Source organism: Phaenicophaeus curvirostris, chromosome 16, assembly GCF_032191515.1.
Source record: "Phaenicophaeus curvirostris isolate KB17595 chromosome 16, BPBGC_Pcur_1.0, whole genome shotgun sequence".
Classification (NCBI taxonomy): Eukaryota; Metazoa; Chordata; class Aves; order Cuculiformes; family Cuculidae; genus Phaenicophaeus; species Phaenicophaeus curvirostris.
This window is the reverse complement of record NC_091407.1, coordinates 5,633,828-5,755,723: the sequence shown is the minus strand read 5'-3', so window position 1 is coordinate 5,755,723 and position 121,896 is coordinate 5,633,828. Positions and strand designations below refer to the sequence as shown.

At 41.3% G+C, this 121,896-nt stretch overlaps 3 protein-coding genes across 3 annotated transcripts in view; 2 read left to right on the top strand and 1 right to left on the bottom strand.

Moving 5' to 3' along the window:
- The first annotated feature begins 9,339 nt into the window (after positions 1 to 9,339).
- CARD11 (caspase recruitment domain family member 11) lies at positions 9,340 to 57,625 on the top strand. The gene is made up of 24 exons (XM_069870595.1): positions 9,340 to 9,640; positions 30,001 to 30,213; positions 30,843 to 30,980; positions 31,618 to 31,943; positions 32,853 to 33,032; positions 34,959 to 35,111; positions 35,203 to 35,328; positions 35,819 to 36,016; positions 36,531 to 36,710; positions 37,748 to 37,802; positions 38,656 to 38,771; positions 39,948 to 40,051; positions 42,417 to 42,469; positions 43,127 to 43,259; positions 43,831 to 44,032; positions 44,785 to 44,911; positions 46,022 to 46,262; positions 46,678 to 46,774; positions 47,835 to 47,930; positions 48,871 to 49,003; positions 49,535 to 49,714; positions 50,867 to 50,991; positions 51,823 to 51,938; positions 52,498 to 57,625. The coding sequence occupies exons 1-24, from the start codon at positions 9,628 to 9,630 to the stop codon at positions 52,700 to 52,702; spliced, it is 3,510 nt and encodes a 1,169-aa protein (XP_069726696.1). The 5' UTR covers positions 9,340 to 9,627; the 3' UTR covers positions 52,703 to 57,625.
- Positions 57,626 to 73,665: 16,040 nt separating this feature from the next.
- On the top strand, positions 73,666 to 111,477 carry GNA12 (G protein subunit alpha 12). Its single transcript, XM_069870516.1, has 4 exons — positions 73,666 to 74,343; positions 86,025 to 86,240; positions 103,853 to 103,903; positions 104,249 to 111,477. Exons 1-4 carry the CDS (start codon positions 74,023 to 74,025, stop codon positions 104,816 to 104,818), a joined length of 1,158 nt encoding a protein of 385 aa, XP_069726617.1. The 5' UTR covers positions 73,666 to 74,022; the 3' UTR covers positions 104,819 to 111,477.
- An 8,206-nt stretch (positions 111,478 to 119,683) lies between these two features.
- The window catches only part of AMZ1 (archaelysin family metallopeptidase 1), an 8,508-nt gene continuing 6,295 nt past the window's right edge, over positions 119,684 to 121,896 (bottom strand). Inside the window, exon 6 of the mRNA XM_069869782.1 lies at positions 119,684 to 120,398. Within this exon, the coding sequence (XP_069725883.1) occupies positions 119,832 to 120,398 (567 nt within the window). The 3' untranslated portion in view covers positions 119,684 to 119,831. The remainder of the gene's footprint in view (positions 120,399 to 121,896) is intronic.

The window sequence follows — 121,896 nt, the reverse complement described above, 5'->3', positions numbered from 1 at the left end:
TAGTTTTGTAGGGGTACCATGTAATGGGACGATAAACCACACAGTTACTGCTTTCTCAGATGTCATTTACTTTCTGCAGGGCAGGAAAAGCCAATATGGGGTGAGCAGTAATGGTCTCCAGCAACTATAAAAGCAAAATGAAAACTGACACTTTTCAACTCAGCGAAAAAAAAAAAAAAGGCAAGTTTTCCTTCTCCACTGCTCTGAACACTTGAGTTTTAGCTTCCAGCCAAGGCTGTCAGTTTTGACTAGACTCAGCAAAGTGAAAGCCTCTGCTGAAAGCATTGTATCATCATCAGAATCTTTATGCTCACTTTTTTTTTCTTCTTAATTCATTCTTACCAGGCCTTTATTTACTTACTATCATACTTTGTTTTGTTTCTTATACCTAAGGCGTCCACAATGGTTTCCCATATTGAAAAAAAAAGGTTGGAGCTTGATTTTCATGTAGTAAGGATTAAGTTGTGCCATGTCTTACAAGGGCATTTCTTGATGCCTACAGTGTGAATGTCTGTTCTGTAAGATTTCAAGTCATGGGTTTTTTCTGCATGTGTAGGTCAATATTACAGAGTTGCTTTCTTTGGGGAAGAAATAGTAACTGTTGAGAAACTCAGATGAAGGGCTTATAGAAGTGTACAGCACTATTTATAGCAAATGTCTCTTTCTTAGTTTTTGCTGAAAGCAGAACGCTACCACTATCTTTATAAAATGTTAATTCCTGGTCTGTTTCAAGAAATCAGTACAAAATCTTCCCCATTGACTGTGGTTTTGTACTTTCAGCATTACTGATTCTTCTGCACCTGCTCAGCAGCCTGTTCTACCGATACTTACAGTCCAAGGTCTGATTTTCCATTCTGCTCTTTCACTTTCATCATCTTAAGTGCAATTCATGGATGATTTTCTAACCTCCTGCCGATTCCACGTTTAGAGCTTCCTCTTCTCCCTTGCTATCATCCCTGTTCTCTATGAAGCCATCCAGCACCAGTCTATTTCTCATGCAAGTCCTTACACCAGTGGCTGCTGTGTAGTTTTTGGACTGGAAGAGTGTTCTGTTTGTATTACATATAAGACAATTTCACTGTCCTTCCTTTCCCATTAGTTTTTTTGTTCCCTTTTTTATACAGAACTATGGAGAGATATAGCTTTTGGCCAAGCAGATCTTCATGTCTGGCTACTAACAGCTTGTACATTTGTATTTGTAAAGAATTAAGTTTTCTGGAACTTATGTACCTATCTTCACAACTCCTCCCTTGTCTCCAGATTCTACCTGTTTACTGTATTATTACCTAGTTACTTTGCTTGTATTTCCATACACAGGCTGAGTCCAAATGTGAAACGTTTCCTAGTTCTTCTGTGTTAAAAAATAATTGAAATGGGATTATACCCCTATATTGAGGATTGCGTCCCTGTACAGGGCTGGTGCAGCGGTTTGTTGCAGTTTCAAAAGCTGGTCACAGTTCCTCCCTCTGTCTTATTCACTTCTCTGACAGGCAGAACTAACACTTACAATAGTGTAAAGGTTTCCAGGCTGTCAGAAATGCAAGCCTTTTTGTTTCCTTCACGTTTTACTCTTCCCACTCCTCTTGCCTGCAAATGGTTAAAGCACCAGGCAAGGACTTCATGTTTTTCTGTGGCATTTGGCTTCCTGAATGTGGACCCTGAGGTGCTTCAACTCTGCTGGACTTTAACCCCAATCATATGCACGAAACCAGTTCAGAAATGCCACAGGCAGCCACCTGTTTTTCCTTTTCATTTACTTTTGAATTCACTCCCATATTGGAAGTATATGTAGTTAATTTAGGAATGTACTATTACTGAAAGAAATTTTATAGAAGGATACAATTTCTAAAAGTAAAAGCCAGAGGAAAAAAAAGCAGATTCTGTGTTTTAACTCCTTCTTCCAACTTTTTATGAGCATCTTGCACCTAGCAGTCAGACTCTGTAAGAACAGAATAGGACACAGATTTCAGAGAACACGTACTAGGGATCCAGTTCCCTGATGTGTCAGTAGAAGGCTGATAGTTTTCTGAACGTCTTCACTTTCAGCCTTCATGACAACCTCTCATCAACGTATTAGTCACTCAAACCCAAACTGTAGAATTATTCAAACACTTGGCTTTTTCCCTGAGGAGCTGGCACAGCTGGAATCGGATTACTGTCCGTTCTTGAGGGAAGTTTTCCATCTTGTTCATTAAGTGGATGATGCTAAAAAAACCTCAGATCCTCTATTAGTGAGCTGTTAAATACAGGGAAAGCAAATATACTCCCACACACACATTTTTCTTGAGGGGAAAAACACAACAACCTGCAGTATAAAACATGCATGACTTCCATTGAGAAGAAAGGAAGGCAATTCTCTAACAACTGGTATGTAATTAGTAAAAGGTTGTGGTAATATACTTAGAAAAAGAACTATTTCATTGTGGATAAATCTTCAGGATTAGTGTGAGTAACAGTTAAATTCCTCAATTATATTGGAGGAGAGAAAGAGCTCAACAGATCCGTGATAGAATATAGAATATAGTTTGTTTCATCATATACAGATAAAAATTCGATGCAGTAATTGCAAGGGGAATATATAATTCCCTAGATCCTGATGTAAAATAGTAGTTCCCTCTTTCTGTCAATACTTTTAAGATAATTGCTTCTTTGTCTCACCTCAAGTCCAATTTAGGAGTCACTGGGGTTTCTTAAAATTTATGGGTTTTACTCACTGGAAGTTTAAGTCTAAAAGTTTCTAAGCAGTTTCTTCAGATTTTGGTGAGTTAAAATAAGATAAATGCATAATTTGATCTCTTTTCAGAAACAGACAATATTCTTTCTTAGTTTTATCCAAGACTTTTTAGTCTTTTAAAGGATGCTGCAGTACTGTTAGATTTAGACAAATGTATTTTTTCAGGTTAAACTCTTATATGAAAGGACTGTGTCCATCTCTACGTGCAAAGCATAACATAGGCATGCTTCTGTGAATGAATGGGGGTCAGTAAGCTCCACAGTGTACTTGTGTGTTTTACACAAGAACCAGGTAATTTACACATTGAATCAGGTAATTAGTGCAATGTCTTGTAAAATCAGACTTCAGTTGTATTAGCAATCATTAGCTATTAATGTAATAAATATAAGAAACTATTACAGTCGTGGCAATTTGGATCTACAGACAAAAAACCTAGACTCACCCTATATATGCTTAAATTATTTTTATTTCCATTACTTTTTTTTGATATGTGGTATCTGCATTCTGTGACATCAGGTGAATCGGAAGTAACTCCGTGAATGACAAGTGAATTACTGTTTATTACAAAGTTTATGGCTGGTAATGTGTGTGGATGTGCGAGCATTGGAAGGAAGTGAAATGAATGTCGTATAGATGTAAAAGTATTCAAAATTCTAACATAGAGTTGGCATGCGGTGAGGAAAGCGTATCTTTCAGAAATCTATACCATTGTTTCAAAGAGAAGTACTAAAAATTCAAAACCAGGTAGTCATTTATGGATCAATAAATAGAAGTCATATATTTTTATGGCTATGTTTAATCTCACATATGTAAAATCTTCACTGATATATGACCACTATTTATATGCATTTTAAGAGCTCTTCTACAAGAATGCTTAGCATCCTTCCCTTGAGAGCTACACAGTTAAAACGAAAATGAACATGAGAGCCTGGAAGAACAAATATATCCAAAGATGAAAAAATAATTTATAAGTAACAAGTCATAGAGAAAGCACACATGCTGATCAAGTACAGCATCAAGATGTTTATCAGCTGTGTTGGAAGCCATGCGGGCAAGTTCAGTCGCTGATAACTTTTCCATCAAATTACTGACCTAGTCCATGTTCCTTTTGACAAATTTCTGTTTCATAATCTTACCTGTATCTCCTCTGTAATGAGCCAACTCATGTTCCCACAGTGGTTTCTTTGCAAGAGAGGAGGCATGTTTCCTTAAGGATGGGTTCAACTTCCAACTTTGGGAAGAGACAGTTCCTGTTCTCTGGCAGAGATGGATCATTTGGTTTGACTCAATATAGCAATTGTTGGTTTTATAACATTTATTTACGCTATGCTCATGGCAGGGGGAGATGGTGGGAAGGGAGGTTATGTTCTGGTTTTGACACATCTCATTTATATAACAGTTTGAAGTTCAAAGATGTTGTGGTCCTCCAGAAGAGCTAAGTGAAGTACTCTTACATCATGTGAATCACAGACAATGTCTGTACAAGAGCAGCAATGAAAGCTAAAAGGTCCTTAACTTCCAGGTCTGTGCTGCCTTCACTGGGTATTTAAGCTATGCAAAATGTCTCCTTACATTTCAAACTATGTGGATTAATATGTAACTCTTGTTTTAGATATTGCATCATTTATATTATTAATTAACCCTAATATTATTTTTAGCGTGAGGCACATGGTCTCTCTGAGCACAGCACTTGGCACAAGTTTTCTTCCTTCTGACCTTTTAAAGAAGCTGTACAGAACAAAAGAGAGAAAATGTTGAAGAAGGCAAACCGTTAAAACTCTGCAATTGTTTTCAATTTGTCTCTATTAAAAATATGCATACATTTTAATTAGAATAAATGTTGACCTGTAGAGAAGGCAAGAAACCTTCCAACTTCAAACAAACAAGCAAGAACAAGTAACCCGCCTCTCCTTGCATCCACTAAATTTCAGATTTGATAGATCATCCTTCAGATTCCAGATATGCTAAATCCTTCACAGTCCAAAAATCAGAACACATACCGACAATGCTACTATCGCACAAGTGGGGAAAGATGACCTTGTGTTTTGAGCAAAAGATGAGATATCGGACTGATTAGTTCATTTGGAAAAATGTTTAGCAGAAGTTATTGAACTAAAATTATTTTTTGGTGTATTTTCTAGTGACAATCTAAATTCCGTTGATTTTTTTTGCAGTAATAGTGGCTAGATTGCCTCCTATCCCCCTTTATTTTAATGAGAAATGTTATTTTATGAGTGTTTGCCTTGATTTTTTAATTTTTTGCCAGTTTCTGTTAAGTCCATAGGATTTTTTTTAAAATAAAACTATGTGAACTAGCTGGTTTTTTATCACTTTTAAGGGGGAATAAGTATTCCTTTCGTATTTCCCCAATACTTCATCTCATCAGCTGTTGAGTATGGATATAAATATCTAACTCATTGGTTGCTGTGAAACTAAGTTTAAAGATCCTTGCATTTTAAGCCTTATGGACATACAATTAAGAGCATAAGGAACAGCACAAGGACCTGAGCTATGACTCATACCCAGTTTTGATTAATAATACATGTGTAATGAAAAGAGAATGGTTGGAGTAATCACTAAATTAACTCTGACTTTTCTGGAAGGAGCATCAAAGCGTCTGGAGCTTCCTTCCCTCTGGCCCCAAGAGGTAGAATAGATGATTCTTTGCTTCAGTTGAGGGCAGTTCTTTTGGCGAGGCACTGGGCTATGGGTCAGGAGCCCAGCCCCTGGAATGGATTTGAACCTAACTTTTCCATTAAAAGGAGGATGAATATGCTAACAGCTGACACAGATAAATCCCGTAAGACTGTCGAACTCAACAGAGACTGTACGTTTTGTGCAAGAATACATAAACCCCAGCACTGTCGAATGAAAGAGAGAATTTTATACTCTGTTCCCCACTGATATATGTTTGACTGTCATCTTATTTCATCGCTCAGGCAATTGAAATACTGTTTAAATGTGTATCATAAACCTATAGATGAGAACATTTCCCTACTGGATTTAAACCATTACCCCTAAAGGTGTTAAAGAAACCCTGCTGTGTGTCACTTTTTAAGATCAAGGGGCATTTTTGATGTTAATGCCTAGAAAAGGCAGATGAACGCTAACAGCTTCTTATCCACAGGCTGGTGAATTGAATAGGGAAATACTTCTGTTCTGGAAGTCAGATCTCAAGAGAAAAATGATAAATTGTGAGCATCTATAAGTAAGAATGATAGTCTCTAAGGATAGTTGAGCAAGGCTGATAATATAAAATATGTAAAACATGGGAAATATTTAATACTTCTGTTTCGATCACTCAAGAGTTGGAGGGGTTGTGTTAACAATATATACGATGCTACTGTGCTCAGGCATGCAGGAGAAACGCAATATATTAATTCTCAAATCACTAGTTTGTGAAATGCCTTTCTGGCATCCAGGGATTTTCAGGACTGTTACAGTGATAAGGAGTCAAGGGCAATCTCCTCCTGGGCTGGGATGGCTCTCTTGGGAGAAGAAGGGAATAGAAGAACAGGAACAGCAGATGAAGAGCTGGACAGTTTAGAAATTTTCTGCTCCCACATGCTCATGTTTTTTCCAGATCTTCAGTCTGCCACTATTTAAAGCTATCAGCAGCTTCATTTCTGAGTTATGGCCTGCCCTCCCAAGTGGTGATCAACTCTGTGAAAAGGCATTCTATAGGGAGTCATGGTGTACAAGGATAACCTTCCACCGGATAAACAAATTTTACATAGTTCCTGTGGGACAAACAGAAGGAGAAGCTTTCCCTACAGACCCCAATAGCAATGTTATGGTATGAAAGTCACTTTGAGCAAAATACACAGGAGGCCAGCAACAATGTGGAGGAATTTCTAAGATGCCAAGTCCTCTCAGCTCTTTGACCACCCTAGCAGACACTTCTTTAACACCAAAAACCGAGATTAAGATTGTACATTCTCAGTTACACGTGGGTTTGTGATTATTGACTGGATCCCACTCAGCTGATCTCAATTTGACAGCAAAGTCTTTATGATTAGGAGAATTTCAGGTCTTTTGAGTGTCAGTGATAGATTCCTTAAAGCTGCTCTGGCTCCACTGGAAAACTGATTCTCCTCTAGGGCATCATTCTAGATGCAGGGAAATGCGGGATCTTCTTCAGAGCAATTACTGTACTCTTTGAAAGCTGTTTCTAATACACAACGTTAGGCAAAACAAAAGCAGAAACAGGAACAAATAATATCTAATGCCTTGCTAGACTTTGTGGGGGCAGTTCTGTCATCTACTGTCTGATACCCTGTTTGCTGAAGAAATCAAGGACAGAAGGAGAAAGCTATGACAAGGCTTAGTGAGTTTTGACTTGAATTTCTAGCAAGTTTTTCCTTTCAGGTTAGGAACTGTGTGTGGAAGATCTGTGGTTGTTAAATCGAAGTGAAGCCACAAAGCCTCCTGCCAGCAGAGCTAATTTCTCTGGTTGTGCTTAAAATGGTTCCTCTGTTGCATGCACAGACCAGCTTCCTCTGTAAAGAGCAGTAGAAAGCTTGACTCAGAAATAACTTATATCATTTTTGATGGAATAATTGTAGGCCACGATTCTCATGGATGTATTTCATAGTTTTTCTCCTGGTTTCCCCCCAGCTGCCTGCAGAACCTCACCCATGCGGTTATCACGTGGAGAGATATTTGGCTGCTGGAAGCAGGAAGCTTTCCTGCACTTTGTCACATGCAGTTTGCAAGTTTCTTCAAAGGCAAATCTTGGTAAAGTTGCGTAAGGATATAAATAGCACATAACAATATAGTTCTCACTGGTAAAAATCAGCAGAGGCATAGCATGTTCTGGTGTTGCTCAGTGGGAGAAAGTCCTGCCTTCCTTAGCCCATGAGCTCTTGATTTAGAGAACTTCCAGTATCATCCATATGGCTAAAATTGGGCCCTTACCAGTCCAGGTAGAAACATGAAATTACAGGAACGACAGGGGAGAATTAGAGCAGAGCTGCCCCACACATTTTGCTGCCTGGAATATATTATGCTCTCTCATCATTTTCATGGGGCTCGGGTTTTCAGCTTGGTGAGAACACTTTTGAGTGTTATTGTAATGATACTTTAAGGCATATCTTTTCTCCCTTGCATTTCTTCTTTTCACTTTATCATCTCACTTCCTCCAGTCTGTTGTCTTTGACGCTGCTGTATCCTTTGACGCTGCTATATTCTTTGATGCTGCTGTATCCTTTGATAGTTTTTCCACTGTGTTTTTATACTTATTTTCCATTCGTTGTGTTTTCCTTTATTCTCTAACAACTATTTTTCCTTTTTGCATTCTCTCACTCCATTACTATCATTATGCTTTTTCCTTTCCCACATTCCTGAGTTATCTGTCATTGGTCACTTATGCTTATTTTTCCTAGTGTTTCTGCTTTTCTTTCTGTTAGTTTCTCTCAGGAGATAAAAACATACCCACGCACAGATATATACACTTGCTTTCTTCTAGCCACAGTCACACTCGCATACATGCATCCTTAGTGCTCACAAGTGATTCTTCCTTCACGGGGTCTTTCCTCTGATTCTTACACATCCAGGACCTATTTCTGACTCCAGTGAGGCTTCGTTTGTGTTCATTTACCCAGTACAAAGGGTAAAGCCTGGGGAGTGACTGGGAGCAGAGCGGTACCCGTGCCTTGTGTTCCCCCTAGAAGTCAAATAGGCAAACAGCAGAACAAAACCCAGCACATCACAGTGCAAGAGACTGGAGCCAAGGATTCCAGAGCAAGACGGCAGCAGCTCTGAAGGGCGCTTCTAGCAGTGGTGGGGACTGAGATAACTGTAACGGAGAGCACTGGCTGACTCTGCTCTTGTGGGCTTGTCTGCGGAAGGAGGCTCTTCATTGCAGACTAGCAGGTAGATGTCTTCAGTGAGACCCACCGATAGTTAGATTTGCATGTGTGGCCTTAATCCTGGAGTCCAGTACAAAATACACTGTGGCTTCTTTGTGCCAGCAGAGGCTCCCTTTGGAAAAGATATTGTTTAAAGAATCATTCAACTGTAAAATCTAATGCTTGCATAAAGTAAACTTTATTGACCACTTTTTTAGCCAAAGCAACTACTAATAAATTAGATGTTTTCTTGTAAAGTCTTTAAAACCTTGGAAAACCCTTTAAAACCTTGGAAAACCCTTTAAAACCTTGGAAAACCCAGAAATCCTTCTGCCTGGAACTATTGTTCTTGAAACTTTGTTCAGTCCTTTCTTTCTTTTTTCTTCCCTGCTTGCTTTCTAGCCAGCGTGTGCACTGAGAAGCAAGGGCTGCTGCTTTGTGGTCAGGGAGGCACTGCATCAGTGAGGCTGGCATTCAGCAGGGAAACACGCACTGAAAGTCTGGAGAACTAGAAGTGAGGCAGTGGAGACAGCCTTCTTTTTCTGTCTGAGCCAGTCGTTTGTGCTGCTGGCATCTCTGCCCAGTGTTCTTCCTGGGGAAGGGGCAAAAGCGCCTCTTTATTTGCTTACAGTGGCACTGCAAGGCTCTGCAGTCACCTGCGTGCAGAGTCATTTGCAAACAGGCTGTATCGCTGGGGAGCAGAAATGTGTTTTTTAAAACCCTAAGCAGATTTATAGTCTGGTTTCCTGTCAGATCTTTGCATTTTCCTTCTCCGCCCCTCCCAGCCTCTGACACACTTTTTCTCACTTTCTGTGTCGCTCGTTGCTGGTTCTGACACTGGTGCACTTGCTGCTTTCGTTCTTGCACCTCTCTAAACTTTTAGCACTTTAAGGGCCAGGGGTTGTTTTGCTCTTGGTTTGCTTTTCGACAGCTGCAGAGCACAAATAACCTCTCCAAGACTTCTGGAGAGACCCTGACAATTGCATGGAGGCAGCATAAGGAGTTTCAGCCTGTAGCAGCTGCAGCAACACAGCCTGGTCACTCATGAGCACCCAAGGTAAGGCAAGGAGCTATCAGATCAGCTCCACCTCACTGCTGCCTAGGGCAGCACTTGACTCTAATCACTGCAAGTTCTACTTTCACCTTTTTTATGTTCATTTTCAATAGTATGTTTCTTTGAAAATGATTGTGTTTGCACCTTCCTTGCCCTCGGCAAGCCTCGCAGTACTTTGCATGCACCGCTACCTGGAGCTCGGAGTTCAGTGAGGTAAACAGGCTGTAGCTGCAGGTGCAAACGTATTCTTAAAGGAAGCGTGTGCTGGGAAGGAGACTTGCAGTGGTGGTCTGGACAAGGTAGATGAAAGGACCGAGCATCAGCACTGGCCTCCAGGGAATCTCTGGTTCTACCCAGAGCGTGTTGTGACCCGGCTTTTTCTTTAAATCTCTCCACTGGGGATTTAAGCTTTCTGCTAAGTAATAACATATTTCTTCTATATTTGTTTCTGTTTTAATTTGTTCTTCTTAGTTCCTTTATTCTTTTTTCAATCCTAATGTTTCCCTCTCACCATCTTTTTATGTCTGTTTTTCATCAAGCTTATTTTCTGTAAGACAAATGTTCCCCTTGTTCATTCCTTTCCTTTCCCTTCACCTTCTCTTTCTTGCCTGTGCATTAGACTGTACATCCTCCCCCATGTTCTTAATCTTTTGCTCCTTCCCCTCTGTCAGTTCCTTCTCTATCTTATGTTCCCCTTTCCTCTTGCTCCTCAAGCTTCTCGCACGCACTCCTACTTCCTGCTCCATCCACTTTCTCATGCACACAGCATGCGTTGCTGCCCCACAAATTGAATTTTGCATAATCAGTGCTGGTGCCTTTCCCCTGGGTTATCCTAGCACAAGCACACTGCTTTCCTGCCTGCCCCTTTCATGGGAGTATGCAGGATTTGCATATTTGCAGGCTAGGGGATGCATCCCAAAAGACAAAACTTTTATACTTACACAACTTCCTTCCAGTTCTCGGGCTCGTATTTAGTCATTCACAACAAACAGCTACTGTCGTCCTGCCTCTGTTTCTTTCAGTCTCACAGACAGAATTTTCTAACACCTCTAACACACCGTAGCTTCCTCTCCACTCGCAAATACAGCCCTGACTCTGTGTATTCTATACCTCCTCTTTCTATCATCCCACTCCTTCCTAAGTCCTTACCACAACGCTCCACCAGGTTTCTCAATCTGCTTTTATCTTGATGTTGCATTCATATTGGGCGGAACTACTGATGCAGATGGTGTTACTGTGTGCTGCCTGAGCATCCCTGCTGAGCACCTGTGAGGGAACTGGAGGAAGTATCTCAGTCTTTCAGCTCCTCTTTCCTTTGCAGAATGTGCAGGTTGCAGCAGAGCAAGAGCTTAGTGATGGGACTGAAGGTAGATGAAAAAAATGGGAGAACACAATTCAAAATCACTTTGGAAAACTGTAAGAGTAGTTCTAGGTGATCGTAAGCCTCTCTACTAAACTTAATTATGTTTTCATCTTCCTGCCCCGAAACAGAACTTCTGGTCTGATGTTGGTGTAGATTTTGTCCTTTTAACTTCTATGGGATTTCAAATCTTAGAGGTAGAGGTTCTCAACTATAATCCTGGTTTGGGAGTCATTTTGCTCCTTGGATCTGGAAGAACCCTATTTCTTTTATACCAGACGTACTGGTGAGTCATCAAGGTCAGGCCTGGCTAAAAACTGCATCCAAAGACAGTATCTGGTATTATTCCTTGTTTTAGTTTGTAAGCTTTGGACTAGATATGATGAATAAGTACATGTCTTTGATGACGCCTCTTAGCCTCACGTTCTTAAGCAGGACTATTGAAACTGAAGATTTATTTCTAGGGATGTTCTTATGTGGGCTTTTGGGGACTGAATAAGGATCACACATTAAACTCAGCTGAATTAATAAGAGAATTATTATGTGGGAGAACTCTCTTAGCAAGATGTCCTGCTCTCAAATTGTCCATCTCCTTATGAGTGAAAGGAGCTTAAATTTTATGTTTGCAATTATAATATGTCCTTTCTGATTCAGAGCTAGCAAACTGTGGCCTTTGAGCTGTGAGCACTCTCTTCTGAATACAGAAGCAAGTACAATAAAATATCTTTGTCTTTTGGATCTTTCAAAAATTCCACAGGCCTAGAACAATAAAATAAGAGATGTTCATTTTATGACTCTTGCTTTATTACAAGTCATCTTGTGATGTGAAAAGTTCTTCTATCCCTTTTAGTCATTCTGCAAAACTTGTATGATGATTTTGTGCTTTGTTTTTTCAGTATTCTGTGCCACCGTTACTGGTTCTTTTTGTAAGGCCTTGATGTCTCCCAGAAATAAATTGGCTGAGACAATGTCTTTTCTCTCTGTTTCTCCCTCCTTTTTCTTTTTCGTCACGATAGTCTGCTGTATGTTGAGTTAAAAATGGGTTTTGTCGAACTGGGGTTGTGACGATTGCAAGGGGACCTGGAAACGGAAATTTTGTGTGTGTGTGTCTAGTTTCTTGAGTCTTGTGTCTGGCAGAGGAGAAATTTCAGCTGGAAAGAGCCTGGAAACTTTCCATCCTACCCACAAATGTGCTATATTGAGAGGGCCAGCCCCAGAGCAGAAATTCAGAATAATGTGTTTGACTCCCTGTTCTTATGTGAATAGTTATTCCCAATTAGTTTTAACTCTGAATTAAGAGAAAAATGAACTTTTAACATGCATGAGAAGAGAACCATCCAGCTGCATGTATCTGTTAAAGTCAATTTGAACCTTCTTTAGAAGCATGCATCCCAAATAAATGGGATATGCTGAAGAAATCTGAATGTGATGTATGAAATGACCTTGGTTTATATACTGTCGCTTGGTAGATTTTAATCAGATAGATTTTAATCGGATCTATGGACTGACTGCTCACAGAAGATGAAACAGAGAGCTTTATCTCTCCAGTGCTACGCCTGTTTTACTGGGAAAGAACAAGCTACCTGCTTTTCGGTACATGTCTCAACTCTCTTTTTGATATTGAAATGTGCATTTCAAGAAACACGACTGTTTCACTTAGATGTGGTCATTAAGGTTGTGTAACTGATGGTGGAATTTGACCTACGGCACCTTTCTTTTTAAGTAGCCTCCACTGTGATCTAAACTTAAAAGAGCAAGGAACACCAGACCAGATCTTGTAACTTTCAAACAGGAGGGTAAAACCATAAACCTCACCAAGTTTAGTCAAATTTTGCCTCAGACATCAGCTAGAAATTCTTTTTGTCTAGGCTGTTTTGTCAGTGCTGTCTGTAGGATTTGCATTCTCAGAACACCGTCCGCTTTGCTGCGAATACCGTATCTGCAGTGAATCTGCAATTCCTTTTTCAGAACAAATGATGGGGTTTTCTCAGGTGTATATGTAATAAGATTCTCCATGTCCTCCCTTCCCCCCAGACTCTCTTAAGTGCTGCTTTCACCCTCTAGTCTGGGTCAGTTATTTAATGGCAATGGACATTTTCAGGAAGGTAACCTTTCTGCTTGTGATTTGTTCAAGGACTCTGGAATTATAATGGTTGCTGCCAAATGTATATAATTGGTCTCTGTGGCACACATCCAACGACTGATAAAAGCTTCTTTCTCTGTACTTCTTTAGTCAGTATTCTCTTCCTATATTACCCTCTCACTTTGCTCCTCTCAGGCAAAAGGAGAATGCAGGGCTAGTCTGCTTAAGGTGCAATTTGACAGCAGCAGCTCTGCCACAGACCCCGTTGCTGTGTGTCCCAGCTATGGGCAGTGGATTGCTCCATGGCTGGAGGTTTTTACAGAATCATAGAATCACCAGGTTGGAAGAGACCCACCGGATCATCGAGTTCAACCACTCCTATCAAACACTAACCCATGCCCCTTAGCACCTCGTCCACCTGTGCCTTAAACCCCTCCAGGGAAGGTGACTCGACCACCTCCCTGGGCAGCCTGTTCCAGTGCCCAATGACCCTTTCTGTGAAAAACTTTTTCCTAATGTCCAGTCTAAACCTCCCCTGGCGGAGCTTGAGGCCATTCCCTCTCGTCCTGTCCCCTGTCACTTGGGAGAAGAGGCCAGCTCCCTCCTCTCCACAACCTCCTTTCAGGTAGTTGTAGAGAGCAATGAGGTCTCCCCTCAGCCTCCTCTTCTCCAGGCTAAACACCCCCAGCTCTCTCAGCCGCTCCTCATAAGGCCTGTTCTCCAGCCCCTTCACCAGCTTTGTTGCTCTTCTCTGGACTCACTCCTGAAGTTAAACATGAAGGTTTTCTCTGAACATTGATTTTGAACACCCCTCTTGCTTTAGAATCATCTGCCAGATGTTTGGGCTCTAGGTGGTGGTAGTTTGGGAGGGCCATGAATTCACACGCTCCCTGAGCTGCAGGGGGTACATTTGTGTTTTTAGCAGAGGGTAAGACCTTCATGCTTTTTTATACAAAATGCAAACAAACAAGGGTTTGGCTTGGTTTTTTTTTCACAGCTCATAAAAGCACGTTACTAGTACCACCACAAGCCAGCAACGTGTTGTGCATTGTCTGCTATTACTGCTGAACATGTATGAAGAGAATATTTGTGTTACGTTAGTCCTGCAGAATCTATTTTCAATGCTGGATGGGGCATTACTTTCTAATGCTGTCTACTTCACTGAATCTGTTTATTGACTTAGGAGGAAGAGAAATTTGTCAAATCTCACTAGAAATGTCATAAAAAATACTATAAAGTTGTGGTTTTGTCAAAAGTATAAATATATATACAGCAGTGTATGGGATATTATTTGTAGTAATTGTTGCCTAAGTGAATTTGTCTGTGTGAAGTCACATTCTGTGGCATTAAGGGATATGTTTGTTCTCGTCCCTGAAGCCAGCTTGGCCTTATACAAAGATACATGTTATTTGCCCAGGTCTGATGGTCTGCCCTGTTTTCTGTAGTTCAGGGGAGGAATACAGCTTCCTTGTAACCAGTGAAAGGATTCCCAATGGCCTCTGCAGCACTGTTTGTTTGCTGGCAAATTTTCCTTAGGTTGTAACCAAGGCTCTGAAGAGTAAATTTAACATCGGGTTTCTGTGTAAAATGGGATAAGGACTTTTTATCCGTTTGAACACAGAAAAAGCTGTATGCTAGCAGTACATATATGGTTATCGTTAGCAGATAATGGATTATTTCCACTTCATTTTTTACAGCTCTGTATCCATATAAACATTTCTGATCTAGCTGTGCCCATACTTGAAATCAGTATGAATATGCTTAATAGGTCGTTAGACACGTTTAATATATTTGAGCACAAAAGTAAGTTCCTCCAAGGTTTGGAACACTAATAAAGAAAGCTTTAAAATGTTTCCCTCTGTGGATTCTGAATCCTGAGCAAACTGGGAAAACACTCCAAGGTTGCTCCAGCTCTTTTTTCTAAAGATTACACCAAATACACTTCACTTCCAAACTACAGTGCCGCTGGTCATTTAATCATTTCTCCTTGATCATGAACAGAAAGATTAGCACATTTGTAAGATCATTTGAAGGTGTTTGGCTTTTAACATCTCAATTAAAACACCAGTGACATTTACCATTCACTGTCTAAACTGATCTGTTGCATGAAACCTGTGTTTAAATGAACATTTCCTCCTTGTTTGCAATTTTGCATGGATCCTCTCCAAAGTCTGCTGGTGCATCCCAGTCTATTATAAGAACAAGTCACAGTGTCCATCCAGCAGCTTCTTCCTGCATCTCTATTGCTTGGTATTTTCTGAATCACAGAATCACAGACATTTAGATTGTAAAAGATATTTAAGGTCATTGAGGCCAGCCATTAAGCTAACATTGCCAAGTGCAACACTGAACCGTATCCTTGAGTGTCACAACAAAGTAGTTGTCATTCCACATGTTTTTCATAGTTTATAATGACATAGTTAGTGGCATCATCAAGCTCATTTCACTAATGACTTGCACTGATTGAAAATATAAAATTCCGTAAACGGTTTCCACCTTTTTTACTCTTGCTGAGCTGATTTTCTCATGAGGAAAAAACCACCGAGCTTAAGATAAGGTACTTCTCTGCTGCTACACTGCAGTCTTCCTTAATAGCTCCTGCCAAAACAAGTCAGACTAAGTTTCAATATTTAATTGTTTAAGAAGATTTTGAGTGTGTTTCATCCTTCCAGTAACGTATTCTTGTATTTCCAGTTACACATTTTTTTGGAAGACCTCAGCTTAACATGTTTTCTTGTAGAAGGTTTCATTTCCTTCTGCCTTATTCTCTCATTTTTGCAGTTTATGCCATGAAAGATATCAATGTGGTGTGATACAAAAAAATATTTAAACATTTGTGTTAGGGCAGAGTGTGGTTTTCTTCTGCTTTAGTTGTCAGGAAAAAAAGAAGTGAAGGAGTATTACATTTCCTGTAAGGCTGGAAACACTGAATCAAGTTGTTTGGGTGTTTTTTTTAATCTGCAAGTCTGGGGTCTGGAGGAAAAGTGGCACTTGGGCAATTTCATATGGAGTGTTACATTACAGAATGGTGTTTTAGTGACTTGCCCATATCCATAGTGAGAGCAGGATCCAGGCACTTCTGCTGGATTAAATCCTATCAACTGCAACACTTTCTTTGAGTCACTGAGCAACACGCCTCCTGCACCTGGGAGAGTAGCATCTGGCTTGATAGTTACTTTAGAAGCAATGGGAAAATACAGTATCAGGAAGGACTGAACACCTGCAAGGAACAGTTGGAAAATGGTAGGTCTGAGACAGAAATGGTCACAATTTGAATGCCAGTTTGAAGGTTGTGAATTTAGTGACAAGCTCCGGATACATGGTAACACATTCTGCAATGCAGAAAGATGCAAACTCATTGGAATTGTGTCATTATAATATGATAGTAGTGCGTAAATCCAAAGCTGTTGGAGTGGGATGCTACTGGAAATATTGAATGCAAACCTATTAAATAGCTCATGCCATGAGCGCAGATGTAAGTACAGTCTCTGCACAAAGGGACTGGAACAGTAGAGGTAAGTGGAACATTCAGCTGCTGTGAGGAAAGAACATGAGAAAAGGCAGAGGGTAGTTTGTTGCTGTGGTTTTGGTTCTCACAGGGCATCCCAAGTCCTCTCCACCTTCAGTCTGACCTGTTTGTCTGACTTGCCTCACTTGTCTTGGTTTATGTCTCATTCTTCTTCCTCTCTGATTCCAATTGCCATCCCATATACAGTAGTTTCATCAGGTGAGAAAGGATAACCAACAAACTTGTCTCTATACAGCAGGCTTTAGAACTGTGGGTATCTATCACCCCTAGTTCGCGACTGATCCTAAGGGAAATGAAGCAGTGCATTGAGCACAACATATGAAAAAAAAATTAAAAATCAGAGGGAATGCAGAGATAGGCTGCTTTGCTTTAGCAAGGTTTCTAGACCTCATTGGCAAAGTAATATTTTCATCTGGGAGATTATTCTACTTCTTTACTCTTGTGACGAATGCTTCACACAAAGTTGGCTGTAGTAGGACAGGTCATTATGCTGTATCTTAGGCAATGTGGTCCAAAATTGATCCTCTGGTCATGCGTGCAGAGCAGTTATAAGGAGTCAGATCAGAGCATCAGACTCTGTGGGCTGGGTACTTCGTACACAGTTGGATGGAGAAACTGATCCAGCTGAAACTTAACCTTGCAAAAAAAATTTTTCCCACTGCACCACCTCCCCCCATTGAGAAGCAGGAATGAGAAACCAGGATTAGGCTAAGAACTCGTCTGAGTATTCTAAAAGTTGTTAAGCTCCAAAAGTTGTCAGAATTTAATCTTTAATTTCATATCTCTTGATGGGAACATGGGCTCCTGTGTATATTCATCACTTTTGAAAACAAGACACAGGTAAATTGAGCTCCTCTTGCAATTTTTACCATTTTTTTAGATATTAAATATATTTTAAATGATAAAGAAGATGAATACAAAAAGGTGAAATACCAGTCTACCTTTTCACAGCTTGCTTACTTCCAAGCAGGCAGGGATACTAGGACAGAAAGGGCTAATTCAAGGGGTGATAAACAATCAGGATATTAAAATAAGGCATAGGGGTCTTCCATATTTTCTACTACACAAAACAGTGCTTGATGTAGAACTTCTGCTTTCCATTACTGATAATGAAGAGCTGGTTTTGTCATGTTGCAAAGCAGTCAGCTTTTATAATGCTGCCACCGCAGTCCAGTTTGTAATGCTAGATGTTTCCAGCTTTCAAGTCCCATCAGGGAGTGTACAAGAATTAAAAAGTTGCCCACTTATAAGTAGCAGGACTAGCACTAATAAAGCCCTTTTTACCCTAGAGAATATCCTTCAGAGCAACCAAGGGGCATGCCTATATACAGTTACTCCAAAAGCTTTTCTAGCAATCCAGGAATTATTAATAATTACTCGCTCTCAGGACAGGTCCTGTAAACACTTCCTCCCACACTGAGTTGCTATGAACAATTTCAGTGTGACTATAAGGAGAAAGTACAGTTTTGTGGTTACTGCAGTTCATGAGCCCTTTCAGAGCTCTCCCACGGTACTTGCCCACTTCTTATCAAGTCCTCTCTTCTGTACTGTTCTGTACCTTGTGCTCTCTCAGAAAGGCACCTCGTGGAGGAACAGCAGAGGAACACCTGTCCCTGCCTTCATCTCAGGTAACTGTGTTGCTGCGCAAGGAACTTTACTCGTGTTACCCTCTCATGCTGGCCTGGGTAGGCAAAGACAGATCAAGAACTCCTGTGCTCTCAAGAACTCTGCAAAGATAGTAGAGGTAGCTCACACTGAACAGAATACCACTAAGTATGCCAACATCAGTGCTGATGTCTGCCTAGGACATGCATTCTGGGCATGCTAATAATGAAAAGGCTGGACACATTTCTATTTTCACAAGGCTTTTAAAATTCTCCATATGTTTCCTTTAAAATAATTCCTTTAATCTTTCTGATGTTTGCAGCACCCTGGAGAATAGTATGAGTTCTTTTCTCAGTTGATGAGTATATTGCTTTTATAGGATTTGAAACAGTTATGGAACTGGGTAGCTCATGACAAAATAGGATTTTGAATTGAGCTTGCTCTATCTTACTTCTGTTTCTAATCCAGAGTGAACCTTATCTGTTGTTATTTTGTATTTCATATGTTGCTATATCATGCTAGAGTAATTACTGCCACAGAGGATAGAAGGGCCTTGCCATTAAAGAGGGAAACTTCTGAACACAGCACATAATTCCTGAAATATCTGAAACCTGAGTGGAAGAAAGCAGGAGTTAAACTGTCTCCTGCATAACAGTTGTTTAGTTTTACACTTGATGTTCCATCCCTGTGCCTAATTCCTGAGCCTCGTCTTCCACGGTGACTTCATTAGCAATGAGGTGCTAATTAAATGTCATATTTACGATTAGAAAATAAAATCATTGGACCTTTTTTAAATAGATTTTTATGAGTTTTGGCTCAGTTAGTTGAGTCAGCAGTATAGATTCTGCAAGGCTGAGCTGATCAGCTTTGAAAGAAAAAAGATAAATAGAGCAAATAATGATGGCAGGAGAGTCTAATCTAAAACCTCATATAGTTTCTACACTGTATTAATTTTTGAGCATGCAAAAAGTAATTTTGATTTTGTTCCATAGAAAGAAATATTGCTAATCATGTAGAAAGAACCCTTCTTTTATTGTGTCTCAGAGGGTTCAAAGCATAAAATTTCATCTCATTCTTAAAATCTCAGTTGTAGTTGGGGACAGCATGCTGAAAAGAGGGGGATGCATCATCAATGTTTATCTGTTAGTGAAGAAAACATTTATTTCATGGTTTCAGAAGGGTTAGAATTAACACAGGTAAGCACTGACAGGTAAGCTATAAGCACAGCCCCTGCCCTCTTCCTTGTGCAGTGGGCACTACTGGAAAGTTTATACCACACTGGAGAATCAGAACTACTTAAATAATGCTGCCAGCCAGATTTATAGGTGCTGTATAGAGCAGTTTCCTATTCATGTAAAAATTAGCTTTAAGGACCCATTTTTCAAATACTTAGCACTTGAAGGATGCTGCAGTTACAAAAAGATTTGAAAGAGCTCAGCTTCAATTTAAGTGTTGAAGAAAGACCTGATGCTTAACACTCAGCAGCTCTGTGATTCATAACACTATCTTATCCTACACTCTGAGGCAAGTCTTGCAAAAACTCTGGCCATTTATTTTGATGCCTAAATGCCACCTACAGTCTTAGAAAATCTGACCCTAATTATGAGTTGTGCCCTTGAGTAGGAATGAGAAATAGGGGAAATCAATCCTTACGTGTAGGAGCCATTTACTGGTGCTAATATTGCATGTAACCTTACTTCATACACAAATACAACACTGCATTTGAAACAAATGCTTTTCTGCACATTCTGCAAATGCTTTTGTTGTTATCTTGTGATACTTTATGCTATGAGGTACAGTTAATGCAGATAGCGCATAAGGAATTGTTATGCTTCAAGGCGTAACTTAGAAGAATAAAACAAAGCTTCCACTGACTTTTACTTGGCTGTGATGCCTTACCACCCTTTGTGCCTTTAAACAGCTTCTCCTAAAGATCAGGATTTAGGTGCATATAATCCTGTAAATCTCGCTTTTGTAATATTGTTTGTAGATGCTGTTTTAGCAGCAGCTGCCTGTGCTTAAAGACCAGGGTGTTCACAGATGGAGTGTAATTCTGGCATCACTTTACAGTTGCTATTTTCACAAATATTTATTTCTACAGTCAACAGTGAATTCAGTGAAATCTCATCCCTCTCCTTACGTTGACTCATTCTCAGGAGCCATGCTCAGGTGAGGATGGATAGTCAGATTTCTTGCTATTTTAGTACTTTGTTGCTTAGGTTGTTTCAAAAAGTACGTGTCAACCATGAACTGAAGTGGCCAGAGTTTCCTCATGAGAACGGAGTGTAGTCTCTTCCAGTGGTTAGTTGATTCTTCTGGCTTAAGTTTTCCACACGGATGCTTTACAGCATTTTATTTTATCTCCTCAGAGCAATACACTTAGTTATGGAAAAAAAGCAATGGGAGATACTTAATTCCTCCTTGCAATGCTCTGAAGGTAGGAAATATAGAATTACCAAGTATCTGGTGTTGTCTCTTCCCCAGGATAACCAGATAAGGTCATAAAGAGGTTGCCACTTACAGAAATAAAGTACAGTCCCTTTAAGCAAAGAATCGGACACTTTTTGCTTTAAATTGCTACAAAAGTGACTTAAAGGAGCCTTCCTGCAGGACAGGAAGTGAATTCTCTCTCTTTTTCCCAGAGTTTGCTTTTCTGTTCTTAATTTCAGGCCTTACAGGTAAGCTTCTTTGGCGACAAAACTGTTATTGGACCCCAGCTGTAGTAGTGCAGTGAAACAGGACCTGTTTTGAGGTCTCTCTCCTCAGGTCTCTCTGGCTCCATCTGGAGCACACAGCTCTGTGGCTATAAGAACACTTCCTTTCAGACTTTCCTCTGCAATGGTGTCATATTTGAAAGTTACCCACAACCTCTGTTCAGAAGAAAAGGGAAGTAAGGCAGCCCCCAGTGCCTTTCTATCCGCTATAAATAGACGGTGAGTTTGAGCGAGAGGATGGTGGGTGTACGTTTCCGGAGCGATGTGACACGGTCCCACAACACTGGTGCAAGAACAGAGAGGACGCAAGGCAAGAAGAAGAGGAAGTGACCAGAAATCATAAGTGGGAAAAATCTATTCATAAAACAAGCACAACCATTTCCATGTGAAAGGAGAATTCTAATTTCCAGCAGTAACATAGTGAGCTCTTTTGGATTCCCAGTGAGGTTTTGTCCTTCCTAGGCCAGGCTACTTGTGATCTGTTGTAGACTTTTCCTTGTCAAATGGCACCCAGTTGTCTTCTGCATGTTTTGTACCCTGCTGGGTGAGATGTTCATGCAGCTTTAGGCAAGTTTAGAAGGACAGAGGATTTTGTCAGTGAGCAGAACATTAATGACTATGGCAGTCTGCAACCAGGAGTGAAGCTTCCTTCTCCCAGTGACTCTGAGGTGGAAAGACTACAGATATTTGTTGTGTAAGGCATGTATGTCATTCTTCAAGTGACAGTCCAACTGGCATGGGCAAGGCAGCGGAGTGTTCTTTAAAATCAGGGTTATTTTAAACTAATAGTTACAAAGAAGTCACAGTCATAGGTGGAGTAAGGTATAGATATCTGTTCTATCTATGTGAAGTTATGCATTTACATAAATGAGCAAAATATATACGCGAATTGTAGCAATCTTCACTCTAGGATACTAAGTGATATTTGACCCAACAAAATATACTGTTAGCAATTAAGAGCTGGATAGATAAGTGCATAGATAGTCTTCACCAAGCTAGATAGGAAAGTATTATACCCTTGCACAGTGCGTTTAAAATACTGAGCTGATTCATATTCTTATTGCAATCAGTGCGTGCTGCTGTTATAATGCAGTAAAGAGGGGGGGGGTTATTTCTCATGTGTTTGGGGTAGTATTGCTTTTTAAGATTGATCTTTATATGAAGGTTATGAGAACTGGCTTCTTATTCATTCATTCTTTGTATTTGATGGGTTTTGACCAACTGTAGGATTCTTAATATAGGGTTCTGTCTTTTTTTCCAGTCATGTTACAAAGCCTTCTCTATGAAATGTTATTTTCAAACTTTCTTAGTTTGTGGTGAATTACAGTGTGATTATCTGACAATATTCAAGATTGGAGTGTAACCTTTTCTGTGGTAAGAAAGGCCTACGCATTTACTGTCAGTCATTGCTGAATTTGGAGATTGTTCATCTACAGTGCAGTCCTTCCATCTAATGTGTTCCACATTGTCCTTTGACTGTTTGGAGGATAAGAGTGTCACATCTGGAATCATTATCTGATTGCATGGAGGATGTTATTTTTCTAAACTCGTCTAACGTAAGAGTTTGTAGAAAATGTCAACTTTTAAAATGAACAGACTAAGCAGCAGTTTTGAATGGCATAGTTAAGCTACACCTCTCTTTTCCTGTTGTGTGTGATTTGTTTTATTATTAGAAGTGAAGTGCTACTAACACTGATGAGAATCAGGCTACCTGTGCAAGGTTATGTAGGTTTTGTGTGCATGTATCAGCCAATGAATTTTTGTCCTCATCAGGTCCTTACACGGCTCAGTCTATGCAAATCTCTCTCAGACGTTGGCTCTATGTACCAAAGAACGTGCTGGGCTTTGTAATGTTAGCACATATTTACTGTGTCCTAACTTATGAACATCAAATCTGTTTGCATGTTTAGGCAACTTGAGTTTTTAATCCAAGATTCCTCCTAATCACACAGCACTATATGCTTGCCCCCAGCTTTGTGACCGCTTCCTCCTAAGCTAGTGAGAATCTCATTATCAACTGTAAAAGTGGAGTGAGTCAGTCTGGAGAAAAAAATTAACATGAAACCTAGTAATGGCTTCTGAAGCATTTGTTGGACCAACATTCTCATGAGCCCTTGGTAGCTTGAAGATGAAAGCTTCTTTTTCAGATCTTGGCTTTTAGCACACATTAGTTGAACGGAAATGCTCGTGCTGCACTCCAGAAAAAAAAGACCAGACATATAAACATATTTGTACCATGATAGCACAGTGATTTCTGTTGTCCTCATCATCATCATCATGCCTAACAGGACCGAGAATGTGTAGATTAAAGCATTTACTAGATATCAGGCTTTCAGTTCTCTACTGCTACACTGTAAATCCTTTAAAACAGATGCACTAAATTCCTGTAGTAAATTATTTATTTAAATTATTGTGTCATTATCTAGATTTGCATGCTCAGAGCTAACACTGATTTCTACTATGTCAGGATCTGTGGCAGTCATTGCCATCTGAAGGGACAAATCTCTCTTGACTGACCCTAAAGGGAACCTAGGCAACTGGTCGTGACTAGAACCCCATCTCTGTAGGGCATTCTAAGGAGGAAGTATAAAATGGTGGAATGAAATTTGGAATAGAACATGAATCCACCCTCTAAATTTGCCCCTCTATCAGCAGTGCTTAGATGGTTTTCCTGAGGGAGCTAGAAGCATCTTCATGGTGTATAGAAAACAGTGGCACATAGAAAAATGCTAGAGTTGTCGAAATGTCATTTAAGCTATTTGTAGGGGAGGATTTTTCCATTTTCTTTGTTTATTATTGGTAATATACGTTCTACAACCAAATTTGATTGGGTGTTGCATGTGCGAGGTAGCACAGTCTGCTGTCGGTTTGCTATTGAGACTAAATTAGTCATTTCCTTCCCGTGTGAGAAGATGATAAGAGCTCTGAAGTTCTAAAGCTGGCAGACTTGAGGAAGACATAGACTTAAGATAGTTTCACGAGTCGGAAGGCAAAATGGGAAAGTGTAGATCTCGGCCTTTTATGAAACAGAGGTTATTACAGGATCCTAATCAGTGTTACTGAACTGATTAAGGTTCTTTTGCAAGAATGTGCCATTGACCAAACCAACATTCTTCACATGTAAATAGTTTTTTCCTCCAGAAAGTGATAAGTATTTTATAGATTTCATATGTAATTTCAAAAGCAGACAGAAGCTAAATGTAATAAGTGTGGAATTCAATGCATGTATTATTCAGCTCTTCAGCAATATTATCCCGTGATACTGAAAACCTTGTGCATCTTTATTGCGTGGTGTTTTCTGGTTTAGGTGATGCTATGCAAACCCTTGGGTGTACTGACTAAATACTAGTAATTGATCTCTGCTTTTTTTCTGAGATGGAGTTTTATATGGATCTGTTCTTGGGAGAGTAAATAAAGGCAGAGGAGAGATAATTAGAAGAGAGTTCCTTCGTATTAATTCTTCTGGACCTCTTCTGCTAGGACAGGAATAGTGAATAGAGACAAATCTCTGATTTATTCTATTCCTTTCTTTTCTTTCACGAGGCAGAGATACTGAGTAAGAATAGCAAGACTGAATCCTTAATTTCTTTTCTCTTGCTTGTTTGTTGTTGAGCTCATAGTTGTGAAAATAATGGGAATTTTCTTTCCCTCTTCTGCTCATAGAAACAAGACAAATATGCCTCCAGAGTCCTTTGAACCAGTTAGGGAGTTTCTTTCCGTTATGTCTGTCTCTCTTTTGTTCAGGAAATGGGAGTAAAATTTGTGACTGTGGCTATCATCTGGCTTCACTAAAGATCTAGCTTTCCCTCACTGAAGCTTTGCAAGTCTGCTAGAGTTCTGTAGGAATTTTATAGGTTGTGTGTAACAGGAAGATTGACTCAATGAAATTGAACAGAATACATTTGTGCTGAAATAATCCTATTTTGTGTTCAGAGCTCCCTGCTCTTCTATTACTTTGGTATCTCTTGTTCTATATTTTTCTTTTATATTGTATTGAAACTGTGGCATTCAGTAAGCTGAGTCTTTTACATAAAGAAGTGGTTCTGATATATACAGAATGCTTCTTTCCATGCACAGCTACTGTGACCTAAGCCAGAAATGCAGCCCAGTCCATTCAGTAGTGCTGCTGGCTTCGGAAAGCTTTCCAACACCTGCAGAAGCTGAAGTAATAAAACTGCACTCATAATAAATGCTTTTCTAGATCCTTCCCGTCTTGATGATTCCAAGTGCTTTGCAGCCACTAATTAATGAGTCCTACCTTGGTGACCAAAAATTCTTCTTACCAGCCTTGTTTACAGGTGGGGACACCGAGGTAGAAAGAATGGATATACAGCGCAGATGAAGGCATTAACTCATCTCCTTTGGGAGTCCAGATTTAAGCACCAGTAGGGAAAAAATTTCAGGGATAGGTAATCAAGTTTAGTCTTCTCAATCAATGTTTAAGCCCTTTAAAGGTGGTTTCAGCACCGTAGAACATCCAGCAATGCAGCCAACATAACTGGAAACTGCTGTTATTCTGCGTTTCAGAAAGCCAGGAGTGCAAACAGAGCTCTCCTATCCTTAAGCAAAGGAAGAGAACTTCCCTATCACACTCTAAACAGTGACTTTCCTCTAAAATTAAAAATAGATCTGAATCCCGTTGTGGGTTTGTGGTTCTCTGACATTGCAGGTCTGCTTATATACATACAAGCAGCTTTTGAGAAAATCACCTTCTTGTTATACTTCATCATGTGAGGTGCCTTACAGACTTGAGGGAGAAAGGATGTTGCCCCATGAAGTCTAGAGATACGCATGTATAGAAAGAGGATGTAATACAACACCCTCAAAATGTTGAGTATAATTATATACACAGTTTTAAAATGGTATTTTCATCTTTGGTTTTGCTTTTAAGTGTGATAATTTCTATGCAATCCTTTCCCTGTTAACATACACGTGTTAAGTATTTAACATACATTTATATTCTTAATAACTTACAATTGGCACGAACATTTTGTGTATCGTGGTTTTCTTTTCTAAATACTGCCAGTCTGAACACCTGCGATAAGCACAGGAGTCCAAAACAGTATAATAGATCACCTCTTCCAAAATAAACTTCCTCCTGCTTCTCAGTATAAGGACAATACCCTTTTTTTATATTTCACAAAGGAGGTATCAAGAAATCAGAAAACCTAGCTGAAGCCTGCATTTGCAGTCTGCTGCAGTGGTTCCTCAGCATTGGCAGGCTGACAAGAATTCAGAGCGAGGGGATGCAAATAATTAAACGGCTGAAGGGTTAATTTCTGCACCATCACAAAATGAATCACAAAAAATGAAGCTTTAGATATGCCCTGATGATGAGCGCTTTATAGAACCCCTGGTTCTGAAGCCTGCAGGCTTTATTCCCTTGATCAGTGAAGAGTGTCACTGACATATGAAAGTGTGGAGTCTCAGGGAGAACAGAGAACAGCTTTAACTGCAAGGTGATTTCTTCAGCTGAAAAATATAACAAAAAAATAACAAACACATAGAAAGATTCATTTGTGTGTAACAGCCAAGAGAAGGACAGTCCCTGAGAGACAACAGGAGATGAGGGGGATGAGTGTTTCTTTTACTGTAAAAAAGGATTCTCTCTTTTATTCGTCTGCATCTACAGAAGCCTTTGAAATAGATGGGACTAGCTGAGATTATTACTGGATTAAGATCTCCAGCAGTTAAAAGCCATGTTGTGTACTAACTACTGAAAGGAGCGGCAGGAGATCAATTTTTTAACTGCTGTGGCTATTCTTATTTCTTTTTGGTTAATGTCTGTTGGAGTCGGTCCAAACCTGTAACTTGACGCCTGTGATTTGTAATGGACGCCATGGTATTTCTATGACATATCACAACTTCTAAATGTGTTAGGTTACAACTCAAGAGGTGCTGAATTCAGAAAGTAGATAATGGTAATAAAGATCAGATTGAATAAGTGATTGCACATTTGAAAACATTTTAAATCTGTCATTTTTAATTTTATAGGTGAAAACAACTTTTCTGCAATATCATCACAGGAAGAATGGAAAGAAACAGGGAACACAGTCTTTTAAGAACCTAGAAAATGCATGTGCTGCTGAAAATCTTGACATTAAAGCCACTAATACCTTTGTTGGTTCTCCACTGAGTTTCAGTCGTCGTACGTTTTTTAACCACCACGCCAAAATTTCAACCAATCGCAAGCATTTGATTTTCTGTTCAACATTATATTAGATGCTAAATCAAAGATATATGTGCTCATTAAGAAGGGGCTGTGCTGGCACCAGGTGTCCATTGCTCTTATCTCCTGAGTAGCTCCACCTGAGTGTGGAGCTGCCCGGGGTTTATACTCTTAAACCAGCCTGGCCAAAGAGACACAACGGGGTCAACATCCCAAGCTCTAGGGAAGAAAGGAACCCTACCTGTTGTGCAGCAGTGATCCCCGAGAGGTGATTAGCAACAGTCCAGCGAGCTAGTTGAGAGTTCAGCAGTGCCTCTGGTAGGGCATTTCTGAGGTGGAAATAAAAAGAAAGCAAAAGGAAGATTCTGAAATTCCTACGTGACAGTGAGGGAGCACTACACTAAACGTGCTTTCTAATAGCTTGCTCCTAATAATAGACTGTGTTTAACAGGAGTTTCCTACCAGAAATCTCCTTTTAAACATTCTTAGCCACTCATGCAGTATACTTATTACTTTCCCATTAAACATTGTGTTCCCAAAATAACAGTGTGGACATATTATGCCCATGCACGAGGGACTACTTGATAAAGGTGTTTTTAATGTCAGGTACAAAAACGTATTCATGTTGAGAATTACGCTGATGAGTGAACTCTTCTTTGAATCATTTAATGGAGAAATCCCTTGCTAATGTCCTGAGGGAACTGCTGACAGTGTGTAATAATGTCTGGTTCAGTGCAGCAGATTACAAGATATCTTGCATTTTATGAAATTCAAGCAAGTGCTTCTTTTGCACTCTGAGGTCCATCTGTGAGCATTCTGGTACTGTCCCCAAAATTAAAGGCCCTGCAACACACCTGCTTTTAGATGCAGCAGATACCTGTGGCTGTAAAATGACTAAGGCACTGTGTGACCTTCTGCTTTGCTGCCTTCTGCTCCCAAAAGATCAGCTTCTCCAATTATGCAGTGTTTTTTTAAATTTGCCTTTGAAGTCAGATACAGTTATTTCCAGAATAAGTGGTGGAGGCTAAAGTTCATGAGAATGTACGTGTGCATCAGATGAAGCTATTTCACCTTTAGCATTCCTCCCACTGCTCCCTACTTCTATTGTTTTACCTTGACGCTGTTCATTGCTGCAGTGTCACCTCTAAACATGTAAATACTGGAATTCAGTAAGAATTTCATGCAGCTTATGATGAGTTCATAAAACCAGAGAGATTTTCCCATGATTACAGCCGTATCCCCTTGGTTCTGGATCACATTGAGCAGATGTGGTCTTCCTTGCCCTCTGAGGACTGTTATCTCTCTCAGCCCATTTAATAGCAGTTGCTGGAGCACTGAAATCTATATGCAATTGGCAAAGCAAATGCTAAATAAGTGGTTCTTAGGATGTGAAACTACAAAAATGGAACTCTGGAAGAGGTACAGGAGTATAGCAGAACAACAAAACCTTTGGCAATGCTCATCTAACTTGCCCATAATATGAGAAACCTATGCAAATTTTTCTAATAGGGATATTGAACCTCAGCATAGGATCTTCGACAATTTGGGAAAGCCTTTGGAAACAACAAGAAAAGTACATGCATTTTTCTAGGATTTTTCTATATTTCATTACAATAAATTTCATGGAACACTGACAAACACATTATTTAGCAGATTAGCACTTGTAGTTTTAGTTTTTAGAGTCCGGAGTTTATAGCCCCTGGCTATACAAATTAATAGCTGATTTTGCCCAGTGATGTTCAATGTAAAACAGGCTGCTTTGCAGTTCTTGATTTGAAAGCTGAGGTAATTATAACAAAATGGAAAGAACTCTCTTGGTCCAAGAAAAACAACATGTTAGTTTTGAGGTCTTTAGTTACTGATTGCCAGCAAAGTCTCATAAAGTGCAGATCTTGTCTCACATGACCCAAGAACTGCACATTCTTCTTTTCCCATGGTCTCTGATGGGGGAAAATAACTCTTGAAATAGAAGCTTATCTTCCTTGTGCCACTTGGATCACAAGATCTTGAAAAAGCTAGAGTGCAAAAGTAAAGCTTATTTCAAAGTTTAACATTTATTACAAAATTAAGAAGGAAAGATCTTGATGAAGTTTCTTTACTGTTAGCTTCGGTGTATGTTCTCTCACCTCGTTGTTGCCTGCCCTGTGATCTTCTCTAATGAGGTGGTTGCAAATCAGGAGTTTGCAGGAAATTGCTTAGCAAGCACTCAGAAATCATGTGATAGTATTTGCATGACTCAGGAACATTTTCAGACTTCAGTGGTACAATGCTCACGCTTATCCAGTCATGGAGAGAAAGGCAAGGTCTGAACTCATAGGGGTTTGCGTTCATGCCCACACATCAGTCAATCCATAGACACCTGCAGAAGGCAGACAGATGTAACTGCTTGCTTAGGAATTAAATATTTTTGTGCAGTCATTTACATGCGTTGGCTCATCACATATATGCAGAAGAAACTGCAGGTTCGAATCAGTACAGCTGAGAGGAACAAAGGAGGTGAGAATGAAAGCCTTAGTTGCCCACAGCAGGTATCCGTCTTTGCTCTAAGCTCTGTGTGTTCATAGACTGTCTTGCATAGCAACACGTCCTTTCCCTTTGCTTCCAAAATGAAGAGGGATTCACTGACTTGTTGAGACCTTCACGGAGTTAGCTGAGCTGCAGATTCATCACTAGAGAGCAATATGCAATAGTTCATAGACTCAAGATAGCGCTTCTCTGAACTGTCACTTTCCAGATGAGCTGTGGACAGGCTGCGCCTCAGTTCAAACAGTTTCAATATAGGACAAATCCAGCATTAGTCAGAAGTGATTCTAAGCTCGTCCTATCTGACATGGAAACACAAAAAAAGTAAGAGGATAGAAACTGTCCTACTTGTTTATTTGCCAATTGTTTTTCTTGTTTAGGAGGTGAGCCAGAGATGGAAGACTGCCTGGAGACGCTGAAAGATGAGGAGGAAGCTTTGTGGGAGAACGTGGAATGCAACCGGCACATGCTGAGCCGATACATCAATCCAGCCAAACTGACCCCGTACTTGCGGCAGTGCAAAGTAATCGATGAGCAAGATGAGGATGAGGTGCTTAACTCACTTATGCTGCCCTCCAAAATTAACCGAGCAGGTAATTCTTTTGTGAGTGGCTACATCTGCATCCCTATCTGGACAGTATTATTTTGCTAAGTCTGGAGAGAGCCTGTATTAAATTACAGATTATCAAATGGCAACCCTGTATCTCATTTACAGGAGATTTAATGTAAACGGGGGAATCTGCTGCTGCTATTTTGATAACAATGATTCTTTCCAGTGCGGTGCAGACTGGAGCTTGTGGGGTTCGCATTCCTATCAAAGCCCTAGCAAATATTTCAGTTAACACAAGCAGCAGCAGCTGCCATTCCGAGAGTAAGTTTTCAGCTGTCTTGCCATGCTTTGTGATTTGTCACTGAAGGGCATGCCATCCTAGCATTTCAGTGCTGTCTGGGAAAGGCTGCACTGAATAACGTCTCTTTTGAAATTTCTGTTCCAGAGACCAATTTGCCCACGCTCCTTCAGAATAACCATCAGCACAAACATAAAGAATATGTGACATTACTTTATGAGTTCAACCGAACTCAATTAATCAGCCAGCTTCTCCACAGTGCATTGCTGTGGCAGAGATGAACCTTAAGCAGATTTGACTTCAAGGAGACGATATTTGCTCGTGCTGCTCGTGATGCTGTTATGTCACCTCTCTCTCTGTTCTCGGTACTTTAGGTCGACTGCTGGACATTCTCCACACCAAGGGCCAAAGGGGCTATGTCGTTTTCTTGGAGAGCCTGGAGTTTTACTACCCTGAACTGTACAAACTGGTGACGGGGAAAGAACCTACACGAAGATTTTCCACTATTGTTGGTGAGTAGAATCGCTCCCAAAGGAGCCTGTTGAAATAAGGACTATTGTGAAGACCGAGTTTGATTTTTTCAGGCAAGAAATGGAAATAAAAGCTAGCCTCCTAGTAGTATTCTGCAGTTTTTCAGTCCTCTTCTATGCAAAATGAGCTACTAACAGGTAATGTATAAAGAAAAGAAACATCTCAGTTGTCTGAATGAAGCTGAAGAGCTTCAAATTGAATGATAGGCATTACAAGAAATCTCAAGCGAAGAAACATTGGAATAGGGGAATAAATTACACTGATGACCTACACAGGTGCAGCAAATTTGAGAGATTCAGATTAATTGTACTCATACAGATTCATTTTACAAAGTTTGTGCTATTTCCACAGGCCTGTCAGCTCAGCTGAAACAAGACAAATGTAAAGGCTTCATATTCTATCCAGACAAGCTGTATGTCTGTATATTGTGATTCTGGTAATAGTGCCCTGTATAATATTTGTATTGTTGCCAGTTAGACATACAAACGTGTAAGTGTTTGTGCATATTCTGCACCTCTGTACATGTTCTGGGACCCTTGTTTCATATTCAGTTCTGCTGACCCTACTAAGTATAAAATTACTTTATTAGATGTTGATAAGCTGTTCAAACATTTTCAGTGGAGGAGGGACATGAAGGCCTTACCCATTTCCTAATGAATGAGATCATTAAGCTTCAGCAGCAAGTAAAGACAAAAGATATGCAGCGCTGTGAACTCTTGGCCAAGTCTCGCCAGTTGGAGGATGAGCGAAAGCAGCTGAAACTAAACAAGATAGAGCTGCTGACCTTCCAGGAGAGATACAACAAGATGAAGGAGGAGAGGAACAACTACAATGATGAGCTGGTCAAAGTGAAAGATGAGAACTACAATTTAGCCATGAGATATGCCCAGCTGAGTGACGAGAAGAGCATGGCTGTGATAAGGAGCCGGGACCTCCAGTTAGAGGTGAGATAAATGCTCTGGGCTGTTTTAATCAGGAGCAGCAATGGAGAACGCCAGTGGCATCTGGCAAAATGAGGCCTTCTCTGACGGTATAAAACTGTAAAGCTCTCATCTGCTTTTCTTATCTAGGTGATTAGAGGCATCACTGTACAGAAATGCCAACTACAGTGATGCATATTAATGGCAAATAATTTTCATACTTGCAATGGATTAACGGAACCTAGCATACTTAAAGACAGAATTGTAAAAACATCATTGTTTGCTAAAAACATCATTTTACATTTTCAGGCTCAATGATATCTTGGGACACTTATCCAGGTCTGCAAAACAACTGCTGGTGGTTTATTCAGAAAGTCTCAGAAACAGCACTGGAACAGAACCAAAACCTCTATTTTCAAATCTTTCCTCAAGCCAGGATCATCATCACCTTCTTCCCAAGCCCCCTTCTGTCTGAAGCCACTTTTTCTCTGTGGGAACCTCTCTTTTCTATCCAGAACTCAAAGTCTCTGTTTTTTCCAATCCAACCAGTCTAAGTGCAAAAACACAATGTATGGTCAGCTTCCTGAGTTTTAGCTGAATTTCATACCTCTTTGTTTAATATTAAAGGATTGAGAACCAGTCACCTTTCTTTTAGTTATTTTGTTATCAAAATTTACAACCAGCCCAGCTGCACCTAGCAAGTAGCAGGCTTCTGCTTGAGAGTTCAGCAGTTCAGTTGTGGACATTTAATGCACACGTGCTTACACCCAATTATCTGCTGCTTGTTAGCATTCATAGTTTAAACTATTTTTTCCACCTATGAGTACATTCTCCCCTGGAAGCGAGAGTGTTTTCAGAGCAGTAAATATCAGAGCTAGGAATGATTTCTTTCCTTTCCTCTTTCTCCTTTTCACTGCTCTCTGGCTGATGCAGATTGACCAGCTGAAGCATCGTTTGAACAAAGTGGAAGAGGAGTGCAAGCTGGAGAGGAACCAGTCTTTGAAGCTGAAAAATGATATTGAAAACCGACCCAAAAAGGAACAGGTTCTGGAGCTGGAACGGGAAAATGAGATGCTAAAGACTAAAATCCAGGAGTTACAGTCCATCATTCAGGTATAAAAACAGATTGCTACATTTAAAATTCCAGCTACTTCAGTTTACTCCTCCTGCTTACCAAGAAGATGGATTCAGCAGGCTTCAACCATCCTGTGCCTCCAGGCACCTCCGCACTTTCCTCCCATACTGTCTCACATTCTCCGTGTCTCCTCACTGCCTGCCTTGGTGCCTCTCCTTCAGGATTTAAGTATCTGGAGGAGGCTGTGAGAATGGGACAGAGAAGGAGGAGGTGTTGACAGCTCCCATGGGTTTTCAGTAGGGGCAGGGAGTTGAGTACGTAACAGGGAAACTATGAACATGAGGAGGAGATGTCTTTGTCTCTGCTACTGCTCCTCACCTCAAACTCAACACATAATTGTTATAATGCTGGGAAGTGTTGGGTGAAACCTTTATCTGCATAAGGCCAAAGTTTGAAAAGCAGAAGTTTGGTTATACAGCTCCCAGCTCCTTGTAGTGCTCCTTGTACAAACACATGCACGAGGAGGAGTGCTACCCCCCAAAAAATTATCATCTAGTAAATCAAGCTGTGCAGGAGAGATTGGCTCTTTCAAGGTGCAGAGTGCAGCTGTTTAATTGCTGAGCGTTCAACTCCATGTTTTAGCTCCAATGTGGTTCTTTGTACCAGTCGGTCACTACAAAGAGGCGTTAAATAGCCTAGAAATTTCTGACAGTGACTCTGTATTCTAGGCTGTTGTCATATGTATGCCAAAAAGTCTTAATGAAGCAGAGGGTGATAATGTTTTATGTACTTGGGTGGTCACTAGTTACCAGAACACTCTGTAAAATGCTGCTGGAACTTGCAGACAGATCTTAACTAGCTTCTGTTTGGGCAGATGGGAGAAAAGAATGATATGCATCAAATTTAGCACTGTGTTACTCTGTGAAGAGCTTAGTCAAATATTAGGATATATGTGAGAGGGCTTAGCGCTTGACTAGACAAGGCTTGTGGCATTTTAAAATGAAACTTAAAAAATTATCAATAGAATACATTTCCAAAACGGTTGTAGCCTCTAGCAGTGCCTAACGATTTCTAGTTCTAACACAAATCCAATTCAAAGGTTGAAAAGGGATGTAGCACAGATGGTTCTGGGAGTTCTGGTCCACATAGAATCTCTTCTATTAATTGAAATGGTCTTGTAGCACCTAAAGAAACAGAGAAAGAATCATGAAATAGCTAAAAATAGGATGGAAATTCTCCTAAGTGGAAGTATAAATAAACAAAAGAGAGTTCGTTCCAGAAATACTTAGGTATACCTAGAAATACTGAGTAATCAAAATGTCACTGCAATCTCCGACTTGGTCTGAGTACTTTAAAAATAAATGTGCGTATTACTTGCTTGCATTTTGTGCCTTTTTCATCTTCCATTTATGGTTAATTTTGGATGGCAATTCATTTGTTGGAAACTGCTCTGGTAATCTTGTTAATTTTAAATCTAAAAGAAATAGCATTGCTGGACACTATAGAAAATGAAGCAGTGGCACGAGCTACTCCAGGCATGTTTAACATTCTCTGAGCACAGCCCTACAAAGCCTATGCATGCTTTAAAAATTCCCCTGAACGTTTTCTTAGGGCTTGCTCTTTGGCGAAGGGTGATTCTTGTGCTCAGTGAGGGCTGATTAATAGAGAAGAGTTTTGAATGCAAGGCTTGGAGTGAAGAATTGTCACTGCATCCAAAATGGATCAAATTATAGCCAGTACAGCAAAACAGTTCCTTCATCAGACTATTCTGACAGCAAGACAGCCTTTATTCATCCTTTCTGACGCTATTTTAAAGTATGAACAGATGTCCATCTCTTATGCTTTCCCATTGCAATACCATGTTCATTTTCTATTCCTCTTGCTTGTTATTGTCTCTGTTACTCTCCTCCCTGTGATGCTGTTTTGTGTTTTGCTGCCTGTGTCTTAAAAATGTCTTTCCTCAGGCTGACAAGCGGAGTTTGCCAGATTCGGACAAAGCCATTCTGGATATTCTGGAACATGACCGTAAGGAGGCACTAGAAGATCGTCATGAGTTGGTCAACAAGATCTTTAATCTCCAAGAGGAGATTCGTCATGTGGAGGACTTGAGAGACAAGGTGAGCAATGGAAGGATAGAAAGATGAAGCATCTCAAGCTAGTGCCCAAAAACTCTGAGAGCAGTGGTGATTAACAGTGTGTCATTTCCAGTATCTAGAAGAGAAAGAAGATTTGGAGTTAAAGTGTTCAACACTAGGAAAAGACTGTGAGATGTACAAGCACCGTATGAACACTGTGATGATACAGTTAGAAGAGGTCGAAAAGGAGCGAGACCAGGTATCTAACAGTTAAAGTGGGGAAAATTACAAGCAAAAGCCTATATCTCATATGTGTCACTTTGGGGTGTGGGTAATTGGACCCAAAGTACCATTAAAAAATAACGACAAGAAATTGCTAATTGTTGGAATTTGCCTTATGGTAATTAAATATAGGATAATTTGGGGTTGTTTCCACAGTGTAGCATCTGGCAGGCAGGACCAAGGTCTTAACAACAGCTACTGCAGGCTTTATATTAATGTCAAGTCATCCTCTTTGCACTCTGGAGCTTTTTGCCACCAACCAAGAGGGAGCTGGAAATGAACCACCCTCATAATCCTAATTCTCAATGGTATTACTGTGGCACATCCTGGTTCTAACTGCTACGTTAATTGGTGAAGGATGACCAGTTCTGAAGTCCGCATTCCAAACACCTTACAAATAAAAGCAGCAGGAGAAGGTATCTAGTGCTGAGGTGCAAAACAGGTTTCTTCTCTTCTCTCCACTGCAGGCTTTCCGCTCGCGTGATGAGGCTCAGACACAGTATTCACATTGTCTAATTGAAAAAGATAAATACAGGAAGCAGATTCGAGAGCTGGAGGAGAGAAATGATGAACTCCGAATTGAGGTGGTTCGGAAAGAAGCTTGCATTGTTAACCTAGAGTGCAAACTCCGACGGCTCTCTAAGGACAATAACTTTCACGACCAGGTAGGGCTGAGGAGGACATACTTGAGTTTTTTTCTTAAGACTTGCTTTTAAAAACATTATAGTGTGGAATGGAGAGGGGAATTCTTTAATTTACTCTATGAATTAACTGAAAAAAGTGATCTCCTTCTACCAAATGTCAATGCTGAGAGTTCTTCTATACAGTGGGGTTCAAGTCGTCTGCATCATGCACGTAGCTTCTCAAAGGCTGACATTCCACAACGTGCTTTTAAATTGTAGAATCATAGAATGGAAGGGAAATACATGCAGAAAGACAATTAATTAGAAAGACAATTAATTTCTACACTGAGGTAGAAACCACAAATACTTTTGAGGAATGTGAGCACAAATCCCCACAAATGTCAATCTAAATTACTGACTTGGTTCTGGAGACACATTCTGTGTGAGCTTCTGGCACTGGAGTTATGGCGAGTTCAATCAGGTTATTCTAAAGGGAGGTCATGAGAAGTTGTACCAGGCTGGTCTCAGAAGTGAAGTTTTTTCTTCTGCTCTTTAGAGTTTGCCACGGAATCTACCCATTACCATTATCTCCCAGACCTTTGGGACTTCTAGCCCAAAAGCCAATGGTCAGGAAGCAGATGACTCCTCCACTTCTGAAGATTCTCCAGAAGACAACAAATTCTTCTTGCCTGATCAAGCTCGACTCAAGAGAAGAGTGAATTTAAAGGGAATTCAGGTGTGTCTTAATATGAGACCGGAATGAAACAGTGCAGGGACTGTCCAAACTAAGAGACATAAGAGACATTGCAGTCATGCCCCTGGAAGTGCTATGCTGTAAAGTTAAGAATAAATTTGTGTATGATAGTGAGCTGTCAGGTTTTGCCTTATGGTAATTTGCATCTAGAGGAGCAGATATAATCAGGCTTCATAGACTATTTTCTGCCCCTTTTCTCCGTTTTCTATATTCTACTTGCTTCTGCTGTTCATTCACATTCTTGGACTGTTGTCAATAAGTTGATTCTTTCCCTTCTTAACGGTAGGGGAAAAAATGACATAATGCCCACAGTGTATCACACAAGTAACTGGAGGTGGAAAACAAAGCATTGGTAGAAAAGCTAATATCAGCTGGGGGGTATAATAGAAAGGAATTGACGAAATCTAGTGCAAAATTAACTGCCTAATTTAGAATTAAATTATAGCAATTTCCTCTTACTTTAGCGTCAGGGTTAGTATGAGTGAGGTCCGTGATTTCCCAACTAGCTGCATTCATACAGCTATTATCCAATGCTATGTTCATGAATTGTAAAAAATATACAATCTAACATTCAGGGGTTTGAGCTTCTTCTTCCTTTGATCTGCATTTGAATTCTTCCTGCCCATCATAACCTTTCTGAGCTCTGACTGTCATTATTACTTGTGGCAAGCGAGCTGCATTTTTTATGTTGCTCACTCCAAAAGGATGCCTGTTGTATTAACAGCTGCCTGAAACCAGTCCCAAGGCACCCACTTCACCTTTTGTCTCTTTGTTCCCTCAGCAGAGTCTGGAAATTACTATGCGTTTGGGCTAGACTTTTAGAAGTAGTTGGGTAGCTAACCATCATTCACTTCCGTGGCATTTAGATACCTAAATTTCTTCCCAATTTTGTGTCCTGTTCTTTAAAGGAGAGCAAATATATTGCAGCATAACAGTGAAAAAGGGGGTGAAAATGTCTGGTTTTACAGAGCATGGCAAATATTCTGCATTTGTGCTGATTTTTGTCCTCTTTCTTTTAGATAAATCCAAGAGCTAAATCCCCTGTCAGCATGAACAAAACATCAGACTTTCAAGGTCAGAAAGAGCACTCATGTCCTTATTCCTTTTCTGTTGCTTTGTCTCATTCACTTAATCTCTTTAAGTTGTTTTAAGGAATATGCCAACCAGGGAAATTCTTAACTAAGTCCAAGTCAGTAGAACAGGCAATTTGTCTCATAGTGAGCAATGTCATAATTTAAAGTAGTCGTGTTCTACCTGAATGTCCTCTCCATCCAAAGATACCTCCACAGACACAGAGTATTGCATCCTGTAGCTTACCTAAATTCTCTGTTTACTCAATTTTCCGTTTATTTTACAAAGGCATTAGGCATCAGTGTAACACCTGTCCTAAAAAGTCATTATACTATTCTCTTTTCACTGTTGAAAAAATCCTTTAAGCTGAAAAGTCCTTCATCTAGTGATTGTGTGACGGATTCCATCCCTTCAGCAAAAAAGAATTAATTTTAAATCTAAAGCATTGCAAAGGTTGAGGGGAGAGGCGTTGACCCACCCATCAGCCAGCTGCCAAGTTACCAAATCCATTGCTGTTACCTCATGTTTGAGCTGCTCCTGATTCCTCTTATTCATATAACACTGTTCTCAAACCAAACACCATCTTAGCACTCCTTTTATTTGTTATTTGCAGCAGCACGTTCACTGTTGTACAAAATACAATGAAAAACATGGTTCCCGGGGCAAGATAATGCATGTTAAACTGTATGTTTGGTGTCAGGTAATGTTAGTACAAATTAGAAGTGCTGAGGAAGGGAAGAAGTCCACAGACATTGATACTGTGCTACCTGGGGCTGCCGAGGGATCTGAAGCTTCTTGGACCCTGTTGTAAATTTTCTCTGGTGTCTGTATTTTTCCCTGGCATCTGTGGGCGCAGCAGTCAGAGCACAGGATGAAGATGGGGCTGACGCCAGCAATGGTCGTACAGATACAAGTTCCTCCAATTCTGTTTCCGTCAGTAACTCCATCAGCAGCTGTGAAGTCAGCAAAATTGTAAGGAGCCTTCAGATGCCCCTTGTCTGTCTACTACTGTCTCCCCTAATGTGGCTCAGAGCTTCTGCAACCCAGTCTAACACTTCACTAGCATCCCAACTGTGATCGTATTCAAGGCTCTTGTCAAAGGTTCCCTTAATCCATTTACCAGCATTTTGTTAGAACCATGTTATTAGCCTTGTCCAAAGTCACAGAATTGATTTATGTTTATTTAAAGATATTTCAAAGGTATTTATAACCTCTTGCTGTCTCTTTATGCCATTTCACATTTATTGTTAGAAGGAAGAGATTTTCTTTAAAAGCTGCTTTGCAATTTATTTAAGAAAACTTTCAGGGTGATTTTGAGTTCTCTAATGCTTTTCTTGTCTATAAGTAACAGTAAGTGAGAAAAGGGGTGCAGATCACAGCTGGAAATTTCTGCATATCATAGCCAAACCATTTCTTCCCTGCTTGCTGTATCCCCATAATCTCCCAAGGTAGATATTCCATTAAACATATGTGAGCACTGACACAGCAGGACAAGCAGACAGAGAAAGTGCTCTTGCAGAGTGTTAATAACAAAGAACAAAACATCTTTCTAGAACACCATGAAAAATGCTGCCTCCAGGAAATTAAAATTATACCCAAGAATAGCCAGGGAAGAATTCCCTGCCACCTGTAATAAACTTAACTGGGTTAGGAATATTCTTTGGAATATCTGTTGGATATTTTGATGTTTTATACTGTCTTCCCTCTAATACAATTCAGAGTTTAGTTCCCAGTGCAGTAGATTAATAACTTAATGTATGTAGAGCTGTATTTTTCTTCCTCACCTCTATTATTTATATATATAAGTATATATGCTTTCCAATTTTCATCCTCTTCCTCCTGTATGCCAGCTGTGCCACACATCAAGAGTAAAGTTAAAATTGTTTGGTGAATCAGCCAGTCGTGTGGTCACAGGAAAAGGTACCGTGCCAGGACACAAGCTGTGCATCTCACTAAAATACTGGAATATATGAATATGAATGCCCTTGTGTGTAGCATTCTGCACATGTCGAATCAATTTTTCTTACTATTGTGTGTGCTTCACAGTGCAGACTACCACTGGCAAGCTAGCAGGCTAATGCTTCTGTGAGTTAGAAATGATAGCACATTTAATACCGATAACCTTTCTATCACTTTGTTTCTTAAAAGCAAACCCTGAGAAATCGCAACGACAGTATCATGTCTACCACTCCTGAGCCTCCAGGAAATGATTCAATAGTCCGACGGTGCAAAGAGGATGCTCCTCATTGCAGGTAGGTAGCTACGCTGCTGAAATATGCCCAGAAGTTGTCACAAGGAGGAGGTAAAAAGGGCCCTAGATGTCCTTGTGTCTCTCTCCAGTTGGAAAGCTTCCACCAGGCAGCAGGACTGACTTGCTGCCCTTCTCAAGGCTGCAGTCTTCCATCCCTCAGTTTGTCCAAAACACTCAGGAGTCTCTGACAGTTCAGACGGGATGAATGACACAATGGTACCACTGCAGCACTCACTTTTTAATGCACACATTAAGAAACAGAATGTACTTTGCCTTTGTAGACTGATAAGGTTTCACTTTTTGCTTCTCAGCCCCATGCTGCCTGTGTCCGTGTCTCTGTCCTTTTCCCTTCTCTCCTTCTTCTCTGTAAGCTGCCAAAATAGAGCAGAGCTGCTTGAATGTCTGTGAGGAATGGTAGAGGGAGAAGTGGAGGAGGGAGGTGGTTTTTCTTGGGCTCAAGGCTCTGTATCTCAGCAAAGCAATGAGGAGAGAGAGAGGCACTGCCCTCTGCTTCACCTTCTGCTGCAGCTTCCTCTTCTGTCAGGTCACAGCCTTGAGGACTTCCCTGCGAATGAAGTCGGTCAGCTGGAGAATAGGAAGTCAGTGGCTGGAAGGAGAGAGACTTTGCTTGCCTCACAGTCCCCTCATAGCACTGACCCCTTTCCTAAAAGGTTTATAGCAATGCAATACTTGGATATACTGCTTTGGTGTCAATAGCCTCTGTGTTTTTATCAGAAATATCAGGAGATACAAATACATTTCCTAAAGGTCTCAAGAAGAAGGAGAAAAGAACAAAGCCCAAGCAAACTGTTTTAGAAGAAAGCAATATGGATGGAGGGTTTAGATCTGTGTTAGATCTACTTTTTTTAGACCTAGTCTTTATTAGAATGTTATTTAGATTTTTAATGCTTTTCAAAGCAAACTCATCTCTGACAGACAGCAGCTTTTGCCTCTCTGTCTCTGTGTAAAGCTTTCCCTGAGAGCTTTCCATTGAAAACATCATCTGCTAGTTCCACACAATTTTCTAGGCTGCTGAGGATTTAGGCAGAGTTTATTCTACTCTTCCTTAGATTCCCCTATATTGTCTTCCAAGACTCTTTTGAAAGTGTATTGTATTCATTCAAGGTGCAGAGAAGGAGTTGATCAGTTAATGATTTGAATGTTTCAGGTGCTTAACTTGAAAAGCCTTTGGCAAGCTTGAACATTTAAATATTTGCAGTATATTACAGGATGCAGTAAAGATTACATGGATATTATTCATCTTGTGGACCTAATTTCACCACGGCTCTGACTGTATTCTCTTCCATATGTTAAGGGACTGGATGACTGAGCTGTACTGAAATCTGAAAATCTTCCTCGTATTAGATACTCTTTCCCACTAACATGTGGAAGGAAAAGGTACCCTGGAGCAAGGTCTGAATGTGACCTTAATTTGTTGAGATAATAATCACTAAAGTCAAGTAACTCAAGAGCATTCTCCAAAGATCACTGTGGTTTATAATTTTAAAATTAGCCTGCTGAGGTTTTTTATTTTGTTTGTGAGCATAATTCAAAATAATTGCTATTTGCACGCCAAGTCGCAGGTTTCAGAGTTCATCTGATATTGATTTTTGTGAAAAAAATGTGAGATCATAATTCAATAGGTAGGAAAAGACGTATTATTTCCCTGCTTATGCAGGGAAACCAGAAAGGTTGTGTCAGTGGGAGCTGGACTGTGGGCAGTGCTGTGGCATAAGGGTTTCTGTGTGAAAGCTTGGTACATCTTGCCATTCTGTTACTGTAAGTATCTGAGTAACCATGCGAGGTTCCATTAAGCTGTTATAAAATGCTTCAAAGACTTTAAATCAAGCAGGTAAATTACTCCTTTACTGCTGCACCTCAGTCACTTCCCTTGCACTCACTCTGTCCATCACTGAGCTTCTGACATTTTTGATCTATCATGGAAAAAATACCATGCTGCAAGTACTCTACAACCATTTATCTCGGTGCTGAAGTAGATATGGTGTAAGTCACACAAACGAGACCATCAGTCAGCCGCTCCCCGTTGTCTTCGGCAAAATCTTCATTCCCCCAGTGCTGTTAGCAATTCTTCCTTCTGAATCTTCTTCCTGCTTCCCATCCTCCCCGTGCTGGCTGACACATACTGTCTGCCTGCCATCTTCTGATTTCTTCCCTGGGCCCACAAGTGTGTTACTCACTTATTTTCCTGCAGCTGCACCATTGCCTGATGCAACACCTCCAACATCTTTCTTTTTCACAGAAAACATTCCTCCTTCAGAACTTAATGAAATCTGCTGAAAATGGGAAAGTGAACAGCTTTCTTCCTCTCTCTCTTCCATCATCTCATGCCTTGTTTTTAATTCCAGCTTGGTTGAAGAGGACAATGACAGCTTTGGATATGATGCTTTGGAGCTAGATGGTAAGTGACAGGAAATAACATATACAACTTAACTATGAGATGTGTGATTACTTTACCAGCTACAGAGACTCTCAAATAATCAGCTCCTGGTCTAAATAAGATGCGTTTCACAGTCTGAGAAAAAAACTCTAGTCAGTTCGTTATAACAAGAAAACGAAGGGTCAGCGAGTGGGGAAATAAGAAAGCAGAAGGTAAGTGAGAGAAGGACTCGGTTGGATAAATAGATGGAGGGTACTTGGCTGAGATTTGCAGATTGATGAGACCTCCATCCTTAAAATGAGGGAAGCATCAAGTTGAGAGGGTAAAGAGTAAAGAAGACAGAGCCAGATTCTTCTCAGTGCTGTGCAGTGAGTGGAGAAGAGGCAGCGGGCACAAATAAAGAACAAGCAATTTCATTTAAACGGAAAAAAAATAAATGGAAGGTTGACTAGACAGTCTCCAGAGGTCACTTCCAACATGCTGTTCTGTGAGAGTGATCTGGTAGATCCAGTAAGCAAGACTGGGATTCCTCGCCATGGCTTGTGGACACGAATCATGCCTCTGCATCAGGAATTTCCTGCTTCAGTTTTGGTTGGGATCAATCAAACATTCATTTTCTCCTTTTCCATCTTTGTCACTCAGTCTAGGACTCATTTTCATTCTTGTTACTCTTTTCAGATGACAGCCATGACAGGCAGTCACATGGAGCTCCTTCGGTGCACTCTTCTTCTTCTTCTCATCAGTCAGAAGGCCTGGATGCCTGTGAGCTTGAGCATGTCAACTCCATATTTAGAAAATTCTCTCTGGAAAGGTATTTGTGATGCCAGTTTGCCTACCTTAGACAGAGACTGAGGGGAAAGGCGACCGTGGTAGAGATCCTCCATTTCTCTGTTAGTTGCTGAAGATCCAGTGGCAGGACTGATGACACAAGTTGTTCTTTGACACAAGTATCTCATGATACTGTGCCAGGTCTTTACTTCTTTATGTTGGCAACAGTATAACGTGTTATTTTGGAGCCCTTTCATATCCTGTAAACCAGTCAACATCACCCTAGGATTTCTAAAACAAAATGTTCTAGGGGCTTAAATTTATCCTTGTGATCTTGTTACATTGCTCCCACAGGTTGCTAGGTGAGGCACTATTACACACCTGAGCGTGTAGTCCACATTCAGTCATCTCAGAGCACTTGAAGCTATCTAGATGCTCTTCTCCAGAACTTATCCAGTAATGAAAAGGATTTATTTTGGACTCCTTAGATCCTGTTGCTTGATAATGCTAAAACTTTCTTTATATTTCTTATTTATCATGCACAAATTTAATCCTGGAGTGATAGTTAAAAGCTGAGATAACTGTCTAACTGTTACTTTCTTTCATGAATACAGACCTTTTCGTCCCTCTGTCACATCTGTGGGTCGCATTAGAAGCTCCTGCCACACTATCCAGCGCGTGACACTAAATGGAGACAGTCTCAATTCAGAAATCACTCTGGTTGGGGGTAACGATAAAGGGAGCTTTATTAGCTCTGTCAAGACAGGATCACTTGCAGAGAAAGCAGGACTTCGGGAGGGGCACCAAATCCTACTGGTGAGCATAAAATAATCAGTGAACAGTATTGGATGTCTGCTGTTGACTATGAAAATATGGGAGAACAGCATTTATGGTCATCCAACATGCACACACACACTTCTGCACTTCACAGTAGCTCTATATGGAAGAGAATAGAACAGCTGATGCTTTCTTTAATGTTCTCTAGTGTAGTGCAGCCCCTTTAAAAAGACTAGAATGCAATTTGCTCTCATCTTCCCAGTATTTTCCTGCCTGAAAGGATATTTGTGCTACTTAGCTTGCCTTGATGACTCCTAAACCATTCTTTAGAGTGGCTTGTTCTGGGACTGGACACCTTATGAATAGAAACCAATCCAGCTCCAATATGAATGGGAAGAAGGGCTGCAAACCTGCATAGCTCTCCCCCATGTTACATAAGCAGGAGTTCAACGATGCTTCTGCTAAGTTGCTCTTTGCTTAGTTTTCCCTCCATTGCCAATGTCCCCAAACCATTTTCCTACTAAAATGTCCAAGGAGGGGAAAAACCACAACTGGTATTCCTGTACTACTTACTACTAGGAAGCCTGGGATTGTCAAAGAGTTGCAGTTCTGTTGACTGCTAGCACTCCTAATTCGAGAGAAAATAAATTAAATAATTAGAATTTCATCTGCATCTTGATAGGAAAATGTCTGCATTGTTTAATCAGAAAACGATTGTCACTTAGGAAAAATTACATAATTGACTCAGAGATTGAACTTCTACTGGAGAGTAATATTTCTTTCATACCTAGTTGGAGGGCTGCATCAAAGGGGAAAATCAGAGTGTTCCCTTGGATACTTGCACAAAGGAAGAAGTTCACTGGACAATTCAGAGGTGCAGTGGTCCAGTAACACTCCAGTATAAATCAAATCATGAAGGTAAGACCAAAAGTATTTCTCATCTCATATAGCCCCAGGTCTATTATATTAACCAGTCTGGATGAGAATGACAGAAACAGAATTTCCTTTGTATTGGTGTAAACCCGAAGCATGTCCACTGGTGTTAATTAGAGAGACTCTGTGTAACTGCTCCAGCCTTTAGCTTTGTGACTGAGAACAAAAAAAAAGCCCATATGCTTGTCACTACAGGACTCTGAAGAATTTACGTGGTGGGCCAATAACAACATGACTCACAAAACACATTGAGCTTATTTTTATGTACAGCTTTCTGTAATGCAATGTCGTGAGCTGAATCATCTTTATCCAGCTGAAGTCAATTTAGCATTTACCTGATGGAGTTGCTCTGTTTATTACCTTTGTGGTTTTATCTTATCTTTAACAGCTGGAGTTCATGTGTGGTGAACAGAATTTGATTTTAGTGTTCATGGCCTGTAATGATAATTTCAGGGTATGGATCAAAAATTACATTCCAAAATCCATTTTTAACTGGTGTATATAAATTTGCAGGGTTTTTTTTTTCTCTGGTTAGAGAGTTTCAGCTGCATAGATCACACAGGAAGTGATGTCTTTGATTTTCTTTGATGTTTTCAAAGGTAGGAAAGACTATTGCAATTTTTTTTGAGCACCACTTAACTGCAGATAAAATACACTATAGATTGTAGGAGTGCCAATTAGAGCTAATAATAAAGGGAATATCTTGTCATTAAAATCGGTGGCAGAACTCAAGCTGTACTTATAGGACAGAGCTACGGTTGTGTCTGCATCTTTGCTGAGAAGTTCTCTATTTCTCAGGTCAGGTGTGGAGCACTGAAAATGGAATTAACCTAAATGTAGTGTTACACTGAGAATATTCTCACATGTTCTGGTACCAGCAGCACGAGCCATTTCTGAATCAATGCCCTGCTGGTGTCTTTAAGGTGCAGAGCCATAACCTTTTCGTAGTGTAACTAGCACTGTAGTATAGACCCTCTCTCAGAGCATCCTCAGAAGTCTGTGCTGTGTGCTTCTCCCGGAGGATTCCCAGGAATGCAGCAACGCTGAGTTCTGAACAGTAGCCATCACACTTCACCCCTTCCTCTATTGCTGCAGGTTATCGAAAACTGCTGTCAGAGCTGGATGAAGGGCTGATCACATCGGGGGATTCGTTTTACATCCGCTTGAACCTCAACATCTCCAGCCAGCTGGACTGTTGTTCTCTCTCAGTGAAATGCGATGAGATTGTCCATATTCGTGACACTATGTACCAGGGGAGGTGTGAGTGGCTGTGCGCCAGGGTTGATCCTTTCATGGACAAGGACATGGAAATGGGGACCATTCCCAGCTACAGCAGGTGAGTGTAACACTGAGTGACCATGACTAAAAGCAGTTATGCTCTACACAGGGAAACAATAGCTGCTAAACTACCATGAGAGGTAGATGTCTTTATTTTTGAGATAAGGCCTGGTGATATTAAACTGTAACATGAGTTATAAAGCTTTAAAAAGGGGAGTCCAGATGTTACCTGGAAAAATAATGTGGGTTTCTCAAAAAGTATCATGGGAAAACATGCCATGGAGATTATTTAATCCTTAACTGCACTGCAGTCCTGCTTATTATTTTGTTCCTGCATTAACTGTGTGGTTTAGTCAGTCTTCACTGCTCTTTCTACTTAATCTTCTCTGCAGACACAGACCCACTGCAGTTCAGCTTTCTTCTAAGTAGTTTCAGAGATATCTTGATCCCTGTGATTCCATCCTTTCTTTCAGAGCCCAGCAACTCCTTTTGGTGAAGCTGCAGCGGCTGATGCACAGAGGAAGCAGAGATGAGACGGAAAGCTCGTACAACACCCTTCGGGCTCTCCGCGTAAGTGTCTACAAACAAGGTCTTTATAACACCAGTTACTCCACTGCTAATTGTTGTTCATTATGTTAGTTTTATAGAAAGTCTTGTTTATAATCTAAGTAGGTTTTGATTGTCCCAGGCAATGGGCACCTTAAGTTTGTCTTGAATAATATTGTCCCTGACAGTAGACCTAGCTCCAGCACATTATTAACCCTTCCAGATATTACAGAGTACACTTTAGAAGTCGACTATCTGTTCTGTCTCTAACTTAATCCTTTTCATTCTTCTCTGCCCGTAAGCCTCTAATGCATTTTCGTATCCACATGAGGAAGCTGTGTCCCTGGAGTTAATAATCAGAATTATTTCTCTCCTTCTGTGAAGAAGCATCTAATCCACAGAGCTATCACTGTCCCATATTAGACAAACCTGTCTCTTCCAACCTACAAACTATGGTGAGAAATAGGTTTATCAGGTCTTCACACACAACAGCCCTGCCGATTTCTCCTTTTCCCTCAGCGAAAGCAGTTTGATTTTACTTTCTTTAGACCAAATAATTTCATCTTTACATAATTAAAAACTAACTTCCTGGTGTATTAGTTAGCATACATTATTTTTAGAGCTTGCAAGACATACATGTTTCAAACATCTGCAGAGATGCTGTAGCCAGTGCTTGGATTTGTTTTCAGTCAAGGTTAAGTGTCACACATTCCTTCTGTACTCCAGTCCCCACTGATCAAAGGGGCAGAGATCACTGGCAGAAATGCTAGTGAAAGCAAAAGCTTTGCATGCTATTTCTTGGTGCAGAAATTACCTCTTTCATAAGCCATGAGAGCAAACTCCTGTGAAGAAAACAACGTGGACGTGCACTAACAGAAGCGATATTTCTCAGCATAGCCCGTGCTATGTGTACAGTTTGCTTAGAACATTGTATTTGGGATAGATATGAATCAACCACTATCCCTTCTATTGGAAATATGAAATAGCTGCTTGTTCTGTTTCTCAAATGCTGTTGTTCAAAACAAACAAACAAACAACAAAAGAAAGGAGGGAAAGAAAAATTCCTGTGTTATTTCTTTACCAGAATACATTGCAGCCAGAGGAGCCTCTCCCACAGAACGACCCAAAAGCCAGCCCTCGTCTATCCAGAGCAAGCTTTCTTTTGGGCCAAATATTACAGGTAATAAAGTTCAAATCTTCAGTGCAATGTTGGAAACAGTGAATCTGGCAGCAGATATTCTCAGGCTATCCTAATCTCCTCAGAAACTCCACCTCAGACATAGAGGTTGTATTGGAATTTAGTCCTATCAAAAGAGACCTACTCTATGAGAAAGATGAATGGCTTGTGTTTTCTAACTGCTCTTGTGATGTCGCGTATTTATTTTGAAGTGCATGCCTTCCATTGCTAATGTAGCTTGATGAATCAAACGTGCCTGCCATCAGAGGTTGAAACATGTTTTGCTTGAAGCACAAGGACAAATCCATTGGGCCAGACTAAATCCCCAAGTCTCTGTGAGATGAGGTTCCATCAGAAAATAGTCCTTTAATTGTGAGTCTGAGCGTGACAGAAACCATGTGGGTGAAAGATAAAAAAAGCCTTGTGGAGGAAGATGGTTGTGAAGGTTAGCAAATATACAGGAGGAGGAGTTAATATTTGGATAGAGGAGTAGTTGGGCGGGTGGGGAATGAAAGCATGAAGCCTGTTTCTCAGGGTAAAAATATGCCATTCAGGAGGTTTTAAGACTCTCTGGTACAGCAAAGAGGAGGCAGAATTTTGGGTATAATCCATGATACATTTGTGCAAATAGTATGGGTCTGTTACGCTGCTATGGACACATCGGAGCTTGTACTGGTGATAGCAGGGAGTTCTGTGAAGAAAAAGAATGTGCTGCTTTAGAGCAGAGAACAAAATAAGAAATCTCAAAAGGGATTAACAAAGGACCTAGATCAGATCTATGATATTTAAAGAGCCTTAGAATTCCGTCAATAGATCCATGGAGCCTAGACTTTGATAGACATAGGTAATTCAGACCTCATAGATAACAAGTGTTGGGTAATGAAAACATGGGAGAATAAAGAATATATGAAATGAGGGTCAAATCTCTTTGTTCTCTTTTCAGTTTGTCAGTAGGTCTGAAAACAAATATAAGCGTATGAATAGCAATGAGCGAGTCCGTATCGTCACTGGCTGGCCCTCTGGTCTGGCACGAACCTCATCTGAAGCAAAGAAGCCCTCGCCTGATAAACTGGAAGGTATGGATATAAAATACTAATAGCTTTTACACATATAGCACTAATATAAAGACCACCTACAAAAAGAGCATGGCTGTGAAAAAATATCACAAGTCTTTCCTATCACTAACTTCTGTGGCCCACTCTGCGAAAATGAACAGCATTTGTGACCAAAACTAAAAGTGCCTTGAGCTCTAGACCTTCACGAGGAAGTTTAGGGCACTGAAACTTCCTGTTTGGTTTGCAGCTCTTCCTAGGTGCTTTCTTGCTCTTTGTCTAAAAACATTTAAGTCAAAGTAAGTCAAGCTAATAACCAGAAAGATTCTCCAGGGAAGTGTACAGTTAAGCTATGAAATAATCTCTTGAAAGCAAAAGGCACTTGAATAATTTAGTATTAAGTTGGACATCATACTACTAGCCATATAGAACAAATGACCCCGGCAAAAGAGAAAGGATGACCAGTATGACTAGCCATGCTACTTCTGATTCATGTATCTCCTTTTTCTCTGATGGAGAGGAAACCAGAAGGTAAATGTCTTGTTCTTTACTCAGATTTGGATTCCGAAAGTGAAATCAATAAGAGGCTCAGTCTGATCCCTTATAGCTTGGTGAGACCAATCCACTGTGAGCGCAGGCGCCCCGTACTTTTCACTCCCACCATGCTTGCCAAGACCTTGGTACAGAAGCTTCTCAACTCTGGAGGTGCCCTGGAATTCAACATATGCAAGCCAGGTAATGGGATAAAAGAGAACCATGACTGTTAATCCTCAGTGTCAGAAATCTGGACATATATATGCGCGCACACGTAGGGGCATGCACATATGATAGTTTCTTGAGGTACTTCAAGTCACATCAGAGTGATATGTAGCTGAAAATCCTGCTTTTTGAGAATATCTGAGATATTTGAATGTTTTTGAGACAGCCAGTGCACATGGTTATGAGATTTTGTGTCTATGAATATTATCCGTGTGTATGCTGTGTGGTTGCTAGGATGCCCCTTAGAGACTGAAATGCTGCGAGTGCTCTTTCTGTTTGCATACTGCTTGCATACTGCTCATCTAGGCAATGTGAAATTTTGATTAATTTGTTTCTAGTATTTGCCGTTATGAGGAATATCTTCCCTAGAGCGACTTTAGGTTTCTATCTTGTCCAAGACTGTGAAGATTGTGCATTTGATCTACTCGAAAGACTGATTTTCATCCATGCTAAGTATTTACTGTTAAAGCAATATGCAGTACCGTGATTGCTGTAGGGCAGGATTGTATACAATGCAGCATTAAACACAGCTGACGTTTCATTTTTACACTAATATTGAATACCCACCACGTAGTACACAGTCTTACAGTTATCCAGACAGAGAAACTGAAAAGTTAAGTATTATCATAAACATTCCCTGTCTTGCAACATAAAACAAAAGCTTTGATGTACAGCTGCAATTCACAAAGGGACCAGTACCCCACATTACAATCAAAGCCAAATTTTTTGAAACTTTAAACACAACTGTTGGAACATTAAATCCTTAGTTTAGGAGCCTGTTCTGAAGAGACGTTTTTTTTTTTTAGCACTTCTCAGCGTCCTCCAGCCCTGAAGTGTAGCTATATAACATTAAGTACTGGAATTGTATTTATTGTTTTAATTTAATGCCTTCATAGTGTTTTAGTAATTGCCCAAGGACGCATTGGTGCAGGATATAGCTGAAATGCTCAGCTGTGATCAGATTAAGCTTTAATTGAATTCAATGAAAGAAATGAGGCATCTGTTAAGACAATTCATTGCTCGTCTTCTTCCCCCAGACCATCCCTACATCCTGTGTGAAGTACTCTTGGATAGTATTCTAGGTGTTGATGTAATCTTGATTTTGTCTTCATCTGCATCTCTTTCCAGATATTGTCACAAAGGAAGAGTTCTTAAGGAAGCAAAGAACGGAGACTATCATCTTCAGCAGGGAAAAGAATCCAAACACATATGAATGTATTGTACCTGCCAACATTGAGGTTGTCAGTGCCAAGGTGCTTAGAATACTCTGCATCCCTTCCATGGGCTATTTGTGAATCTGTCTGCAATGTCTGTTTCTTCCTGAATCAGCCTGACCAATTTACAGTTGCACGTTCTCTCTCTTGCTCCCTTTCAATCTCAGATTTATATTTATTCTCCCAAACAGCTTTTATTTGTGCTCTTGCTTTGCCTTTTCTTTATCATCCTGAGACATATCCTTTTATATTCTTACTTGTTCCCTGTGATGACCCACATCGATGCAGCAAAATATCCTTTCATTTTCTATGCTCCATCCCTTATTCAGTTCCGTTTCACATCATAAGTATACATGAATGTGCGAGAGTGAGAGATACCTAGAGAAAAGAAAGGATAGCCTGAAACTCAGACACAGGGGTGTATAGTACAAAGATAGCAATGTCAAAGACACAGATCTCATATCAAGTAAAGTAGATTTGATGCACAGCATGGAAAAAAGGAGAATTAAAGTGTTGGTTTTTTCTCTCACAAGTAGTTGCTGTAGATGTTCTCTCTGAACAAAGAGCAAGTATATGTGTTTGTATATACATGTAAAGCTGGTGTTTTATCATACTTTTCATCTTTAGATCAATCCGTTTCTATTTTAAGCCTTTTCAGAAAGCTACTAAGCTCAGCTGCTATTTGACTGACTAGTTTTAAACCAGTAGGAGGAGTTTGGACTTTAAATGTATATTTGATTAGAAGGTTTTAAAATAATACAGTGGGAAGGGAGAGGTTTTCAGCTGACCCTGTAAGGTGTGGATACCTTTAGCTCAAGATTCCACAGCAGTGAATGTGCCTTTGTGAATCTGTTATGACTTTGTTTTTAGAACAAGCATTGTCTCCTGGAAGCTGGAATAAGCTGCACAAAGGATTTAATCAAAGCCAAGATATATCCTATTGTTCTCTTTATCAGAGTCTCAGAGAAAAACATCAAGAGGTTCAGGTAACATATCAAATCTTTTGCATATTTGATATTCCATCTTATTCAGTGAATAATTCTCGAGTCCAATAGTGTTCTCGCTGAGAGAAATAAAGAACCTCTTCTCTCTTCATCTGGTGCTTCTATGCGCACTATTTCCTCGTATGACTCCTCCCTGAAATCTTAAAACCGTGGAAAGAAGGAATTCCCCAAATCTTGCACTCTTTCACTGTCGCTGATAGCAATGAACATTGTGGGAGTTGAGACTGAAGAATATGTCGTTTTCTCCACACTCAGCACTCCCACAGCATTTCTTAAGGTAATGCTAGCTGGAAGAGGAAAGGTCATAAACATTTGCACTCTCCCCACATTCAATCCTCTTAAATTGTTTCCCCATAGCAAATATTTTCCCTTAGAGGCAGCAGGGATGTAGGGGGAGGATAGACCTGGAGTCGCTGTGTTTTCCACTGCTTTTATTGCTTGTATATAGTCAGTAGAAAATAAATCTCTGATGGGGCAGCTGGGACTACAGTATTAACTTAAAATGTAAGACATTTATTTTTGGTCTGCTCATTTCATACAGGAAACTATTGCCAAAGCCAGAGACTGAAGATGAGTTTTTACGTATGTGCCGTCTGAAGGAGAAAGAACTGGAAGCACTTCCATGTCTTTATGCCTCTGTAGAGGCAGATGCCTGGAGCAGTATTGAAGATCTTATCCGGACAATAAAAGACAGGATTGCAGAAGAGCAGCGTAAAACCATATGGATAGATGAAGATCAGCTATAAAAACCAATAAGTAATACAGAGGTCTTTGGTGACAAAAGGACATACCCAGGTGGAGCAGGGGCTTGCAGAATTCTCTGATTAGGTGCCTGGCACTCACTCCTGTTCACCCTTGCTGGCTAGGGGCTTCCTGCTGGCCAAACGCGTGTATGGAATGGAACCAGAGTTGTGTTGAGCAGCCAGTGTCTCAGATGCTGGGGATCTGGGCTGTGGGTCAGACCACAGACACCACCACAACTTCTGACCCACTGGCATGTCTTAAGGGATAGCAGCTGTTTAACCTATGAGAAGGACAAAGATCTTGAGGGGGAGCTTGGGGTAATTTATTATGTTAAAAATATGGATCCCATTCGGCTCATTGAAAATGTCTGATGAGAACAGGTAAGTGGAATCTAATAGGAATCAACCATGGGAACTGGGCTAAGAGATACAGAACTGAGATGACACAAACACAATGAGGTGAGATTCTGAACATACTCAGTTAAGAAAGATGAAGGCTGGTTAGTAGCAACAGCAACACTACTGCTGATGGCCGTAGCAGTTCTGTAGCCCTGTTTTTCCATAACCATTTTAATCAGAAGAGAAGAAACTAGCTATTATTCCTAGCATTAATTAACATTACAATTCTCCCTTTTTATACCCCAGTTCTATTCAACCATTTTGCAGATTTCCTTTGTAGTACTAGCACTTACAGGAAAATAGAATCCTCAGTCCCAGTGGCATGTCAGATCTTTCTAGATCTGTGAATGTTTCGTTTCATTTATCCCTGCCTCAGCATTGTGTTCACTTGTACGTCTCTCAGTTTTTAACATTTCTTACTCATGGAAAATACCATGGTGCCTTCTACAGACAACAGGTTTCTCTGTTTCTCCACTGAAGTCTATATTTCTCTACAACACCATTGCCTGCCAGCATGCCTGCTCTCAACAGGAGGGACTGCTCTGAGAAGAAGCAAAAAAGAATTTCATAAGCCAGTAATCACTGTGAACCACTCAGTCCTTGACCACTCCGCCGTGATTGACAGCAAGGAGACCAGCAAGCATCACACTGTGCTGTGGCCAAGTAGGATAATATTTTGGAAAATGTCTACATGACTTAGAAGAGACCACATCCCATTTCCAAAAGCACTTAACTCCTCAGAGAGTTTAAGTTCTACTAATAATGAGTGAGGCTTAGACTCCTAAATCTCTTGAGCCTTTCAGGTTTTTTCATCTATACGTTAGACGCTGTCTTGAGAGTGCCAAATTGATTCAATAAAACTGACCAGATAATAATGGCTTGCACAATTGCTGATCTGAAATGCAATAAAAATTGACCTACAAATGAAGAGTTGTACATCCCATTATCCTTAGATCCTTCATTCCTTGCCATATTCCTCACTTTGAAGATGCATTTAATAACGAATTTACCTTTGCTCCTGTATTCATCCAAAGTCCCCCATCTTGGTGCTTCTCTCTGGAGTGCAGCAGCAGGCAATAAAAAGACAAACAGAATCTAAGCAACACATCTGGCCTACTTGCCCTCGCTAGATTAGCTGCTAGATTGTCTTTGCAATGAGCTTCTGATGTTGTTGGCCTCTCTCAGGTAGATTGGGTCACTTTGGCTTGTGTGATTGTGCTTTTCTGCTCTTCTCTTTTATGCACATCATTTTTTAACTAATGGTATCTTCTAGAAGTCATTTATGTCACTTTACATCTAACTTGCTGCTGCTGTGTTTCTCAAATTATTAATGTTTTAAAGATTGTTCATATTAGCATCTCTCAGAGAACAGCTCTTTACCTGCCCAATGCCATCTGTTTGGACTGTGTAAGCAGGAGAATACTACTATTTTCCCATCTCTTTAAAAAGTACAGTCCGCATACACAATTTGCAGCTCCCTCCACAGCACGGAATAACAACCAGTTGGGGTATACATGGAACAAATTGGATGATTTCTTATACAGAAATAAGAAAGTATCGGTTGGAAAATTTCAGCCTTCCAGGAGAATTTTGCATTGGTTTCTTATGTTCTGATAATGCAGCCCTGTGCAACAGCTGCTTGTGGTTTGTTACTGCCCCTCTTGTGATAGTTTTTGAGGCCACAGCTGAGCAATGGGAGGGACTGTTAGAACATTTCTCAGCTGCCTCAGCGAAAAGTTCAGCCCGGTCAGCATCAGGTCCCTTTAGGAGCCACCAGCTGAGTGCTCACCAGACAGAACTCAGAGGGTGTCCATGTCCCACTGGCTGTGCCACAGGGATCAGTAACATCTGGCAGGACGGCCAGAGCAGATGGCTAGTGAGGCGAAGCAGATGAAGTATCTCAAGCTGCCATGGTTGTTTCTGCAGCGATCTTCTCTCACCACAGCTTTATTTCTGTGCCCTCTATACACAAGCAACAGCTGTGGATGTGATTTATCTCACTTAACTTTAGACATAGGAAAGGTATATGCCGAGGTCTAAAGGAAGTTCCTTTTACTATGAATGGAGATGCACCTCCAAAGAACCATTTGTCTAACTTACTGTAGATGGCTATCTAAGGGTGAGATGAATTGTCCTCTGAATGGGCTGGGGTTTTTCATGGACTACCGAAAGAAACTAGAGAATTAGCCTGGCCTTTAGCACTTAGCTTTTTGAACTGTAATTTAGGACAGCTAAAGCACCTTATGGGAAAATGGGAACAAGAGACTGAGGCAGAGAACAACAAGAGATCTAATTATTTCTGTGAAACAGTGAGGAGTGAGTACATGGATCAGACTTCACCTTTTGTTATCTGGGTACATCTCCTGTAAATTCCCACTCTGTGGATACCGTAAGGCATTGTGATTGTGTACTTGTGATGTAGAGCAACCAGACCCTCTTAAGTGAAGTTCACTGTGGCAGAGCTCTGTGCTGTAGCCTGCACAACCCTCATGTCTCTCCGACTCAGTGGAGAGGTACTGAGAACTATATCCCGGCCCCCTTGACTTCTGGATGTGACCTCAGAGCAAATCTATAGCTGGAGCAAATTCCCAGAACTGTGACAGAGCAAAGGGGCTATTGTAATTAACAGAAGCTGAGGAAGAGCTTCTGCTCTAGATCTAAATGCTGCTCATCTAAACTGGAAGAAATTCACCTCTGCATCTTTTTTAAATATATTCAAATCTGTGGGCTTGAAAAGAGGCCCTGAAATTTTCTAAATGTCAGAGTGTTGGAATCAGTGTGGATTCCAAGTCCTTAGCTGGCAGATTTTAAGTGCAAACTTGGAACTTGGGCTGTAGATGATTGCAGTATTTTTCATTCTGCTAAGTTTCACTTGTGAGGTATTGCTTTAAGCTACCAACCACTTCCCTCCTCAAGTACACATTTAATATATACAACCCTGGGCTTCTCAGCACATGTACAAATGCCCACTTAGGCAGAGCTTCAGTAGTGATTGTAGGGTTAAAAACCTGGAAGCAATAATTAAGAAAACAAAATGAGAACTGGAAATGTTGTTAAGCGTTTGTTCTAAACAGCATCACAACAACATCAAAGTAGACTCTTATCTCAGCCTGAGCAAATCGAAGTGTAAAGACGTGACAAGTTTTATGTTGGAGTATTCTTTGGGTGTTCTCATAGTACCAAGGCAGCACTTGGTATGAGATTTGTGGTCAATAACTGGACTTGCAGGTACCACTGAAATTCAGATAAATGCTATAACAGTCTAATAAACAGAAAAATTCAAGCTGCAGACCCAAGTTTGAACTGGATGCCTTCCTTGGGCACCTGAGTTCAGACCAAGCTGCTTTTCTAGATATCAGTCGTATGGGTCTGTCTAAGGTGAGCAACGTTTACGCCAATGCATTTTAAAATCAAATCACTCAAGTTTTTTAATTGAATTCTGGAAACATTTCTCAGCAATTTGTGTTTTAATTTAAAAGAAGAGTAAACAAAAAGTCTGGGCAATTGCCCTGTATTTGGTATGTTGCTTTTTCTGTAAAAAGGTATAAAGCATGGAATAATAATCTCCTTTCAAAATCGATTCTTGGAAAACTACTTCTTTCCTTTAAAAGCTCACAAGAGCTTCTTGAAGAATTTTCAGATGTAGACTGTTCTTCGGAAAATGTTATTGAAAAATTTGCCACCAGAAAATGCAAATGGAAAATATTTCAGTGAGATATTGTTCTTTAAGAAAATGTGGTTTGATCCAAATCAATTGTCCGTGGAAATGTTTCCATTCTATCATTTCAGTTTTAAAAATTTTAAAGTATTTCAATAATACCGAAGCAGTCCTTTTTGATTTTTCACATACTTCTTCTTTTACCTAAAAGCATTTTTCTTTATTTTATTTATAGTTGAAATATTTTTAAAGTCTACGTTTAAACAGTTGATTTGATTGAACCATTTGATGAAGAAAATTTTGTATTTGATGTTTACGTACGACAAAATAAGGGAAGTAATGGCTTATAGGTATCAGATGTGGTATAGTATCTATGATCATGAGAAAAAAAATCAAACTGAATCTGGCTTTGCGTTTTGTTTAACTCCGCTGCTAAAATGATGTATGATATAAGTCAGTATCACGCAGTTCAGCACATTGGGGAATTGTTGCAGGTAAAAAATTAATGCAAACTTTATTACACAGAATTTGATATTCCTTTGAATCAGAATTCTGGCTGGAGGCTAAGCTGTCAATCGGTCTGTCTGCAGCACAGACAGCTCTGGCAGCACAATTTGCAAGGGAGTAAGAACACACACAAAGCAGACTTTTGCCTATGAACTTTAAGCGGAGATAGTTGCCAAAGCTGGAAAAATGCCTGTAAACCTGTTAAAGGTTTCTATATTCTTTTATGCCAAGCTATTTTTGTGGCCTAGGGTTTGAAAACTCTGTAGCAAGGATGAAGTCAGAGAGACAGTATTCAGGTAGACTGACTGCAGCTCTGAGGGGTTCGGATTGTGTGAACCCTGGAGCTGGCACGCAGGTTACAACACTCCTGGAGGTCTTTTCCAACCTAGTGATTCTGTGATTTTGTGAGATATTTAAGCCACAGTGATGCTGTTCCCTGGAGACTGGAAAAGCAAGACGCAGTTAGGGGATTGGGACTTCAGGGAGAGCAGCAGTCTAGGATTTTGCAGTTGTTTGAATTAAGTACTCCAAGTCGTTCCAGCACCCATCAGCTTGTACTGCGGACACACATATCGGATGCATTCCCTTTGGTGCAGTTAATATCTCTCTTGCTCTCATTCAATTCTGAGAACCAAATAGTACAGCATTGTTCTGTTCTATATACCATTAAAAGGAACACAAGATTTCCACTAAGACATTGTGATTCCTTCCAAGTTACTTTGTTTTCCCAATTTCTCCTGCTTGCTCAGTTTCCAGACTTCTTTGCTCTCCGCACCATGTAACGCATGGGCTGATTCAGGGTTTGTAGCCCTGAGATCCTTCCTCAGAGCACTACTCTGTGCAGTGCTCTACTGCACCAAAAGATCAAGGCAAGTGTGGAAATTGAAACTGTAATTCCAGAAAAACCTTGTGCTTTCCCAGACTTGTCAGTAGAAGAATAAGGAGGATCAATGCCAGGTGCCTTTTAAGTTTGAAGACCAAATCCCAGTGTGATTTTCGGTTTAAGCAGAGTGAATAGGGTTCTTTTCCCTGTCAACTTGAATGGCAGTGTAGTCATTGCCTGGGACACCCTCCTGGCATAGCAGGAGTTACACTGACACTGCTGTGCAAGGCTCCTGCCCACACAGCAGCGAGAGGAACTGGGATAACCATTTTGTCTGACACTTTGCTGGAGAGAAAACCTAATTCACAGAATCACAGAATCACTAGGTTGGAAAAGACCCACAGGATCATCGAGTCCAACCATTGAGCCAACACTGAGCTGAAAGCCTATGACACGAAATTTCGTCCTGTACCTTTCAGGTACTGCAAAATTCTGCCGTGCTGCCAGAACTCACACTTGATGTTTCTGCAAAACTCACTTTAGCCCTCAGGGATGATCTTGGACCCAAACACTGGAGAATCTGTGCCATTCTCATGGACTTTCCCCTGACTCTCATTTAAATTTTGATCTCTGCCTCTGAACCTGCAAAAGCTAACAGGAGGCCTCCCATCCCAGTAGTTTCCACCCGTAGAACTACTGCTTTTTATGAAAAAGGTGTTGTTAACACTTTATACATATACAGCAAGTGGACAGAGAGCTGATGTGGCTTCTCTGCACAGGTCAACACCACGGTCCGGGTCCCCAGTCCCTGCACAAGCACTGGCTCTCCTGGCTCTGCGCTGCTCTAGTCTCAAGACACCGAGAACAAGAGTATAATGCAAGTCTGGCAGCTGTATCAAGGATTTGAGTGGTGGTTGCCTTAAGTGGTGAGATTTTGAGTTTGATTTGAGAACTCTACCAGTAAGCCAAGTTAGAACAACAGGAAGCTCATCCACCCTCCCTCCCCCGCCTCCTTTTTTTCTGTTCCTCTGCTGCAGAAACTTTCTGATGTTCAGATCAGAGGCTCTCCCGGGTTAAATGCACCATTAGTCACTGGGAAAAGGGGAAAAAAAGACCCTTTAAAAGCAGATGGTTGGTGATAAAGAACCTGTTTGAGAGTAAATATCTACAACAGCATGTCTGCTTCATCAGATATTAGCATCAAAAGCTGTCTGACAATTTAGCAACAAACAGCAATATTGATTTTCTTCCAAACTGCAGACGCAGAAAGACAAAGATGGAGAGGTGGCTCTTTTGTATGATCCCCATCGTGCCTGGGCAAATAACAAGACTGCCAGACAGTAAAGTATCTGCATCAGCCAGTCCTGCCATCTAGTAACAGCAGCCTGCAGGTTAGAGGTTATGAAGGGATACGAGAGCTCCAGGCTTATCAGGAGCTGTGCAGGATGGAGTAGTAAGACATGGAACTGGGGCCAGGACCAGGCTGTTTCCACTGAGGAAACTGGAAGTAGCATAATGGAGTGGAGCTGGGATGGAATGCAGAAGAGCCCTGGAATGCAGGGCTGTTTTCAGAGGACACGTGAATTACTTACTACAAAGCAGTCTGAACAGTAATAACTGCCCCTCCACCAGTCCCTCCCTCAGATACAGCAACCATCCTGACTTTGTAGGGTATTGGGAAAATAACCATTTTTTTTCACCTTCGCAATCCAGGAAAAATTCCACCTGAGAACTAAGAGGCAACTGTTTTCTCTTTTATTCTCTGTCCCATTAACTACTTTTTCAAAGTCGGTAGAAAAGCCTTCTTGTGGTCCACAGTCAGATCTTGGAACCATTTCTTGATGCTAAGTGTTGGGTATATCCAATCCTTTGGAGAACACCTTCCTTTTTCTGTTTTAAATTCACTGCAACTAGTGGTCTTACATCAATTATGTACACTTCTCCTTGTCTCTCTGTCTGAAATGTCAGTGAATCTGATAATTTTGCTCACAGATGAAGTGGGGAACTAACAAGATTCTCTGGCACATCGTGGAGTGATTGCATCTACCAAAGCATTAGCAAAATAGCAAGGAAACAGAAACAAGCACTGAAACTTGCTCAAGTTCAATCCCCTGTTCCTATCTCCTAACGCAGTGCTTAAGAAGGCACTGGGGCACATCAGGACGTTGCTCAGGAAGGGTTACACAAGGCAATCTCTAGCCGTGGTCGCAGGGACATCCAGAATCTTCAGGAAAGAAATTAACATGATAAGAAATAAAGACGAGCTCGTAATTAAACTGATTTATTCCTGGCATAAACAGACACAATTCCATTACCTTTCAGTTCAGTCTAAATATGGAACTTAGTTGGATATTGACTCTGTTGGATTTCTCTATAGTAACGTTACTGTATTGTTAAAATACTAAGAGCCTATTTTTGGTTGTTGCCTTTGTTTTTACACCCTAGAGAAAGCCAGTGGGGTAAACTTCTATTAAGTGACTGTGGAGAAAAAGATGCCCGGTTCTAAGTGCACATTTATGAATATAACATCAAATCTCGTGGCTTCCAACAGCTTCTCTCCCAAACAGCTCTGCCCTCCAAGCACTGCCTAGCCTGCTGTAGTAATGGTCTTTCTCTGAGCTGCCTCCTGAAGCAGTTTTCCAAAGACAACCTTATGCTGGTGAGATTTAGCTTTGTCATTGTAGCACGTCTGCGGCATTTACTTCACCATATCCTGGTGCTGAACTGATTCGCTCATTATCAGATTGCTGTTTATTAATCAAAGCAGTAACAATGGGACACAGAAGCTGCAATACAGCACAGACAGTGCTTCATTTGTTCCAATTGATTTTCCTATCACATTTTATTACTACTATTTACTTTGTATGCCTCAGGGAGATTGAACTGCACTGTGCAGTAGGGGTACATATTTGAATTTCTCTTCTTTTTAGCTCTTGCTATTTCTATTATGATAGTCAGAACAGTAGGCTCTTGCAGCAACTAAGCCATGCCCTTGTCCACTATAAAACAGCATGTGGAGGCTTTGTGATAATTAGACTCCACCAGCGTGTGAAGTCCTGCAGGTAGAGTCCTAGAGAAATCCATGAGAATCATGGATACTGAGCACGTCTGAAAATGAGATCTCCAGGATGACATCTTACAAATTCTCAGCACTGACCAGAACCATTGCTGTAACTAAACCCACTGGAAGGTATACTGAAAGAGGAAGCCGACTGGGCATGTACATATGCTTACGCTAGGACAATCAGGTGGTTTCAGGATGAGGTTTTGTCTTGCGATAAAATTAATTGAGATGATGGCAATGATGGGTATTTTCCTGCTTGTTTCTAGCTCTTTTCTAATGTCTTAGATCACTGTTCACAGGCTGGATCTTGCAAACTTCAGCCAGCACATCTAAAACATCAGGGAAAACCATATGACTACTGTCAGAAGGTGTGTGGTGGTTCATAGAAGTTGACATATGGGTCAGCAAACAGCCAAAGGATGGGACGTGCTGTAAGATTGCATTAATCTGTGGTGAAGCTCCTATTTTCAGCACAGCTAGGATTTCACTCTAGAGATTTGGAAGTGTTTGAACTATATTTGTTCTGAAATTGCCCCGTTCAGTGAGTACAACAGGAAACCCATGTTTGGCTGCAGCTGTAGGTGTGAGATGCAGTTGCGTGGGGAGGTGATGAGAATATATTTTTTTAAAAAAGCTTTGGTTTCTATATTAATTTTATAATTAGCCTAATTCAGGAGTGAGGAGGCAGCTAGCAGGTGGTAGCATGTGTCATTAATAAAGTTCAAAACAGAAACAACAGTCAGCTGAGCTGAAAGTTTCCATGGGCTCTTCACTGTTACTTGAAATGTGAGAGTCCCTCACACAGGAATTTCTCTCTTATCACATGCTTTATCTTGCTGAGATGCTGTTTTGTAACTTAAGCAGAATGTGTGAACGTGTTGTGCATGTGCAAACACACATCTGTGGGCACGTGTGCATCAATACAACAGGATGAATCTACAAGAGCAACATTATCCTCTTTGGGAACGTGCCACATGACATCAGGTACAATCACTCTCTTTTTTATTGTGGTTTTTTTTTACTAGCAGAACTGTTTCTTCTGTTCTACAAGCAGAAGATTCTAGTTTTTAGAGCTGAGGTGTAGTGCCCTGGACCTCTCTCTAAAGTACATACACACGCTTGTCAGTTGTCCCATTGCATCTGAGTAGTATGACTTGGAGCTTGTCTGATGGTTCCCTATCCTTCTGCAGCTGGTGACCTTGAGATGCACCGAATAATTATTTTCTCACTGAGTTTTTCCGGCAGCAGTAGGGGTAATTGAATGATCGTAAAATAGGACACTAAGCCACTAGGGGTTAAGTGAAAACTAAAATAATGTCATGTAGAGGAGCAGGTTTTGGTCACACTTAAGGTCGCAGTCAGATAAAGGGTTAGGAAATATCAGCCTGAGACTTTAACATCACAAATGGGTTTCTGCAAGCACAGCTTGTGAGTGCTGGGAGGGAGGGAGGGAGGAAGAAGGGAAAAGAATATACAGATATGGGTGGTGGGTTTAACCTGGGCTAAGTTCAGACATCTGGGTAAGATTCACTTGAGCAGTATTGATCAGAGTGGAAACGTTAAGTATTTCTGTTAATCTGGCGCTGTTTCATTCATGCTGTATTATTATTGTTATTAGAACTCGTGATTTACTGTGTCCATCCTGGATCAAATTCAGCAGCTGTATTTCTCAAGATTATTTTTTCACCCTTTCTTACTGAAGTGCATTTGTGGCAGCAGAAGTTTTACAGCTTTTTAAAAGAATGATGTCTCCCTCCAGTGGTGACATGTTACAGCTTTGGTTTCCAAAATCAATTAGGCCATGTGAGTCTGAATAAATGAGTGTGGATGACAATACGTTTTTATGTGAAATAATTTTGTGACACACAGAAGAAAAGAATGGCCCTTCATTATTAGCCGCCTATTTTTGTAACATTTCTCCCAGCAGAACTACTTTGCCTCTTGGAAAATCCTCTCCTGTATAGCAAATCTCATTTTAATACCCTTAATTTTAACACTCTTAATTTTAACAGAATAGTTTAATATATGCAAATAGCACTGAATTCCCACTCAATTTGCATGTTTTATTATTCGAATAGTAATAATGGCTACTCCCTGATTCCAGACCTGGACAATAAAATACCCAATTGGGTCACATCACCCTGTGGCATGAAGTAATACAGCACTTTAGACATTTTGTAGAAAAAAACCCTCTTTGGATTAAGCTGTTTTCAGTTCAGAAGAGACACGTTCAAGCCCTGGTCACCTTGTAACAGAAAGCCATATGATACAAGTGCACTGGGGTGAAGAGATATTGATTTACCTTCTGTAAAATAAATGTAAAGTCAAAAGCCTGAGCATTTTTCAGCACCTCTCCAGTACTCTGCCTGATTTGTGTGACCCTTGCTGCAAGCCCCAAGTCTCATACTCCCACTATACATTCTACACCTTTCTAATCATCCCTGAATTGCAGATTCGTACTCTGAGTTACAAAACTTGTGTGGCCTATGTTGTGAGCCACAAGTACTCCCTCATTCATCCATTTCGTGCTCCTTACTCAAGTTCTCTTTTTTTCTGCTCTCTTCACATTTCTACATCTGAGATGAACTTCATAAACCACTTCTCTTAACCTCTGTATGCCCTACTGTAGTACTAGTAGAAACAGTGCAATATTAAAAAGGATACTAAAATAGCAGAGTGACACCTCAACATGGGGAACAGCAAGAAACGTTGTTCTATTTAAACCAGTGTTTAGTGTTAATTATGCTCTTCCTTCCAATAGTGAATAACCACTCAAGGCTGAAACTGGAAGACTTGCTCGGAAAGGATTCCATGTGATTATTTGATTATAGTATCAGCGGTGCTTGTAGTTTCTATTGTGCTGATTTCATGCCAAAACAATGGGTTGTCATGGCTTGAGAACCAACTAAACAGTTCCCCTTCTTCTAAGCATCATAAATGGATTGGAGAAAACATATTTGTTTTTTTTTTTTCTGAGCTCTTTCATCATCAGAACTATGATACAGAGTAGCTTTCCTCAGTGTTGACTGTATCACCACCGTTTGCTAAAATATGAATATATTTTTGAAGATAAAATGTTATCTTGTCTCTTCCAGAAGAATGCATTCTCTTTCCATTTATTTTGGGTTTCTGGTTGTACTTTTGCCCTGTTATCCACAAATATTCATTGTATGTTTCTTTCTCCTTCTCTTTTAGCCAAGGTTATAAATTAAAATTCAATTTCATTAAAATTGTAAGTAATCATTCTCTGGCTCTCATTAGTAGTGATTCGGCACAGGGGGATCCCGGCTGCTCCCACAACTGTAATTCAATTGGACTCACCAGCTCTTGTTCACAAATCGCTTGGGCTGCACTTTCTTCACAAATTTATGGCATCAGCACTGTCCAGAGGTTGAATTACAGCTGCAGGTTTGATCAGAGACTGCATTATTCTGCATCTAATCCCTGCATTCTGACAGCAGCGGGGGGGAGCACTGTTGTTTTACAGGAACTGTGCATTGTTCTTCTGCTTTATGTCAGGGGCTGAATTGCCTTTGGGATCAGGAAACTGTCAGCCCAAAGCTACAAGCAAACAACAAGCTCAAAATGACATGGTGTATAAATAACAAACATGGAGACAGTCAAAAGCTAGCACTCCTTCTGCACTCTCCTAAATTACTGGAATGGTGATTGACCACAGACTGTGCTCTTGCATCATCAGATGCTATCTGAATATATTGATGCTCTCTGAATATATTGTTGAAATGCGTCTCCCAGCTTTTACCCAAAATGAGGAATGTTAATATTCACTGGTGGCAGAAAGTCACTTAAACATTGATTAAATATTTCAGCCAGAAGCCATATTCATGCATTCATTCACATACAAGCCTTTCCTCTTGAGCAGTGATCTGCAACCTATGGCATTCTTGGCAAAAAGCTATGTCAGCAGATCTGGAACTGCATGCAGCAGGACCTGTGCCATTTTCCACACAGCTAATATGTTACCCATCAGCTGACAGCCAAGACTTTGCCTCCTGCAAGGCAATGCACCCCCAAACCCATCTGTACCCCGAGTTTAAACCCAGTGGAAAACAAAATCCTGTACACCCCTGACTGAAGCAAGGGCTTGTGGCTCTTAGTTTGCAATTAATCATCATTAAGGCTAGAGAGGAATATACCCCAGATGCATTTAGCCTGAACTTGAACAGGAAAGCAAAATGGTGTGTTGTCTTTGAAAGTTTCTCCTGCTTTACTGCATTTGGATGCATGTGCTACTCATTTAATTGAGCTTTACTGTTAAATCATTAATGGAAATCACTGAACATGGTAGAAAAGGTAGCTTCACCACTGTTCTGCTTCTTGTGGCTCCTGATAATTTTCTTGTGTATTTTTCCGTGTTTTAATAGCAAAATCTGTCATTTTGTAGTATTGAATGAACCCTAGGAGGCAAATTACAAGAGATGCGGGGCAATTCATCTTGACTTTAATGAGGGTTGTGTTTTTTAAGAACTACTTTGAGAGGAAACCTATGGTCCTTTTATTTCTTTATGCAACCTTGCCTTTTTTATATGCTTTTATTTTGTTGGAGTGGCTCTGACATGAGACAGGGTATGGGAAATGTCTGCTTTCACATGACAACTGAAAGCAAGAGCATTTGGCTGCTGGGCTGCAGCTTTCAGCTGAGCTGTCTGAGTCACCTGTTGAGCGCAGTCCCTGGCGGTTCCAGCCTCCCAGTGCAGGATGCTCAGTCACTGTTTCCCAGGTGTGTTCCAACATGTTTTCAGTGTATTTGAGTTCCTTCATTTGCTCATTTTTTATTCCTTTGCAAACTGAAATATATTTTTTTCCATTCCTAATTAACTCCCTGCCACCTGCTTGTGGTGAAACCTGATTTATTTCTCCTTCTCTGCACTGAAAGGACAGGATACTTAATCTCCTCCGGGTGGACGCTAAAACACTGTCTGAATAAAATGCTGATCACTCATCTGGTTAGCTTCTGCCAGCTCTTCTCTGCATTCCTGCTGCCTGGGTTTTGCATCGTTTGCTATCGTTTCTTTAAATGACAGGGTCCCTTCCTTCTCCATTTTTGGAGGAGTGTTTCTCCTTTCATATTATCTGTAAGACCATGAATATTCACAGGCTGAAGAGGAGTATTTGGACAAATATTTTGAAATGGTATTAAGCTGACAGCTACAATTTATTGCACTTGTTGTTCTTTCGGGTCATGTTTTTGTTGACAAGGACCTGCTTTTTGTATTAATGTCCACTCTGTCGCTGCAGAGGAATAAAGAAGGCTTGGGATCCCCTCATTCAGGGGGCGATGAATAAACATGTTGTAGAAACAAACAAATATAGCAGCCCAATGAATTAGCATTTAGAAAGCCTCAGTGTTTGATACCCATCTGCAAAGTAAAGAATGAATATCAGATATATATGTGGATGCATGCATGCATGTTTGCAGTGGCAAGCTCATTCAGACGGCAAACACTCACTGTAAGTGCCAATGTTTTTCCACATCTTGAAAATATTTGTGTAAAAATGGAAAGAAAAAAGATTGCCCATCTGCAATGTGTAGTGGAAAATTACGTGGGCAGAATGCACAAGATGTGCTAAGTGAAGGGAGCCAGGTGAAAGAGGCGAAGAATCAAGATTTTCCTTCTTCATGCAGAAGCCTTGAGAGACCCATTTAGTGCCACCTCTAATCGCACGCTTTTCAGCTGCGCATCCATTCCACCTCTCCTTTGAAACTAACCTGGGCTGAGAAACTTAACAATGAATGCAGCCAGAGGGCTAGGAAGCCTTGCCAGTACATAATGGCAATGGCAAATATGTAATGGCAAATACTGTAGACTCTGTGCTATTTATTCATCCTAAAGGGTAGATGTTAAGAAATATGAGGCTGGTAAATGGGTGACAGGCATCTGCAAGCGTCACCTCAGCAATTCAGGTTAGCAGAGAGCCTTGGAGTAGGTTTGTAAAAATTGCATCATTTGTAACCTTTTCAGCACCAGCTTTTTTACAGTAACCAACAGCTTTCCTTTGGACATGAAGAGAATAAATAAAGAGAACATCTGTTTTCCCTTTAGATGTGGAACTGCAATAGCAAGACATGCATAAATTTTATTAAGGCTTGCTAATTTCCTATGAGTTTGAGGAGCTACATTTACCCATGGAGGTTTTTGGCTCTGCACCACCAGATGATTTTAAAAACAATGCAGAAAAAATGGACATAGCTTGGCAGCAAACATAGAATGGTTTGTGTTGGAAGGGACTTGAAAGCCCATCCAGTTCCAACTGCACTGCTTTGGGCAGGGACACCTTCCACTGGGTCAGGTTGCTCAAAGCCTCATCCAACCTGGCCTTGAACACCTCCAGGAATCCACGACTTCTCTGGGCAGCTTGTGCCACTGCCTCACCACCCTCACAGTAAAATATTTCTTGCAAATATCTAATGTAAATCTCTCCTCTTTCAGCTCAAAGCCATCCCCCGCCATCCTATCTCTGCGGTCCCAGTTTAAGAGCCTCTTTCTACCTTTCCTGTAGGCCCCACGTTAGGCTCTGTTCTCAAGGAGCTCCATTTTCTTTAGCTTTGTTTTTCTGCTTTTTAGATTTGTGCCTTTCCCCACCTCCCTTAATGTCACTCATCTTGTTTTCCGACAACTTTTTATAACATAGCCTACATGAAACTTGCACCTGAATTGGCAAGACTGCATACTCCTTGAGGCTTTTGTAGTCAAAATCTGAGGTCCAAACACTTTGAGGACATATGTCTGCTTCTAAGTTGTTTCTGAGATGCCAGACTTCTTGTGTGCACCAAGGACACCTGCTCGAACCACCATGTGCCTGTTCTGTCCCTTTGTGCTCTACGATTGTGTCTCCAGATTTCAAACTCAAAAGCCAGGGCTGTTGAGACATAGCCCTGCTCAGATCCCACAAGGCCCAGTTTCTGTGTGCTCTGAAGAAAAGTCTTTGAGAACCTCACTTTGTAATTTTTCCTTACTCTCAGAACTAAGACACGCCGTCTCTGTCTATAATCACAAGAACTTAGAGCCTGGAGAAAACTTGGCAGGACATGCCTGGAATTATACTGATCATGACTTGTTGCATGAAGTAAGTAGAAAAGCCACAGGCTGGGTTAAAAATATGCTTGTCTTCTCTCAATAATTAATTGTTTGGGGATTAATATGAGTGTTTGTGTTTTGAAAGAAAACTAATCCACTTGTTGGTTGGTGTGTAATGAAGGAGAACAGGCTACTGTCAAGGAGTCTGAAAACAGTAAAAATTAACTGTGACGTGTCACAACTCAGATATTTTATGTATATGAGTAATGTATACTCTGTGGGACAGACAATGAAATTATCCCATGGAAAAGAAAAAATGGTGGCTACAAATTTAATAAAAGAAACAGGCATACTTTTCTCTGGCATAATTTGGCACTTTTACTGCTTAGTGGCAGCTGGGCTCCTGCAAGAGAATGCACATTTGTGAACTCACATACAGTATAAACCAAACGTTCTACAGCCTCTGTACTCACAGAGCTGGCAAAGGGGAAAGAAGGTATTTCTGAAATCAACTGAATATGCACTGAAATCAAACAAATATAATCTGAAAGCACTGTTCAGTTCTCCATTTCTCCTCCAGTCTTACCATTACAAGGCTGCTCGTGGTTCTTTACTTCTTTGTTTGGATCAAGTTTTTAATCTCTTGATGTCAATGGTCAGAAGCTCAAGGAGTTTAGGCAAATATGAATCAAAAAAAATGTATGTGTATCCCAAAGAACTGTACATTAAACCTGTATTAAGAGGGACAAGGCAAATGCTGAGATACAAATACATTAGTAAGTGTTTTTTTATTGAGAGATGCCTAACTGCTTCAGTTTTCTGGTTCACAGAAGTTAGACTGCAATCACTTCAAAGAATTCAGATCTCTGAGAAACAGCATATTACAAGAGGGTTCATAAAGTCTTGCAGAAAACATCCAGCCAAGGTCTCAATACTTATAGCAAGAAAATAATATGTTAGTACTGGAATTGTTACCAAAAAATGGTTGATCTGCTTGAACTATTCTTGTTTCTTTCCTTCACAGGTGAATGTTATTCACTTTGTTTCTTTTTACTTTTTCATTCTGCTGTGGGGAGTGTGCATAGGGAAGGCCATTGCAAAAGCCATATGAAAACTCTGAGAATGCAATAAGCAGAATATGGCACTTTTAACACGATGAAACTGCTAGCTTGGGTAAGGGCTTGAAGTGCATATAAACTCCAGCACCTCCTCAGGCAAAAAAAGCTACAGTCTCAACAATGGAGAAGAAGCAAAAAGAGTTTAGATCATAAATCTTCTTCAGATCTACAAGCTCTGCTACCTGAATGCACAACGAGCGATTCAAGGGCCCCAACATCTTTAAATAAGTTAGACTGAGCCAGGAGTGCTTCTGCCCTGTGGTAAAAACAGTTCGATATTTTGACTCAGTTTTCTCATCTAGCACAGTGGTCAGAAAGGACAAGGTGGATGATTTATCAACTCAGGTGATTCCATTAGTGCAGTTTCTTGCTCTTATCTTAAGACTGCCGGGTTCTTGCCTAAATTTTGAAGTTTAAATTGCATTAGCACTACCTCTGATGCTGTGGCATGGTGCTGTACTGCAAGGTGATAGGCATGTCCTCCTTCTTGTTTATTTGCTTCCCAGTTTCACTGAGCAGAATATTCTCCCTGGCAGTGACAGTGCCTGGTAGTGCTCAGGAAGATAACAGCCACGTCCCAGGCATGAGCAAACATTCAGTTTTGTAATGCTTAAAGGGTCCATTAGCTGCATTCCCAGCTGAAGTGGAAACACCTCCTTCACAGAGTGCCTCCTCCAACCGATATTGATAATACTCTTTCAGAGGAGAGACTAAAGGCTTTATGCTCAGGGTCACAGTGGACTGGGTAAAGAATGGGCTAGCATCCAGGCGGGGACTTGGGACGAGTATGGGTTAAGTCAACTTTGAGCTTGAAGACACTGAAATGGTAGCTCTGCATCCTTTCAAGGGTTAAGTTCATATATACACTTTGTGCTTGACCTAGGTAGAAACAAGTGGGGCTTAAAACAGACAGAAAGAACCAAGGCCGGGCACCTCAGTCCTCCTCATTTCACAGACTTTGTGCCAGCATTCATCAGTGAGGCCATGTCCACTTCTGAACTTTCTGGAAGCAGAAAAAGGGATATACTGACGAACCCACAATCAGGGCCTTTTCCAAACTACATCTCCATTTACCTGCACTTCCCAGGTGTCACTCGCATCTGCAATAAACCCTTCATACACAAGCAGTTCACTAGCTTTTCCAACTGCTGTATAGCTTTTCAGCTTTAATATTCTTCCTTCTTTTCTCTGGGTCAGAGACTCAGGAGTTCATGCTCCAGCCTTGTCCCAAGAGCACCCCTTCTTTCTGCTAGTAATTCAGTTGCTTTGTAGTCAACAAGGGAAAAAGAAATAATGTTGCCCTTACTGCCTCTTTCTTTCTGTCCTCCAGTCCTCAGTTTTTTTCCATCTTTCAGTCTCCTTCTCCCTCTCTCTGTATATATGGGAGATAAAGGAAGGAGAAATAGAAGAAGCTGTGTAAGTATTTCTTCATCTCAGCAGACAGAGAACAGGAGTTATAGGATGAAACAGAGATGGGGAAAAGGAAGAAAAAAAAGGTAAAGCTGGAAAACTGAGAAAGTAGAAGGAGGAATAGAAAAATGCAGTCATTAATATTATTTTATTTTGTATCAGTATAAATTGTTTCAATTTCAGCCTAAATGCAAAGAAAGTAGATGAATTGGAGATCTTGACACATAGAACTGAGCAGACAATAAAGAAATGGAGAAACAGAAGGCATCGATACTGAGTACATCCTCTCTCAAAAGCTTTTACTGAGGTGCTTACACCTACTCCTTCTGCTCATAACAAAATATCTGCAGAAACATAGTAGGGATCATCACGTGCATTTGTGAGGCTCTGCCCAGTCTCTCAGCAGATCAACAGAAGGTGTACTGCTGCAGATCTGTGGTAGTAAATAAAAGTCTGGTTTATCCTGGTTTTAGAACAACTTCTGAATGATTAGATGAGGAACAACACTGCTGCAGGGGAAGAGAGGGGGGACTTTTCTTTTTGACAATTAGATGGGAGCTGTTGAATGCTGCTTTCATGGTTGTATGCATAGAGAACTAGGGATGTCTGGCAACTGATTTGTTTGATTAGTTTATTGTGTACTGTAATTTCACTCTCACTTAAAGATGAAGCAGGAGTTGGACTTCATAGTTGTTTGAATTTTCTGCCAAAATCCCCTACAACCTCAGAAGTCTGAAGAGGACCTCACGTAGGGCACAGACAAAGCTAGTGAGGCAGAAGTGACTGAGCTAATCAGAACATACCAGTCTGAGCATTTCACAGTTACAGGGGGTCTGATTTGCAGGCAGCTCAGCATCTGTGAATTCCAGTGGGTCCCGAGTGCTCAGCTGTTCTAAAAATCAAGCCCATAGCATATGGGAGGTTGAGGGCGTTTCTCTCCATCCTACCGGTCTGGCTTGTGGGGCAACAGTGACATCCAGTGGGAAAACTCCAGGATTACAGCAGTATTTTATATATGGGGTGAGCTGCTGCTGAGCCTCGAACTACGATGGGCGAACAAGATCCTGGAAGAGAAAATAACTTCCTCAAGAAAGGTTCTGTGCTGTAGTGAACGGCTCATGACTAAGACTTAGGCTGTTCTCCTCCTGACTTCTGCAGTATCACGGTGTTTTTAAGCATCTCTTCTTGCTGAGGAGAAAAAGATTGGCTCTTTGGGGAAGTGTTGACAACGACATTGTACTGTGATTAATACTCACCTGGGAGTCTCACTTCCATGAAAGGCTTTGTTTAATTGTTTTTTATTTTGTCCAAAATCTGTGACTCGCTGATCTTTTGGGACATCTTAAAATTTCTTAACAACTATAACTTTCTACAAAATCCCAGTTACCCTCAGCACTCTGTATTTGTGTCACTTGCCCCAGTGTTTGGGACAGGCCTGGAGAAGGAAAAGTTACCTGAAGCTCAGACTGGATTAGATGTTTATGGCATAAATAACTGGAAGCACAGGCAAGAGAAGTGATACAGAAAGGACCAAATAATCTCCTAGAACAGAGAACACATGCCTGTCTTTTATGATTTCATTTTGCAGCCAGAAGGTCTGGGATCCCAGCCACTGCTAGGTGATCACATACCAGCTGCTTCCGAAAATGGTTTTTTCCCCCTCTAGTACCTAATCAGGAGACAGAGGGGATTTTCTCTCAGATGTGTGCTTTGATACTTTAACCTCTGCCTCATCAGCAGCCCAGTACTAGATTGCTTCAATATGCTTTACAAGGAATTACACCTGACATCAATCAAGAAATTAAATTTCTCATAGAACAGACACATGTGGCCCAGGGCTTCAGCAGCAGGAACAGCCCCAGGGCTGCCTGTGGCTCATACCCTCTTCCCTCGCCACCTTCGAGGCCAACTTGGGCTGCCACAGCTACAGGCCGGAGCCGCTCAGGAGCAGCTCCCTGGGGTGGCCGAGGCTTTACCCAGTTTTGAGAATCACAGAATCACCAGGTTGGAAGAGACCCACCGGATCATCGAGTCCAACCATTCCTATCAAACACTAAACCATGTCCCTCAGCATCTCATCCACCCGTCCCTTAAACCCCTCCAGGGAAGGGGACTCAACCCCCTCCCTGGGCAGCCTCTGCCAGTGCCCAATGACCCTTTCTGTGAAGAATTTTTTCCTAATGTTCAGCCTGAACCTCCTCTGGTGGAGCTTGAGGCCATTCCCTCTCGTCCTGTCCCCTGTCCCTTGGGAGAAGAGGCCAGCACCCTCCTCTCCACACCCTCCTTTCAGGTAGTTGGAGAGAGCAATGAGGTCTCCCCTCAGCCTCCTCTTCTCCAGGCTGAACACCCCCAGCTCTCTCAGCCGCTCCTCATAAGGCCTGTTCTCCAGCCCCTTCCCCAGCTTCGTTGTTCTTCTCTGCACTCGCTCCAGAGCCTCAACATCCTTCTTATGGTGAGGGGCCCAGAACTGAACACAGGATTCGAGGAGCGGTCTCAGCAGCGCCGAGTACAGAGGGAGAATAACCTCAGCCAGACTCTACACGGACGCTTCGGTGCCCTGGCTGCAAGTACGCGCTTTAACGGCGTCAGTGGTGACGCGTTTCCCCACGTCACCGCGCGGCTTTTCCAGCCCGACCGCCCACCGGCGCCGCCGAGGAAGCCCCCGCGCTGGGTTTCGCCCCAGGCCCCGCGGCGGCGCCGAAGCCCCGTTACCGACAGCCCCGCCCCCTCCCTCTGCCACCCCGAGGCCACGCCCCCTCTCCTCCGATTGGCCCTCGCCCCGCCTCCCTCCTATCCCCGCCCACACGCCGGTGCGTCCAATCAGGAGAGAGACTCGTTGATCGACACTCTCGCCAACCAATGAGACGCCGCGTCCGCGGGGTGGAGGGGGCGGCCCGGCCCCGCCCTCGGCAGTCGGCGGCGGCGGCGCTCCCTGACTGAAGGGGCTGGGGGTTCCGCGTCCCCCCCCCCGCCCCGCCGCGCCTCAGCGCGACCGGCTGAACCCGGGCTGAGGGGCTCGGGGGCGCCTTCCCGCCGCTCCCCGCCCCCTCGGAGAGGAGCCGGGCGGCGGCGCCCCCTCCCCGGGCAGGGCCGCGCCCCGCCGCCTCCCCTCCCCCGGGCCTCCCCTCCCAGCCGAGCCGGGAGAAGGGGAATGGGCGGTCCCGGCCCGTAGCCCCCGGCCGTGGCCGCTCCTCCTTCTTCTCCTCCTCGCCCCTGCCGGCTCTCGGTGGCTGCGCCCGATGCTGTCGGAGCCGGCCGGGGTCCCCGCGGCGTCGTGAGCTGCTGGCGCCGGGCCGCCGCCGCCATGTCCGGCGTGGTGCGCACCCTGAGCCGCTGCCTGCTGCCGGCCGAGGCCGCGGGCCGCGCGGGGGAGCAGCCGCGCCGGGAGGGCAAGGAGCGGAGCCGCGATGCGGAGCGGGAGGCGCGGCGGCGGAGCCGGGAGATCGACGCGATGCTGGCCCGGGAGAGGCGGGCCGTGCGCCGGCTGGTCAAGATCCTGCTGTTGGGCGCCGGCGAGAGCGGCAAGTCCACCTTCCTCAAGCAGATGCGGATCATCCACGGCCGAGAGTTCGACCAGAAGGCGCTGCTGGAGTTCCGGGCCACCATCTACGAGAACATCCTCAAGGTGAGGAGTAGGTGGGGAGCGGCGGCTACAGCTGCCTTCGCCTGGCGAGGGGGGAGGCCCAGCCCAGCTCATCCCATCCCACCCCGTCCCAGCGCATCCCCCGCGTTCGGAGCTCGGGCCGTGCCACGGAATCGCTGTCGGAAAAGGGTGCGAGCTCGGCCTGTCGGATGCGGGGGTTCTGTGGTTGCAGGTGTTTCGAAGGCGTCTGCCTTTTGTGCTGCGGGAGGCCGGGCTCTGTGGGCTTCCAGCCTTACCCGTCGCAAGGCCTCGATGGAAAAGGCTCAAAGAAAACTGCCCCGCGAAGGGGATTGAGAAAAGCTTTGTGGAAACGCAGAGGAAAGAGGATATAGGTGTGGCCTGCGTTCTGGAAAGAAAACGTTATGAGAGCATCCTCCAAGTCGGAACTGGAGAAACTTCAAAATTTAAAGAAATGAGTGGGGATTTCCATGCCTCTAGTAAGTGCCCGGAGTCTGTGTGCCTCGAGATGGGACAAGGAGTGGGTCCCCATATGGATGTTGTGGCTGCAAGTTGTTATTACTTGCCTGTATCTTTACAAACCTGGTAGCATAGGCCCTTAGAGTTGGGTAGTGTGGGATGTTGTAAGGGTAGCTCTAAAAATAACTGGAAATAACTTTGTTTTGGTAGCTTTGGTAAAGAAGTTTTTTCAATGCCTGTGGAGGCTTTATAGTGCTGGTGGTACATTTCTTTTTTGACTGAAGAATATAAAGGGTACCAATAGAGCCTGTCGAGAGGGCCTTTGGTCTACAGACAATTAAGGAAAAATCAGCTTTGACAAATACTGTTTCTTTCAGGGGAAGGAGCATTTATTCCCTATGCAGGTAGAAGTGATTATGTTACAGAAAATCCCTGAAGATCACATGTAAAAAGCTCACTTAAGAATGTATGTATCTATTTTCATCATCCCTCTAAAAGAACCACTACTTTCCTGCCTGTGGTTTTCTCTGGGACTGTCTCCATTCTTATGTGGGCATGGAAGATCTGTGAGATTTCATAGAAAATTAAACAAAAGGGAACTATGCAAGTTAAAGATAACAAGTTAGTTCTGAATTTTCAGATTTGTTTGGAGCAGAAGCTTAATATGCACTTAAGTGTACACACTCAATAACTCTTGTTTTTAAGAATGTCACTGTTCCATGAAGGGTGCTTTTGCTTCTGTTAGTGAACAGGAAAATTGTTGACCCTTTTAAGCTTCCTAACCGTCAAATTATGATTTTTGAAGTGGGTTAATGTGGTTCACCAGAACAGTATTTTGGCCTTGCACTTCATGAATTGGAAGTGTGAGGTTGGGCTCCCCTTCTAGGTGCTTGGGCAACATCTGTCAGACCCCTCTGTCCTTTCTCTGGATGAAACAGGTGGCTTTTGGATATAAGAATACAGTATTACTCTTCACCCATTTGGGGAAATGGCTAGGGAATGGCCACTGTGGAGAGAGTATGCAGAAAAAAGGAGAGCAAACAAAGGGAACTAAATGAATTTTCTGGTGGGAGGGAGATCTGAGGCTGGGGTGTAGGGAGAAGGCAGTCAATGTTCTGTCTGCTTTTTTGCTCATCTGAAAGAAACCTGATAACACCTTGGCATTCTGCCATAATCATGAGGAAGAAATCAAATGCCAAAATAGAATTACAAGGCTTTCAAAAGGGAATTATGTTGTCAGTGCTTTTATTTTACGGTAATTGTGCAATTTCTTGCATTAAACTTTGGTCTGTGGCAAAACCATAAAATATTTCGAGTAAACTTATTTTGCTTCTTTGATGTAAATTGTCAAGTGAACCTGATTGCCATTCTTATTGTAGTGATGTTGAGACTACAGGTTCTTTTCACTTTTTCTGGAGGTTCAGACTACTATGATTATCCCTTAAATGGTCATCTCAGCTCCATTTATTCTTATCAGACTTAGAAGAAAGGGTATAAAATGAATATTAATAGTACAATGACTGGGCAATGTGAAATCAAAACTATTCTATTGAATAGCATATAAATCTATTTGACGTCATCAAGTACAGCTGTAGCAACCTTAGCCCCTTTTTCCACACAGTTCTCAGCGTGGTCAAACAATGGGTCTGTTAAGCTTCTACAACACTGAGATCTGAGCTAGAAATGCAGTGTAAATCTCTGGGATTAAATGGTCAATTTTCATTTTCCAACCATGACTAAACTTCTCTCTGAAGGAGGAGGATTACTGCTCTCTCAATAGCGCTTGATAATTCTAAAGTGCTTATTGCAGTAGTATTTAGACAATCTATACATTTTACCAAGAATGAAGGAACTGATTCAGAAGCAGAACCTGAAACCCCTTTGAACATAAAGGTGCTAAGTGTGAATTGATGTTAGTGTCAGCTTCCACTTTATTTTGTTTTCAGCATCTCACTTTTCTGATATCTTCTTAGTGCTATGTTCTTTCCTTACCCTGTTTTCTGTTTCTCATCCTTGGCTTCAGGGAAACCTTACTTAGAAACAGAATGCTGAAACGAAATAAGTCTATGGTACAGAATTTACTTTTCCATTTAGTACAGGTGATGGTTCAGGGCCTTCCTAGCTTTTTCTGGCATTTGTGGGATGGTCTTCAAATACATTAGTTTTGCTTTGGTTTAAGGTAAATAGTCATCGGTTAACTAGGGTTTTGCTTGTTAATCGAGGCTAAGTTTCAAAGTAACTTTTTGGAACTTTTTGATGATTGAAGTGAAAAGCAGTAGTGTTAATGTTCTGGTATGAGTACACAGACTTCATGACTTGAGCACACCCACCTGGAAAAGGAAAGTGGATAGGACGTAGCTACTGCACCATGATTTTTAAGGTGACTCTTGGATATACAGAGGAACTTGGAAAACTTTTGTGTCCCTTGAGTTTCAAATCTAAAAAACAGCTGATGGTGTTAGATGAACATTTAGATGCCTACCAACTGTAGCTGAAGGAGTAAATTTTTTATACCTTCCAAAATAGATGGGCTGGCCTTGCTACTGTACTTGCCTCCTTTGACTACAGTTAATGGATCACAGCTCTGGTGTTCCTATCTAAATGGATTTTTTATTTTTGTTTCAAGTGTGTGAATATCCTGCTGCTTGAAGAAACAGGGCTTAGCTGTATAAGAAAATAATTAAAGTAATTGCAAGCACCAAAGTGCTACTTGCACTAGGTTGTTTGGGAGATTTCAGTCTGAAGAGAGAAGAACTCGGCTTTTAAAAGCCTGAAGTATAATCTGCTGAGTTTGTCAGTAATGTTAGTTACCATGTTGAGAATGGCAAGGCCAGCTCAAGGTTTCAATACATCGGTAAGTGTTTTCTTGTTGTCTGTGGCCTAAATTGTGATGATTGACTAAGGAGTTGAAAAGCCTGAAACTGTGGAGGAAAGGACTGGTCAGGAAATGATGTGTAGCTTCATTTATGGACTTTGAGCGGGGAAAAAACAGCCAAAGTTTTTGAACATGAAAACTCCCTGAGGATGTAGCTTTGAGACTTTGGAGTGCAGTTGCAATACATATGGGCATGTCTGACAGCATTTTTTCTGAACAGCTTGAATATGAGTGACAGTGAAGTGTGCAAAATTAAGTCTGTGCTGAGTTCCATTTAAGAACAACTTTGGACTTCTGCAAGCACTGCTAAGCCTAGACTGCTGCTGCTGCTGCTTCATTGTTGTAGGTACTCTATACTTTGAATTGCTTCTGTTGTGTTTAGGGTCTTTGATTATGAGGTGATTGTAGCTTGTGTCATTGAAAAACAAAGCAAGAACACTTGCTTGCAACTTGGGGGCCTCAGTCAGGTACAGGTGCAAACTCTGGGAAGTGGGACCAGAATATTCCTCTGTTTGGTTGGGAGCTACGCTTTAAGTGACCAAATTACCTAGTAATTTATAATATGAATGTATTTTTTCTAATAGACTACAAATGCAGGGGGAATAAATCTTTCCATTATGTGAACTCTAGTTACTCTTTAAATTTATTTGACTCCACATTTCTGGGGTTTACACACAAACAAACTTGGTAACCCATTAGGAGGTGATGATAGCGACACAATCAGTTGTTTCAGAGTTGGCATCTAGTTGTACTTGAGTAGTGGTTCACAGGACAGCGTCAGTCTCACTCCCACTGCGACAGCTTCTTTTGAAAGGAATGGCAAGGAGAATACTTAGGAGCTCTTGCTAATTAAGGAGCTTTTCTGTTAAGTTTTAACACACAAGCGCTGAAGTTCATGGTAGAACTGGTATTTAAATCTGATTCTTTGCTCTGTGTTTTTACAGTTTGCTTATTTTAATATGAAAAATATTTGCATATTATGTGGAAAAGGAAAGAAAAACCTTATGAGTCTTGTTGGTCTTCCTGTTCCATGTTCATTTAATCAATGAAAGTCTTACGAACTTCCAGTTGATGTTTTTTCTGTGTTCTGGTAGTCTCTTTGTATTTGGTATGTCACTTCATTGGTCTAGGAGAGAGCAATCTGGCTCTGTCATGGTGGATAGTGGAAGAAGAGTAATGGTCCATAGTCAATCATAAATACTTTTTCCAAAATAGAGCTTACAGTGCTCTTGTGATGTAGTCATTAGTACTGTGGAACATGAGTTAGTCCCTGGAGACCATAGACGCATATTTTGATGTTTTCCAGACAAAAGTTTAGTCATTTGAGTGACTAAATGTGGGAGATTACGATATATTCAGTTGGTTTAGTATACATATATTTTTGTGATTAACTTGGAAACAGTGTTGGCAAAGAAATTAGCAAATTGTGCTACTAATAATGTTTACAAGAAAACTTTGGAGCAAAGGGAAACTGGTGCACATCGTTAGAAAAAGTAAGTTCAATACAAATTACAGTAAGAGAAAAAGCTAGAAGGAATTGGAGGCTATAGAGTTTCCAAATTAGTTTCCTTCACTTGCATGGAGCTTTTTTGCCCTCTTAGGGGTGAGGAACTGGTATTGCACTGGCAGGCCCTGCCCTCTCCACCCTTCTCTCTGACCACATCTGCTGCGTGCTGTGGTTATATGTGTATGAGGGCAGCATGACAGGGTCTTGCAAATCCTGATAGGGATACTGTTGGAACTGCAGATGCTGCTTCTGCTCTGTTGAAAGCATGAACTAATTATGAACTAGATATTAGCGTGATGGTCTCTAAGGAGGGGAGACCTAGTAATGTAATTTTGAAGAACTTTTTTTTAAGGCCTCGCGCCAGCCATCACCTCTGAGGTCATCATTTCTCTACTTTGTGCCTAGTTACAAGAAAGCTTGCAGTGAAAGCATTTTCTTTATGCTGTGTTTATCGTCATTTTATTGGATTCAGTCAAAGACAAGGATTCTATTCAGAGTTTCCAGACAAGCAGACATCACTGCTGCTCCCAGTTCAGAGATTTGGTGGCTAATCCAAATGTTTCTTACTGTTTGTGTTCCTGTGGACTAAGTAAATGACACTTCGCCTTTGTTCCCATTTTTTATTTGTATGTTGGGCTGGAAGGTAAGTAGTCTTTACCCTGTTTACCCTGCTGTCACCTGGGAGGTACTGGAATATGTGAATGGTGAAAATACATGCACAACTAGTAAGTGTTTTTGTTGTCGAACTGGGCTAACTGGTGCTGCTCCCACCCATACCCTTGTCTGTCTCATCTTAGAGCAAATTAATGCAGGGAGGCAGAAACCACTTTTTATATAAATGACTAGGGTTTTGGTGATGTTTGCTCACTGGATCGGCTTGTGGCCTCAGACGAATGACAAACCTATCAAACAGGAGAGGGTAGAACTACACTACCAAGAAAGATGCCCCTTTTGAGGGTACCTAGTTGTTAAACTGACCAGTTTGTATTATGAAACCTCATCTTTAATAAGGTTGAGGTTTCGGCTGCTGCTAGGCTATAACATTCCAAGGATGTAGATCAAATAATAGCACTGTTAATACTTCTATGATAGTGTGCTGTAAAAATCTCATTGTCTTGCTATTGCTTTGTCAATAGTAGGTCACCTTCTTCTCAGTGTTCCAGACAGCAGTTTAAAGAAAAGTGCATACAACTATATTTGCAAACACTGACTAATTTATTTTTAAATTGTATTTGAAAATGTCTCTTTTAGACGGTTAAGATAAGTTTTCTAAAAATACACGTAGGTTACATTTTATCATCTTTACTTGCCAGTAAGTGTTGCTGCTGCAAAGCCCAGTCCCATCTATGGCTGTGTGATTCAGCTTTCTCTCTTGTATTGGCACCAGTTGTCGCAGAGCTGTTGCAGTTCTTCGGTACAGTTAGACTTGCCAGTTTAGCTGGATCTGTGTTCATTCAGCTGCATTGCTTTGTACTGTTCCATTGGCACAAAGGGTGTATTAGAAATATCTTGCTGAGGTGGGAGGACTCCTTTTGGCATTAGCTCCGATTTATATTGTTCTCTGTGAATTGTGATTCCCCTACGTTGCTGCTTCCTTGTCAACAACAATGAGGAAAAACACACAGTAGGAAACATGTTTGAGTCTCCCTGTTGCATGCAGTGTTCACATTGGTTTACAGCCACAGGAGCACACAGTATTGCCTGTGATCAGGATGACTTCTGCAACAATTCCTGTAAATTATATAGATGCTGGAGATGTAGGGCTGTGGTATGAGGTTGAGCAGTTAATTAATGGTAAAAGCTTAATAAGTACTTGCGGTATATCACGTGTAAGAGTTACTCTGTTGTCTGTGATCTCGTACCCAGTAGTAATGCAATTCCTTAAAGTTATTTTGAGAAAATGTCCTGTCGGAGACTTTTCTATTTGTGTACAAACACTAACTAGTTTTGCAAGTTCTCTCTAGACACTTGTGTAGAATAATCAAATCTTTTGATCACTTGACTGTTGATTTGTGCATGAAAGAACCTACCCTTGCTTATGAGCAAGTGTCCCCCAAACCTGTTGTTCCATTGTGCAATTGGTGCTTGCCTGCGGTGTATTCTCGCAGCCTCTCAGTTGGTCTCTCTGGTGGAAGATGTGTAGGAAATAAATCTTTTTGCGTACTGTGGTATGTGAATAGTTTAAAATGGGAATCTTGTGCTTTATGTAGTAGTGTAACTACTGATGCAAGGTATTCTTAAATCAAGCTGCCCTTTAAATACTGCAACACTTTATTAACAAGTGTCACTGGCTTCAGATGACATTAGCTGGTGATAATCTTTCTCGTAATTCCCACAAAGTCATTTAATTATTATTTAAAATTCAAGACAATCTAGATTTTTTTTTTTCAGAGCTAGAGCACTTTCAGAAGTAAAGGAGACAAAATGCATTTGAGCCAGTCCAAGTACCAAGCATTTGTGCAAATGCTCATAAACCCCTCACGCTGCTGCTGCGTAGCAAACATTCTGTGTGGTGCCGAACAGCTGTGCCCTGTCAGGCCAAGGATCCAGTGCTAATGGATCTCATGTCTCTGACATGAGGAGAAAAAAAGAAAAAACAAAAAACAGCCAAAACCGGGTACAAGAACAAGGCAATATGATACTTTGGTGTACTCTTCCAGTTATTGGCAGCCTTTCTTTTCAGAAAGTTCTTGAGCCAGGAGTTGCATCTGGAATGTAATCAAATAGTCTTTTTTTTGGACCTTTCTTCCATCAATTTGTCTTGATTGCTTTTTGAATCCATTTGTACTTTTGGCCAACATCCTATGTAAATGAGTTTGTTGTTTGTTTGTTTGTTGAGGAAAAAAACTTCTTTTAGTTTAACCTTCGGTTTGATAACTGTGTTGCTGTGCCTCTCCTACTTGTGTAGCAAGGCGTGGGGAAAGAATAGTCTTTCTGCTACCTTTCTCCAGTAATTACCTACAGTAATTTCTGTAGGTTTCTGATATATCGTGTCTTAGTTATCTTTTTTCAAAGCTCTGGATTTCTCGGTCTTTTTAGTGTTTGTTTCTGTGCAAGAGATGAATGCTTGCCACGCTTGCTACACCTTTTCTGGTTCTGCCCTATCTATAGTCCAGTTTTGTGCATGCCAGGGATTAATACAGTGACTTGAATATGTTAAAAATTATAGGAAAGAATTGAAACGGAGAACTTAATATTTCCTCTCAGACTGGTGCTTCCAGTATGCTGCCATTTGGCTGTTTTCTAATGCAAACAGGGAGTGGAGTGTCCTACATGCAATAAGACTTGCTTGGTGTTTTTTCTTATTGGTACCAATGGTGTCCAAGTCCAAATTCAGTTTTGATAACTATACTTTATTATTAAATATATTAAACTATTCTGTTCACTCTAGGATAAATGTAAATTCCAGGGATTTTACTTAAATTTAATCTTCTAAATGACATTTTTACATCTGGGCATCAACAGCACGTATAAACTTTTAAGCAGTTTTAACTGTCTCCCATAATGGACTTCTTGGAGGAAAGAGTTATGGAAGGTGTTTTGAATGTGTTTCCAGAAAGATGAAACCTTTCTGAAGGTAACTTGCACTTTAGATTAATGGGGCAAGGATTATCAAGTGCTTGTTGAGGCTGCAAAAAAGTGTTACCAGTCAGTCTGAAATGCGAGAATAGCAATACATGGGATCTAAATTTGGCAGTTTCTCTGTTTCTCCTCATCTTGCTGACATCTGCTTGTAGCATTTATAGAACTGTTTTGCAGAGATGGAGAAATGTTTAGATTCACTTTACTGGAGATCTCGCTGAGATGCAAACATTTTTAACTGCTAGGAACTGGGAGGAAGAGACATTGGCCATTCGCTTGTTAATGTAAAGCTTTAACTCATGATGAATTTTAGGTGTGTATCTCAAAGCTGGTCTGTTCTACGTATTCTCGTTTTTGAAAGGTGCTGTTGCTTTGGTGTGCATAGGACAGCACTCCAGCTAACTAGTTTTCTAATCTTTATGTTCCTCATTCAGCATTGAACATTGAATTTCTATGTGTGTCTATATTTCTGTGTGTGTCTGTTCTGTCAGTGCTAATGCTGATGTCTCTGCATCTGAATCTGCTTCTCAAATCGGGTGCTCTGTGTGAGTTGATGTGATAGCTCTCCCTGTCAGAGGAAGGTGCTGATGCTAGGAGCTCCCCATGGATGATCTTATGGTAGTTAATACATTAGCATAGGGTCTGCGAGTTCTAAGTTTAGTTTCCTCTCGTGCCCCAGAGAGATGCAAACCTGCTTTTCTAAGGAGCAGCAGCTAGCAGACAAGTGACTGGTTTGGACTGGGGCAGTCTCTACATCTCTGGTTGAAACTGTTCTGTGGTTTTCTCCAAACAAATGATTAAACTTTACCTGGCAAGTCTCACTCAAGGTCTTCTATATCTCCAGTGGGAGAAGGAAAAGGCAGAGTGACAGTGTGGGGAAACACACCGTGTCTGAGGTGCCAGCACTGCTTTATCCAAACAGGAATTGGATGATCTTGTGGTCATTTCTTCGAGACACTCTGTGACCAGCTGTGAGCTGGGTAAGGGTTAAATCAGTCAGAAAGCTATAAGACAGAAAAGCGGGAGCTGAGCCGGGGGAGATGACTGCAGAGAGCTGGAGCCAAAGCAGGTGAAAGGTCAGCGCTGGGCTGTGTGGGCTGGGAGCTCTGCAGGGCCTGCTGCACTGTGTGGGGAGATGGAGAGATGGGCAACAGTGAGAATCTGCACAGCGCCTATTAACCGTTTCTCTTCGTGCACCTTTCTAAAGGAGCAAGGTCAAACCTGGCGTTAAATACCTAGCAACAGCAGTGTCCCACCAGTCTTGGTTACTCAGTGCTTTGGAAAAAATTGGTCTCCAAGCACTTGGCTGAGGGTAGAGGGGAGCTGACACTGACTTTGAATTGCAGCTGGGATGGTGGTGGATGCAAGGGATGCACAAGTGTCTAAGGTTGAGAGATGTAGTGGAGGCATCTGCAGTGCAGAGGCAGAACCTTAAGTGTTTTTTTTTCTTTATGCTTACACTTGTTAACACCATTCGAATAAATCAAATCTAAAGGCTTCCCTTAATAAAGGGACAAACTCTGTAACTAGGAATGGGAGTTGGCTTTGATCTGAATTACAGAGTTACTAAATAGTTATGTCTGGAATTTAAAGCAGCAGTTTGTGAATATATTAAACTTTAGTCTGTTCATGGTATTGTGAAGATATATTCTCTGCTTTATAAAAGGAAAGTAACAATCACTGGAGAATCATAAATATTTACTGCACTTCAGGAGCTGCTGTTGCATAGTGACAGTCACGATGTTTCACTTTGAGTTTCTATTCCGTGAAGCTCACTATTCCCTTGGGATAGTTACTGTTCTTGTGTGGTGCCATTCAAGGACTGGAAAGGTGAAAGGTTCAAGTGCTAAGAAAACATATATGCAGTCTTGATAGCTTAAAGTATGAAAAAAAAAAAAAAAAGAAAGAAAAAGGTAGTCCAATAATATGAAGTTCATGTGAACCGTGGTGGAAACAGACCTTCAGTTTTGTTTTTAAAATTTTGTTTTCATAAACTGTAAAACCGAAAGATCAGCGCAATAAGAAAAGTAGTTTAATGTACTCCACAGATTTCACTTGTGAATTAGGCGGTACTTCAGATGCTAAGCCACCAATAACAGATCTAGCCGTTATTAAAATGGTGTTTACTATTGAAAAATAACTTGGCCTTCAGAAGCTATTTAGCGTGGGTGTACTTAGATTGAAGACTGAAGTTTCAAAGCTACTTAACCTCATGCATTTGGCTTGTTGCCATGAATATGGAAGTAAGTTTCCATAAAAACTTCAAAATGTGAAATTAAGCAGTCTCGGTAATCCTGAGTTAAATTTGAGAGCTGCATCACTTCCCTTCCAGATTTTTTTTCCCCAGGATTAGAGTACCAAAACCTACCTGTCGTGACTTCTTAGCAGATGTGTGGTGAGTTCAAAAATTAAGCCGATGGAGGTGAAAATTGCGCTTGCTTTACTGAGCCTGGTAGCTTGAAAGCCATGTAATGTCTCCAGTCCTCTTTCTGCTGGGCTTCCCTACTGGAGGGGGAACTATTTGCATTAAAATGTCTCAATGATAGATGCTCCTTTACAGCAAATTTTCAAGAGATCTGTAAAGTTGTGCAGTTGTGTTTATAGCATCCAAGTAGATTGTGTCAAAATCGTGCTTTACAGCTACAGGCTTTTTGAATTTTGCTGGTTTGGTGTTGCTATTTTTATTTTTTTTTTTTTTTTACTTAAATGTTTAACTAGTTGGTGGATGCATGCAGCACTGGAAATTACTATGTTTCCTCAATTTTCAGTGCTCATTATACCTCACTAGAATAGGCAGTATGTTCTTTCAACAATATTTTTTAATGTTCCACTGATCTCCCAATGCCTGAGAAAGCTAGTATGTCCTTTTTGGCATCTAAAACCCAAATACAAAGAAAAAGATGGAACAATACAGTTTCAGGCGTGGTGTTACTTTTAAAACTACAGCTGTGAGGATCATACTTCAATTCCCAAACACTCCTTTTAAGCATTTGATGTTTACTTTTATTATCTGTGGGTAGTATTGCTTGCTGCAACTAGCTGTTGTTGCTAGTATGTTTTTCCACCTGCAGAATACATTGTGGCCAAGTTGCTTACCAAGCAAGCTCTTCCTATGGTATTTCTCTTTGAGATGTTGCAATAAACAATGTTTTTGATTCTCTCCTGTGTTCCATCTCCTAGAATAGTGTCAAAAAAAAAAAAAGCTTCAAGTACCTCTGAGTCCTTGTTCTATTACACTTTAATCTTTTTATCACTGACTTTCTTATCTGAATCATTCTTTAGGGCTGCAGGGTTCTGGTTGATGCACGGGACAAACTGGGGATCCCTTGGCAGTACACCGAGAATGAGAAGCATGGAATGTTTTTGATGGCTTTTGAAAACAAAGCTGGAATGCCCATAGAGCCTGCCACCTTCCAGCTCTATGTACCTGCACTGGCTGCGCTGTGGAGGGATTCAGGAATCAAGGAAGCCTTCAGCCGTCGAAGCGAGTATCAGCTGGTGAGTACATCCATCTTCGTGGTGGGAGGGAAAAATTTCCCTGGTGTTTAAATCTCTGTTCAGTTGAAGGTTTGCTTGCTCTGTGCAAAATTTAGCCATCATACGAGCCATTTGTAGTAATGCTGTAAATCTAAGTGCTTCAGCAGAAGAAACAAGTGGTAATTGGAGCCAGACTTGAAAAACTACATGGCAGTAAGAGGGAGTGGGAAAGTGCATGACTGGATAAACTGGAAGAGCAAGAGGAACCAAAAAAGGCAGGAATTGGTTGAACTAAAAATATTTTAGCAGCTCAGTAGGTCTGTTCATAGTAGGTCACTGATGAAGACACACTTAATTTGTAACTTTCCTGTCCTGCCAGCTTGCACTATATTGATACTGGCAAACTGTTCCTGCATGCTGATCTTTTGAAGTGAACGCAACACCCATTCCGGCTGCTGGCATTTGACTGTTTCTTTTCATCTCGACATCTGCAAAGTGAAACTTGGCTAAGCAACTGAAAGATGACAGTGAGCGTAAAAATGTGCTATCTTCCTTGCTTTCTTGTTGTTAGGTTTTCATGCTCTTGTTCCAAAATAGCTGCACTTCTGGTGTGGAAAATGTTTGTGACAGCTGTTCATAGTCCACTCCTTTTTTTCCTCCAATGTACAAGATGGAGATGCTTTTTTCTCTTTCTTGCCTGTTCCGTGAAACGAGGTACTGATCCATGCGGCTTGGTACCACAGTTAATAGTTCTTGGCAAATTATATGGGATGATTTCCTGGTTGTTGTAATAAATGTGTCATTGATTTTAACATAGCAAATAAGTTTCACTCTGCGGGTGGAATTTTGTTGTGGGTGTTCTGCCCTCAAACTGCATTCAGCTTTTCTTTTTATAGGAAAAAAAAAAGCAGTTAAAGGTAATTCTTCATGCCTGGATATGTTATCAATATTTAGAGGAGGTAGGTAGAGAATAGAAACATGGGTTTTTATAGTCTCCCTTAGACTCTTACGAAGGAACTCAATATAGCTAAAGGAAAACTAGAGAAATTCAGTAGTGAAATTCTCATTGTTTGTTTCCTCATGCTGCTCCTCTACTTGGTTCTCTAATGTCTAATACTGTAGTTAAACTCCTGTTGCATTCCTTAGGTACTCATCTGTCTCCTCTAAAATGATGCCGATTCGAGTTTTGTTGTTGCATATCTTTGAAATCTGTCTCTGAAATGTCTTGAGACTGCGGAATGGCTAAAGAAGAAAGAAAATGGCTAGGTGGAAGTGTCACAAGGTGACTGTGTAAATCTCATTTCCTTAGGCTAAAAATGTAGCAAATTCCGTGTTCCAGCTCTGGGGATAGGGGAAGGGGCTGGGGGGAATGTTCGGCGTGGGGAGAGAAGATAGAATAATTGTTCCATAATTCCCAGCATCTGTAGACACAGACTAAGACTTTCCTGTTCTAAGCACTGTTCAGACATGGAATAAAAAGATAGTGCGTGCCACGGGGAACTTGAATTTAACATGAGGCAACTACTAAGAGAATCAGGCATAATAAGCAATAATTGCATCAACAGCATGTTCAGAATTTTTTTTCTGGATAAATGCTATGATCAAGCCACAGGTTTTGTTTTTAGGGGGAAATTCAGACTGGAATCATGTCGGAGGTTCATTCCTATACTGGTTAGCAATAAAATTGCATCAAGCTGGAAAAAATGTCTAATTTGTTGAGTAACTAAGCATTCCAATACTAGTGGGCCTACCTCTGCGTTCTCTGGCTTTGACAATTAAACAGGAAATACCAAAAATTAAGAAAGCCCCACGAAAAAAGTGATCATTTAATATGCTGTCATCATCAACATCTTGGTAGAATTCTGTCATGCAACTTCTTGAATGGCATTCATATAACCTGTTGAATGTTACTGGCGCAACTGGAACTGCTGGAGTCACCAGAACAGTTAACTTGTCAATTAGAGCAACTATACAAAGTGTTACAGAATTCCTGTGTAACTCAGTGCCACTGCATGTATCCTTGGGACCAACTACCTGAAAATCCTGGGTGCTATTACTTTACTGAGCAGGCTGCATCACCAGGAGTTATGGAGTACCTCAGTCATAAATAAAAAGGACTTACTGCATAAAAGCTTTGTAAATGTAATGGATTGTTCTCAAGGATACAAATGCTACTTTTGTATTGATTGCTAAACAAATTACTAACACATTGATGCAAAGAAGTATCCATGCCTCCTTTTTAGGTTCAGCAGAAATCCAGTCCTTCAAGTACATGGGGACTAGCAGCAGTATAAGTACTTTTAAAAAAAAAAAAGTTTGTAACTGCATAACTTTTTTAAGGAAAACAGGTGGTTTAAGGAGATGCCTTATTTCTAATTGCGCGTGATGTGTGTAAACCCATACCTCTATTTAGTTTAAACCCTTGCTGGATATAGACTCATGTAAATAAATAGAAGCCAGATATAGTGGACTCAGAAAATAAATCTTTTCTGAACTTGTTTTAACTAAGACTGAAGAAAACCTCCACATCAGCACTCCCTTTCTTGGGAGTAGGAGTGAGTTATTAAATGGAATATGCTTAGTTTGAACTTAATTTATTATCATTGTAATAGTTTTTAAATAAACACCAACATTTTTAAGCTTTACATTACTATGATTTTTCTGAATGCTTCTTGATGGTGAAATAATAACGTCGCTCAGCACTTGCATTTACTTCACTCTGGTCAACTGAACAACAGCTCTTTTTTCAGTTGTTGCTATTATTTTGCCTTCTAAGCCATAGGCTTACACTGGTCTGGGTTTGAACCCTCTCTGTTTCTCCAGGAAGTTGTGTGACTGTTTAAAACACGTTAGCTGGTTAACTAGAGCTGAAAATTGTAGTGTGCAGGTGTCTTCCTATGGTCTGTAATGCTAAACTTAAAGACTGACTCAGCAGAAGCAAACTTGTTGAAAGAAAATGGCTCTGACCATAACCCTACAGGCTCTGAAAGCTTCGTCTCTTGGACCACAGAAGCTGCTTATGGGCATTTGAGTGTTTTCTGCTTCATATTCAGTGCCTAGAAGTGCTGGCTGTAAATCTCTGTCTGGGTCTTTGAGCATTTCAAAAGTGAGTGGGTGGATTCTACAGTAGCAGAGTGCTTTTTTCCTTTTTTTTTTTCTTTTTTCTTCCCTGTCTTTCTTAAAGAAGTCTGACCAATTTCACATATTTTTTTTCCATAAACGCCAGCGCCTCGCTCTTGCCCTGCCACAGTCTGTCCCCACCAACCCCAGTTTCCTCTGTTCCTTGTATGCAAGCCAAGTAGTTTGGGGACAAAAGCTTCATTGTATGTTTGGTTACATTGTCATGTCTCTGTCCTCGTTTTTTTAACTACTAGAATAGGACTTTCTTTGTAATCAGTATGTGATTCTTGTCTCTTCTCCTTTGCCCTCATTATCCCACCCCATTTTCTGTCTGTATGTTAGAAAGAAATACGTTTATCATGTGTCTCAGTGTCCTCTAACATTTGTTCTGTTGAGGTTGCCTGTGGTGTTTGGGGCAACTGAATGTTAATTCTGCATTGCCAGCAGATGGAGACAAATTCTATTTTGAATGGTTTCATGGAGGTAGGACCTTGGTATTTCGATTATGATTTAATTATGGAAGAGTGGAAGCTTCTTAAGTTTGAGTCTAATAACAAGTAGTTGGGTATATTTGGGAGTTCAGGTGCGTGTACATGCGAGCTCTTTTGCACCCATAAATGGTGTTGCCTCTCATGTCATAAATCATGGAGACTGAGGCCAAGGTAGGGGAATCGCTTTGGTCAGGTGTTTCTGGTTTTGGGGTTTTTTTTCTTCCTGTCAGGTCCCTAGTGGTAGAATCTGAGAAGCCACTCGCTTCTTCAACATGTGCGGGGAAAAAAACAATATGAAGCGAGATTAAGTGCTTTTTTTGCCTTTTTGCAACTTGGCATGCTTCATGTCATTGTGACTAAATATGGAACAAATAGGGCTTGTCAGGCAAGATGCTGATACTTCTGTCATGGTCAGAACAGGCGTATATTGTACTACAGCACTGTTACAAGCTTAAGCTGCTAATGAACAGAACTGCAAAGGCTGTCATCTGGCATCATCAATTCTGAAAGCAAAATTGATATTGTTTTATCAGTTTCTTTAAACATGTACAATTGTTTGGTTTTACGTCTCCATCCTAGCTACTTACTGTCAAAGCAGTGTCTTTATTTGAAAGTTTCTTACTGCTTCCCTTCAAAATGCCAAGTCTTTCTAACATGTAACTGTATTTCAAGAGCTCCTGAACTTCTTCAGTTGCTGAGCTCTGAGCCTATTTGCAGTTAAAGCAACTGCGCTGAGTTACTCGTATGCAGCCAGACTAGATTCTGCCTTGTGCTTAGAGGTGCCCCTGCTTCTTGGTACAGAAAAAAGCATGGCCAGCACAGGAGGCTGTAAAAGGCATCTGTCTTAATGTAGTGATCCTTAATATGCAGAATATTCATGGTCCATCGCTAGAGTATCAGTCTAATTTCATTATTATTGATGTATTATTATTATTGAAGGTCGCTGCACTGTTGAAAATTTCTAGTGTTGATTAACTGCTTGTTTAAAAGAAAATTAAATGTCATCATTAATGGAAAGTAGTGGTTCCTGAGAGGGAAGTAAGGGCCTTGCAAATACGGGCAAAACCTTACTACTATGTCCATAGCTATTTTTAGATCTGTGCACAGGGAATTGTATGGAACACTTCCAGTAATACTTCAAATACTAACAGCCTCTGAAGCCTTGGATGTGGGAAGACTCTGGAAAATGTTTTAAAGACCCTTTCTTTTATATTGATTTGCCATTCTCTGGGTGTTTTGAGGTGTGGGGAAATGTATCTGTTTAGTTAAATATCTAAGCAAGGTTTTATGCCAGTATTGTGGCAACTAAGTGCCAGGGGTCCATGCTTCGGATCATTTTGAGTTCTAGCAAAATCTAGTTGTGCAGTATCTTAATGATGGAAGCTATTCTTTCAAGCAGGACCAGCCATAGAAAGCTGTGTGATGGGTCAAACGCTTGTCAGGTGTTCTTTAATACTTTATGCTATTGGAGAGAAATAACAGCCAGAAATGTCATGAATTATGATTTTTTTTTTTCAAAAACAATGCAAATCTAAAAGTGTTAGGGAATAGCAATTTGTTACTGTACCTACCTGAAGTAGGTCTCAACCATGGATTAAAGCCCTCTATACTAAATGCTCTGTGGAAAAATAAAAGAATTCCTGCCACAAGCTGCTCTTGGCTTTAGGTTATAACAAAATGCAACAGCTGGATGAAATGTAGCCTGCATGGGATTTGGAGAATAAGTTGGAAAGTAATGAGCAGATCATACATAATAAATAAGTGGATAACAAGAAATTGATATGCCTACCATATGGGAACTGAGAGGGATGCTGAATTAGAAGAGCTGTGCTACTGGCTGTTCTAGTACTCCATAAAGTGAATTCCCAGCTCTCTACAATTTTTCCTTTTTTTAATTTTTTTTTTCTTTAAAGATAAAATACTTAGGGCAACATAACTTCAAAAGTTTGTAAGATGTACTGTGCATTGATGCGCTTCATTAATGCCCTCCTGTCTATGGGTACCAAAAGGCTGAAAATCAGACTTTGTGTGGTCATTCTTTTTAACCTTTAGGTTCTTGGATGTAGATTAAAAAGCTGTGTATTTTTATGGTACCATGTAAGGCTGCTTGTAGGAGGTTTTGGTTTTCGCCTTAGGATGCCAATAAATCTTGGCTATTTTTGGTGTAGATAAGGTGAATGAGAGAAACAGCTTCATAGATAGAACTCCCATGTTTAAAATTCATTACATGAATTTGCATCTTGCCTAATCATTGCTATTTTTCTGGTTGAAAGATTTATTTTTTTTTAATCCTTGTATTTTATAAGAACAAACCTTTTTTTGTCTTTACCTCTTGGTAATTGAGCCTATTACAGAACTGTATGGGTGTCCCAGAAGACTTACAGGATAAATACTGTACTCATCCTTGTCTGTCTCCATACACATGTGGTAGCAGTTATAGTTTGATGTCTTACCTTCAGCAATAGCACTGAAACACAAAATCTAATGTTCTTAGACTGGAAAAGTCCTTTTGGCTCTCGACTCTTGAGAATAAATGCCACCCTGCTTCTGGAAAGAAGCTTTAATTTTATTATGCATAAAATAATTAGGAAAAATACTCAGTATATCTGTCTTTGCAGAATTGTTGTTCTAAACACTAATTAGTGCTACTCTAAATCTTGCAGGACTGTATTGAATATAAGGATTTGTTCAGAGCGAGTACAGCTGTAATTAATCTTTGCATTCCCATCAAGAAATGCTGGCACATGCTGTGAGAAACAAGGAAGAAAACTTTCAGTTCAAGCTGTCTGAGCCAGTACCCAACTGCAGCTAAAAACCACTGGAGTAATCTCTTTATCCCTTTCTAGCGTGCAGGAAAGTTCTGGGCAGAGATAAATCCAACCCAGCCTTAGCTTTTGATTTTGCTGTTTCATTTTGTGTTCAGAAAATTTCTGATGGATATCAATAATACAATAGACTTCAAAATTGTTAACTAGTATGTCTGTAGATTGCCAGTAATGAGAATGTATTCCAGAAACCTTAGGTAGTTAAGTACATTTCAAGATGGGTTTGTTTTATGACTAAGGGAGTGTAATAAAAAGTTTCTACTGAAATTTGGTTAAAGCAAGAGAGAGCTCATATGTTAATTAATGAGCATATGCATAGGTTAAAACCATGGTAGCACAAGGACAACTTTTATTCTAGTTGCAACAAAATTCCTGTATTGTGCAGAGATAGATGTATGTTAATTTTTATCTGTTTACACTGAAGTGTAGAAATGATCAAAGAATATTGTTCCTAGTGGAAGGATTCCATTTGTCAGACTGTTTTCAGCCCTTCAATCTCAAAGATGTAACTGAAATGGGGACTGCTATATTTGTGTGCCTGTTATATGGGGTTTCAAAGTTTTTAGTGTGTTAATGCAATGCACAGTCCTTTAACACAGCTCAGCCAGTCCTTGCTGGATCCTCAAGAAAAGAGAGGGCTCCTGCTGCTTACTGTGTGCTATATTAGCAGTTTTCTGACCCTATGGCTACTTTTGGGAAATGAGGCAAAACAAAAAACAGGCACCGCAAAAGAGAGAGGTGAATGGTTTTGTTAAGCCCATCTTCCTGACACAGCTCACTCTGTGCTCAGAAGAGCAATGCTGACAACGCACTTCAGAAAGTTCCAGTTTTACAAGTCAGCCTTTTGCACCTCTTTTCTGTGTTCTCTGTAGTAATTCAGCTTTCTTTCATATTGGTACCAGTGGCCTTCTCCACCTAGGATCGGGGCGGTGAGCAAGGGTGGTCTCTGATGTCTTTCAAAATTCTCTAAAATATTCCCTTGAGGAAAAACAGTAAGAGGTTCAGGCTTGATTTTTATTTTTTTTTAAGAGACTGCTGAATTTAATAGGATAATGGCTAATGACTGCTTCCAAGCTTTCCTGAATATCCTAGTTTATAGTAAGCTATGTAGGATTAAGAACAAATTACAAGCACAGATGAAAAAATACGTGAAACATTAAAAATTAGGTCTGTTTTTAGGAGGAAGTCTTACTGGCATATCTTCTGGATTTTTTTGCTTTAGACAACAGATATTTGAAGTGCTTCTTAACTTGTCACACTGACAGTGAGTTGTTTAATATGCCCATGTTCTTTTAAAGACAAGCAGGACAAGGCAGAAAGCTGATAAGTAATGCAGGCAGGATAGTTAGACAGCAATAACTTGCTCAGTTGGCTATGTTGTATTTTTGCTAGCCATCTGAATCTTGATCCTTTTGCACTGACCTGAAAAGACTGTAAATTTCTTTAACCCGCTCTTCTGTTACCTTCCCCTGCTCCTGCTGTCTCCCTAACAAACTTGCTCTGCCTCGAAGCATTGAGTATTTTACCCCATGTGTCATGCAAGGATGGAGCTTAAATTGGGCTGTAGTTCTGTGATTGAGTAATTGTAGTGAGCGATAGGAAATGATGATTTTGGAGTTCTGCTTTGCACCATGCCTGCCATTTGAAGTCTAGGCTCCGTTTCACAGGTATTGAGTGTAGAGGAGGAGGTAGTGAGCAGAGGTGAGGGGCAAGGAACACAGTATTAGAGTTTTGAGTTTGTGAAACGATAGCTGCGCAACAGTGGAAGTTTTCATGGGTGAGATGACTTAAGGATGCGTCTGAACATAACACTGTTGGAGAAAATCTTTCAAGGTTCCATACTGCTACAAACCCATCAGCTGGTAGTTGAACACTAATGGAAGAAGCAGAGCTGTTGTCTTCTTGAAGATCCTTCTCAGAGAAGAGAGAGGCTAGCTCAGTACTCTGCTTCTCTTTTTTTCTGAACCTGCACTGGCTGGGGAGGGCTTCTGTTACAAAGGCAGAAGGTGGTGCAGTCTCCACCTTCTCATTAGTTTGCAGCTATACTTAACGCGGCTCTGTGGTGTAAACGTATTTTGCTCTATTATTGACTTAGTATTTGAGGGAGGGAAGGAAAACTTCTTGGAAACATCATGCAAGATTTTCTGTTTGAGAAAGTGGAAAACATATTGCTCTGAGAAGTAATTTATTGACACCTTTCAAATGTCTCCTCTGTATACAACACAGATTCCTGCAGTTCAGACTGTGGCAGACTTGTGCTTCACTTGGCTTCACTCCTGAACAAACTGTTGGTGTGTGTCCTTAGAAGGTCTGCTCTCCACCCTGCCCCAAAGCCTCTTAATTTGACTTGCTTTTCTTAATATTCACCCAATTATTTTTTGAAAAACTCAGTAAAATCTCAAACTGAAAAAAAAAGGTGGACCTCTTTCTCATTTAATTCCATCTTTGAATTCTCTTTCATCTTTGATCCATCAGTTTTAGTCTGGTTGGAGTACAGTGCTGAATCAGTAATGATATTAAATGTGGATTTGTTGGACAGGAAGCAAAAGAACCACCTGTCATATCTTCTTTGTCCCAGTCCAGCACATGCATTCTAAGTTGCAAGGAGTTCAGGTGGCCATCCATGTGGCTGGACTCTTTTGTCCTCTGCAGTTCAGTAAGATGTGTCAGGGGCTTTAAGTTTATTTCAGATCACCAAGGGTTGGTTAAAGTTTGCTATCACTCTCATCTGCTGGACTCAACATAGTGTTGTCGCTGGCACTGAGGCAGGAGAGATGAGGTTATAGGGAGGGCAGTCACTTCTTGGATGAAACGCTCTCACAGACCCAAAATACAGCCATGAACTAATGAAATAAGTGTTCTTGGTGTATGACATTCAACAAATCAATCACCAGTGATCTAGGAGATATACAGCTGCAAATGAAGTTCAGACTTCATAGAAGACAGTGCCAGTGCAAGTGAGTGAACATGAGATGTTGAGTAGCTTCTCGGTGAGAAGAGCAAGCTAGTATACATTGTGAAATTCCAATCATTTGAAAAGTCACTGGGAAAGTGAGTGTAACAGCTGGCAAAAACATTGCACTTCATAGCTCAAAGTTCATCAGTCTCTTAGAGTTAACAAATACCGTGTTATTAATGAAAAAAGGGATTTGTTTCTAGGGCAAGTGATGTTTTGAAAATCAGACGTTTAAACTGGCTTGAGGAATCCCTTAGACTTTGCAAGTTCTCTGTAGCTGAGCCTGCTGAGTGCTGAGGTAATGGGTATGGTGGAAAACTTCAGGGTAACCTACACAAGGAGGAATTTTTTTTTTTTTTTCTTTTCCACTCTGCTGCCTACATGCTTGGTTTTATGGGAATCAAGCTGTTACATAGCTCACCTGAGCACAACTAAGACTTAACTTGCATTTTACTTCAGTCTGATTTCCACCTGAAACCTAGCTTTCAAATATTGAGCAGTGTTCTGAATCTTGCAAGGCCATCATTTCAGTCTGAGTTGCATCTAAAAATGTCTTGGTTGTGTAGACGCAGACAAAATGAGTGGTTTTGATATTTTTTTTTTTTAAATAAATTGTGAGGGATGAATTACTCTTTCCAATCCTTACAGTCACCTTAACAGACGTAGACAAACTTCAGTGAAGCCTGAGCTGTTTTTCCCACAGCAAGTGGAGCACTGGGTCACAATGCAACAAATGCTTTGGTACAAGTGGAGTAGGAAGCATCATTCTATGAGATACTCAAGGATGTGCCTGTTGTAAATGCATTCAAGTTGCTTAGCTTTCCAGCTGGCCACTTGTCATGGAGAAGTCCAAGCTCAACATCCTCTCATGGCTGGTGTTAGCGGTTTTTTTCAGCCCACAAGATCCAAGATATCCTTCCCATCCCATGATCTGATAAGATTTGAAAGGAACCTCACTGGTAAACTTGTGATTTAGTCTTCATCAGATAGCCAGCACTGCTGACTTACATTAATTCATAAGGTAGTATTCTTTGTCTATTCTAGTTCTGCAGATGTCTTCTGTAAACAAAGTAAGTTTCGGGTTTGCATACTGAGATGCTGAAAACAAAGCAATGGACTAGGGTCACATAATAATGTGATTGTGCATAGTTCCTGGCGATTTGTAAAAACATCCAGTTGCTTCTAAATACTGATGTATTAGTTGAAAATGCCCTTTTTTTTCATGGCAGCTGCTTACTAAGAATAAATGGGGTAATTTGCTAGTGATTGGCTAGAATCTTGGATCTATCCTCGCATTTACAGCTTGGGACTCTATTTTAACTGTGGCAAGATTGCTGCTTTCAGTTGCCTTCTCTTGTGTGGTTTAGCAGACTGTGCTTGGAATAAGAAGTTGAGCTGGCGTGCATTAGTTCAGCTTCATGGACAACTTCTGGTGTTTGAGATGAAAGGGTTCTGGCAGCAGTTTTAGACAATGTATTCGCTTAGACAGTTGGCAGGGAAACAGGAAGGAATTCTTTCATGGGATGCTTATGGCTTGTCCACTCGTGCCAGGAGGAGTGTTTGTGAGTTGAGCACACTGCTGATGCTGGATACAGTAATCAGACTTTGTTGTTTAATCATAATCATTATTTTTCCATATGAATTTGGTATATATCCCTTGCATCTACTCCTTGAACCTTGCTATCTGCTAGTCAGGTCACTGAAATGTTATATCACTGTAGCCAACATGCATGTCTGGTTGAGCGTTTCTGTAGAACTTAAAAAGGAAAAAGCATTAACTTACCTCTCTCATATTGTACTGTGTATCTTTGCCTTTTGTGAGTGGCCAGTTTTCTTTCTGTGCTGCTTGCACCTGCTTTTCTTCCGATCTTTGCAGATCTGTGATGCAGGAATAGCTGTAAGTAGGAGTAAAACCAAAATTACTGGAATTTATGTTTATTTTTTTGAAGCTTGTAGCGTAGGATGAGACTGCCTTAGTCTGCTAAAAGAAAATTCCTTTATTTCTTGAAACACAGTTGCTAGTGTGCGTATTTGAGATAAATGGACAAAATTGTTAACATAGTATTGAGTAATTTATCTCCTCTACATCCTGTTGATGTAGAAACACCTAGAGTTTTAAGAAAAGCATGTAACTTTTTTTTTTTTTTCCTTACAGCTCATTAAGAAAGAGTTGCTGGGAAAAGCTAAGACTTGTAGGAGTTGCCCTTCAGCATGAGAACTCTGCCTCTGTCAGAAGTGTTGTTTAGGTGTAAGGCTAAAATTTTACAGTCATGAGGATCTGCAATTCTTATCACGGATGTGGGAGTTCATATTAGCCTAGACATTTTTGGAAAAATTAAATATATTTATCACATTGTTTTTCTTCATGTACTGTAAAGCATACAGGTGAGCCAGTGTGTTGTGTAGGATGGGTTTATAGAAAGGCATCCTGACTTGGATGAACAGATTTTTGCATTGACCGTTTGTACTGAGCTGGTAAAGAATGAGTTTTAAAAATATTTTTAAAATTTAACATCCGATACCTATGCTGTATGACTAGGCAGTAGAAAGAAGAGGTAGTTTTTAGAAGAAGCTTGGAACCAAGCAGTGCTTTTCTGTAGTTGGTATGTTTGTAGGGTACAGATAGCAACAACTTGGATAAGCACTGGAGTCTCTGGGCGGGAGCCAGTAGCTCAGTCTGTTGTTAAGGAGGAAGTTAAATAATGTTAGAGAGATTTGATAGTTAGAATTCCGTATGGCTTAAATAAGAAGTAGTTGGTCTCTGCATTAGAACTTGTGTTTGAATGAAAAATTAATGTTTCTCTTAGGTAAATAAATTCCAGTGCCCAGACAGGATGTAGAATATCTGTAGAACAAAATTATAGTGTAGAAGGGGTATCAGTGTTTCAGGGCAATTTGGGTTTCCTCAACATCCTTCTGAGTGAATTCTTAACAAGCAGAGACTTGCTTTTCTCCTTGGAAAATAACATTTAATTCATCAGCTGTTACAGAGGAGAGAACTCGCTTTGAGCTGTGTGTATGTATCCATGCCCTGTTACCAGTGAGGCTGAACAGAAGTGCAGATTAGGAAGTTAATCTGTTGAAGGAGCCTGCAGGTGGAGGCGAGGGGTGGTGGTGTTTATTTACAGTTGCCTCTCAGGACTTTTAACCCTAGGATCTTCAGGATTAGTAAAGGACTACTACTTGCCTTGGACAAAACCAGAAGTGGAGCTGTGTCTTATGTTCGCTTCCTGAGGTGATATGGATTATGGTGACAAGATGTTACCCTGCTTGTTATGTTCAGTAGGCCTCACTAAGAAAAGTGTTCCCTGTATGTCTCTCTGCTAGGAAGGTTTTGGAGGCTGATCTAATGTCTGCAACGTTTCCAAATGCTGGTCTGGTTACTTTATCCTTCTGTGCTTGTTACCTTGCTCTTCCATGAGGCCTCTGCTTTTATGAAACATTTGAAATTATAATATTCAAACCCTTTACAATCAGGAGGTGATCAACATCCCAGGAAACATGGAAAAAATGAAGTCTTGGGTTTTGTCTGGAAAACAAAGATTTTACTTGAAATTTAACATTGCAAGGTAGCATCAGCGTTGCATTCTGTTAGTGTGTGTCTTTGTCAGTCCAAGGGGAGTAGTCCCTTATAGAAACGCCAGCTTTAGATCAAACTGTCAGTGCTTTAAGTCAATCTCATTAATGTATTTGAGATGTCAGAGGTTAAAGGCTGGGAGATTCCCAAACTTGTTTCTGGGGTCTCCTGGATTTCCTGTGTTAGTCTGTCCTGCTGCTGCATGTTTTACAACATCAGAGTGGAGAGTGGGATACAAACACCACTGTTCTTATTTGGACTCAGCTGCAGTCTGTGGCAGCTACTTGCAGTTTCCATTTCTCCGTGTGTTTAGCTGTATTTGTGGGAATCTTGTTAAATCTATATTATATGCTTCCTTGAAGTATAACGTTTCCTTCCTGTGCAGTTTAATTCATCATCGGAAACAAGCCAAGACTGACAGGTCTACCTTAAATTGTGCACTCTAAATTTAGTAGCTAGAGACTGAATGGTCAGGAAGGGCTGAATTAATATTATGTCAAAAAGGCCTTGGGACAAGGAAAGGAAAAAAGCCAGTTTGGAACACAGGGTCCCCTTTCAAGTCTCAGCGCAGGGCAGAATTTAGAGGAACTGCTTTTCAGAGGGAAAAGTTTGAAATGAGCCTGTATTTTAGGGAACTGGACAATAGGACGCTTATCGTTTATGATCTAAGCAACTGTCACTTTGAATAAGCAGCTGAGGGTTAAAGTTGAAAAATTCTGGCCTTGCAGAACTTTTCTTCTTAACTGAGTTTCTGTGGGTATTTTAAAGTGTTCTGCATACGATCTGTTGTGGTTTTATTTCATGAAATGAATACTGCTTGGGAATTCTGCCCAAGTGTTTTCTGCCTGCTTTTTACAATGAGGATATAAATGGCAAAAGAAGTGAAGCCAGGTTAGTTGTCGTATTTATTTAGGGAGAATTCTCATGTGCTACAAACCCAGCCTGAACTGACAGAGATATTAAATTCAATTAGTTATTTCTGTGGTGACTTATTTGGCACTAATGTTAAATGACATTCGTATAATACAAAATATATAGAATGAAATTAAATAAACATTTCTTAATTTTATGGCTTCTGCCCCTTGAGAATGCTGTGTTCAAAATAATCTATGATATAAAAGAGCCTGAGACTACTATTTCAGGAAGCAAGAGTATATATTTACATTTTACTTTTCCTCCCTTTCTCTTCCACCCATCAGTTTTTAAGCAAATTGGTAAAGCCACAGAAAACACTTCAGACTTTATACTACAGGGTTTTTTTAAATGTTTTTTTTAAAAAATAATGCAGTAGTGATGCTGCATTGTGGAACTTGTGGGCTCATTTTAGGCCTTCTGTTTGTGTTTCTTGATTCCCCCAGTTCCCAGATGTGCAGTGACTCATCCTGCTGAACAATGGGAACAGCATCTCTTATTCCTTCACTTGGTCCCAGTTGACAAAACTGTTGCTCAGAGGATATGTATTGCAGAGGGAGAAGAGATTAGCAGTGAGAGAATGAATCATCCAAGCTTTTGTGGTAACTCGTGTGGTGAGCAAGAAGTTAAGGAAGACTTATGGTCTCTACTATGCTCTTGTTTACTATAAAGGACTATCTGAATTATGTTATTTGCCTTGAATGGAAAAATGACCATGATGAACGATTCTAACTATGTGTGTTTATTTATAGATGTACATATATACACGTGTATATACACATGTATATACATGTGCATATTTGTATGTCTGTATGTCCAAAACATGAGATACCTTTGCATAAATAATAATTTCTTAATGGAATTCCAAATTGCATTTGAATGCAGTTTTGTATAAAGCTAAATAAATTTAACTTCCAGTTCTAATTAGCATTGCTATCTGTGTTCCCTGGATGACAATGAAAAATTCAAAGCTAAACGATTGTAGTCCCAACACCTGGAATTTCCATATTTTCCTCATTTAAATACATTGCAAGTTATTCATCAAGTTGGTTGGAGCACTCTGCAGTTGTTCTGTGCTGCCTGCTTGATGAACTGGAATACCCCACACACTTCCCAGAAGCAACCAACACTTCTGTGAATCAGCCTAAGATGTAGAGTGCGGTTACTTGAGAAGCCTTTGGAGCAGGATCTGAATCCACCCTTCCATATGCCGTAACACAGGACTTAATCAGGGAATCATCTTTAAAGCAGGAGGTTGTGAACGTGCAGTGTGGGTTCGAGGTGGCTTTTTTGGCTGGTGTTTTGGTTGGTGTGGGGTTTTTGGTTTTTTTTTTTTATCCCTTCAGCTTTGTGTGCTTTAATGTTTCCAGCATTTCTTAACTTCAGACACTCTGGACCCTGTTGGGGATTTGTTGTTTTGACTGGGAACAGATATTTTGACTTAAGTACTGGATGTCTTTGAATTCTGTGCTAGGAGAGAATGTTTGGGCATCTTCAGATCTGTCAGACCTTGTATATGGTGTTCACACCTGTTCCAGCAACCTGACTTGACTATCCTGCTGTCCAAGTGTCTTGCAATTGCTGTTTAAGACTTCCCAGAATGAAGAGTTTGACTTAATTGGAATGTTAGCAAGAGCCGTATAAGAAACCGGAGAGGTCTGGTTTCTGTAAGTCACTGCAGAAATGAACGCGTATTTTTTTCATTAATCAGATTTTCTTCTTACCTTCTTATAAATGTGCAAAATGTTAAACTGATTGTGTGGGGCAGGAAATGGGGGAGGCACAAGCCATAAATCAGGTAAACGTGCTTGTATGTCCCAGCAGTTTACGTGCATACAGCTGTTTCCTGCTCTCGGCGTAGGAGGGTGCATAGACAAGGCAAGGACTATTAAAGCAACTGTGTAGAAAAATAAGAACAACTTGTATCTGAGATGGCCCATTTCCAGTCTTGTTGCACATCTGAAGGCATCGTGTAGGACAAAGCACGATAGATAGAGAAAGGGATTGGATTTCTTTATAGCCCAAAATGGTCACTGAAGCTCTCACATCTCCTAAATATGACTAATGCTGTACAGGAAGACCTTTTCTCTTATTCATGCGGTCTATGATATCTGTGATCCAACAGAGTGCCAAAAAATACAGGAAATTACTTTCACCTTATGAAAATTCATGACTGTAAGGAAGCTCTTGGAGCAATTGTTCTTTGGAAACTTCCCCCCACCAAAAGTGGTATCTTTTGTGATACATGGTAGCTTTTTAAAAATATGTGCTCTCTCCCCTTTATGAAAAGGCACCTCCAGTTTCAAATGTTAGGAAATAATAAGCTACGACTCACTTTTATCTATGCCTTATGCTGAAAGTATGTACTTGTGAGGAACACTGAATCCTCTGGTCGCCGGTTGATTCTTCAAAATCAACTGTTGTGGTGGCATCTGTTTACAGTTGTACCAGAGGGGAAGAATTTTATCCTCCTGTCTCATGCCTATGGTGCAGAGGAGAATATATGGTTTAAGAATTTATATTGCTCTTGGAATCTGAGGTGTTATTTTGAGAATGTTCTCGTTCTGTATTAGTGACTTGGTGAGGGCAGCTACTGTCAGCTTGGTCATCACTGACACAGCCCAGATTTGTAATAGCTATTATAGGATGTGGTTTGCTGCCTGAAATTATTAAGAGGCAGCATGATATTGCATTTCATTGTTCTTATGACATAGCTACAGCAGCAAAGTACATGTCCTAAACAATGAAGAATGCTTTCTTACCAAACAGATCATCTTCGTCTGAAGAAATGAAAGGGAGGTGCTTGAAGGAGAACAGACTTCTGCCAGATATAGGTTTGCTCCAGAAGTAAAGTCTGTATCAGTATGAAAACAATTTTATTCCTTCTAAGAAGTGTGTGTAGTGCTTCTTGTATCACTAATGGGAAGTGACACTTAATTTGAGTTTGGTATACAAGCAAGGTTGTTTCTAAATAAATAAACAAAAATCTCCTGTAAAACCTCTTACATGTTTTCACGCAAGAATAGATTTTCTTTGTAAATATGACCTGTATACCTGTCAATATAACTGCTAAAGATTTTGTACAAGATCAGAAAATCCATTATTAAAACACTTGAGCCTAGAAGGGAAGCTATCTGCAGAAGAGAAAAGCCTTCAGAATGTTCCTTTTTCTTTTTTTGACAGGCAAGTCTAGCTTAAATTATCACAAATTGTGGGGAACACAAGTCTTTCACTTTTCTAAAGGCATGCCAGCCAGTCTAGGATGTGCTTTTGTTCACTGTTATGAATATTAAACAAAATACACTGGCTTCTACCAAATGTGTTTCACTTGTACTCCCATCCGTTGTCAATTTGGTGCATTCATCATACAAGTGGGGAAAAAAATTCTTCAAGCCAAAGCAAAGGACTGACTTTAAAACAATTCCTTTTCGTTGTAAAGATTCACTAGATGTCTTTGAGAATTTATTCAGCTCTCCCATTTTTCTAGAACTAATAGAGAATTAAAATGCTGCCTTGCCTAAGTCAGTAATGTATTATGGCAAGCCCACTTCATAATCATTATCAGCAGTTTATGTGAATTAAGCTATGCAATCCTTCTGTTGTTGGTGTTCCTGAAGCATATCGGGATGTTGTCCAAGCTTCCACATCTGATATTGCTACATTAGACTTCCCTGCGTGCTGGAAAGTGAGAACATGATTGGATTTGCTATCCTAGAAACAAACTTAGTCCCCGTCTTTTTCCTTTTCCCCAGGGTGAATCAGTGAAGTACTTCTTGGATAACCTGGATCGGATCGGTCAGCTGGTAAGACATGTCTTCTCTTTCTGAATCAAAAGAGCTCAGAGAGGTAGTGGAAGAGATAATGCTTTACTGAACACTACCTAAATGACAGTAATGCTGTGGCTAAGAATTTCACAATGATAAAATAGACTTCAGCATGAAAATGGGGAGATCTTCTGTAGCTCTTTACCAGTATGATGAGATAAATGGTCAATAGTCCGTTATTTTAAAGTTAAATATTCATTCTTCTCTTTATAACAAAAAAAAAAACATGGCTCTTGCTGATTTTTTTTCCCATTGCTTCAATATTTTGACATTAGCCAGCTTTTTTGAAGGACTTGCTTGATACTCTTCTCCTTTCTTTTACAGAATTATTTCCCGAGCAAACAAGATATTTTGCTGGCTAGAAAAGCCACCAAGGGAATAGTAGAGCATGATTTCATCATTAAAAAAATACCCTTCAAGATGGTGGATGTAGGTGGACAGAGATCTCAGCGTCAAAAGTGGTTCCAGTGCTTTGATGGAATAACTTCAATTTTGTTTATGGTCTCCTCCAGTGAATATGATCAGGTTCTCATGGAAGACAGGCGCACAAATAGACTTGTGGAGTCCATGAATATCTTTGAGACAATAGTCAATAACAAGCTTTTCTTTAATGTTTCTATTATCCTATTCCTCAATAAGATGGATCTTCTTGTAGACAAGGTAAAGACTGTCAGCATTAAGAAGTATTTCTCGGACTTCAAAGGCGACCCTCACAGGCTAGAAGATGTTCAACGTTACCTAGTGCAGTGCTTTGACAGGAAGAGGAGAAACCGTAGTAAGCCGCTCTTCCATCACTTCACCACTGCCATAGACACTGAAAACATCCGCTTTGTGTTTCATGCTGTGAAGGACACGATCCTTCAAGAGAATCTGAAGGATATTATGTTGCAGTGAAGGAGAGCAGCCCGTGTTCTGTTAAAATTTGCTGGAAGGTTAGATCAAAATTTTTATGCTTTCTTTATGGCCCTTGCATGTGGTGTAAGACCCATGCTAATTACTTGGCTCAGGAATGCTGTAAACTAGCCAGTCCAAACAGGGGAGCTGTAGGCCGAAGGAGTCAAATGTTGATGTTAGCTACTGAATCATTTGGACTAGAAACACTACTGAAACGTGGCCATTATAGGTTCTGTACCTGGTTCAGAACGGTGAATAACACAACCACCTTCTGCCTTCATAGAAAAAAGAAATCTCTGACAAACTGTGTATGGAAGACATGTTTTAAATGATTATGCTCATTTTTGATACACTAGTCGTACAAACTGACTTTTTCTTGTAGTTTGGAGGTGCTGAATCTATCACACTAATCTAAATGTAATGAGATTGATAGCCATGCTGGAGAACATTGAAGTTCTGCTCTTAATCCTTAGGAGTAGAACCAGATCTTGTGTGCTTGTTCAGCTTTGCCAAGGATCTGGAATCCGTTTATCAAGGTGGATGAGGCAAAAGTCTAAAATTGTATAAGGAAACACTTGTTGTAGTAAATTGGACAGGAAGCTAAGGCCTCACTAATATGGAAAGGGTTTATTTTGCACTTTGTGTAAAGGATATTACGTCATGGGGAATCTGATTTCCTTGGTGGAGCAGCCTGTGCTTGAGCACCTGGCTCTGTATCCGAATAGTGGGTGCTTGAGTGAGATTTATTAATGCTTCATGGAAATTCAGCACTGTTCTCACACCCACACTTGTGAAGGTTCAATATCTCCTGTGACAGGGCTTTATCTATATTGAAAAATTTGAGAGCTGATTAAACTCTTAAGAAAAGGTTTTGGTAGTACAGCAGCTGCTTGATTAGCTCCCAACAGCTGACTTTATAGGAAGACTGAACACCCTGGAGATCCCAGTTTTGCAGCTGCACTGATGTATTTGGACAGCAAGACCTTGCTGTAAAATTAGCCTTTAATCTGTGTCTTAATGGGATCTTTAGCCTATAGTAATGCACATGTAATTCTGAGTACAGTCAAGTTTGGAGTTGCCCGTTTTGGGCAGTGCTTTGTGCATAAAATTGCAAGGGGCTATGAATAATGTTGATATGAACTGTTAATTTCCTAGTTTTCTATCTGTGTCTATCAGGTGCCTTTTTTCTGTACAGACATATTGGATCTTTTCCACTACAGTGGGTTAGTACAAGATCTGCCTGTAGAAGAAACTGAAGAACTGCCTTATATATCAACATTGTAGTGCTATCCTTTAGGTAATTTTCAAACGTAGTTTACTGTGCAATTTTTGTCATAGTTTTTATCCAAGAATAAAACCTGAAGGGCTGTTTGTACCCATAAAAAGTCAACAGATTCCCTGGAGTTCTTATCCCCTCTGAGGCTGTAATGGCATCTCAAAACAAGCAACATTTTGCTTCAGCTGGTACTCCCATGAGAAATGTGGTCAAAAAAAGTCCTGTTCCGTTGTCCTTTCATGTTAATTTGGATAAAATCTGGAATCCTTCCCCTGTGAAGCTTGCAGATGTTCATATCAGTGGTTTTGTATAGTTTCCTAGTGTAGCAGTCTTTTGGCTTTTTTTTCCTGCAGGCTTCAGAGTGGAAAAGACGTGACCGTTTCAGTGCTGTCTATGTAACACGCACGATCTCAAGGTTAAGAAGTAAGTGAAAAGTTGCAGGTGGAAATATCAAACTTAAATTTGAGCAAATTTAAATAGGAATTAGCTTCCTTGTAACTAGTCTTGGTTTTGCCAGGACCAACTCTGTCCTTTAAATATTTATTCATTTTTAACTTTGAAGGGGAAAAATGTTATGTGACTCCAAGATTCAGATTCAGGTAGGGGGAAACTCTTAAGATAATTATGTTTGAAAAGGTCAGTGTTTCAATAGAGTAATGCAAATGAGTTTACTGATCATGTAAGGTTCCTTTCTCTAAGCTAGCTCAGTTGTTTGGCTGAAGACTATTTTTAAAGTTTTCAAAAATTCTTGGAGTACTTGGTAATGATTTCTGCTTCACACGAGAAACTGGGAAAGAGGAGGCAGTTGTGGGCTGACCTGACTTCTAAGTTGACTTGATGTTATTTCCTAGTTTGCTGTGAGCTTTATTCTTTCACTAAATTTTCTGGATGGGTTAATATTATGCTTCTCAAATGAGTTAAACATTCCCTTTCAACTGTTTTTGGTTTGTTTGTTTTTTTTTCTCAAGAATTACCTCAGTTTTATGTCTGAATCTACTGTAGTTTTACCAGGGAGGCATAGCATGGAATTTCCTGTTCTGTTTTTTCTCTTTGTGCTCATCCTTAGTTTTGTATCCTTAGTCACCTTATGGATTTAAAACTGAGCAGAGCTAAAAATGAAACTTGGATTTTAAGTAACTTAATCTGCACCTGGAAAAGAAACAGTGTGAGATATCTTACTGAGCTGTCAGACATGGGGGTTTGTATGCTATGGCAGTTTTGCACACTGAATCAGAGTTTTAAGGAACCAGCTTGATCACTGCAGGCCCGTTATTGCCTTTCCTTTTATTGATAAAATGGGCCAAAGCATGATGCTGCAGACCGCAGATGAAAATCAGCAGTTTGGCTCTGTAGGCTCTGTTGAACTTTGGTAGTGATTGTTGACACCAGGAACTCAAGATCAGGAAACTTCTTGCACAAGTCAAGCCTTTCTCAAATTTCCTAGGGATCTGGCCCATAAGTAAAATGGACTTTTCAGGTTTTTTTTTCAAGTAGCAATTTTCTCTGCAAAAATACACTCCACTTCTTGCCACAACTTGTGTTTGGTTTTTTTTTTATGGGGTAACTTTTAGTATAATAAAGCCAGAAAATCATGTTAAAGTAAATAAGTTAATTACTAAAGCAAAACTTAGATAAGATAGATCATACAAACATCTCAGGATAGGCTTGGTTGATTTCTTAGTCCTTTCAGAAGAAACAAATAAAGAATTTTAAGTGACATCCTGGAGAACTTCGCAGGTAAACACAGCTGGAGAGAACATCTTTTTTTTTTTTTGTAAACTTTATAGGCTCATTGTTCGTTTGGCCAGTCAGGAAATGGGTCACAGGCAGGATGATGATCAGATGGAGACAGTGAACAAAGCCTTTTGCTGTGCCTTCTCTGACACTGCAGGGCAATGAACAGTGATGGGGTGTTGCAAACGGGTTGTCTCTCACAAGGACAAAGAGAGGAAGCGCTTGCAGCGTGTGCTTGCGGGAGAGACATGTAGTCTTGCAGTTTAAGTAGAAAAACTAACTAAATGGGAGTGATTTATCAGATACTACCTTGTTGTCTTCGCTAATACAGCTTGTCAGTACCATTCCTTCAGACTGCAGTGCTGTCATTGTCTGAACAATTCTTAGATGGTATTAGAAGGTGACACAGTGAATTGAAATTTAAAAGGAAAAAGTGACATATTTAATAGACAGTTGTCACTTTTTGAAGGATTAAATAGTTCTTAATGTTGAAAATTAATTTTCAACATTTATGGAATGGAAGCTACCGGCTACTCGACTTTACACTACAACACAAAAATATAGAATCATAGAATAACCAGGTTGGAAGAGACCCACCGGATCATCAAGTCCAACCATTCCTATCAAACACTATATTTTTGTTTGATATAAAGAATTGCTTTTATTTTATTTAATATGGCAGCTTATAGATTATTTGACTTATCCACTTTATTATTTTTAAATACTGCTGTGTAAAACCTAGAACTAGGCATGTTACAATTATGAAGAAGCTCCAAAAGATGACCGTTAACCGGCTTTCTGAGCCAAATAAAGCCTGAACCTCAGCCAAGCAGACAGTGGAGAAACTAAAGGGGAAAAAAAAGCGGTAGTGAAATGGAATAGGCAGAGGCCTTCTGCAGACAAAAATGTAATTCCGCTAGAAAAGCTCAAGTAGGTCTTGGTATGAAAAACAGGGCATTTGGAAAGTGTGTCCTATCTTGTTCACAGGTCATCGCTCCATCCGTCCCTGGGTACGGTCCTGATTACTGTAATCTGCAAAGAACTGTTGATTTAAGGAAATTAAAAGAATGAGCATGGGAGCACTGAAGAAACTAGCAATGTTCTTTAGTGACAGGCAACTAGATGGTCCTGTTGGAAAGCAAGCCCTTTGCTGCTTTTTAGATCACTGTCATTGTGGATATTAACTTCATGTTTTGGAGTCTTTTCTGTGTATGTATCTCCCTAGCTCTGCTGGGAAAGAAGAGCATTCTGCTGCACGGAACTACAGGATTTCTGTAAAAGGCCCCTCAGATTTTCAGGTAGTGAGTTTTGACACCTGACGTAGCTTTGTTTGTGTCATCAAATTTTCAGGAGCTTATTGGGCTGATAGACAAGTTGATATGCTTGAGACACAACATGCTATGCAATAACACCGCCAGACACTGCAGCTTGTCCTGTAAGCCAGACACTGATCTCTTGTGATGAGAACTGTTTCTTCCTGTAGGTTGTAGCCTCTTTTTTATATAATTTTTCTGGTATAAAATCACGTGGTGTAGTCAGGGGTTTCAGTGTAGCACTGCCAACTCTTTACCTCAGAAAACTTTTAATTCTGTAACACAGGAAGGTGGTGGGTAAGGTGTTTCAGTAGCAGCCATAAAACATCTGTGCCTACTTCTGTAAATGGTTTTTTAACAGATTTCTTGGGAGCATCTGTTATGGGACAGGAAGACTGGCATGGTCTGGGCCAGACTTGGGCTGAATTAATATTGACTCCACACACTGCTAGATGAGGGCTGTCTAGCCTAGTGAGGAAGCAATTAGCAAGACAATACAAGACCTAGTGCTTTTTAATATTAGCTGGTTTGTGATTAGCTGGGGTGATCTCTGCTTTGTGCTGTGAAGTGGGCACTTCTTTGTTTTAACACTAATCTTTTTATACATAGATGGAAATGAGTAAAGCCAGGATATTTGGAGCTAAAACTGCTTCTCTGCTAACCAGGTGGTGCTATCTCTTTGCTCATCTTGGTGGTTGGACAGTTTAGCTCACTTCTTACATTTTTATCTTTCTAATGGCATTTGGAAAGCAATGTTGAAGTTTATGTGTCGATATGCTTGTTTTCTTATTGGGTGGGGAGTATGGAGGTACTAGATTGTCAGTGCTAGTGGTTCTGTGCCTGGCTTGGTGAACTGTATCACAACAGTCTGGCTCTTGGCATATGTCTGGAGGTTATATCTTCTATCCAATGTGAAAATACTCAGACAGAACAAAAGAACAGCACTGACTTCCAAGGTGGGCATTCTGGTGAAAAAGCCAAAGTATGTTGGAAGGGAGCAAGGGAGGGGAGCTATTTTCTAAACAGATCCCAAAAGCTGGTGGTATTTGAAAACTGACTGTATTGAAGTGAAATGCCATCTGTGGTGACCTCAAAAGCTTTGAGTGACTTCAGAAGCACGTGGCTGAGAGTTAGCGGCAGCAGGCTGGCTGGGCTGGCCCTGCTGCAGCTGCACACCCTTCCGTTGTGAATGTCTCTTCATCTGTTCAGAACTGAGTGTAAAACTCAGTTCCTTCTAAAACATTATATGCAGATCTCCGGCCAGAGAGCGTGTCTTAATTCTTTCTAACAGCAACTTAACCTTTCTTTTAAGATACCAGAACATTGCATTTTGAGGGAATGGTTAGGTAAGAGACTGTTTCCATTATTCAAATAAAAACTACAAGTGATGGACAGCAAAATATTTGGAGAAATAGGGCCTGAGAGCATCTTGTGATGGAAGTATCAGATTTGGAACAGCACTGCTTCTCTGCCAATACTTCCTATCAATCTGTTGTGCTGAGCTTGTGTGCAGGTGGTTGGGCACAAAAGCTGAGAGAAGATAGCGGGGAGAAGGGGGATGTCGAAGAGAAGTTGTCTTTTGGTAGTTCAGGAGACTTGGAAAGCATGCTTGGTGGGCTTAGGTTTGAAAACGTGGCCAAACTCCCGTTCACATTGAAGCCATTAAATGTCTTTAGGCTAATGAGCATTTTGCCAGTGAACGGGCTTCATTATCTGACATGTGTAATGAGCTTGAATTGATGATACATGTTAAAACAGTGTTTCTGAAGACTCCACTTAACAAAATGGCTAGTATTTATTGCTCTTGTGATGAGTTGTCTTGTTTATGGAATTGACGAGTATGAAAGCAAACTAACAAAACACAAAGTTATCTCATGACACAATCATGTAGCTAGGAAGCCAATTAATGTTATCTTTTATTCTGCAATTTACTTGCTCTCTGGTGCCTATGCATTGTAACACACATACTATGCAATAACATTCTTTTTTTAAACCAATTCACTGCATTGGGCAAGAAAGGCCTGAGTGTAGCCTTAATTTTCTAACGTTTCAGAGGAAAGTACTTTCAAAACAGTGATGAACTAAAAGAAGGTGAAAAATGCAGTAAGTAAAAGCACAGTTCCAGACTGCTCACGTAAGTGTCTTTCTAGCACCAAAACAGCATCCACAATAGAAGCAGCTACTTGCTGTAATAGTTTCAATTTATGAAAACTGTGTACTAGATAAAATTATATTGTGATGTGTAAAAAGTGTATTTTATAGCTTTGGTGACTTAGTTTACTGTTTTGTATATATGAATTTTATAAATCTATTAAAACTTGACTTGTTATACTGTTCTTCATGGGTTTTATCTTTCAACAGTTGGGTGACATTTTTTGCCTTATTAAAAATATTTCTGCAAGGAAGCTGCTTTTTGAAAGAAATAGACCGTGGACTGCATGAAACAGCAGCAATAAAATCTTGTTCTGTAATCTTAACATATCTCCCACCTCTCCAGTTCTGGTCTGAGTCATTCTTCCTGAGTGTGTCCAGGAATTGAAGGCTGGTAAAACGTTAACCTTCATAAAACTTCCAGCTTATTTGTCTGTAGCATTTCAGTAGCTGACTCAGGTTTTAGCACTGGCGGGAAGTGGAAGGGGAGACGTAGCTACAGTTTGTGCTTATGTGTTTTAAACTCAGCAAGAGAAGGTAATTAAGCCTGTTGAGTTGGCAACGTGTGTTAGAGATTCCTCTTGTGCTGTGTAGCATCTGATAATAGCCATGGGAACTGTATTTGCTGCTTTTCCAGTGCCAGTCCCCTCTGTTGGACCTGCTCACTTGTGTGCTGTGGCATCTCTGTACAGCCATGCAGAACCATTGGCCTTCAGAGAGTCATCAGTATCGCTGTCCTACAGCATTTGCATCCTGGCATCAGTTCTGCCAGAGCTTGAGCTCCAGTTCTTAGGAATGCCATTAACCTTTCCTTGCTTGTGCTTTGGAAGATCATATCTGGCAGTTTTTTGTGGCGAGCCTTAATTGTTTCTTGTGTGAGCTGTTAATGCTTAATCAATTATGTTGGCAGGTACACAATTTGAAATGCTTCATGGAGCATTGCTTGTCGTTTTTACTAGTTTTTGGGAAAGTTAGGGCCTCAGCTATGTCAAGCTTTTGGGCATGGTTGATTTTTTTTCCCTGGAGGTACTGAGCACTTTCAGGTAACATCATGTATTGTCAGTGTTCAGCATTTCTGAAAATGAGGACAGATGAATTGCAAATTTGTTATGTGTTAATGGGATGTTTCCAGGTGTGATCACACACTTTCTAGCCTGAAGAGCCCTCTGCAACAGCAGCATCTCCAAGTCTGCTCTTTGGTCAGCTCCGTGAAAGCAAATTACTCCTTTTCTGGGACAAAACATTCCTGTGAATTACAGCCCTAAAGATAGTATATAGAAAAAAATTAACCGGTTTCTCACTGGAGCAAGAAGGGGCTCTTTCTGGCAGTATCTGCTAGAACAGTGTTGTAACAAGGGCCATGCCAGGTTTTGAGACGCTTGACCAGCAGACTGGAGAGGGAGCGGGGTGCTTCAAGTTGTCCCTTTTGTCTGCTCCAAATCTGGCTGCGATTTGGTTGGTTTGTTTTGATGGAAATTCTCTGATGTCTGAATTGCTCAGTCTCCAAAGCTTTAATCAAAATAAGAAATGCCTTGTTGTTGCAGTGTTCCTGAGCTCAGTCTCTCCCTAAGCAGCGGTTGTGAGCAGGTGCTTAAACTGCACTGTTTTCAGTGGAATTGCAACTTTTATTTGGAATATGTTGTGGGAGGCTTGAATCAGAGTATCTTAGTGACACCGTTTTTCCATACCTGTCGATATTTCTACATCTCAGACTATCGCACTTCTTGCGGCAAAGATAGCGCTTTCATAATTCAGCCACACAGATGCTTCCTCACAAGAAGAGAGGCTGGAGCAGTTGATTCTGCAGGTAAGTTTGTCTGTTCAGTGCTGATAAATGCTGGTACCCTAGGGAGAACTTAAACTTGATATGTAAACTTGGAATTCTCTTCGCTGGATCAGCATGGCTACCTGCAACAGGAGTATCTCTTTGGCAGTTTTAATAATCCAACGTTCCAAACATGAAAGGAAAACATAGCTTTTTCCCCAGGGGGAGGCTGCTCCAAAATGCAAAGTAGACAGGAGTATATAACTTGCTTTTTTGCTGTGAGTGTACAAGGTATAAGGTTTGAGGTGTTTATAGTAATATTTAAGTATTCATTAATAGAAATTAAATCCCTGTGGTTTCCAGTTCCAGTCTGGTATCTCATTATCCAGTACAGACCTGGGGGGAAAATCTCATTGTTAGGGGAGGGGGATGATCCTGTCCGTTATTAAACCACAGAGAGGTCTGCTGCTTGCCGGGTGCATCAGGGAAGGAGGTAGCTAGAAAACTTCCTTCCCTGGTTCACGAGACAGACTACTATCCTTTGATAGTAGTCCAAACCGGTAATGATGACCTAACAAACAAAAAGGCCAAAGCCATCAAGAATGGCTTCAGGGCAATTGGGAAAGTGATGGAGGGCTCTGGGGCACAAGTAGTATTCTGCTTCATCCCAATGCTAAATAGAGAGGAGGGGGAAGCCAGGAGGAAGAATTCGATTAATACCTGACTCTGAGCCTGGTGCGAGGAGAGGGGCTTTGGTTTTTTTGATCATGGGGGGGCTCACGCACCCCCAGGCTTTCTCGCTAAGGGCGGGACACATGGGCCTCCTAGGGGGGCTAAAGCCCTTGCCAGAAACCTAGCCAAGCTCATAAATCGAGCTTTAAACTAGATGTGAAGGGGGAGGGGGTTGAGCCCAGGCTAGACAGGAATGAGCCTGGATGTGGGGAATTGGTGATTGGGAGAGGGTGCGCGGCCGAGGACCACCAGTACCTCACCGCACAAAAAGTGGGGGATAACACACCTCGGGCTGTTAAGGGAGATGCAGGCACTCTGGTGTCAACTGATCCAGTTACCAGGCAGTTGGGAACGAACCCTGTTCCCTCTAGGAGGGCTGAAGGCTCGGCAGCTCAGCTGAAGTGCATTTACACCAATGCACGCAGCATGGGAAATAAGAAGGAAGAGCTGGAAGCTGTTGTAGGGCAAGGGGCCTATGATGTTGTTGCCATCACGGAAACGTGGTGGGACGACTCATATAACTGGAGTACGGCTATGGTGGGGTATAAGCTTTTTAGGCGGGACAGGAAGGGTAGGAGAGGAGGTGGGGTAGCCCTCTTTGTAAGGGAGGACTTGGACATCACTGAGATGGATTGTGGAGATGAGGAGGTTGAGTGCCTGTGGGTCAAAATCAGAGGAGCCCACCAGAAGGTAGATTTTGTGATGGGAGTCTGTTACAGACCACCCAACCAAGGAGAAGCAGCTGATGAGCTCTTCTATAAACAGCTGCGGTCAATCTCTAGATCGATGCCTCTCGTTCTGGTGGGAGACTTCAATCTGCCTGATATCTGCTGGGTGTACAACACAGCAGAAAGGAAGCAGTCTAGGAGGTTCCTGGAGTGCGTGGGAGATAGCTTCCTTGCACAGTTGGTGAATGAACCAACCAGGGAAGGTGCCCTCCTGGACCTCCTGTTGGTGAACAGAGAAGGCCTTGTAGGGGATGTGGCGGTAGGTGGACGCCTAGGACTAAGCGACCATGAGATTATAAAATTTTCTGTTCTAGGTGAAGTGAAGAGGGTGGTTAGTAGGACAGTAGCATTAAATTTCCAGAGGGCAGACTTTGATCTCTTCAGCAGGCTGGTTGGTGAAGTCTCATGGGAGACAGTACTCCAGGGCAAGGGAGCCCAGGAGGGCTGGGAGCTCTTCAAAGGGGTGGTCCTAGCAGCTCAGGAGAAAGCCATCCCCGTGGTCCGGAAAAAAAGCCGGCAGGGGAGAAAGCCAGCTTGGTTGAATAGAGAGATCTTGAGGGATATCAAGAAGAAAAGAAATGTTTATGGCCTCTGGAAGAAGGGACAGGCCTCTTGGGTGGACTACAGGAGGGAAGTGAGATTGTGTAGGGAAAAAATCAGAAGGGCTAAGGCTCAGCTAGAAATTGGATTGGCCAAGTCAGTGAAAGATAACAAAAAATCTTTCTACAAATATATAAATAATAAAAGGCGGACTAGGGAGACCATACAGTCCCTATTGGACACAGAAGGGACAACAGTAACAGGGGATGAGGAAAAGGCTGAGGTACTTAATGCCTTCTTTGCCTCAGTCTTTAGTCGTAAGGAGGGTCATTCCGCCTGTGTACAAACCCAGGAGCTAGAGGAGCATAATGAGGCTCCCATGATCCAAGAGGAGGTGGTCAGAGCCTTGCTAGCCCGACTGGACAGTCACAAGTCTATGGGGCCGGACGGGATTCACCCTAGGGTACTGAAGGAGCTGGCGGATGTGCTGGCCAAACCCCTTTCCATCATCTTCCAACAGTCCTGGAAGACTGGGGAAGTCCCACTGGACTGGAGGCTGGCTGATGTTGTGCCCATCTACAAAAAGGGCCGCAGGGAGGACCCAGGAAACTACAGGCCTGTCAGTCTGACCTCAGTGCCAGGGAAAGTCATGGAACAGGTGATCTTGAGTGCTATCATGAAGCACATGCAAGAGAACCGGGTGATCAGGCCCAGTCAACATGGGTTCACAAAAGGCAGGTCTTGCCAGACTAACCTGATCGCCTTCTATGACAAAGTGACCCGGCTACTGGATGAGGGAAAGGCTGTGGATGTGGTCTTCCTGGACTTCAGCAAAGCCTTTGACACAGTTTCTCACAGCGTTCTGCTTGAGAAACTGTCAGCCTCTGGGCTGGACAGGCGCACACTCTCCTGGGTGGAAAACTGGTTGGATGGCCGGGCCCAGAGAGTGGTGGTAAATGGTGTGAAATCCAGCTGGAGGCCAGTGACAAGTGGGGTTCCCCAGGGCTCAGTGCTGGGTCCAGCCCTGTTCAATGTCTTCATCAATGACCTGGATGAAGGCATCGAATGCACCCTTAGCAAGTTTGCGGACGACACTAAGCTGGGTGGAAGTGTCGATCTGCTGGAGGGTCGGGAGGCTCTGCAAAGGGATCTGAACAGGCTGGACCGCTGGGCAGAGTCCAATGGCATGAGGTTTAACAAGGCCAAATGCCGGGTCCTTCACTTGGGGCACAACAACCCTATGCAGTGCTACAGACTAGGAGAAGTCTGTCTAGAAAGCTGCCTGGAGGAGAGGGACCTGGGGGTGTTGGTTGACAGCGACTGAACATGAGCCAGCAGGGGCCCAGGTGGCCAAGAAGGCCAATGGCATCTTGGCTTGGATCAGAAACGGCGTGACCAGCAGGTCCAGGGAGGTTATCCTCCCTCTGTACTCGGCACTGGTGAGACCGCTCCTCGAATACTGTGTTCAGTTCTGGGCCCCTCACCACAAGAAGGATGTTGAGGCTCTGGAGAGAGTCCAGAGAAGAGCAACAAAGCTGGTGAAAGGGCTGGAGAACAGGCCTTATGAGGAGCGGCTGAGAGAGCTGGGGTTGTTTAGCCTGGAGAAGAGGAGGCTGAGGGGTGACCTCATTGCTCTCTACAACTACCTGAAAGGACGTTGTAGAGAGGAGGGTGCTGGCCTCTTCTCCCAAGTGACAGGGGACAGGACAAGAGGGAATGGCCTCAAGCTCCGACAGGGGAGGTTTAGGCTAGACGTTAGGAAAAAATTCTTTACAGAAAGGGTCATTGGGCACTGGAACAGGCTGCCCAGGGAGGTGGTTGAGTCACCTTCCCTGGAGGTGTTTAAGGCACGGGTGGACGAGGTGCTGAGGGATATGGTTTAGTGTTTGGTAGGAACGGTTGGACTCGGTGATCCGGTGGGTCTCTTCCAACCTGGTTATTCTGTGATTCTGTGATTCTGTAAATCAGAAAGTGCTGGATACTGCTTGGGGCATGTCTATGAAAGATGCTCGTTTCTCCTCTTCCTTCTTTGCATGCTGCTGTAGGCAACTTCACCCATAACTAGCAAAGACTCTGGGGTGGTTTTGTTTTCCCTGGACAGTTACATTGCACCCCCACTCCCTTCAGTTACGGCAACTTCTTGTTTTAAAGAGTAGGAGTGGAATGTTCTGCCTGTTTATTCCTGGAAGAAGATACTAGTCTTTATGAGCTTGTAAAGCTATTAAAAGACTGTGTTTTCTGCTCTGGTTGGGATTATAGACTTTGAAAACAGCTACTCTGGAGCTTGGGCTAGAAAGGGCACAACTGGGGTTACTTTGTGATGGTGGAGTACTCTCCGGGTAGCCACAGGACTGTGGTTCAGGAGATGCTCTGAGCCAGATGAGTCTATTGTGAATCTGTGTCATACCATTGCCTTAGGGATTGTTACATGAAAGATAACAGCAGCTTCAGGAAGGAGTTACCTGGTTCTGCTGGGTGATCTCCTGAAGGCAGCAGCGAGGTCACATGCGGATTCTTTTCTAGGCACCCGCACATCACAAGGCAGGGAAATAACAGTGCTGCCTTCCTGAGGCTGTGGAGGGCGGCAGGGCCCAGGGCAGCTCAGTGGCAGCTGCTGGAGCAGTTGCCCTTTGGGATTTGCCTCCTTTCCCAGGGAATCAGCTCCGTTTTGCTTCCTGTCTTCCTGCAGAAGGCTCACCAAACCGTGAAGTGCTGTACAATGAACTCCCCAGGTTCTCCTACCTACTGCCGACTGCACAGTGAAACGCTGTTCATGGACCATTCATAACCAACTCTGATCTTGGCTGCTGAGCTCTTCTCGGTATCTATTTATATATGGAGTACTCTACTGCTTCTTGCTGATGGCTGATCTGCAACTTGACTTTCTAAAAATGACTCCTGAGTATCTCATCTGTATTTTTGTTTCACAGCTTGCTCAGCGGCTTATTGGCTGCAAGTTATGTTGGTGTTTCCCTCTTTTCTGTTGTCTTTGCGCTTTGTTATTATTTCTATCCTTCTTTCCCTTAGGCAATAGTCATCCTGAATTTATGGGCTCTTTCTGTAAAGTTTCTAAAGTTCAGCCTAATGATTCAGTGCAGAATCAAGTAAGAGCAAACAAGGCTGAACAAAAAGTAATCCTTGCTTAAAATAGTAATTCTGTTAAGGCAACGACTGAGAAAGTACGGGGGCAGTATGTGGATTTGTAATTCAAGTAGGATTTGTTTGGAAAATTGCTGCTGGGAAGAATGTCTTGGATGAGAACCCCCTTGCCTTTGAGGCTGCCGGGAGAGGGCGGCAGCAGCGGCTCTGCTGCACCACGCCTGCTCGGAGTCCAGGCATACAGCCTGGAAAAAGTTTTCCAGGAATTGCCGTCATCAGTCCTGAAGCCAGAACTCGCTTTTTCTCCCCATATGAATCATGCGGATGTGAAGTTGCTTTTATTTCCGGAATCCAGATGAATTTATTACGAGATCATGTTTTCTGCTCAACCTGCACATGTAATTCTCAAGCTTTTCTCAAATATTTTCCACTGATCCTTTCCCTTCCCACTTCAAAAGTGCGTTGCAGGGTTACTGCATGGTTCGAGGTCCTCAGAGTGTGCAGGGCAAGTGTTCAGGAAAGTCAAAGCTATAGGCTTCTCCGAGGGAAATGTCTTCTCTGACCTCCTAGCTGAACTGGACCCAGTCCTACCTGCTGATATTTTTAGGAGAAACTCGAAGAACGGCCACATAGCTTTGAGCTGAAGGAAGTTATCAGTGCTGAGGTCTGAGTGAGCTGAGGCTGGAGAGGGTCAGCCTTCCCCCAGAGAGCTGCTGTTAGAGCTTGAAAACCATCATCCTCTTGAGCTCCATCTATAAGCAGCCAGGTTAGAATGGAATTCCTGGCACTGGGGAGGCAGGCTCTGCCGCTCCTGGTGCCATCACACCACTCATTGCTGCTCACTGGGTGACTTAAGAGTGGAGAAGAGGGAAAGGACCAGGGTGCTAACTTTTCAAAGCAGAGAAAGATAAATGCGTGCTTAGTTTCCCCTTTTCAAGGGGAGTTAAAGTTAATAAACAAGCATGTGCATGTTTTCAAAGTTTCACTCCTGTGCAAGTCTACAGAGGATGTGAGCAGTTAGAGCTCATGGCTCCAAGCTTGGCTTGCATTGAACTGAAGCAACTCGGGAGATCCCCTCGAGTGTCCACCAAGACAGTTGTTGCGCTAGCACTGTGCTTTATGGCAGATGAGCTGCCAGGGATCTTTCTGCTCTGCTCACTGACTCTGTGCTCATCCTCCTCCATTTCTTCCCCCTACTCAGCCCTCCTCGGCTGCGCACGATGCTGATGGGGCACCAACAGGATAAAGATGAACATTTGGAATGGGGCGGGGAATGGAGAGGGAGAAATAGTATCTGTGCCTTGGTTTAATTTGCATCTATTTGGATAGACCGAGTGTCTGTTGTGAAGATGTTTAGTACAGACCCCTTCCTGGCTGACTTCAGACCAGAAAAAAAAAAAAAAAATAGGGCATGAGAATACAAGCGCCTACATAAAATTTGACATGGGTTTGGAGTCATGCTGTCACTTAGACCAGCACAGGAAAAACCCTCAGAGAAAACTGATCACAGCAAAACTATGTTAGCCATCTCAGAAAAAGAAACAACTTTTATTCCTGTGGGGTGTTGCTGTTTCTCCCCGACAGCAACAACTTGTGGTGAGAAAGGCCAGCACCAGGGCAGTAACGTGACCGAAGCTGTGGGAGCCAAGCTGGCCCAACCCAAGGCAGATCCTGCCTAGTTTTCCTCCCACCGCCAACGATGAGGGGACGATTCCCCTTTGGACAGTTTTCTGGAACTCAGTTTCCTCCGCAAGGAGGAAAATTTGTCTCCAAGAACTTTCCGAAGCCCAGTGTTGTCCCTAGCGAAGGGTAGGTCCTTCTTCATAGCAGGCAGCTGTCCTGTAAACATTTCCCACTTAGCCAGGGCATCCACAGTCTCGTCTACTCGAGCCAGTTCCTCCTCGGAGACGTTCCTCTCCAGGGCAGCGATGCAGGTCTCCAGCCACAGTTCATAATCTTTAATGATATCTGTGGACTTGGGCCTGGCAAGCTTGGGCTGGCTGTGCGCCTCCGCCAACAAACATGAATGCTCGTCCTGTTCCAGCTCCTGGCCGATGGAGAGGGCCTGGCTGCAAGTGTCTGGAGTCAGTGGCTCGGACAAGGAGGTCACAGCCTCAGAGTCGTTCTCGCAGCACATCCCAGAATCTGAGCTGAATGGAAGGATGTCCTCCGAGCTGGACAGGTCTGCTGACTCTTGCCTTGGCCACGTGGACAACACAGTCTGTGTCCAAGCGTAGAGTTTCTGTGTCAAGAGGAAAAAAGGTTTCACATCAGAGAATGAGAAAAGACAGGTACAACTTTCCACATATTTGTCAGGTAAACCTGTCCTTCTTGAGTGGCTCAGCCAAGATCCTCTTTGCCAGAAGGTGGGTTCTGACAATTCATGGTTACTCTACAAAGCAGGGGCTTTCTCTTGCCTCATTTTTTTGGAGTCAGCCTCTGGGGCAGGTCTGCCCCCAGTCAGATGTGGGCTGTATCTGCCTTGTTAGTGAAGATGGCAGGAGAAGAATGGCACAAATTCACTCCTTGCTGTGTGGATATGATCTCAGCGAGAGCCAAACCACTGCCTCCCTAGGGGAAGCTGTGTCATTATAAAAGCTCCTGAGGTAGTCCTGAAGAATCTTGTTTCACCATGTTGTTAACTCCTGCGGTAATGTACATTTTACTTCTAAGAATAACTCTTCCCTCTTGCACTGAAATGCACAAGTGGGAAGGACGGGCTTCAGGAAAGAATTAATGAAAGGAAAATATCTGAGACAATTTCCTTCTTAAATACTAAATGGGGCACATAACGGGTTGCTTCTGGGACATTTATTCCTTATGCATTGGGGAATTAATTGCAGTACTCCAGTCATCACTGGATAAAAGGGGATCTCCTTGTCTGCCTTGCTGGCATGCATTGGGTAGGGGGAGTGTTATCTGCTTTTTCGCATCCTTGTGGCCTATTTCTTCATCTTTGCTTCACGCAGCTTCCAGCTGCTGGCTTTGCAAAGCCCCGCGATCGCTTTAGGAAACGGCAGTGACAGTTGGAGTATTAACCTGGGCTGTAGCCCCTGGTGCACCAGTCACCGTGCTGGGTCCCTGTGGGCTCAGCTCAGGGTGAGCTGCGGTGTTTGAGAAGCGGGCAGAAGACTTCCAGCCCTTTGGAGCTCCTTTCTGCTGCAGCACCCGGCCGTTCCCTCCCCCTTCCCTCTTCTATTGCTCTCTCTTCAGGCAAGTGACAAGAAAGGATAAAGAGTTCAAATTGAGTGGGTGGGAGAAATCAGCCCTGTGTCTCATTTCAGTCTGTGCATGAAGCCTCAGGGAAGAATTTCATACAAGAATGAAATAGACTCTTTCAGCTAAATTAATCCACCCTGCCCCCTCCCTCTGGGGCAAGAGAAAATGTAAAGGGACAACTTTTCTCCTGCCTCATCCCACCTCCAAAAGCCCTTCCCTCCCTTTGGGTTTGAAAAAAACAAAGAAGGCACCAGAAGCTGCAATAAGAACTAGATTTGAGAAGGGGACAGCAAAGCCATTTGAAAGCTGCAACAAGCCCAGGATTTTATAATGTCTCAAGATTCCCAGCGCTAGTGAATCTGGGGAGGAATCACAAGTGCTACTTAGCCCAGTTCCCAAGAAGAGTAAAAGCCATGGAGGTGAGGATGTTCTAACAGTACATCTGGATCATTTAAGGCAAAAGGAGGGGATGATTGACTTAAGATCACTACCAAAACCACCAAATCTTTCCTGTTTCTCCT

Excerpts from the sequence above, each read along its gene's own strand:
- CARD11 (XM_069870595.1), top strand. Across the intron at positions 33,033-34,958 it reads AGTTACAGTCCATCATTCAG|GCTGACAAGCGGAGTTTGCC; the intron begins GTATAAAAACAG and ends GTCTTTCCTCAG. Across the intron at positions 35,329-35,818 it reads TCGAAAAGGAGCGAGACCAG|GCTTTCCGCTCGCGTGATGA; the intron begins GTATCTAACAGT and ends TCTCCACTGCAG.
- GNA12 (XM_069870516.1), top strand. The coding sequence starts at position 74,023 with ATGTCCGGCGTGGTGCGCACCCTGAGCCGCTGCCTGCTGCCGGCCGAG. Across the intron at positions 74,344-86,024 it reads TCTACGAGAACATCCTCAAG|GGCTGCAGGGTTCTGGTTGA; the intron begins GTGAGGAGTAGG and ends ATCATTCTTTAG. Across the intron at positions 86,241-103,852 it reads GTCGAAGCGAGTATCAGCTG|GGTGAATCAGTGAAGTACTT; the intron begins GTGAGTACATCC and ends CCTTTTCCCCAG.